At 40.9% G+C, this 143,404-nt stretch overlaps 10 protein-coding genes across 15 annotated transcripts; 3 read left to right on the forward strand and 7 right to left on the reverse strand.

Moving 5' to 3' along the window:
* The first annotated feature begins 524 nt into the window (after positions 1–524).
* Positions 525–32,489, forward strand: spred1 (sprouty related EVH1 domain containing 1). Its single transcript, XM_020098241.2, has 6 exons — positions 525–1,811; positions 13,111–13,381; positions 18,056–18,224; positions 22,119–22,165; positions 27,234–27,389; positions 27,560–32,489. The coding sequence occupies exons 1-6, from the start codon at positions 1,780–1,782 to the stop codon at positions 28,244–28,246; spliced, it is 1,362 nt and encodes a 453-aa protein (XP_019953800.2). The 5' UTR covers positions 525–1,779; the 3' UTR covers positions 28,247–32,489.
* A 1,707-nt stretch (positions 32,490–34,196) lies between these two features.
* On the forward strand, positions 34,197–38,569 carry fam98b (family with sequence similarity 98 member B). Its single transcript, XM_020098092.2, has 8 exons — positions 34,197–34,381; positions 34,506–34,654; positions 35,425–35,553; positions 35,648–35,823; positions 36,404–36,484; positions 36,574–36,690; positions 37,519–37,686; positions 37,783–38,569. Exons 1-8 carry the CDS (start codon positions 34,344–34,346, stop codon positions 38,011–38,013), a joined length of 1,089 nt encoding a protein of 362 aa, XP_019953651.2. The 5' UTR covers positions 34,197–34,343; the 3' UTR covers positions 38,014–38,569.
* Positions 38,570–38,655: 86 nt separating this feature from the next.
* On the reverse strand, positions 38,656–54,394 carry ptpn21 (protein tyrosine phosphatase non-receptor type 21). Of its 5 annotated transcripts, XM_069535247.1 has the most exons (21): positions 54,253–54,349; positions 54,078–54,110; positions 53,200–53,498; positions 51,791–51,960; positions 51,289–51,386; positions 49,638–49,705; positions 49,462–49,532; positions 49,041–49,128; positions 48,813–48,901; positions 48,192–48,279; positions 47,321–47,400; positions 47,055–47,162; positions 46,428–46,488; positions 46,206–46,287; positions 44,520–46,051; positions 43,244–43,384; positions 42,136–42,351; positions 41,653–41,781; positions 41,330–41,564; positions 40,888–41,048; positions 38,656–40,435 (listed from the first exon to the last, which is right to left on the reverse strand). In XM_069535247.1, exons 3-21 carry the CDS (start codon positions 53,377–53,379, stop codon positions 40,307–40,309), a joined length of 3,726 nt encoding a protein of 1,241 aa, XP_069391348.1. In that variant the 5' UTR covers positions 53,380–53,498; positions 54,078–54,110; positions 54,253–54,349; the 3' UTR covers positions 38,656–40,306. The 5 variants fall into 5 exon arrangements, with proteins under 5 accessions (XP_069391348.1, XP_019953649.1, XP_019953648.1 ...); XM_020098090.2 differs by lacking the exon at positions 54,078–54,110 and having other exon boundaries at positions 54,253–54,394; XM_020098089.2 differs by lacking the exon at positions 54,253–54,349 and having other exon boundaries at positions 54,078–54,221.
* A 474-nt stretch (positions 54,395–54,868) lies between these two features.
* On the reverse strand, positions 54,869–60,100 carry spata7 (spermatogenesis associated 7). The gene is made up of 12 exons (XM_020097871.2): positions 59,899–60,100; positions 59,254–59,316; positions 59,060–59,149; positions 58,837–58,884; positions 58,050–58,168; positions 57,461–57,918; positions 57,303–57,348; positions 57,007–57,128; positions 56,855–56,905; positions 56,690–56,767; positions 56,514–56,571; positions 54,869–56,405 (listed from the first exon to the last, which is right to left on the reverse strand). The coding sequence occupies exons 1-12, from the start codon at positions 59,939–59,941 to the stop codon at positions 55,767–55,769; spliced, it is 1,815 nt and encodes a 604-aa protein (XP_019953430.2). The 5' UTR covers positions 59,942–60,100; the 3' UTR covers positions 54,869–55,766.
* Positions 60,101–62,527: 2,427 nt separating this feature from the next.
* Positions 62,528–81,062, forward strand: kcnk10b (potassium channel, subfamily K, member 10b). Of its 2 annotated transcripts, none has more exons than XM_069536133.1 (7): positions 62,528–62,779; positions 67,122–67,537; positions 76,150–76,267; positions 77,519–77,679; positions 78,245–78,437; positions 78,528–78,670; positions 79,185–81,062. In XM_069536133.1, coding segments are annotated over exons 1-7 (1,716 nt in total). In that variant the 5' UTR covers positions 62,528–62,778; the 3' UTR covers positions 79,869–81,062. The 2 variants fall into 2 exon arrangements, with proteins under 2 accessions (XP_069392234.1, XP_019953546.2); XM_020097987.2 differs by lacking the exon at positions 62,528–62,779 and adding an exon at positions 62,915–63,392.
* A 6,321-nt stretch (positions 81,063–87,383) lies between these two features.
* Positions 87,384–90,246, reverse strand: gpr65 (G protein-coupled receptor 65). The gene is made up of 2 exons (XM_020097880.2): positions 90,095–90,246; positions 87,384–89,013 (listed from the first exon to the last, which is right to left on the reverse strand). Exon 2 carries the CDS (start codon positions 89,001–89,003, stop codon positions 88,035–88,037), a length of 969 nt encoding a protein of 322 aa, XP_019953439.1. The 5' UTR covers positions 89,004–89,013; positions 90,095–90,246; the 3' UTR covers positions 87,384–88,034.
* A 2,003-nt stretch (positions 90,247–92,249) lies between these two features.
* On the reverse strand, positions 92,250–95,596 carry bdkrb1 (bradykinin receptor B1). The gene is made up of 2 exons (XM_020097879.2): positions 95,455–95,596; positions 92,250–95,244 (listed from the first exon to the last, which is right to left on the reverse strand). The coding sequence occupies exons 1-2, from the start codon at positions 95,509–95,511 to the stop codon at positions 94,132–94,134; spliced, it is 1,170 nt and encodes a 389-aa protein (XP_019953438.2). The 5' UTR covers positions 95,512–95,596; the 3' UTR covers positions 92,250–94,131.
* Positions 95,597–97,067: 1,471 nt separating this feature from the next.
* LOC109636257 (B2 bradykinin receptor-like) lies at positions 97,068–98,277 on the reverse strand. Its single transcript, XM_020097878.2, has one exon. It carries the CDS (start codon positions 98,204–98,206, stop codon positions 97,178–97,180), a length of 1,029 nt encoding a protein of 342 aa, XP_019953437.1. The 5' UTR covers positions 98,207–98,277; the 3' UTR covers positions 97,068–97,177.
* A 1,503-nt stretch (positions 98,278–99,780) lies between these two features.
* LOC109636342 (B2 bradykinin receptor-like) lies at positions 99,781–102,739 on the reverse strand. The gene is made up of 2 exons (XM_020097984.2): positions 102,544–102,739; positions 99,781–101,294 (listed from the first exon to the last, which is right to left on the reverse strand). The coding sequence occupies exons 1-2, from the start codon at positions 102,561–102,563 to the stop codon at positions 100,259–100,261; spliced, it is 1,056 nt and encodes a 351-aa protein (XP_019953543.1). The 5' UTR covers positions 102,564–102,739; the 3' UTR covers positions 99,781–100,258.
* Positions 102,740–114,595: 11,856 nt separating this feature from the next.
* LOC109636347 (uncharacterized protein C14orf132) lies at positions 114,596–138,633 on the reverse strand. The gene is made up of 2 exons (XM_020097989.2): positions 138,280–138,633; positions 114,596–116,738 (listed from the first exon to the last, which is right to left on the reverse strand). The coding sequence occupies exons 1-2, from the start codon at positions 138,304–138,306 to the stop codon at positions 116,502–116,504; spliced, it is 264 nt and encodes an 87-aa protein (XP_019953548.1). The 5' UTR covers positions 138,307–138,633; the 3' UTR covers positions 114,596–116,501.
* Positions 138,634–143,404: the final 4,771 nt, after the last annotated feature.

The following is a 143,404-nucleotide window of genomic DNA, read 5'->3' on the forward strand; positions in this document are numbered from 1 at the left end:
TGAGCAGGAGAAAGGAAAAACTCCCCAAAACATGTGTATCATAGTATTTACACAAAATAAGTCTGACAGAGATGAAGGGAGCAGTAATGACAGTTGCAATGATAAAGGTATTGTCAGTCATGGTAGTATGTGTAAGAAGGCATATTCTATATTTTAGCAATCTAGTTGTAATCATGATCCACGATCAGCTGTCACCATGATCCCGATCCTCGATCCACCTTCAGGATCTCGATCCTGCATCCTGATCCTGATCACAGCTGTTTAATCAAATGTCCTCATTTTATTTTATAAACTGACTTTTTCTCACGCTGTCACTTTCCATTTTCACTTGACTGATAATAATAATCATAATAATAATAATAGAATTAATGTATACTGCTTGGTTCTAGCTGTATTAACCATGAACAGGTCCTGGTGTAATTCCACGTGCTGCAGCAGTTCTGCATTTGTACATTTGAAGCATTTTCACGCAGTTTCATTTTTCATGAAGCGTTTCGTGGGCGTTAAAAAAACACTTAATGAAAGAAACGCAACTGAATTTGTTAATGGCCGAGCTGTGTGTGTGTGTGTGTCAGTCCAAGTCCTTCCTCCAGATTATTTTCTACTTCGCGTGCTATCACACAGACGCTTCCCTCATGTATCAATGCGTGATTGAAGGGAAACTTCTTCTGGGAAGTGCGGGGACTACTTTGGCTCGAGTTCGGAGGGGAAACACTTAGAAACCATCGCGCGGGGCCGCGCGGGGAACGCGAGTTCCCACCGAGCGTGAGATTCTTTAACGTGTTCTGAGAAATCGCGCGCTGCTTCTCCGGATTCCACCGCAGGAGCGTTGTGTTTTTTTACTACGTCGCGGAAGGATCTAATTTTCTCAAAGCGAGGGTCGACACATCCGCCCAGTTTTCCGATGTTTCACCCCCCTCCTCCTCCCCCTCCCTCCTCCTGCTCCCCCTCCTCCTCCTCCTCCTCCCTCCTCCCCTGAGTTGAAAATGGAGTTCGATTAAAGCAGATGTCCACCAACTTCTCCAGGAGATTCAAACACCGGGACGTCCTCGCTTCTCTCGGCCCCGGGCGGTGATACACAAACCAGGCGGAGGAGGGCTTCCTTGTTGTGCTCCTTCTCCCGGTGCTGCTCTGGATGCCTTTACTGCAGATTCCTCGGACACGTTGACGGAGCAACGCCGCACAGCGCTTTTTTTCTTCTTCTCGTCCTCCTCCTTCTCGTCCTCCTCCTCCTCCTCCTCCACCTCCTCTCCCCCCAAAGCGTTGTCCTGGACCTGAAGTTGGCGAATGGATGCTCGACACTCAGCCATAAATAACCTGCCGAGCACCACGGCTTGTCCCTGCGTTTTCTACAGGATCTATGCGCATTATTTTTAATTTTTTTGTTTTTTTTGCAAAAGCGGAGGGGTGATCCGCGATTTCGCCCGGAGAGGATGGTGCCCTCGGCCCATTTGTTGTGGTGGGATTTTACTTCCAGGGAGGACAAAATGAATCAACGGTTGTCATTCCTCCTCGCGATTTAACGTTAGTTCCAGCCAGCGAGGCTAACGTTAAGCTAGCTCCTCTCTTTGGAGGTTTTTTCCCCCCCTTCCTCCCCTCTCTCCCCTCGCAGGGACGCTTTTATCCGGGCAATGCTCCATCGCACGTCCTCTGCCCACTACCCGAAATAAGAGGTGATTTGTACATGCGAAGGAAAATGGTGATATTCGTGGTATTCTGTCCCGCCGTCACTGCGTCGTCGATGCTATTGCTAGGACTTGGATCCCCGTGAGGAAAAAAATGAGTGAAGATTCAACAAATCCAAACAACGAGTGAGTGTCTTTTAATACTTGTATCTGCTTCCACCTCCGACCACACACACACAGACACACACAGACACGCACACATGCAGCTCGCAGTGAATAACCACCGTGGATGTGTGTGTTTTATCTGTTAACACGCGCTGTACTCGGTGGACACAATGCTACCACCACCACCACCTCCACCACGGTTCCCAATGACATCTCTAACCGAGCACCGCTGCTGTTTCATCACCTCACGTTTACTGATTCTGAACAATCAGAAATAATCGCTGCTGGGACACGTTTGTTGGCTAATAGACAGAGAATGTATGGATTATAATGTGAGGTTAAGAAGAACAGTGTGGGACACAAGCAATGACACAGGCCTGGTGTAAAGAAATACGTCTCCCCTTTAACACTAATGCTCTTATAATCTATACAAGCCTGTATTTAGCAGGAATTCATGATAAACCACTGTTTTATAGACATTTTAATGATTGCATATGTATGATTTGGTTCATATACACCATTGATAATCAGTACGACTGCAGTTATTGTGATAGTAGTGATATAGATTATTATTTGTGATCACATACACAGCAACAATGAAACCCAACATATGATTTTCCATACACGTCAGCTCACGATCACACAGCGTTTTATTGACAACCTCCATGTGTGTGTTAAACTGTAGTCCGCCATGATTTCAGAACATGACGATCGATTAAAAACCCTGCAGCCCTTGTTTTTTTTGTATTTCACTCTTTAGTTCAGAAACATTCAAACAAATCCCACCGAGCTCGTTGCGGCGTTGAAAAGCTGAAGATGCCATTTTTTTTCTCAATCACACTCATTTACATATCACAATCTCCATTCATAAAAAAAAACGCTTTAAAAAAAAGGCGTCATCGAATCCACACGATCCTCGGATGTCGATTATTTTTTTAATCCGTGTGCGAGGTTGTGTTTGTGCACGTCGCGCCCATTTCGAGTCGTGTGTTTTGTGTGTGTGTGTGTGTGTGTGTGTGTGTGTGTGTTGTTTCAATGGGCCGATCCCTTGTGTGCGCTTGTTGACAGTCAGTGAGAAATATCTGCTTCGGGAGGTGCTGCGGTCACATGATCCCCCTCCATTCATAAAGTACCTGCCTGCCCATTCACAGCACTGTACACTGTTTCGCATTGCACCGACGAGCACACAATGCGTTTCCTGCACGAAGCGTCACATGTAAACACCACAGCTGCTCTTCTTCTTCCTCTTCTTCATCTTCACTTCTTTATTTTATGTAATCGCCGCACATGTTGCGTTGAACCGACGTTTCTGCACCGAATTTTCTCCGATAATGTATTTGTCACAGAGGAAGTCATATGCCCTTTTCGGCCATTTACAGTGTCACGGTTTAATGCTCGAAACACACCCATGTTTTTCTCCCCATCACCATCTATCTGGTCCTTTTTTATGAGGTAGATTGATTTAATACACGGAGGCTTTGTCCTTGAACTACACTTCTGGTTTTTATGTAACACATGTCACTGAGTTCTTCTGCCTCATGTCAAGGCACTCAGAATGGATAACAACACAAGTCCTCTGTTGATGACATTTTCTTTCAGTTGTATTCATCTGAGCTGATGCTTGATTTAGTTTTAATTGTGTCATAATAATTAGCTAGCATGTTTGATGCTAGTTGTGTGTGTTGGGCTTGTCACACACTTTGCGATAACAGCAGCAAAGATGGCGATCCGAACATTGTTGCTATGATTCCACCGCCTTTCTGTTTTGTGATACGATTCATGGTAATGGAGTGAAGATAATCTCCTTCATAAACCATTTCTAATGATGAAACCTCATTTTTTTGTGTGTAATTTCTTAGCATCAGGGATAATGATGAAGAATATTTGTACAGTTTCACATGCTTTTTTCTTCCATTTATACAATGAACTTCAATCTATGCCCAGAAAAATCATTTTTTTCTTAAATAGATTTATTTTTGTTTAAATCTTGCTTATCTTTTGACTTTATGCTTCGCTGTACAAGCTGGATTTAAGAAACACGTGCTTGCTCTCTTGTAGCCTGCACCGTAAACATCATTTTGATTCAAAAAGAAAAACCCCATGAAGCGTGTGAAGAGATAGTCCCGGTGTGGTTTTGTCTGAATGATGGGTGGTAAGCCAAACTGGTGTACACACAGCACACCCTTTGCTGAGAACATGTTACTTGGCCTTGGTGCAACTATGGTCACAAGGCTAAATGACAAGAAGGCGCATAAAGCCCCGTCAGTTTTTGGTTTGCATGTGCGTTGGTGTGGATCGGAGAGTGTGGTGTGTTATGAGGCTAATGTAAATTTAGCTGACAAGGGCTATGGTCACATTAGAAGAAGTGGGAGATTCATGAAAGTAGCAGCTTCTCTTTGAATGTCACATTTATCTAATATATTTATTTCAGCCAAGGCAGTGGCCTGTAGTGTCTTTTGTCCGTGTGTTGTCGCTACTCTTTTCGTGTAGTCATGGAATACATGAGAATTTAGCTGTTTTTAAAGATGATAACAGGCTAGAATGGCATGTTTCTCATTTCTGAACTAGTTTTCCTTTTAAAAACATTAAATAGGCTGTTGTTGGACGAATAGAGATTCCGTAATGTATACTCTAAGAAAACAAGCACTCAAACGTGTGTTCATTTATATTTAAGTCTTTGTGTGCCTACATACTTTAAGATTATTCAGGCCCTCATCCATTTTTATTAGTGAAGGTCAGTTGCCTCTATACTCCACTGAACATGCACAGGGCACAGCCTCATTGTTTTAGATTCCTGCAGTTCTGTGGTATTCTCTTTTGCCAGTCAGGTGATCCTCAGTGATTCCTCTCTCTTCTGTGTCCTCTTCCTATCTGTGTGATTGATATGACAGCTCAGCGGTTTATCTGCCAATACGGGTGTCGTGATCTTATCACCTGAGGGCTGTTTCACACTCCCATTCCTGTTGGAGAGCTTTCCAAACACATTCCTCCCAAACAGCCCCCATCATGTCCTAAAACGACAAAGGGAGACAGCTACTTCAGCTGTTAGGGCCAGTGCTTTATGGCCTGGTTAATTGCCTATATCCTGTGGCCCTTATGTTAAGCTAAATAATTTCCTGGACCTTTTTATAGATTGTATTATTTGGGGTTGCTGCCAGTTGTTCGTTGTGACCTCCATGAACACTTAGCTTGACTAGCTGGCCAAGTCTAAGCTATACACACATCTAACCTTTGATAATGTCTGCTGAGCTGAACAAATCTTAGGGTTTGTCTCTGTATTATTTTAGAGAAGTGTTTCTTGTGACTACAGTGGTTTAAAGAGGCTAATAAAGTGTGTTATTTGACAATACACTTAAGGGTACGAGTAATAGCATTTTACTTTATGGGTTGCTAGGCACACATTTAACCCTTAGGTGTAGATTTAAGATACATTTACTGTATATTGTCGAAATTAGTGTATATTTACTTGAACTTTCTTTCAATGTCACATTTCTTTACTTAAGATGAACAGTTATATAATCCTCAAAGTTATTTTGCATTCAGAATATTTATGCCCCAGTGTCTGCAGATTCTATTAGAAGCTGTCTTATTGTTGGTCTGATTAATGACAATGATCCTCTGTATTACCAGAGGGCTTGGACTGTCTGTAACTGAGACCAGCCAACAAACTGAGCAGGCCTTGTATAGTGGTGGACTGTTCCATTCCCATGGCCAGATTTGGGTCTGGATTCTGTGTATTTTAAACCCGTGCCACTTCCCTCTTATAATTTTCATTTCCTCTTCAAGTATTTTAGGAGCATGCATAAACTGGCCTAAATGTCAGCAGTGTATGTTGAGTATTTTCAACCAATTTTCTTATTTTCAAGACAAAGACTTGTTGTAAAACTCCACTGGCCTCCACAAAAAAAAAAAAATCTTTTATCTTTTTTGTGTCTTCATCACAACCTCCAGATAGCAGGGCATATCTTTATATCATTGTCAAGGAGGGCCTCTGATGTTCACAGACCATGTCTCAATACCTCTAAGAAGTGCTTTTAGCCCTAAGTGTCTGAATTATGGATATTGTTTTCAGTTGTGCTGCATGTGGGAGCATGAAGGCTGGGCCTTGTTGTGAGCTCTTTGCTGCAGCTGGGCTGAGATGGTTCTTTCCTGCGAGGCCACAGACATAAAAGGGCACAGATGTAAATCCTAAACCTTGTGTCTTTGATTGAGTTTCCAAACACTTTGAAAACAGGAAGGGGTTTCTGTGTGTGCGTCTGTGCACATGCTTGTGTGTTTATTTCACTGGGAACATTTGGTGTGTGAATGTGTTTCAGGGAGAGATAGGCCTGCATTCTAGAATGAGTGAGTTTAAGCAAACATGGCTTTATATCATCAAATGAGTCACACTTTCAAATAGATTTAAATTTGAGGCCTGTAAGAAAATGTATTTTTATGTTCTCAGTAAATGTTTGATCAGATCTTGTCTTATCTAGTGGTTATATTTAGAATGAAGAAGCAGCTTGTATTGGTTGATAAAAGCTTTTATTTATTCCTCTATTTCCTAGAAGTTCAATGGAAAGCTACTTCAAGATGATTGTAATTGATTTTCAAGATGGTCTCATAGGTTGGTTTCTAATGTTTATGGTAATGGTGATGATGATGATGATGATAATAGTATGTTATTCCCGAACAACAGGGCACGCTGTGGTGGTTTACAACCTCTCTGAGCAGTTTCTCTACATCCACGGTCCTTCATCATGGTTTGGTGGTTTATCCTTCCCAAGTTTCTCCTGAGGTGAAATGATAGTTTCACCCACAGCAAGAAGGCTGCCTTGTCCCCTCAGCTTCCCGTTTCCCCCTTTGGTCTCAGAGTTACTATAACAAGTAGAGTCTCGGGTCCCTGGGGACTACTCTTACTTCAAAGCCGACCAAAGACACCACAGCAGTCGAAATTTGTGGTCCTTTTTTTTTTTTGGTTCTGGCAAGCGAAAGGTTTTAATTTTCCAAATGCTTGCGGTTCAAATTAAGATCATCTCAATATGTTGCTGTGATTGATGCTTGAGAATAGTTTTCTGGCATTTGATACACATATGGGAGTCTTATGATTTATAGTGCCACAGCCCAGCGGCACCTAGAACATTGTTGTTGGGGTTGCAGGCCCAAGCCAGTAATAGAGGGGTTGGTTAGAAAATGAATGTTAGGAACCATGTCTGAATGAGCAGTTTTGTCATTCATTTACTGATTTAGGTCTATCTTTGATTCGCACCACAGGCAAATTTGACCCACTTACTGCGATCTGTGATGGATGCTACCAGAAGTGACTATGATCAGTTAATTTGTCGTCATATTAGATGGTATTTCTGTGAAAGGATGGTGGTAAATTTGTAGATTCGCTGCGTGGTGCAGCAGCAGAGTAGGCTTGTTCTGTTTTTTTTTCCTGAGTCAGTTGGTATCTAAGCTGAATGTTCTTGTGAGGGCGATGACTCACCAGCAGCCTGAGGTGTTGAGAGGAGATAGGGCAAATTTCTCTTTCACTTCTCTTTCTATAGCCGGCATATTAGTTTTCACTGCATCTAATGTAGCAGGCTTGTGATGCTGGCTTCGTCTTTCTTTCGGCATTGTCCCATTATTGGTACTGTTTTTTTCTTTTAATGGCTACCAGACAGGCCTTTCAAAAGTGTCTTGTTGTGGTGCTATGTCATAATTTGCACCGCATCCATGTTAGGTCATATTGGTGTTTGTTTTGGGTATGTCAGTGCTCTTGAGTTTGCCACTGGTTATTTAGGGGATTTGAACCGTGGCTAATTGGCAAGCTAGTTTGCACCGTTCAGATTAGATGCACTGTTGGAATCGATGGTGGAGTCCCAGATTGCATGTTATTTATTTCTTCAATGAGGCGTGATCGCAGTGAAGGAAACTGCACCACTTTATCCTCTTGGCTGCAAGTTACTGTTTGTTGGATTTTGGTTTTAGAGTAGAATATTTTAGCTGATTACATTTTTATGAATGTTTTACAATGAACTATTTTCAGTTTCATCAAATGTACAAGCGTCGGACTCATGTAGATCTTTAGGCAAGTTGATCTACATTAAGTACACCAATAGTTGTTTTTTCAGTCAAGCTAAAGCCTGTTAAAGAAATGTGACATATCTCATATTCTTTCTATGACAACAGGTGTTGAATATAACCAGACATTTTACTAACCAAAGCGAATGAGTCACACCCAGTGTAGCTTTTCATGTCATCTTCCATTCCCCCCTCAGCTTTCCTTGTGATTGCTTTCCCTTTGAGGATAATCTATAGAATCGGATTGGGATAAGTAGCTTGTGTTTATTTTCCCAATGATATTTTAATGATTCTCCCGTCAAAAGTCCTGCCAAAGTGGTCTAGTGGAGCTTGACCGAGCTTGACAGCCTTCCTCCAGTTTTGATACAGGGTAGAGATGGGGAGGAAAAAGGCCGATGGAAAAAAGAGGTAGGGGGGACTTTTCTCCCCTTTTCTGATGCTAATGAAAGGAGGAATGGTTTTCCAGCTTTTAGCTTGCAGAGTGTGTCTCCCCTGCAGCATGCTCCGCTGCCTGGACATTGTGGGAGGACAAAACTCCAGGCCCGGGATCCAATAACGTGAAATTTCAGCAGAGAAGCGGCCATTGTGTAGAGAGAGGCAGCCGAGGAGGGGTTGGGTAGAGGAGGGAGACGGAGCGGAGGAAAGGGAGGGTGACTTGGCAAGCACCCAGGGCTCAGGCCACATCCTTTCTCTCCTCTCCTCTCCTCCTGTACTCCTCCTCTTCCTTCTCCTCCTTTCCTTCTTCTCCCTCTCCTGTCTTTCTTTCAAGCCTCCCCAAAACACCCCTTCCCTCCCCTCCATTCCTCTCCTCTAAGGGAAGCCCAAGGTTGAGACAGGAGCAAAGCATGATGGCATGTTGGAGCCCAGTGAGCCATGGGCCGCAGCAGCAGACAAACGGCCACTTTGTCCACTTAGGAAATGGTTGTCCCAGGATCCCCCTTCTCCACCACACACTGGAGCAGCCGGCCTCGAGGCCGAGGCCTGCCTGATCTGCACGTGCTCCCCCATCATGTCGTCGCTTTGTACAATTTATTCAAAGTGGAAGCTACATTCTAACATGACACCATGATTTCATGGCGTTTTGTTTGCACTTTGCTATCACAAGTTTTAAATGTTAAGATGTTTTTAAATACCGTAATATCCTATGGAAATAGTTTTTGTGGATAGAGAAGTCCGTATTCAAATGCGGGTGAGAGCTGTTGACCGTCACCTTGGTCTCCACCCTGTTCCCATCCACAGCCACCTCCTCCTCCCCCCACCGTCCTCCGTTACACTCTCAACCCTCCCCCTGTTTTTCTCTCCTGCTTTTAGTCGGAAATGAAGTCAGTCATCCAGCAGAATAACTTGGAATAATTTGGAATGGGGGGTTCCTTTCTCTCTATCTCTCCCTCCTCCTCCTCCTCCCCCTTTCTCTCCCCTGCTCACAGGCCCAGGCCAGCTGATCTGCTTCCGCTCTCAATTGTGTGTCCAGTCGACTGTGTGCTCCCAGCAAGGGATGTGGAGTCCAGCCTTTGTCTCCACCATCCCACTCTGAACAGTGTGTGTGTTTGTGTAGTTTGCAGCAGGTTGCACTCGAATATCTTTTTGGAGCACTGTTTCTAGTTAAAGAAAGTATAGACTTTTATATAGGAAGAGGAGTGGATAGAGTATTTTCATTCCCCTGTTGTAATGATTTTGTGTGTTAGTTGGAGAACATTTGTTCTCGGTTGAGTTTAGTTGTTGGTCTGCATTGTAGTTTTGAATTTTTGACCATGTAGGGCAGTAAAGATCAGTTTTTCCTCTTAAAACGATAGCAACTTTGGTGTTTTAAACTAGATGCAAAAATGCATGTATACACAGTCCACTTAACTTCCTCTCTGCGCCCAGCCCCCCTCTCTGAGAGTGACATGGTTGCTGGCATGTGTGATGGTAGGTCTGAAGGGTCAGGCCCTGGTCATTGTGCCCTGGTCATGGCTGAGCGACACCACCGCCTGCCTTCTGTTCACCCCAGGGACCCCTGCCTGACTGACAGCCCCTCCTGCACTCATCTCCGGCATCCTTTATTGGGGGCCATACAAGGGTCTAACAGCAACACTATTTCCTTCTTTTACTGCCTGCTATAATGCTCAAAAATGCACTTTTCTGCTGTTGCAGGCGTTCTCTTGTTGGTGAAAGCACTACTTATGTGGCATAGTTATAAGGTGTAACCAGAAAGGCTGTTGCTTGGAGATTGCAAGGAGGAAGTTAGTCAAGCAAGTGTTATTCTGTCAGTTTCCCACGGTCTGTTACTGTTGTCTAAGCTCAGGACAGCACGTAAAAAGAGAACCAATGATTGTGATATGAATACATTTATGTTAATTAGAGATGCAGCAATTCTGTTATTGTCTTTCCATACTGCTTCTGTTTATTTGTGATTATTTTCATGGGCAATTTTGTGAATTTTACAAAATTTACAATTTTTCCTAAACTTTAAAGAATATTGGGTAAAATAGCATGGAATTTCTTCCGGTTGTAATTAACATCATATTCCAGTGATTTGCTTTCCACGACGGTAAATAAAAAATATAAAACTTTTAATTTAAAACTGCAATAATATTTTTGGACAGAAAGTCATTAACTCTGTAATGTCACCATTGCCCTTTAACATTAATTGGAAACTCATTATTTACACCTCCACTAGTTATGGAGCATTATTATCATTCATTTAGAGCTGTGCTCATAGCCACTTATCCAATAGTGGAGAGACAACTATACTATTTTTCTTTTAACTCTGTATTTGTATGAGTGCTTTAAGTAATAAATGCTACACTATATTTACATGACAGTTACGTACTGTGTGTTGGGTGTTGCCTTTAGAGCTTATTGTATTGTAGACTACAATATTATGAGTGCTGAAAGAGTCAGTATATTTAAGAAATATAATATTTTCAATATTTATCTGGCCCATCAGTACTTTTAGGGTAGGTGCCATGATATCAGAGTTTTCACATGAAACAATTTCCTTCAGATTTTATGCTTACTGGTTCTTAGATAAATTACTAACCAATAACCTGGAGACTGAGGTTTGTCAAGGGTGTGGAAGGCAGGAGAGCAAAGGTTGGTCTCATTGAGTAGGCAAGATTTAGAGGAGAGGCAGTAAGTAGGAGGAAGCAGCTATTCTTCTATTGTAGCATGAGCTCCTAGTTAACTTTGTATCACATTTCATGTTGTTTCTCCCACTCAGTCAAATTTGTTCACTGTCAGAGATTTAATATTTTTACAAAACAATTCAGACTGTAATATCATCTTCGGTGGTGAACTCGGATGTTGGTCAGGGAGCAATGTGCCACAGGAAGACATCCGGCAGTCACACTCTTCACTCACATTGCCTGTTTATTTCAGCTCTCAGATCTTACTCAGTCTTTAATATGTTACCAGGAGTTTGTGCAAAATGCTGCCCTCAGCACACCCTGACCTTTGTCATTTCCGGTGTCCCAATACAGTCTGTGTTATCTAATCAGGGAAATATCTGACTCTGAGTGAAGGGACAGAATCACAGGAGATGGGAAGGGAGAGAAATGTAATAAGGGACAGATCTATGATTACCCATCAATATAAGTTGCCATACAGTCATATATTTTTGGTACATTTGTTGTAGTGTCATAGTGAAACATTGAGATGTGACATTGTGGTGGATGTGTTTTCCTTTTTTAGTTCAGACTTTCTAGAATTTGATAAAATCTAAATCCAGTAGTCTGGAAGTGGGGAAAAAGTTACAGATGCCCCTATACAATAATTTATGTACAGACAGTTGATTAAGGCTTAAATTAAAAAAAATTCATTGAATGCATCAGAGTTGCAACAGTGCATAAAACTCAAGCAGATGTGTGGCCAGAACGTTTTATAAAATCTAACCCTAACCCTATTTTAATGTCTCAGAAAACCTGAAGCTCTAGGATTTTTTTGCACACTGCTTCACATCAGCTTTCTATAAACCCTTGAAACTTTGTTGAATAATTTCTCCCACATTTCATTCCTTATTTGTAAAAAACAAACCATATTTGCCTTCTTATGATAGTACATGCTCTTCTTCCCTCCATATGTAGCTGCCTTACAATGTATTACCCCATAATTCAAAGCTCTAGTTGGTGAAATGAGAGAGGAACAAGACAACCAACATCATTGCATCCTGGGAGATCAGACTGGAGAGAGGGTGATGTGAGATGGAGCCCTTGTCATGGGTCATCCAGTTTAAAACAACCTACTTTAAGGGAAAGGTTTGAAATCATCATTGACCAGAGCCCGAACTCGGCCACATGGTCAATCACCCTCTGGCTGAGGTTAAACATACACGACAGCCTCAGACTTTAGAAATCGCAGCCAAAGGTTTGATAAATGTGCAACTAAAACCAAAATACATTCAATCCAAAGTTGAATTTCTGACCCCTCCATATTCTATTTTTAGTTTTGTTGCTTCTTTGCTTTTTACTTGTTATATCTTCTGTCACCACTTAGATTTCCCCATAGAATCATGAGTTCTATTTAATCTCATCATCAGAGTAATGCTGGTGTGATGTGGTTTTATTGAATGATTCAGTAAAAACATTCAAATTCACTATTTTGCAGTGGTTTTGAATTTGATTCTGTCTTTGGTGGAAGCTGATAGGGGTAGCATGCGGATGTTGTGATTGTTAGTGATATGTACCTGAACGACAGGTAAACAAAGAGGGCTTGCGTTATGCAGAGTCCTTCCTGCTAGCTTAGAATTGTGTGCCTGTCACAGGAACACGTACATCCACTGCAGGTATTATGTTATTGGTGTCTGTCTCTCTGAAAAGGACTCTAACTTTATGGATTTTATTCATGGTGCACTGATCCACCAATGCTCCGGACAGCCAGTCTGACCATGACAGACATTTGTGAGAGTGACAGAGCAGTACAAGGAGGGAATGAGAGAATCAATGAGCTTTTTAGGTCATTATGAAACTGAGGCAGGACAAATAAACTGTGGCAGGCTCACACAGTCTCAGTAATTAATCAGGGACGCTTTGTGTAGGCTACATAGACTGTAGTCCAACTTGTTTTTGCTTTAGTTCAAAAATATGTTGTAGGCTGGTATTTTATGTAGAGTGAATAGTTGAAATGCTTTTATGATCTAGGTGATATGTTGTGCGAAGGCACACGAGAGCCCTCAAGGAATTATTAGATGCTTGTTACCACTGGTTATAATCACTGATGTCATTGTCTTACCTTTGCTCTTCCCATGTCCTTTTTTTCCCTCCCACCCTCCTCTTCCTCACTTTTTCCTCCACAGTGACAGTTATGCGCGTGTGAGAGCAGTGGTCATGACTCGGGATGACTCCAGCGGTGGGTGGCTTCCCCTGGGGGGCGGAGGCCTTAGCTGTGTCACTGTGTATAAGGTCAGCCGGGCGGAGGACAGCGGCAGCACCCACAGTGGAGGCAGCGGAGGAAGCAGCAGCAACCTCGGCCGCTGTAGCCCCAGTCCTAGTCCAAGTCCCAGCCCCAGTCCTAGCCCCACTGCTGTGGAGTTCCACATCAAGGGCGAGAGGCTCAAAGACAAATTGGTAAGGGAACATCTCGATCATAAACTGTATGTGTATAGTGTCTTTGTAAGCTACACTTAATACATTTATTTCCTACTGTACATGTAACTACTGAGTTATGCTTTTGATGTTTCTGTTATTGGGCCATTCTGCCTCTCATGCACATTCTGGTGCACAAACCAGACATGGTTTATTCTCTAGGATGAGATCACCATGAGCCCCCCATTCCCAGACACCCCTTTCTCTGTCTCACTCACACACACACACTCACACAGGAAGTGGTAGTTTGGCTTTCCTCCATGGCGCAGGTGTCTGAAAATAGGAGCAAACTGCATGATGCTGTGATGCATGATGACATCATCAGGGAGAAGGGCAGATTACTCAGGAGAGGAGAATGTGGGATGAAGGATGTGGGAAACGAACAAGTCTGGAAGGGAGTTTAAGGATGGAATAGGGGCTGGAAATTCACGCTCATACGTTTTTTTCTATAAGTTCACAAATATTTGCCTTTTTTATAAGCAATGTATTTGTATGTGAAGTAAATCAACCCAAGGAATTGTGTTCATGGTTACTCTAACTTTAAAACAATCCCAAATGTGTGTAAAGCAGTCTCTAGTTAATTGTAAATCTAAGACCTGCTAGTATTACACTCTGTAATCTTATTAGTTGTGACCTGACACATTAAGCTACAGAACCTTTTAAAAAGGACTTGGCTTCAAAAGCATTTCTTTTACTGTATCGCAGCCACTACTGTTAATTATTGAGTAATATTATGTTTTCAAAAACTTTAAAGAATTTGACTTGATTATCATATAAGCCAAATCTGGAAAGACCACATTTTCAGTCTTTGGCTCAAAAAGTATCTTATTTGTCTGTCAAGTGCTATGAGTCTTTTTATTGATTCATTTACTATCTCTCCTGGCTCTAATGGAAAGGCTTTTGGAGTACAAAGTACGCATTATCATGCTACAGCTGCATTGCCATCTTTCCTCTCAACATCTTTCCAGTCATTGTATTTTGTTTGGGCACAGCAACACAACATGTTCGTTTATAGAATACTGAATCAATGACAGCGAAGAACCTGTTGACCTGTTTTTTCTAATAACATGAATCATTTTCGAACTAAGGACTGTTTTTCCTCTCCACTGCTTGTGAACCATGGGAACTCTTAGGTTTCTCTCTGTAATGTTGTAAGGTCTCGACCTTATTCTGTAAAGTGCCTGGAGATAGTGTTGTCAGGTGTTGCTATTTAAACAAAATTTAACTTAATTGAACTGCAAATATTAGCATTGATTTAAAAGGCTCTTAAATTAGCCGCAGTTTAAGATATAGAACTCTATTGACATAAAGTATTTAAAATGCCTTATTTTTCAAAACCAACATGTCAACCACAAACTGCAGGGTGATTGTGTTTCTTCACCATCAAAGCGAGGTCTAGATCTAGTAATTTGTTGTGTTTCTAATCCTGATGTCTTAGGCTGTAGATTCTGTGAAACTCATGACCTACATGCCACACAGTCATTCTGTGTTTTAGATCCAGTAGATGCACTGGAATAATCCTGCTCTGTGGTAATGAGAGTGTAAATCTGTATTTGTGTGTCTGTCTGTCAGATGCTAGGGGACAGAGGAGGCCACCACGATGCACTGTATTCTGGCTCCTGACATTAGAGGCTTGTTACAGCAGGGCGTCTAAATCACCTTTTTTCTTCTTTGACTAAACATGTTTTATGTGTGTTTTGTCTTTTATGGCGTTTTTGTGTTTTGCGCGTTGCTATCCAAGCGTGTGTGTGGCACGGGAAAGGGCGTGACGGCAGCGCTCTTACTCAGACAGGGTAAAGACATGGCTCAGAGACCCCAGCAACTGTTCTGGGATGTGGTAAAACACCCCAATCATCGCTAGAGTCTACCCCCAGCCACCACAACAAACACTCAGCCATATGTAGGTCTGTCGGGATGCCACCCAGTGCCAGGGTGTTGGCGTCAACCACAACGCTACCAAAAGTCTGAGGGCATCAGAAGAGACAGGCGGAGTGAAGAGTAAACAACAGCAACAAAGACAACCACAAAGGAACATTTTAGCTATAGTCAGAAAAAATGCAGGGCAATGTCACTGCTTGTTTCTACTGTATTGTTTACAAGAGCAATGTCAGAGTGTTGATTTCAGACGTGAAAGAGAGACCATAGTCATTCTGTATGAATTGTGTTGAGGACTGGAAAAAGTAAAGAGCTCCAGGTGTTAGAAAGGCTGTTTGGTGTGAGTTGTTATTGTGTAATACACAGAAATTGAAAATACTGTTCCATGTAGATATGCATACAATTTCAGTGTTGTAATTCAGCCAGAAAGAGGATAGAGAAGCACCTGACAGAGACCTGAGCTGGATGAAAAGCAGATCAGAGGTGGAGCTTTTTCAAAATAAAAAAAATAGGCACGATTTCATCTGCAAGAAACAAGGTGATTGAGGAGAATAAGATATGAGAGGAATCAGGGAAGAGAGCTGTGGGTGTAGTCAAAGAGCAGGAAACAGAGGTGGAGCTAGATAGACGGGAGACGGAAGAGGAGAAATGGAGGGGATCTGTCTATATGCGCAGTGATGCGGCACAGAGTGTACTGGTGATGACTCAGCTGGCTCTCCATATAGCTACCAATCACTCTCCTCCTTGCCCCCTCCCCTCTCTCACACTCTCCGTCTCACTCTCTCTGTCTCTCCCCTACTCTTAAAAACTACAGATCTAATTAGTTAATGATTACTTACCATACTGGCTCTTGGATTATGACAAATCTCTGGCTTAGCTCTCTGCCACTCCACCTCGCTTCCTGTCGTTCGTCGCCTGTGACTCCCTGTGATTGATACAGCTGTGACTGTGGTGTGGACCAGGCTTAATCTAAACGGATACAGTTGTTAACTGTTAACTGTATCATTTGATTGTTTTGACTTATTTTTGCTTATAAAATGGAGTTTATTAGCTTTGAATGGGGGGGTTGTCAGTTTCAACGAGGGCCAAACCTTAAAGTCCGTCCCTGAATATCATAATTATTATATAACCATTATAGAGCAAGGCACAATTATGATGATCCTATGTCCTTTTATTCCAAGCATTTTTATTAAAATGTCTTTACGGTTGTAATTTCAGCCTGCAGCCTGATTTCCACCTCGTCTCTTGTATACATGTAAATCTCTATCTCCCCTCCATTTCTGCTCCCACGCTAGCTGTTCACTACTCCCTGCACGTCTCACCTCCGTCTGTCTCCGTCCCCTCTCCTCTTCTCCTCTAACATCTCCTCTGCCTCTGTTCCGTTTCTGTCAGCGTGGCTCCTCCCCTCTCTTTTCTCTGAGCACAGTGTGGAATGTGGTGTTAAGTATCGTCCTTCCATGCAACTGTGATACTTCCTCCTCCGTTGGCCTCGCTGTGCGCTCACCTTACCTGCTCCGGCTCCATTCAGTCTCGCCTCCACAATCGGCCCCAGAGGCACAGAGGACCCAACACCACCACCACCACCACACCACCTCTTCACCCCATCCTACCCCCAAACTCCTCTCCATCCTCCTCACATCCATCCCTCTCTTCATCCACTGCCTCTGGGTAAACAAACAGGATTAACCCTGGCCCCTCCTTTTCTTGGGAAGGCATGTATGTAATAGTGACACATGGGGTAGACACTGTGAAAGCACATCCTCACCACATCCAGATACAATCATATCAAAGAGTGTAAAAAGAAACTCTCACTCAGACATTCAGAATGAAATATGTACCAGTGCACTCACACTCTGACACACACATATCACATATCCTCAACCTCTCGTACAGCTGCCACGTATCCGCGTCTTAAAGCGTGCGCGTTGACTGTTGTCCAGATCCAGGGGGAGTGGGGCCATCTGCTTTTAGCCATCGAGTATTGGTTTGCGACCGTTATCCTCTGACAAGGCATTTGTGCTGTGAAGATGCACAGTGTAGCACTTGGGTCATTGAGCTTTTCATCACACCAGCTCGCGCAGAACGCCGTGTGCACGCTCGCTCACACATTCACACCCCATTAAGCCACCTCTCGTGTACGTCGGTAAAAAACCTCAAAGACTGTAATGGCTGTCTCTCATTTCATTTAATCTGCCTAGAGGAAGGCCGGGAGGCGGCCCAGTAGCCCTGATTAATAATAGGCTTTGGAAACACAGTCTCTCTCTGCCACACACTTGGGCTGCCTGGCTCTAAAACACACTCCCAGCCCTCCCTTCTTCTGCTGCCACCACCGCTGCTCTCCAACTTTATCATCAACTGTAATGAAAACCCCACCATTTAGAATGTGTTTTACAAATTATCCAAAAAAGTATGTGAAATTATTGGGCTTATGGTGATTATTTTTTTCTTTTTCGTTGTAGAAGCTCTGGTGCTACGTGTAGTTCCAGATGCAGGCCTCTGCTCTCAGTCTCTCTCTCTCTTTTCCTTTTTACCCATGATTTTGTGGAATGAAAGAATGTGACAAATTTAAACAGGTTCGGTTGAGGAACAAGAAAAGGGATTTACATGTGTGTTCCCCACTGAGATTCAGCAGCATCATCCAACCTTTGAATTATGCAGTTTCAAACAACTTATAGCTCGACCAAATGTAACTACAAAAAACAAAAGTATACATTTTGTAGTTCTATCCAGGCCCGCCTTTAACTTGACGCTGTTTCTCAAACTTTTTGTGTGTTCTGTCAGGTGGTCCTGGAGTGTGTCCTACAGAAAGGCATTGTATACAACAAGGTCAACCCCATCTTCCACCACTGGAGAATCAACGACAAGAAGTTTGGACTGACGTTCCAGAGCCCTGCTGACGCCCGGGCCTTTGACCGAGGCATACGCCGGGCCATTGAGGACATCAACCAAGGTGTGTGTGCTGTGTGTGTGTTGCTCTATTGTTTATGGTGCCTGCATGTGTGAATTTCTGGAGTTTAAAAGCAAGAAAAACCAGATAACAAAGTCAGTAGCAAGTCAGCAGAACGCACCTTAACTACAAAATCAAGCAACCAGCATCTGCTGTTGTTTCCGTATCAGAAAATCTGAGCAGCCCACAGGTTTTCTTTTCACTACCCTCACCCGTTTTTCACCCTCACACTATCACCAAAACACCAGGGTTGTTTGGAATTCCCTCTTAAGAGGTTGCACTATACTGTGTGTGCTGGCTGCCATCCAATACGTGTAAAATAATACGGTTGTATGTGTGCAAATGTGGTATGCTTTCTGTTGCCGGGTGTCTACGGCCCTGTATTCCTGTCTGTCTGTCACAAGCTTGTAATGGCTGACCTAGCATCTGTTCTAGGAGAGATGTATAGAGTTCATTAACGTCAAAGACTCCCTCTCTCACTGCTGCCTGCTCAGTCACCCAAGCATGACCCCTCTTGCTTTATCTTATCAGTTCCAGCTGCCCAGATAAACGCTCCACTTCCTGCAGAGACTGGCAGGGCGGTCCTGTGCCCAAGTAGTGGGTGATATGGGACAGAAAGGGAGGGTTGCTAAGAAAGAAGGGGGGAGACAGGAGTTGAGACATAGAATAGATGGCAACTTGAGATAGGGGCAGAGCTTTAGTCAGAGGAAACTTGACCAGGTTGAGCTTTTGTCCTGCTCAGACATGGAAGTAAGTTTGATGACTGGCTAGGCTGGTCTTAAAACAGGTTGGTCTGGCTGTGTGAAACGTGGCATTTATACACATTTTAAGCTAAACTAGATATTACACTTGAGTGGAGTTGAGTCTCTGATTTAAGTTTGGTCCTGATAAGCATTATTTTTCAGTACAGTGCCAAAGGAGGTTGCAAAGTCATCCAATTAGCAGGAGAATTGCCAGCTCAGCAATCTGCCACCCAGCCGCATGTTACACAAGCGGCTGGCTCAGGAGTTATAATCTCTATTACTCTCTAGACCCAGGAACCCTGGGGAGCATAGAGGAGGTACAGCAGAACATATTGTAAAGGCTTATCACTGTTGGGCGTCAGTTGCTTCTTGGCCGCAACCTATTATCTGAGATTTGAACTTCTGGGAGCAGGTCCACACAGAAGAGTCTAGGTTAAAGGTAATCTTGGGCAACAAGTGTATAGCTGGGTTTGTAGATAGTCTTTTTTTTCCTGTGAATTTCACATTAAGATGGAGTACAGAGAATAATGGATTCCTATAAATATAACACTGAATTAACGACGGGGGTCTGGGCTGATTGGTTGGTTGGTTTAAGAGAGAGTTCGCTAAGGCCATGTTACTCAATTGATAAATTAGTTTAATGGCAGAAAATAATTCACTAACATTTTGATAAATGTTTTTTTCATCAAATAAAAGGCCAGAAATTCACAGTTTCCACATTTTCTTTAATTGATTTGGGAAGGTTGGTGGACTTAACTAACTTCAAGACAAAAAGAGGATAATTGACAGATTTATTAATTCTGAAAATATTTGTTTGCAGTTGTCATTAATGTAACAGGATGGTCAGTAGCTGTTCAGTGTAAAAAAAAAAAACACATTCCCCTCTCACTCTCCCACAGGCTGCTTAGTTTCTTTCTGTTAGTACATGCTTCAACTCTTTCCTGTGAATGTCAGCTACAGCAGGTGATGGTGAGCTTAGTCTCCCCGGTGCCTGCACTTCTTTGTTCCTCTCTCCCTTTCCTCTGCTGTCCTCCCCTCCCTCTGTTCTCCACTCTCTCCTGGCATCCTCTGTATTCTGCCAGTGTTGTGTAATGCCTCTCCTCAGCCCAGGCAGCCAGGTTCTTCTGTATTCCTGTTGCATCGCTCTGCTGCTGGACTGCTGCGTGAATGTGCGTGGGGAGAGAAGAGGCAGCGAGAGGGAGAATATGTTTTGCTTATGTGTGTGCGTGCGCACGTGTGTGTATCAGTCTTGCAGTCCTCTGTTGCCATGGAAACATTGGGCACATGGCTCAGGCTGCTTCGTGGCCCAGCACTGCCAGAGTCGTGCTGCAGGAAGCCTTGTTCTCTCAGTAGTGGAGCAATGCACACACACACACACACACACACACACACACACACACACACACACACACACACACACACACACACACACACACACACACACACACACACACACACACACACACACACACACACACACACACACACCTTTTTCCATGTGATTCAGAGATAGACAGACACACTGATGGACAGACTGTCTAACACAAGCCCAGTGAATTCCTCTCATCCTCTCTGTGGCAGAGACGGTATTAACATGTATTGCTGTATTTCCTCCCTCGATGCAGACAGGCTCACTAATACCTCAGTGCCTCACTGATGCTAACAATTAAGTGAACCTAAGTTTTAAAAAAGGACCTCCTCATGCCCCCAGGTACAAACTGTTTCCAGTTTCCCCTTCGTCTCAGTCGAAATGGCTTAATCACTTTTTTGTTCAACATTGCTATTCTATTAACTTTCTCCAAAGTGTTTTCGGGTTGCTGCTAGAAATCTAGGTCTGTTTCTTTTCTTAATGGAGTTGTGTATAAATTACATTGCTAGTCTGGCCATCAGTACATGAGAGGAGACAATGATTACAAGTTGTTCTATATGATATCATTATATTATAGGCTCAAAGTTACGTGGATACTATTAATGTAGGATAGAAACAAATCACAGTATTGCCTATCATGTTGCAGATGAAGATAAGTGATTATCACATATCAGAATAGTTTGATTGACATTATTGCCATGTTGCTCTTGAGCTTCATCACTTAATTTGATGAAAACCTCGAAAGCATGAATTGACAATCCAAGAATACAAACTTTTTCACAGCCTGTTCAGATTGCACATGCTGAACTCCACATATGAAAACTATTAAAATTAACAACAGTACATTTATCCAATATTTTTTGATTCAAGAAAAAAACCACAAGATTTTGGCGATTAAACTAGTGAGCTTTAAATGGGAAATTTTGCAACTTGCTTTATTAGGAGAAAAGCATCTTAACAAAAACAGCATTTTGTGTAACAAATACCGGTGACATTAGTGTCTCTTCTCGGGTTACGCCATCCACAGAACCAGTTTAATTCTCTGTGGTAATGAAAAGCTGTAACACGGTCAGCCTGATACCTGAAACACAAGCTTGGACTCCAGCATCAGCAGACGAGGTGTTTTGGATGCGGAAATGGCACATGGCGTTTTAGCCAAGGTCGGGGTTACGTTATTCTAGGCATGCATATTTCATTAACTTCTACGTGCCCCACTGACACAAAGCAGCTTTCATTTCCCCATTATGCACAGTGAGAGGAAAGCAGAAGTCTTGGCCTATTCTGCCCTGACAAGAATCAGTGTGTTGTAAATCTATTGGCTCAAGCATTCTTTGTTGAGGAGATGTCATCTATTGACAGTGGAATAGTTTAGATGAATATGTTGTGAATTACACAAAAATCTAGCTATACGGTTTGAAATAAAAAATATCTTGTTGGTTGCCAGCATTTGTAGGAAAAAGTGAAAGACTCTAAATCTCTATTTCACTGGTTTTCCATGATGTTTTGATCCTGATGACCCTTAAAATGTTTGATTTTGTTTAACATATTTAGCTGAGATGCTAAAAGTCTGTTTGTGCCTTTTTATAATGACAAAAAGCTGATGCAGTTTCAGTATGTTATGGGTGAGGGGCTTTTAATTGAGATAAATGCCATAGACAGTGCTGTCATGTACATTTCGTGGTGTTTGTACTATACTGATCTAAATTGTTGTTCATTTACTTAACTGTCACAATGCTTCAATTGATATGAGGTCATGAATTGAATCCTTTCCTCCCTGTCTTCCAGGATGTCGGCCGTTTGGGGAAGACGATATTCCTGAGGATGGACTACCGGTGAGTCAGATTTTAGTATAAAGGAAATGTGTTTATCTTGCTTTCTTTGTGGATTCTTATTGTGCTCTGTGTTGGTTATTTAGTTTAGTTTTAGTTATATCACAATCTAAACCTGTTTTAACACACTGGTCATTTTTAAATCAAGTAAATTGGAGTGAGAAATGGTTGATTTGAGGGTTAAACTGCACCAACTGTAGCTATATTTAAAATTATGTTTGTCACTCACCTACCGTTAAATAGGAGGCAGGTCATAGCTTGAACCTGAGCCATATGCTTGAGCCCTGATGTGTCCCAGCCCAGCGCTGACACCTGCCTTTGTTTTCGAACAGTTGTTCTTAGAGATTTACAGGTGTTTAACCAATGCCCGCCAGACCCTGAGGTGAAGCTGGGTGTTGGCCAGCGAATGTGCCAGAGCAAGCTTAGCTGCCTCTCTATCAATCTAACCTGGTAGCTGTCACTCTTATTACAATGGACGGTGATGTAATGTAAGTATTGCCTCAGGAGCTGGTTGTTCAAACGCAGCTTGGTGAAAACGCTCTGGGATTTAAACGTTCTCCAGCCTAGATGTGTTCGCTCATGGGCTCGGCCTCCTTTTGTTGACAGATTCAGAACTGTTAAGATGTACTATGTTAAGAATTGTATATATTTGGCATGCAGCGCTGTATTGTGTCGTGTGTGGTTAAGAGCACTGTGTTCTCTTAAGCTGAGAAAGACAGCAGGTATATAGTTCAAGTCTACACGCCCATGTTCATTTGTTTTAGATATCAGGCTGGTTACAGGAACGTCGGTCACCTGTTCAACTTCTGATTGTGAAGTAGGTGAAAAGACACTTTAGTGGGAGGCAGGGCAGTTCTTGTAAATGCTTACTAACACTGAGTGAAAAGAAATACAGACACCTTAGCACATCTGTAATGTAGCACAGTACACACAACTGTCCTGCAATAGGTACATCTTTTGTTAAAGTTGTAATTAATGATTGTTGACACTGTGTCAGAGAGGTATTGATTCAACCCTGGTCATTTTTCATGCTGTGCTGTATACAGAAAAGTACAACATATAGAAGTGTGCCAAAGTGCAACAACTAAAATGGTAGCTTTAACAAGTATTTGTTTTAGAGCTGTTGTATTGCAGAGTATGGTGTTTCCAGTTTTCAGACTGCTTATAGAAAAGGCCCCAGCAGTTCAACAAACTGTCCTTATGATCTTATTTTGACATTCCTCTCGACACCATTGGCTTGTTCTCGAGCTCTGAGTTCATTGTATTTGCCAGCGACATGTCATCATCCCCCTTGACCTGCCCCAGTGTCCGACGCCCCGTACCATGTGCAGTGAAGGAGGCAGAGCGGCGTTCCTGTTCCACCAGCAAAGTTCCTCTTTAAGGAATCAGCCTGAAATGTACAGGAAATCCAATTGCACCACTGTTGCTAGGCAGCGGGGGTTGGGTGGGGGTGTAAGGGAGGTGGTGGTGGGGTGTTCACAAGGTTCAGTGAGTGAACCACCGAGGGTGTCACCATGGTGATTTGGCATCCGAATGTTGCGGTCTGAGACCTGGGCTACAAAGAAAGAGAGAAGTGAACCAGTGACAAGTGCTGCAGCCGGAGAAGTAGCAAATACCACCACAGTATAAGTTGTGACATTATCTTCATGGCTTTATGTTCCAAAATAAATTCACACTGCTGTTTCTCTCTAGATATATATATGTATAATTTATGGTAGCCTGTACATCCAACATATTTTACCCATTTAAAAAAAACAACATGGTTGCACAACATCCTACTCAGCTGTTATGACCCACTGCCAAGAATTATGCCGTACCGCCACAGTCCTTCCGCTGGCACACAGAAAAATGCACTTTTTGAATGCCACAGGAAAACATCCGCATCTAATTTTGCTCTGGCAGGAAGTTTTATTTTCTCTCTTATCAGTTGAGGTCACAGAAGTTTTGCTGGCTACTTGACTTGTGCAGCCTCACACTTTAAGCAGAAACTTTGAGACTTCATGTGGTTTAACAAGGAACCGTGTAGCCACTAAAGAGGAGCGGTTTAAAGGAATATTCTGTTAAGAAGATTGAGTGATGGTAATCTATTAAATATGATCCTACAACATGGAACCATCTTTCCACGTAATCCTCTTTGAAATTACAAATGATCTTATTTACAGTTCAGTGTCTGATTTTGTCAATACATTTTTCGAGGTATTGGTAGTTGGAAAGAGCGAGATTAGCTCTTTCTCTTTTCTAGTCACAATATTTATCTCATCTAACTCTTGGTAAAAAAGAGGAAGAAGTGTATTTTGATTACTAAAAGGGATACTTGGGAAACACCCTGTAACTTGGCTGTACTTTTTTGGTTAAAGGTCCAGTGAGTGAGATTTAGGATGTAGAATAATCCTCATGATGTTTTCACTAGTTAGTTTGTAACAGTGATAATTGTATGAATTGTAGTTTTCTTTACCCGAGAAAAGGCCCTTTATATTTAAATACTTTATCTTTACATCGAGGGGACCCTCTCTACGGAGGCTGCCATGTTTTTTACATTAGTCCAGACTGGACAAACTAAACACCTTTTGAGTTTTTAATGACAATTAAAGGCTGCAACAGGTTCTTCATGTTTGGAAGGAGAGGGTGAGGTGAAGGGTGTTCAGCTGCAACATGCAATTTCAACACTAGATATCACAAAATTCTACACACTGTTCCTTTAAAACTCTAGATTTGCTTCATGAGCCTAGTGTGAGTAACACATATTTTCACAGACATAAATGATTTAATATTGGCGATCAGACTTCTGAATGTGCTCATCATCGTTTCTCCTCCATTCTCTTCTCTGTGTGATGCAGAGAGCTTGTACGCTGAGTGGGTTTTCCAGTATGTGGGCCGACCCCAACCTTCCCAGTCCTGAGCCCCTGTGCCTTTTGAGGGTGGAAGTGCACGGATCCCTGGTGTTGGTGTGGAGCCAGGTTGCCCCTGGCTCCCACCACCCCACTCCCTCCTCTCCCATCTCCCCCGTCTCCTCTCCTCCCTCACCCGGCCACATCTCTAGGGTCAGATCAGCTCCAGATTGGCCCCCACGCATGCCTTTGAATGGTGGGGCTTAGGCGAGCGCTTTAAAAGGAAGCCCAAGTCTGTTTCCCATTTCGCCCCCCACCCCCCCTCCCCGCGCTCCTTTCTCTCTTTCTCTCACATACACACACAGCTGTCATCTGGCTTTTTAAGTTCTGTGCTGCATTTCTCCAGCTGGAGCTGGTTTATGACATTCCCTCTGCAGACACTTTGGCCTCTTGCTCTCTTTCTCCCTTTCTTTCTCTCTCTCTTTCTCACACACACACACACACACATACACACACACACAAATTCAACACAAACTCATTTTTTCCTGTTCTGTTCTTTCTCCTCTCTCCTATTCCTCACATTCCCCTGTAGACGTAGATGCGTTACACCACTTGGTATGTTCGGAGGCAAAGAAGGGAGCAAAGTCACACACACACACACACATACACACACCATGTGTTAGCAGTCTGAGAGAGGGGGGGAGGCGGAGGAGAGAGAGGGGTGAAAAAAAGAAGAGAAAGAGAGGGGAAAAAAAGAAGTCAAAGGAAGCATCTCTTAGCAACCACAGGACAGTAATTACTGTAGCAGCAGCTGGGAGCAAACCAGATTTCCGCTGTGCGTTAAAGCACTGGCGTGGGCTACTTTACACACGGCACTGACTAACCAGAGCCAGCAGCCTCCTCCACATGCAGAGCAGAGAGAGGGAGGGAGAGAGGGTGGGAGAAGGAGAAGAGAGGAGGACTAAACCTTCCTTGATGAGGTAGGGGTGAGTGTGGGAAAAGAGGGGGACAGTTGGTTAGTGTCGACGAGGCCAGTTGGATCATACGTGTGAAGATGCCTCGGCGTGTGTCCATTCATGTTTGTGTGTTTCTGAGTGGGACTTGACCTTGAAGAGACACGTTTCGTAATTTATTCGGCTGCATTGAAAAAGACAACACAGCATCATAGTTGGAATTGAATCAACTTTTATGATGATTCGTGTTGTGATGTTTGCTGCGTGAACAAGCTGGTTGTGCTGAAATAACGCTGGACACCAAATATCATCAGAAGGCTTGTGATGTAATAAGTGACCATCCTCCCCCATCTCTCATCACCTCTGCACACATGAATCATGAAACCGTTCCTTTTCACTTTGTTGCCATGAGCACTAGAGCGTCACACTTTTTCTATTACAACTATTTATTTCATATTGTGTCTGATGTGTAGACATATTTTTGCTGAATTCGATCTCGTCTTTGACATTCACCAGATGTTATTTATGGACGTATCATCCTCGCTGATGTCAACACTGAGATTCCCTCTTGTAATTATGTGATTGTTTGGCGTGAGGTGGAAGGAATGTTCGCTCCTATTTGCTTTTCCTCGCTCGGTTTCCAACATTTCTCTGATTTCTTTTTTCGTTGCGTGCTTCAAGCGCCTCTTTATTTAGGCCTGTGTTTGTAGATTTTGCATCAGTTAAATGTTTGTGGGAACACATGCAAGGCTGATGGGAACTCTGAGTTCTTAACAGAAGGGCCTTGAGTCATCACCACTCAGCACAGTCATTTGGCCAAGAGTGGGAGCAGGATTCCCCCTGGTGGTTACAAGTGGAACACGCTCAGTCTACACACCCTGAGTCAACACTGTTGTGGACATGAAAAGTGAACTGATTGACCTGTGGTGCTTTTGAATGTTATGGTAAAATATTGTGACAATCATAGATGTTCAGGTCTCCAAATAATAATTCATGCATTCATTTAAAAATCATGTTATAATGACACACATCACAATTTCTTTTAGAGAAGAGATTTCTTAAAGTAGTATATTGTTACTTAGGTTGCTCTGAAATATTAATGTTATCTTAAAGTGTCAGCGAGTAAAGTACTGGATCATTGTTTTCAGCACATAGATGTTTTTCATTTTCATTTATATTCGTCTTGTCAAGGGGAAACTCAATATCTGGGATATCAGATGATTTTTCTTTTTCTTTCAACCCATCAAACTTACCTGACCTTACTTGATTTCTTTGTCTGAATTTCTCCAGGTGTGTGATGAGCCTCCCTCCATCTGTACGCCAATGAAAGAGCCATTTTCCCCCCTGAACAACGTTGTCTCCAACGAGCCATTCAGGGGCTGCTACGTCCGCGCCCAGCCCTTTGACGAGTTCCCCTCCAGCAACCGCCGCTACCTGCCTCCACAGGTCTGTCTGTCCTCTGCACCATCAGTCGCATCTCCAAGATTTTAATTACATGTTCCCCAAAAAAACATATGTTTGTCATGAAGGTGTTGAGTTGAGTGTAACTTCATGAATTAAAAAGTGAATGTAAAATTCACACCAACTGATGTCTGTCAATTTCTCTTCCTTTTAAGGTCTCCTTCAAGTCGACTCGTCATGTCAGTTTCCACATGGACGAAGAGGAGATCGTTCGCATCAACCCACGCAAAGACGTCATCCGTGGCTACGAGGACTACCGCCACCCTGTCATGTGGAAACAGGAGGCTGACCGCGAGGACATGGACTTCCCCTCCGCCTTCCACAAACTGGACAAGAAGTGCGAGTACCTCTTCCCCGACGGCCCTGGTGGGGACTCCCACTCTGGCCCTGGTATGGGAATTGGAACAGGTATGGGGCTGGGTTTGGGCAAGGACACAGCCATCAAGACTCAGCCCTCGCCCCTGTTTAAGAAGGGCCGGCGGCGGCGAGAGGACGGTGAGCGCTCACGCTGCATCTACTGTCGAGAGATGTTTAACCACGAAGACAACTGGCGGGGGCAGTGCCAAGATGCCCCCGACCCAATCAAGCAGTGCATCTACAAAGTCAGCTGCATGCTGTGTGCCGAGAGCATGCTGTACCACTGCATGTCCGACTCCGAGGGCGACTTCTCAGACCCCTGCTCATGTGACACATCTGACGAGCAGTTCTGCCTACGCTGGCTGGCCCTGGTGGCGCTCTCCTTCATCGCACCCTGCATGTGCTGCTACCTGCCCCTGCGCGCCTGCCACCATTGTGGCGAGGCCTGCCGCTGCTGTGGGGGCAAGCACAAGGCTGCGGGGTGACCCGACTCCGGGCTCTGGGACACCCTCAAAGCTAGCTAACACAGGAAGTGGATAAAAGCGGAAAATTAAAAGCCGGCATCCTTTTTTCATTCCCCTCTCAGACGGGGTGATATGTTGTTGATCCCCAGCTCTGAGGGCTTTTGGAGATTTCAGTTTGTGTTTGTCGCCGACAAGCAGCAGTGGAGGACAAACCATATGCTTTGTGGGGGCTCTGAGCATCAAGCTAAGTTCAGGAGCTTAATCTAAGGAGAGGAAGAGGAAACTTCAAGATTAATAGACTTGGAGATGTTACTAAACACACCTGTACACACACACACACACAAACACATTCACACACATGCATTGATGGAGCCAGGCCACAAATATCAGAACTCTACTACAAGTTATGTGTAACTTTATGAAGGAAAATTGTCTTTGTACAGAGAGCAGCAAAATAACGACAAAAAAAGAAAACAAAACAATTCTGCATTCAGAAAACTACTTGCTGTTTGAGTATGCTAAAAGGGATATGTTCTTGCTTTTTTGTGAATTTGCAGTTGGGTAACAGTGGCCTTTCCTTCATGGCTTAAGCATTTGCTGACAATGTAAAGACTGGACAAGAAGACAAGTGCACTAGAAATGGTATTTCCCCCGTTAAGTAAACATACCCCTCTCAAATTCTTGGGGTACTCAAGCCACCATATTTACTGTAATTCTAACATTTGAGAGATGTTGCTGTGGTGGATGTTTGGCCAATTGATTTTGCCTGTTTCTGCAGGAACAGCTGGCATAGCTTTTGACATTCATAATAAGATGTTTCAATGATTACCTTGCCTTCCCGAGGTGATTCAGACCATCTGATTGCATTCCAAAATAAAGGGATCGATTCCATGATTAGAAGGGAAAAATGGTAACGACTCTACCATGCTTAGTTCCCCGAAAATAGTGTTTTCAACGCCACAAAAACAGCATTAGAACCTCTTGAACCATTCAAATCCAAACCGGATACATGACGATTTCATTTACTCCAGTGAATCTCACTTTTGGTCCTTTTATTTACTGCTGTAGTGAAATTGTTGTTTTGTTTCCTCATTGTTATTTTTCCTGCTCATTTTATAATTATTTTTTGAAACAAAGGCTGAAATGTTGCTCAACCAGCAAGTTTTGTTTTGGTGAGTACAGGGGTTCCAGTGCTCCTTGGTTAAAATGACGAGGCACTTAAATTAGGCTATTCTTTGATTGAGAACACCCTCAGATTTTGGAATTAGTCTGTACATAAATTGTTTTACTAATTTAAACATCTAATTTGGTGTGAGGGGAAACCCTCCTCTAAGCACTGCTCTCCAAACTTTGGTTGCAGCACCCTCTTCAAATTCCCATATTTGTCCCATGAATCGTTTGTTTTCTCAAGTTCTCATCTTATATCTCGTGTAAGCGTAGTACTGTCGTTGTTCTGAAGTTAGTCCACTCCTTCCATGTGTCTTCATTTAAAACCAGGCCCTGAGTGAATGAATGCATTGTTGCAGGAATACCTTAGAGTATCTTAGTCATGTTTAAAAAAAGAAAAGACAAAAAACATCCAGATGTTATGAATGTGTGTGTGTGTCAGTGTGCGGCGTGTGTGTTTGTGTGCATGTGTGTGTGTGTAGGTCTTCATATGCACTGGTGATCTGATGTCATGTAACGTTACCACTGACCATGTGATTAAGGCTTTGACTCTTCACAGTACTGACCCAGCATCAGGTTTCACAAAACGTCCTCGTGTCTAAAAGTGAACAAAGAGATGATCAAAAGGTTAATTTGTTATTTCAGGAAATTCACTTAAACCCTCTGAAACTCTCTCATTAACATGTTGTATCCTTTTTCTTTAATTCACTCAAAAAACCAAAGTGTAGGAATGAGAATTAATCTGCAACTTGTCGTGTCTACACTTGGTTTATGTAAACAAATGTGAGATAACATGTTAATCAGTGAACGTCAGAGGTGTATGCGGATTTCTCAGCTCTGAACAGCGCTAGGCTAGCTGTTCCCCAATGTTTCCAGTCTTTATGCTAAGCTAAGCTAACCAGCTAATTCTGGCTGTAGCTTCATGTTTACCGTACAGAATGAGAGCGGCATTGATTTTCTCTCGCATGACCCTTGGAAACACGGCTAATGAGGCCAGGCAGGCTGCAAACCAAAACTGAGCATATCTGACTCACAAAACATTTACTATGTAACAGCTCTGATTGGCTGTCCCGCTGACATTCTTCCTCCCTAAGGCATGTTTGAAATGTGCAGCCAAATCGGTGCAGCAACGTCCATGTTTGCAGTTGCTAACAGATATGCATCTCTTCTCACCTCCCGTCACTCCTGGTTAAAAAGAAAAATGATATAAAAAAAGAATAATGTAGTGGCAGGAGAAACATTCATCTCCCTAACTCCACCCCGACCGATGCTCCCTTTACTTACTATGCAAACTTTCTAACGTGGGAAACACATTGACCTCCGTGCAGAGCGAGTCAGTGACGGGAACAGGACACTTTAACGCTACGTAGGTAGACAAACGAACTCCTGGTACCAAACTCCAAACACCTGTAAATACTTAACACTATATTTAAGTACTGATAATAATCCCAGCTTTCTTTTGTTTGTCTTTTTGTTGAAATTTTAAAGATAGAACTGTATTTATCGTCGCTGTCAGCATATACTGTAGCTTCAATTGACAGCATTATGTACATAGGTCACCTTTTAGTATTATTTCACATTGAAAAGTAGAGGGGCGTCTGTGATGGAAAATGACTATTGAGCTTCTAATAGAGTTTCTCTCTAGTTTTGTACGGTAGAAGGAAGGATAGTGCTAACACGGTACAGTTGTGTCAGTCCACTTGTTTCAAAAGTTTGATATATAAATATATAAATATATATATTTACATACATACATATAAAGCTGCTAGATACAATCACTAATTTTATTGTGTTGACAGAGAAAATCAGCTATGAACGACTGTTAAACCCTAAAATCTCCGGCGGCGTCCGGCGGTCTCGTCGTTCAACGCCACCATACAACCATGACGGCGAGTTTTTAAATGTCCGATTGCTCTGCGTGGTGAAGTGGACTCTTGTGCATGTGTGCGCGAGTGTTACTCTATGTGTGTTCTCGTGTGTCCACAAGTGAGTGTGTGTGTGTGTGTGTTCTGTGTGCCTGCGGGTTGGTGTGTAACCGAATGTTTGGTTGGTCGCCATATTCTCCCATTGGAATTGGATTGCCCTGCATTTATTGCAAGCTGAACCAAGGTTTGATGAACCTGATTAAAACTTGCTGGCTGAGAAGCAAAATGTAGGATGTGCATTTATACAAAGTGTAGAGAATGCTGAAATAACACTTCTCATTCTGCATTAACCAGCACAGTGCAACTTCCTGTCATGTACTGTATTATATATGCAACATGTGTCTGTCCGCTTTAATATATATATTTTTTTGACCTGCATTATATAAGACTTCAGTTTTAACCACTTTGCTGCTAGTCTTTTATCCTCTTTCAATCTTGGAAAATTGTGCATATCTTTGGGAATGCATACAAGTGTACATTCTTGACATTGTGTAGATTTAAAAAAACAGAAAAAAGCTATATAAACCTGTTTCTCTTCAGTGTATTGTTTTTAAAACGGTTACTTTTCACAGCAGTTGAGTGGTTATGTTTCGATTCTCCGATGCTTTGGTGCACTGATGATACTCTATGTAAGCTTTTTTTCATCTTACAGCGCTTGATGTAACATTTATGTGATTAGTTCTAAATAGTGGAAAACATTTGTGTTTTGAAACTTGCAGTATAAATGGTACTACTCTTAACTATTCTGTAAACACTGCCTGTTTGCTTTCTTTTCTTTTTCCACTCTTTGTGCATATTTCTTTCCTGTGCATCTTTTTTTTCCCCCCTTAGTGCCATCGGCTTTCACATCCTGACAACCTCAAAAAAGTGCCTCACGTCCATCCTAGTTTCCATCTTACAATTTTAACATCTCTCGTTCTGGTTCTATTGGTTTCTACACGTCTAGGTATTTCCTCTCATGGTTCGAGAATACCAAGTATATGATGTAAAATTTATAGTCCCAATAACTCATGTCATAGTTGTATTTTCTTCATACAGATGTAGCTCATTACTTTTCATAAATATATAATGTAAATATGCATACATATGTTTGTAACTGTTTTTATGTTACATCATACACTTGTAATTTGACATATCAAATAACATTATCATAATAAAATGGTGAGTTTTAATCTTTTGCTGTCTAGGCTTTTATTGTGTTCCTCTGTATACGTTTATATCTGAACGTACAGTGGATAAAGTTCATTCAAGCCGACGCTGTGGTCGTCACGACAGATCAGACACAATATAGTTGTGTGCTCGGCAAGAAGAAGAAGAAGAAATAAAGAAGTCAAACCAAAAACTATATTTTCCCTCTGCCAAGGACATTATGTTTTCATCCCTGTCTGTTTTTTTGTTTGGTAGCAACATCGGACAAAAACTACTTGATGGATTACAACGAAACTTGTGGAATGATGAGGTATTTTGGTTCTGATCTGGATCGAGGGTGGAACCAGAATTTCTCAGAAAAGAACTCCAGGATCTTGATGACAAATCAGGCACATTAAGGGAACTGAAATCTGTGTGTGTGTGCAAAGTGGTGCAGCTTGATTGAATTTGAATGACACTACTGAATGCCATTCTAGTTTGATGGGAGCTAACCTGTAGTAGCCAGTAGGTGGCAGAGGAGTAGTCTTGTTCTTCCGTCACACTTCAGATTTTCATGCCTTTATATATGAACAGAAACTTTGAGGTTTTTTTCATCATTAAAGTAATAGTTTGTAATCCATCCAAATTACATGCAAACAATCACTCTTTTTTTTAAGATCTCAGTCCTCATCCCATCTCCAATAAAATGTAAATGTATAAAATCTTTCATCACAAAAGAAAAATCTAAAGAGTTCTTATGACTCTTTATATAAAGAAAGAACAGAGCAGACGTCCTCTGGCCTCTGCTCGGCTCATGGTGAGTGTGTGGAACTGTTGTGCATCAGTGAATATTGTTTGCAGTTGAATTTTGCTTTAACAACCTTTATCCAGAACTAAAGCAGTAAACACACACACTATATATATATATTTATATCATTAATTTTGCTTTCTTATTAATGCCCATCACAATTTTAATCTGCATTGAACATCAGGCATAATCTGAACATTTACAAATCACGATAAAATTAACTGCAAATCATTTCTAACACAAGTTATAATTAAGAATTAAATATCATGTTGCTGATAAATCTGGTGTTAATAAGTAATTATTTTGATTTCTTGCATTCACATTTTAATTAAAAAAGCTATTATAGTATAATTTGTAAATATTCATTAATGATAATGATATTAAAATGATGCTAAAAGTGCCAAAAATAACTGATTATTCAGTGACAACTGCACTCAGTTAGTGTTACATAAATATGTCATAAGATATTGACAATGTAAGCAGCACTATGATTTTACAGAAAGTCAACTTGGAGGTAATTTCTTTTTATACACATCCAGTATAATTTACAGAAAAAATAATAGTCATTAACTACTTTTTAAATATTAAATAACTTTCCTGTTGTTATGTAGAAAAGTAAAGCATGTAAAGTTGCATATAATGGAAATACCAACTCAAGCATTAATATTCTCATTGCGAACATTTAATGGGAGGAAGTTTTATTCCTAAAACATGTTAATATGCAGAGGTAGATTCAAAGTTCACACAAAAAGGATAAATCTGTGTGAATAGTTTTAATAAGCTGAAAGAGAAATAGAGATAGAATTGTGTAAAATGATAAAACAACAGAATAAAGTTAAATGATGCTCTAACCTTGTTGGTAAAAGGAGTTTTTTTTTCTTTTCTTCATACTGGCGCGGAAACTTTATGGCGGAACTTTAATCTCATCATCCAAATGTTTCCCTCCGGATCCTTTACGTCACCAGAGCAGCATGGAGGCACGACACCGCTGTAGAAATGAATGGATGAGAAGTGTGTGTTCGTGTTGACGCTGTAGAAATCTTCTCGCGGGGATGTTGTGATCAGATAAACTCACAAACACACAAACACGATGGAGTGCGACATTCTGGACTCGCTGGAGCAGCTGGGGTAAGCTAATGGAGGGTTAGCATGTTTGCGTTAGCCTGCTTAGCTTGTTCTCCGTTAGCTTCCACTGTCTCTGACTCCTCTGTGTGTGTGTGTGTGTGTGTGTGGTGCCCCTCTGACTCCTCAGGTATGACGGGCCCCTGCTGGAGGAGGAGGCGCTGCTCCGGTCCGCAGAGGGAGGCCTGTCCTCGCAGGAGTATGTGGAGCTGTGCCGGTGGTTAGCATCCAGGCTGCAGTCGCTGTGTGGGCTGGAGGAGACAATCACATCCGGTCCAGGTGAGACACAGGAGCCCGCACCTCCTCCATGACGGTGCAGAGCATGTTGGGGCCATGAAGGAGGTTTTATACATGTGTGACTTGTCGTCTGAACCCTGGGTGTTAGCATCAGCAGAGGAAACACATGCAGGTTAACCTGAACGTGCTGACAGACAGTGTTGTGGTGGTCAGCAATGTTGCAGGTTCGAATCCCAGCCGGGGCCTTTCTGTGTTTACGTGTTCTCAATCAATCGAACTGCTTTTATTTGTTTAGCCCATATTCACACATCACAATTTGTCTCATAGAGTTTAAACAAGGTGGGACATCCTCTGTCCTTAGTCCTCAACTAGAGAAGGTAAACAGTATGACCGTTAGAGCGGTCATCAGAAGGTTGGCGGTTCGATCCCAGTCTTCCCCTCTGCATTCTGAACTGTCCTTGGGCAAGACACTGAACCCCAAATGACCTCTTCTCATAGAGAATGTGCTGCACATAGATTTGAACATGAGAACATGTCGAGTACACTTGAGAAAGTTTGTTGGATTATTCTGGGTACTCCCTCAAACCGTCCAAACACGTGCTGCAGTATTGGAGCCTCTAAGTTGACTGTAGCTGTGGACAGTTGTTTGTCTCTGTGTGTTTGTCCTGCTGACTGCTGACGTGTCTGGGATTTCTCCTCGTTCACCCCTCAGTGGCACTAATGTATTTATTTAGACTGAAACACAATATGGTGGCTGCTCCTGTCAGTTGTGTCTGTGTTCTCTGTCTCACATTAAACCTCCTCCTCGTCAGACGACATGGACGGCCTCCAGGTTGAGCTGAGCGGTTTGCTGAAGGAGTTGCACTGTCCCTACGAAGAAGCCGTGTCGGGGATTCTCAAGGGCGCCGTGCGAAACACGAAAGATCATCTCAAGTTTTTGTGTAAGTAATCGCCCCTGCTTCATCCTTTCATTGTTGTGTCGCAGGCTCTCAGTGCGTTAGAACAAGTTCTTAAAGACTTTGTGTCTTCTTGAAGTGTTTCTCAGCTCCGAGCTTCAGACCGCTCAGATTGTGAGGAGCAGACAAGTCTCAGATAAACATCAGGATGGGAATCCGGTGTCTCAGCACGTTTCAGCAATCTGTGAGACGCTGAAGCTGCCAGAGCCCAGAGGAGCAGACGCAGAGGGAATCTTCTCCCAAATACAAAACACGGTCAGTGTCATCATCATTGATTCTTCTATAGTGGAGATTTATTCAGTCACCACTGAAATCCTCAGATTTATCCTGCCGGCTGATAAGAAGTCTTTTTCTATATGTTTATAACTTGATGAAATATTCTAAACTGTGGTTTAGATTAAAATAATTCAGCAATAACTGTTACAGTACTCACCAGCAACTCTTTACTTCACATAACTACAAAACCTTTACACTTGTCATACATTGATTAGTACTATTACACAGTTTAAGTTGTGGCAATTGATAAGAAGTTTGCTTCAATTAATTATTATAAAGTAAATGTTGATGGAACAATGTATTGGTGATAGAATAATGACATCACTACTGAGATTGGTTCTAACTTTAACTAAGACAATCAGACAAACTTAAACAAATTACTTATTAATACAACTGGATGTTTTGTTCTGCTTTTATCACAGTACTTAAAAGAACAGAGATGCTACTTAGAAACACTATTATACATACTATAATATCCACTAATATTCTTTTTATGCCTTTCCTTCTAACACCTGTTATTAAATGTGTTGCATTGTTTTCTCCATGTGTGTCATTATAGGTTGATAAACTTATTAAAGATCTTCCAAATGGCTCCATTGGAAGTCCAGTTCTGAACCAGTCTCTGAGCACTGAACAGTGGGTAAGGAAAAGAACGAGCCACGTTACATGAATGATTATATCTGTGTATCAGGAGCTGGTTGTTTTAAGTCCCTGTCTTTGGTTCTGCAGGCGAAGTTGCACGGCATCAACACGGTCCTGTGTTCAGAGTACGAGTGTCGGCGCAGGATGCTGATTAAGCGACTCGACGTCACAATTCAGTCGTTCGGATGGTCAGACAGAGCTAAGGTACGTTCAAAGGAGAGTTACAGTTCATAAACTGCAAAAATCAAACTCGATCAATAACAAAAAAAAACGTCTGCCCACACTCTGGACGTTTTAATTTGCTAATAATTTAATTTATCTTCACCACGAAAAGGATTTTCTGCTCCTCTTTGCATCGGGTCGTTTCTTGTGCCATTTTCTAGTTTTTCTATGCAGACCTGCTTTTTTAGAGTTTGACCTTCTTTGATTTTGAAGAATCAACTGAGTCTGGTTCTGCTGGAGGTTCCCTCCAGTGAATGAGGAAGTTTTTTCTCTCCACACTCGCTCCACACATGCTGCTCATTGAGGGAAGTGTTGGTTTCTCAATAAATGTTAAGGTCTTGATGTCATTATGTTAAATTTGAACAGAATTGAATACCTTTCATTTGAGTCCATTCATTTTATGCCATGGATTCTTGTGAAGCACTTTGTAACCTTGTTTAGGTAAGTGCTATATTATTATTATTAGTATTATTATTAGTATTATTATTATTTGATATCTCTGCTGGATATCTCTTTTTTTATTGTGTTTACTAAAACTTAGCTGCTCACGTTGATGTGCAGCTTCATCTCACTGAGCAGTAATCCACATTGAAAGGACAGACAGCAAAAATTACACAGACTCCAAGTGTCCAAATACTGTGAAACCCCTAAAATCGAACCCCTGTGTGTTTGAAGTTCTGTTATCACACGTTATTTTAATGTTGTGTCCATTGTTTAGTTTGACATTCAATGTGCTAAAGCTCAGACTCTGAAGAACTGAATTCTCACACTAAAGGTCTGGACTCTTTGTGTGTGTGTGTGCTGCGTTAGGTGAAGGTGGACAACATGGCGAGGGCCTATCAGCCTAAGAGACACTCTCTGAGGCCACAGTCCGATGTGGACATGTCCAAGCTGCTGGCTGCCAGAGAGGACATCTGCAATGTGGTGAAGACGAGCAGCGGCTCCAGCAGAGACAAAACCACTTGTGCCGTCAACAAGGTAGAGACAGAAGTTTTCCATTTCCCTGCGACCTCCTCAGTCTGAAGTTGTCGTCAGTCGGCATCAACCATTTCTCTTCTCTCTCTCCTCTCACAGGTCCGGATGGGCCGAGTGCCAGACCGAGGAGGACGTCCCTCAGAGATCGAAGCCCCACCTCCCGAGATGCCACCCTGGAAGGAAAGACAAGTTGGCGGAGGAGGCTGGGGAGGACGTGGTGGCAGAGAAGGTGGAGGAGGAGGCTGGGGACACGGAGGAAGAGGTGGAGGTGGTTGGAGAGGCAGTGGATGGAACCATGGAGGTCATGGAGGGAAGAGAGGACGGTACTAGAATTCATTTTCTACATATGTTTTTTTTTTTTATGAGATGATTTATTCATATGAACTGAATCCTGCTTTCTGAGTTTTTATGGACGAGGAGCGTTTCTAAAAACGAAAGTGACTTGTCATCATTCGGAGACAAATCTTCCTCGACTGATGAAGTCAAATGCTCCTTTTTTCACTTAAATCAGTGTTTAAATTTGATATTGAAAGAAAACGATGAATCTTTATCATGAACAAGTGTTTTTAACTGACGATGATCATATCTGAAATCCCTGATGTTGGAAAGCACTTCGATTTTTTTTTTCGTAAAGAATTATTTTTTGAAAGAAAAAGACATTGAAGGCAAATGTAGATGTAAGTCGAGGAAAATGTGAAAGATTGGACTAGAACAGGAGTTTCAGCATCTGACTCCTGCTGTAGTTCCACTGTGACATCTTGAAGTGTCTCCTCTGTTAAGGATCAACTAAATATCAATTCTTACCTCAAAGAATCCTTATCAGCTCTACACACGACTTTTTTTTGTTACTGGATTTGTAAAGAAAAAATAAAGACCAATGATGCAACCTTCCTCTGATGTTTGTAATGACCTGACAGTGGCTCATTCCTGCCACATGGTGGCACAACAGACTCACAAACTGAGCAACAGACGGATTTTTCCAAATATTTATTCTTGGCTGTAAAGATTTTCTACGCTTTGTTTTTTTCCAATTGTTCTTCAATAGATACAGTTTATACAGAGTTTGTACAATAACCAATATTCATTAAAGCAGAATTTTACATTATGAACAACAGACCTGTACAGTTACACCTTGGCCACAGAGATCTTTCTTTTTCAATTTCCAAACTAAGACTCAAGCAGTTTCTGAAAACCACAAACAAAAAAAATCTCAAGCAATTAAAAAAAACCAATATATGGATCTGGAAACATCACTGCCTGTGTATCTTTGTCAACAAAAATATCAGGGTAAGAAAAATGAGCGACAATCTCTTCACTTTGGCCACAATATAAATTTAGCTGATTGTAAATCTGCGAATAATATCAAACCGATATAATTAACATGATTTCACTTAGTGTAAACTTTACATAGTTCCTGTACAGATTCACTTGATTTCTAAATGCTTCTCAGAGCAGCTGCAGGAAATAGACTGTGTCCAGTTGAGCGACACTGTGTGTTAGTGTTAAATACTCCAAGAGACATTTGTCACTGGATTGAAAACAAGAAAACACAGGAATACTGAGGCAGCAGGAAAACCAGGCACAGTGAATCCAACTGTTAAGATACCGCTGTTGGTTTTTAAAGCACTTCAAAATAAGAGCTCATCTGGACTCTGGGATCTAAATTGAATTCATGAATACGATCATTTGCAGACACGTTTCTCAAATGGAATCACTACAATGCAAAACGAGCAATAAATGACACTGAGGGGAAAAGTGTCTACATTTCCTTCATATTATGCAAAAATATACAGCATGTTCAGCTCAGCAGATATTCAGGCACTTCATCCTTCAAATACAGAACTACGAGTGGACTTTTTAAAAACGCTCCATCATGAAACAGTCAAAATAAAATTACTTTTCCAGTTTTAGTCTCAGCCCGAAAACACAAATCTGCTGCAGCTGTGCGACGCGTCTCTACTTGCCAACATACCTGTCTTTATTTCCGCAGGTGGTTTGTAACGGGGGAACAGATGTTTCACACAGACGAGGGAAAAAAATGCACTCGACCGTTTCGGGTGCAGACGCCTCGATGTGTAACTGCATCTTTGAACTGTCGGCTCCGAAATCAAACCCTAAGCAGAAAGTGTTCACTTCATCAATAAGGAAAAGTCCTTCATGATCACAATCAATAGTAACAGCAAACCAAAACATTTAAAAAGTGTCCTCAGACAAAATTCAATCAACTGTTTTCAGTACACATCTATAATAAAGATCATTTTTTTAATGCAGCTTAACATTGGTTCAATATGTACAGCGACGTACTACAAAAGTGCTCGGGCTTTATTAAGCGATAATGTTTGTAAAAAATAAAATAACACTGTTTAGAGGCAGGTTTTCTTCCTTCATGCTCCTTCATGTGGCATCGCGTCTTTTATGTTGTGTAACTACACATCAATACTTCAGCCAGTTTAATACTTGGCCAAGTCAGGCTCCACCACACACGGCTGCTACACTGAAGCAGGTTTCTACAGCTACATCATCATCACTGTGCAGTTTGGCATAAACCTGGAAAACAACTTCCACCCTGAAATCGCCTCTCGATGACGGCGCACGTCGACGGGGACCGGACAGACGCCTGCGCTCAGATCAGCCGAGAGTTGCGGAGGTACTGGATGAGGACCTTGTAGATGAAGTTGTACTGAGACAGAGTCTGAACCATCATCATCCTCTGAGTGCGCAGCTTCCACAAGATCTCGGGGACGTTCAGGGGCTGAAACAGACAAGACAGAATATGTCTGTGAGAGCGTTGATCTAAAAACACTGATGGAGAAGAAAACAAGAAAATAAACGTGGTCGTTGCTTAGAAACACTAAACAACGTTTTAAGATGAAAGAGCGTTCGAGTTGCAGAATTACTTTAACTTCCTCATAATTGAAAAGTTGAAGTCCCGAAATAACCTTAAAACGCTCTCTCTCAAACTACAGGCCCAGACAGAAGCTAACCACAGTATTTCCAAACGCTAAGCTGAGTGAACTTTAGGTCTACTGCACTTTATCAAGTCTATATCGGGTCTTGTTTGTAGTTTAATTACAGCAAATTAATATCTGTATCAACAACACAGAGACATTATAAAATACGAACAAGTCTCTCAAGAAAAAAAAAGATAACTTGAGCGTGAACACCCTGTTTTTAATACTGTATTCTTCAAAGTGAGGTCGTTACCTCGTTGTGCTCCAGACAGGCGATCATGATCTCAGACAGGATGACCACTCCAGTGCGTCCCACTCCGGCGCTGCAGTGGACCAGTACAGGTAGGTTTGTGTTCTTTGGGTCACTGATGCTGTTGGTGTGTCTCCTCACAGACTGGATCTCCTCCAGGTATGCTGGGAAAGCACGAGAATATTCACTTAAGACTTGTTAACCTCAACCAGACCTGTTTGTTCACCTGTTTGTAGATATTAGCAGTCCACACATTTCCATAAAGATCTCTGCATTATTTCTTGAGAAATTTCCAAAAATGTTGAAGAAATTTCAAAATCCTGGCTTCACCTCCTTCCACCAAGTTTCAAGAAAATCAGTGAAGTTGTTTTTACATATTCCTGCTAAATAACATTCACAGAAGAGAACAAGGTCCTCGGGGTCATGACTCTAAAGATTCACTCACTGAGAAAACCTTTGAAGTCCTCAGGACAGCCGTGATCGGGCCAGTCAGTGTACTGCAGGTGCCAGACGGTCCTCTCTTGGCCCGTCAGGAGGTGTTTGATCTTAAGCCCCGTGGTGGCGTAGCAGCCGGACTCGGTGCGGAAGCGGGTGGTGATTTTGAAGCGGCCGTACGTCACCGTGTTGTGTCGCGTGCCCAGCCGCGGCCAGTACCGGAAGCTCTTTTCTCGGCCGCTCTCCTGCAGCGAGCGGGTGACAGAGGAAGGTCAGTCCGGGCTGTGATGACGACTTAAATGTTTGGAGCTGTAAATATGAAACGTAACACACCTCCTCAGCGGTGACCATTCCGATGATGGAGACGCCCTGCTCCCACACCATCTGCCAGAAGTCCTGACACGTGTTCGACATGGGACCCTGCGACGCGATGTAGCTCCATTCCTGTCCAGCGACTGTTATCTAATGAGACACAAGACGACTGGGTTTAAATTCATCTGTCGTTGGACCTCTTCAGTAACAACAGCAGAGAGTGGAAGTCATTCAGAATCTCAACGTCCAAAACAAGTGACATTTCTTCCTTTTCTTTTTTTAATTTAGAAGAACATGATAGAGATAAAAACTGACAGTAGGTGATAGTGGGGGGGGGGGGGGGTGATTAGGGGTAGGTCACAAGAAATCATATATTATTCATTAAGTTTATCCCAATTTTGAAATTCAAAGAATTAAATCAAACAAAACATTGATTTAGAGTAAAATCCTGTACATGTTGTTTGCGAAGAGATCAAAGTCTTGTTGCATCTCTGCACAACTTACTCTGATATGTGAAGCATTGATGTACCCCGTGTTGTTCTCTTTAGTGGGAACCAGCTCCACTCGGTTGCTGTCGTAAGGCAGGACGTCCTGGAAGCGGTTCTTGTCTCCGCTCTCAGGCAGCTGGGCGACGCTGTATTCGCCTCCTGGACGCTTTGGGATTTTCTCGTATTCTTTCAACAGCTCGCCCCTGTCCATGTGCTGCTCCAGCAATTTACACTGACACACACAAGAAAAGGAAAATGTAAATACATCGCTGTCATGCATAGTACGATCCTGAATACAGGAACAGCTTTAGTTGGTTTAATAAACTTGTGTTATGTGTAAGATGTCTGGTAACATTCCATAATCTTGAAGCAGCAGTGAATGATTCAGTCATTACGAGGAAGGAGTCTGACTATCTGACTGTACTTTTACTTTCCATTTCTGTAAAAATCTATCGCGGTTTGACGACATAGTTTCCTGTGAACTGTCTGCTTTAGATTAATCTGCTCCTCGACAAAAACAGCGTCTGTCACTTTTTAAACTGTAAATATAACGAGATGAGATTTTTAATTATCATCGGAGTTCTGAGGATGTTTGATTTGCAGTGGTGGAAGTTGTTGCACATGTAAATCAACAGGAGAATTCATACAATAATTAAAGAACAATGCAAACCACTGCCTCACACGGCAGTGGTTTGCATTGTTGTAGGCAGAAGTAGTGAACTATGAGTTAGAAATAATCTGAGTATATTAAAAGTAAATTACTTGCATGTGTGAGACATTTAGTACTGTGTTCTCATTTGCTCTCACTAAGTCATGACCATTAGCTACAGAGGTCATTTATTAAAGTGTCAGGAATTTATGTTGACACAGTCATGGTCAATAATGCTGAGCAGGTGAGTCGTATGTTTACAAAGCAGCAGCTAACAGGTGGAACCAAAAACCAACAAAACAAGCAGCTCCTGGAAATGAGCTTTTTCTCAACAACACATGCTATGATGATAAATCTCACATTATCTCATTGTTTTTCTGTGTATCAACTCAACATTACAATTATTGTTATCCTTGCTTAAAAACCTACGTCTTTTAAGAACAAATCACTGGCAACATCAAAGGCTCGGCCCTACCCTCTCGTCATTGGAGGCTCGTTCTGGGTCGTCCTTGGTCTCGTCAAACATCGGCTGCCTGGACACCGACAGGCCGTTGAGCTTCGCCACCTTCAGCGGGCCCATCTTCTTCACCTCTGACCTCGCTCCTTTCTTCATGCCCTGGCGTGGCGACAGAGTGGAGACGGAGAAAAAGTGAAGATGAATGTGTGTGAATCTTAAAGAGGGAGAGGGATCAGGTAGAAGAGGGAAGAGACGGCACAGCAGAATGTTACCTATCCAGTTTGCAGAGGGAGTCGGGCGACATTCTTTCTATACGTGTCAAAGTGAGTCTGGTTATGTCAGACAATGCTGGCCACTGAAATGATGCCAAATGCTTTCTACATGCATACTCTTGTTATCTTGATATGAGGCACAGACATCATGTGACTGAGGGAAAAAAGTACATACAACTCACTTTGGAAGCAGATTTTTTTGCTTCTCTAGTATTAAAGTTCCTTTACACACCAAAGTAAAGCTAGAGTGTGAACGGATGTTGTGATCTGTCAGGAGTGAGTCACTGATAATTACTCAGACAGAAACTAACTAGCTGCAAGTCTTGCTTTCATGTGCATTCAAAGATAAACATGACACATTTGTAGAGGCCAGGCGTAACAAGATATCACAAAATGTTGAGTGTTTATTAGAGCTGGAATTAATATTTTATTAACTGATAATGAGATTAATCTGAATCTGATTCTGATTGTTCCACAAAAATATAAAACAGGTGAATTTTTTTTAAATATCTGTGAAGCTGGTCATACAAAATATTACACCTGAGGACATTACTTTGAAATCAGGGAAACTAATATGCATTTTTACTGCTTCTCAAGAAAATAGAAATATCCATAAATTTTTTCCATGTCAGTTTCAGCATAACTGCATTATGTGCACTATGTAAAAACCTTGCCACACACTGACTCTGCTGCACACGTCTCTCTCACTCTCTTGCTGACACACTCACACACATAAACAGTATCATCAGACATGTGTAAACTTAGACTGGGTCAAAACCACAGAATTTATAAACTTAGTGAGCAGCGCGATTGATAGACACAGAGAGGAGCAGTAAATTACTGACAAGAGCCTGTAAAACTGTAAAACATCAATAATTTACATTCCAAACATGCTCAGTACCACCCCCGCCTTTTGGCCAGGAAAAACCCTGAAAACCTAATGAATATATTAGGTGAAGTGGGTTAATTAAAAGAAACAACATTGTAGGATTTATTAATAGCAGATTAGGAACAAGACTCACCGCAGGGGGTAAACCTTCCACGGTTTTCTTCCCAGGAGGCACATCAGACACAGGCCTCTTCTTGAAGTCTGTTTTAGTCTTCTGCTTGGCCTGACCACTCAGGTCTCCCTCTGAAACCGAGGGCATGATCCTGGGCTGTCGTAATTCCGACAGCAGGTATAGAGGCTCGCTCTCCTGGATCAGGGGGTGAACCTTGTACGTCAAGGAGCCAGTTACGGAGGGGTCGAGGGAGGAGCCTATCGGATACGCAGGAGGAGGCTCCATGGGAGTCTGTTGCTGAAGCGGCAGAGAGGAAAGAGATGTGAGGCTGTGATGCTGTTGGGGCGCCTGCTGCTCAGGAACAATGGCTGCGATTGCGTCCTGAGAAAGTGGAGTGTGACGGCCGCTGTCATCCTCAAACTCCTCTTCTTCACCGCTGCTGTGAACCAGCATGGTGGCATCTGAAAGGGACTTCTTGTGTCCATACTGCACGTCCTCCTTAATGTTGCCCCTGTCCTCTGTCTTTGTACGCTCTAAGAACACATTGAGCTGGGATCCCTGAGAGCGACCACCACACAAGACTGGAGGGGGCGTAGCAGCTTCAGCTGCCGAGGAAGACACAGTCCGTTCTTTGACCCTCATCCCCTCGAGACTATGAGCCAATCCAGCGATCTCTATGGAATTACGCTTCTGAGCTTGGTACGGGTGTCTGTGTGGGGGTCCGCTGAAAAGAGGCTCTGACACCTCCTGCAAAGAGTGAGCAACAGGCAGACTGTCCTCCTGGAAAGTCTGGACTGAGTGGTGCACACGCCTCGTGATGATGAGGTCCGGGTTGCTGCTGCTGACATACAGGTGACGCGACAGGTCAGGCGTGCTGTTTGCAGGCCGAGGGTGGGCATATGGGTAGGGGGGAGGTGGTCGGTACACTTGTGTTCTCATGATGTTGGGAGCTGGATACTCCTGGGCTTGTTGTAACTGGACATTAGTGAGCTCTGGGACACTGACCGCCCCCACTACAGGCCTCCTCTCAGTAGGGTAGGGATATGGAGAGGGGCTGTGAAAGCTGGAGCCCAGATGGAAAGGATAATGGTAGTGTTGGGCTGCTCCACCATGCTCCCCCCTTATCTCTGGCTGGCTGTAAACTAGAGGGTCTGGTCTGCTGTAGGCGTACGAGTTTCCAATGTTTAGGTTCCTCATTGAGTGGCTCTGCCGATGCTCTTGAGACAAAACCATCCCTCCTCCAACTCCTCGGTTCTTCTGACGCATCACTGTCTCGTAATCCGGGGTGGCACGGTAGGAAGGCGGGATGAGAGCGCTGTGGCGATGAGAGGGGACGTAGTCTGGCCTGGTGATATCACTGGTGATGGAGGGATTGGAGGACATGGGTGAGGGTTGAAGGTAGTGTTGAGGATTGGTTAGAGAGCTGGTGCTGTGGGCGCTGTAGACGCTGCCGTTACGTAAACGCCCTCCACTGCTGTATTCCAGAGGAGGGCAGTCCAGGCTGGTCTGAGAGTGGTAGTAGTAACCATTCTGACTGTTCATGTACAGGTTGTCTGTGAGAATAAGGACAGCCCCAGATGGGTACAGAATTATAATTACATAACAATTTTATTTTGCAAACCACAGAGCAAAAACACAAGTAACATCATGTTAGGACTTAAATCTTCTTCTGCACTTGCTGGAAGTTTCTTTTTATACAGTAATTACCTTGTGATGATGTGTAAGGCTCTGTGAAATGGCCATTGTAGTGCATTTGGGGAGGTGGCATCATGTAAGCCTGAGGCTTTGGCTGTAAATCAACAAGAGAGGAATTTAGTTACTGCTCATATAATTGAAATACTGCTCTGTAATTAAATACTACAGTACTTTGAACATACATCACAGGCTGGAATACATGCAAGAAACATACACAGTATACATGAACATTACCAGAGAGATTCTAGTCGAGGATCTCCGTCGAACTGGGTTAACAACTGTGGGCTGGGTTTGGCTGTTGGGAAAACAAATGTGGGTCAGAAAAGGTGACGAAACATAACCATACGACTACTGATACTTTTCCAATTTCTTACTGAGGAATATATATTTCTATATATAGAATATCTATATTACTTATTGCTGTTTAACTTTGGGACGCACACACAAACAACAAAGTAAAAATCGAATTTAATACACACAACTCTTCCCAAATTCACCATATAACATCTTTTCTGCAGTGCAAAAGCAAGCTCGTTGAACTGGAGATTAATTTTAATTTGCAATTAACAAAACCTGTTAAATTTTTGCATGTTAAATGTCGTCACATTTCAGACAGTATGCAACAAGAACTGAGGTTGGATCGCCTAAAAGTCAGAAAAGATGTGGATTAGGCTACACATTTAAAATATACATTTCTTTTACTTGGACAAAAGAGTCACTACATGTTTCTGTCCAAGGTTCATTTCAGACACATGGAGTTTGTTTGCTGTGGTCACTATTAGGAAGGGGAATGACAAAGGGATGGGTGTTGGCACCTGCTCGATAGGCATACTGTAGGCGGTGGCTGACTGTGTTGCTCACCCCTTATTAGAAGGCAGAGAGGGACGAGAGAGCATTGGAAAGCGAGGAAAAGATAGAGTGAGGATGGACTTCTGGGAGCCCTCAGAAGGCAGGGGGTCACACTCCTCTCTGAAGAAGAGAGGAGGAGAGGAGGATAGATGTGAAGTGAAGGCAACACCAAAGAAAAGAGGAGACACATGCATGAGACGACAAGGAACAAAGAAACAGGAACTAGGCTAGACGTGTTTAAAAGAAGAGGGGAAAAAAGGAAAACGAAAAACACTTACAGGCTACTCTTGTTAATCTTATAAAACTTGAGTCTGGCCAGACACATCCGGCAAACATATTTGGAGGTTTCCATGTCTTCCTACATGAAAAAAGAGAAACAGAAAATAATCAGATGGTGAAAGGATCAGTCTAGATGTGTTGTTTTAAAGTTTCTGCAGTTTTCAACAAGTTAAGACCACAACAAAATAAATTGAAGACCTATTCCATATGAAGGAATATCCTGTCACTTATAATTGAAGATAATCTGAAACAGCCGAGTACAGAACAGCCCTTAAAATCCCACATTATCTTTCAAACTACAGACGGAGACAGTAATTATTTAGTACTTTGTTTGACTGGGCTGTTTGTGGGCTAGTTGTTCCACATTGGTCTTGTTAGTAGTTTTATTAAAGCATGCTCATAAAATTCCAAACTATGGATGCTGCCAAAACATTTGTCATTTTAAAGCGTGACATAACATAATTAACATGATTAAGACCTACCTGTATATATTTAAGACCTAGCACACAATATGTTAACATATTTAAGACTTTACAAACGCCTAAAATTAAGATTAGAGTTTGTTTTTAAGGTTTATAGAGACCAGGTTGCCATTCAAGTGGCCTCAGACCTTTGGACCCCACTGTGCAAATAAAAGCATCTGTGTATTCCCTCCACTAATGGTATTTGACTTTATGACCCACTCATACTCAAACAACCCAAATTAAAGCCACTAACATGTACACACAAACACACAGGTGCTTTGTTAAGACTAGCTGATGATAATCTCCACCACAAAGGCCATCTCTTAGTATGCTAAATCCAATAAGAGATCGCTATGTCCCTGGGGATGGGGCGAGAGAAGAAGGTGTAATGGCAGCAGAGACTTACAGTCTGGAACTGAACACTCTCCTCTCTGTTGGCGAGCTCCAGAGCAAAGAAGGACCTGTTGTGACTCATGTTGTTAATTTCATTCCACCTACACAGCCAATTAAAACCCAGTGGCAAAGAGAGAGAGAGAGAAAGAGAGAAGAAAACAACACATGATGTCATGGTGGTCCAAAAGCCTCATGGCATTTTTGAAGAGACTTTCTGCTTTAACAATGTATAATAAAAACCCATACACATGTGTGAGTTAACCTGTCTGGGGCTTAAATGGTATGTACGGTTCAGCCCAGGCTAAGAATGTTACTTACTCACATGACTGACAAAAAACATCCCCACAATCCTTATCAGCTATGACTGTCTCCCTGACTCATTTCCTCTCAGGCTACGTTTGAGAGTGCATTAAGGAACATTACAGGAGACAAGCTCTACCAAGAATAGTTGTGAGCTTTACCACATAACTCAACCTACACTGACAAATCATCTGATTCAATGTAATTACTGCTGAGAGTCACAAGTTCGCAGACAAAGCTTTTATTCAATGCTTCATTCCAAGAAGTGGCTCATATAGCCTGACTGTCTAGCAAATGTTCAGACAAAGGTTCTCAAACTTGTTTCTAGATTTACCTGAATAAAAGAAGCGGCCTTCCGTTTTTGTGCTTGACAAAGATGCCGTCAAGGCAAGATCCAATGGTGACATCTGTGCCTGTGCTGTCCTGTTTAGATAAGAAGAAATGGACAATCACAGATGTTGTTTGGGTGAAAGAATCTAAAGCAGTAGTCGCAATACACAGTTACACTTCTTTTGAGGTCTGGGGCTGTTGGGAAGATACAGGGTGGATGTCGTAGACCTACCTTGGCTTGATAGCTCTCCTGGCCATAGCCCTCCATTTTCTCCACCTCCTGCATGTACAACATCTCTGCCTCTGGTGCAGACAAACCCCTGAAAAGGACAAAAATGACAAGAAAGACATTAAGAAACAAACAATTAAATTGTAGAAAATGTAAAGACATGGACCCAGACAAGTAAATCTGGCAAAAACAAAGTAGAAGTGTAGTTAAAACAGTGATAAAAACAGTGTGTAAAATTAATCACAGGACATCAAGTACTGTAAATCCTGAGAGAAACTTGGTTAATTTCAGATGATAAGCAGGTTTAACAGATTTCTTTCTTTCAGGAAGATGTAAAAATGCATGCTTTCCTGTGTAATATGTGAAACTGTCTGTTGATGAAAACCCAGGACAAGCAGACTGATGCTTTTAAAAACCTGCTCACCTGAAGGACTGATAAAGCAGAGCCACTTTCTGAGTGGCTTCTTCCAGCACTCGCTCATCCTGAATTGAGTCCTACAGAGACAGGATTGATATGATGTTGGTAAAAACATATATGAACAGAACAAGTCTGAAGAATTTTTCATTTCTTGGGTTGAACGTGCAACAGAAAGTACTCACAATGGGGAATAGCACAAACTTCTGGAGAAACTCCTGGGAGTCATATCGATTGAAGTCTCCAAAGTCAGCTGTGATAGTAAAGAAAGATACAGTAAGAGAGTTATTGCAGGACAACATACCTCACATTGAACAAGTAACAAGAATCAAAACTTCTGGGTATAATCCTGGACCATAAATGATCGTGGTCAAAACAGATTGATAAGATTGTTATCAAAAAGGGGAGAGGTGCCTCAGTTGTAATAAGAGTTTCAAAGGTTATGCCACAAAACATCATTAGACAAGTTCTGAATGCTTTAGTTCTGTCACAGCTTGATTACTGTTGCATGATTTGGTCCAGTGCATAAGTGAAAGAGATTCAAAATCTACATCGCTATAGTGAAGTTATAGAACTAATGTAATGGATATGCATGACAGTTTGAGTTGGCTGTTAGTCAGAGATTTATCGATGCCTTGTTGAATTTAGTAAGAAATATACTTGTGACATCTCGCAGTTTGTGAATGTGTAAGCGAATACTTAAGGTGGTTCTAATGGGGATCCAACTAAAGAAGAAAGAAAGATGACACTGCCTCTTGAATAAATCACATTAGATGTCCATTTCTGCTTTTAGTATACGACAAAATAGACAGTCAGGACATTCAGGAATTACAGAAGAGTGTCTGCCTTTTGGAAAGTGTGTGATGACCAGATGGACTAATTTTAGGAGAGGAGCGGCCAATTTGTTATGGAGGGGAATTGCTTCAGTGTCTGACAACGTAGAGATTCAAAACTGTCACAGCTCCAGGCTGCCTGCTGGCAAACACTCACAACTATCTCGAGTATCCCAGGCATCAGCCATGCTCAGTGGCTACAACTGCCCTTCACTCCAAAATATCTCAGACAGGGGCACAAAATAGGAACTACACAACTTTATTTACAGCACAAAATAACACACGAGTTTGCAAGACAATTTAGGCAATCACTAAATCCTAAGAGCATGTGCAAGAAGATTCATGGGGCTTTTTTATATGAGGCACATACAGAAGGTTGGTAATTTCAACATGGCTGCAACAGTAAGTGATCTGAGCAGCTCTGCTATGCAAACACCCAGGTCAGTAAGCTGCAGTGCCTGATATAACTTTGCCAGCAGGGTTTGAGATTCTTCTAGATGGGCAAGAGTGGGAGGATGTGTCAGGGCCATAGACGGTATATACAGGGCTGAAGCTCATGCAAGGGATGATCACACACTCTCTTACACACTATTACACACACACACACACACCTCTGTTTGAACTGAGGTTTATACTAATCTGTTCAGCAGCAAACAACCAAAACAAGACATTAAATGTAAAAAATAATAATTTTTCTCTTGCTCTGACGAAGAGGAAAAGGTGAACAACAGGCTTATTGCAGATTTTTAACAATCTTGCAAACATGAGTTAAATAAAAATCTTTAAAAAATTGCTAAATCCTTCTGTCCAGAAATCACTGAATATAATTACAGTACATTGTTTGTAGAAGTGAAGGGAGGTTTACTGTTTCAGCAGGTGTTTCCTCATTATTTATGGACTTGCGATTAATTATGTGTAACTTAGACCTACTTGTATTCACTGCAAAATGATTTACACCATGAAACACCACCCTAGTCCAACTAGTATTATACATTCACATTACCTTGCACTGCCAGGCTTGCTAAACGTACAGCTTGTTCGAGCAAGCATTGGATCCTGCCCTCCAGAACATCCTTCTTCAGCTGTAGGTAATACTGATATCTGTGGGGAAAGAGAGAGAGGTAGTTGAGTATAAAAGAAACAAGCAGCAAACAACCAAACATTATAACTTCATTTAGGTATGCTGAAACTATGAAATACCTTAAGATATACAGTATTTAAACCATTAAACTTGATGTGTCACTGTCTGCTTGGCTGGAAGTGGATGAGGAGAGAAACTGCAATGACACACTGTTATCTGGTTCTTTGGTTCTTTGGTGCATCTACATTGCTTTAGTCACCAGCTGATTTAGAGAAACATAAAATGCCTGATGTGGCTGCACAAAAGTTTGCTCTGCTCATACTCAAATTCATAACTTTTGACCGATTATCTTCAAAGTTCTTTTAACAAGCTAATGTGATTAGTGGCTTAGATAAGAAGCCTCGTGTCACTGGTGGAGCATCACCTTGTGATCTCCTGTTGCAGCTGGATGACGCTCGGTATGTAAAACACGACTCCAAAATAAACAGTGGGCTCCAGCCCATACTTGTCCAGCTGCTTTTTCAGCGGTTTCTCCAAGTCAATCCATCTCTGCAGGTTTTGCTTGTTGAAGTACCACAGACTGAAGTATGTTATCTATGAAACAAAGAAAGACAGCAAACACATTACACTGCAACCACACTGATCAAGGAAACTCTAGGTCTCTCTGGCAGAAACTTTTACATTTGGTCAATTCCATTCAACTAGAAGCAATGCCTACTTACCAAACACATATTCAACTTGTGCTTTTCTCTATAATAATATAACATATAATATTTACAACATACTTTAATGCAGACCTCAAACTCTTCTAGACTAGGCTGTTGGCACTCAGTCTTGTGACTGTCTGATCATCTCAAAATGAACACTGGTAAGAGAAGTAACCCCTGTGGGCTTAGACAATGTAGCTGAAAGAGATCTATTGTGATTTGCAGCCACGCTCAAACCAAAACTAGAAAATGAATTGTCAACGTAACTGTTGGCAAGTAGATACAACAGGTAGCATCAGTTTGCGACTGTGGGTAAACTTTGTGTAGACTTTACTCAACTAAGATAGTGATGTGAAATAATAATGACCCGGAACAGAGACAATTATTACATAGATTAGGGCATCTAATTTCTGTGAATGGAAATTGCCTACGATCCGATATAAAATGCGGTCCTCATTAGGATTTACCAACATCAGGCTGAGGCTGAATTAACAAATATTAATACACAAGCCTGCAATAAACAAGTGCAACTGTCAACTTGGTTGCATTGTTATTGAAAACAAATATCATTACTTATCATAATGAATCTCGCTCATAACAAAAGCTGCTAATTTCTTCTATGAAAGACTGGCGTTCCACAGACAGCACTGCTGACATCCAAAACAAACAAGAACTGCTGCATATTGCAAAAACTTCAAATGTTGGCGGAGGTCTGCCACTAGCACAACAAGCCACTGGAACAAATTCTTACGACACGTCTGCTGTATATTCAGCAGGTTCTACTATTGAACATACAACTAGGTATGAAAGTGCTAAACTTACATCTGTTTCAGTTCATCATGATTAATCTGTGTGATGAGTGAGTTTCATACATGGTATTACATAAAAACATAGAATAAGTCATTTAAAATTAATATTAAACTCTCACACACACACACACACACATATTACACAATGTGAAGAAACAATGATACACTGGTTATCTTGGTTTCTGTTATTCCAGGTAAGAATGTGTCAACAAGACAAAAAAAAGAACCTCTACAGCACCTTCTTACTAATGGGAAATCTGATAAAAATCTATACAGGGAACAATCAGCACATGTATTTGCAGAAGGAACATACATACCTCTCTTAACTCGAGTCTCTGGGCAACTGCCTCCAAACATTCCTGCCCAGTGCTCTCCACTGAAAGTGTAAACTCAACAAACTCTCCATTGAGCTGCTGGATCCGAGTGACAAGACAGCTCTTGCTTGAAACCGTATACCTTCTGGTCCTTTTGAGTTTTAGGCCAAATGGCAAGGGCATGTTTCACACTTCCCCCAGGAGGGGAGGGAGGTCTTCACTTGGTCCAGGAGAGATTATCCTCCTAGCTGTCCTCTCGAAACTTGCGTGAATGTTACCGGGTTCATCATCGACACACGGGTCTGAAAAAAAGACAAGACAAGACACGTCTCAAAACTGAGACAACAAACCAAAACAGGCGAGCGTGCAGTAATGGAGGAGGGGCAGCAAGATGTGGGAGAATCACAACAATCACAGCGACACACGCAGCATCTAGTAAACAAACCTGGTCTGTCACTTTAAAGTCATTCCATTGAATAGTGCATTTCAACTCACCACATTGATTTCATTAGATAGCAATTACACTCACTTGATCACATTTTAAAACCAATCAAGTGACTTTTGAGCAACTTCTATGATGATATCTAACTTGAGTAGAAGCTTTGCCAGCGATTTTTCTCCCAAGGTTGTGGTTTAAATAAACCCCCCATCCAGTGAATAGCCAGATCCAAACAGCAACCTGTTTGAATACGCAGCAGTCAAATCCCTGCCGTGCATCCACCACATTCATATCATTATCTGCCCTGTAACGTCTCTTGCTTTCGATGCCACGTCCACAGACTTCTGCACCAAAAGTTTAACACTCAACCGACAACCTTTGCAGCTTAATAAAACTATTACCTATAACTTAAATTAGCTTGGACGCTAGCGTGCTAACTTACGTTCCAGTGAGTAGACGACACCCTTGGGGGAAGCTGACGTCGCCGGTAAATATTTTGGAAAAGAAAAAAGAAAGAACCCTTCACGTTCCCGGATGTTAACTAGCAGCCCGGCCGGGGCTCCGTCCTCCAGGATTCCGCCATTAAGGTCAATAAATCTCCACTTTTAAATACACACCAGAGTTGAGAGGCGGCTCACTTGGCTGCGGTTAGTCTCTGGATCACAACGGACTATGCAGCCCCACGCCTCCCGCTGCTGCTCCGACAGTTCACTCCAGTTCCCGGCGTGGTTCGCTTCCTGGGATTGGAAGAGCAACAAGTGTATTCGGTCTACATCCGCGGCTCTATAGTTTTAGTATTCGTGCTTCAGCAGCTTTATTAACACGGACACTACCCCGGAATATGATTCAAATTGACTATGTATTAACACTGATGATTATCGTAACACTTTTTACTGGATTAGACGCTTGAAATATCCATTATAGTGTCACCGTGGCGGAGGGATACGCGCAGGGTTTGTGAGTCATGACATCAGACAGCTGGAATGCCGGTCAGTGTGAACGGGACAGCTGCTGTCCGCTGATCTGTCTGTTTACCTTTTACATCGACTGACAGCTGTTACACTATTATTATATATATTTATATTTATTCACCAGTTTCTGTTTGCAAATTGTCCCAACATGTAATCCTCAATATGTGGCAATAACGCGTGAGTGTGTGTGTAAAGCTGCAGGTTGTGAAATTAACAATTTGGAAAGTAATTTTTTAAATAATCACGTGCAAGCATCCAGGAATCAGTAGAATACAAAATTTATTGCAACTGCAAAGACACTTTCTGGTGACAGTCTGCTACACGTCAGAGGCATGTGTCAAGTGAAACCACGCTGGAGAAAAATGAGAAGTTTATTCCTAATAAAAATAGCTTTTCTAAAAAAAAATTGGAAATCTGAAAATGAAGCTGCAACATGCTTAAGACCTAAAGGTCCAGTGTGTAGAATTTAGTTACATCTAGAGGTGAGGTGAGGCTCTGCTCCCCCGATGTATATAATACGTTCTTAAATATAAAGGGCCCATATTAGGGTAAACACAACAATAATTTGTACAATTTAGATGAAACACACCAGTGAAAACATCACCAGGATTATTTTACATTCGATTTCAGCCAATATATCCCTTTCACCTAAATCTTACACACTGGACCTTTAACACTGCAAACCACTCAAAGTAAAGGATGCTACTAATTCATTCAGTTAATTCCACACATATGACATCAGTGTAGTGCTACAGGCTATGTAACAAACAGAATTGTAACAAAAACAATTTCCCCCTTGGATCAATAAAGTATTCTGATTCTGATATCCTCTGCAAATTTGCAAAGCACACATCATGCTAGTTTTATGGAGCAATAATTTAGAAAATGTTTATAGCATTACTTAGGAAATGAACTGGACCTTTATCCCAAATTATATTGTAATGGTGTTGATTTTATTGCAGAGTTTTAGTTTGCTTATGTGAACAGTTCAGTGTGTTTAAAAGAAAAAAAACAGAAAACCAAATACAACACCTGGGCTTTGAAAACTCAACCAGTGTAAAATCACATGTACAAAACTATTCTTTCAGAAAATACAAATATTACGTTTATCTCATCTGGTAATAAAAACATCAAAGAACTTTCAATCCCTGAATGCAAACTCAGAACTCATCATCGCTGACGGAAGCAACTGTATTTTCGAGTTGCTCTTTGGCGGTGTCAGTGTCATGACAGTCTGTGTTGCTGGACACGTGAAGCGACTCTGACAAACGTCTTCCCAGATCTTCGAGCTCTTTCGATTGTCCATCATCGTGACTGACCTCAGCTTGGTCTGGAAGAAATCCTTCATCGCTGGTTATAGTGGTTATCTCATGGTTTTCATTACTGATTTCTTCATTTGTTGCAGTTGTGTCTGGTTCGTTGTGTTGGACGTCCTCTTCACTGACTCCTGAAACATTCTCACTGAGCCAAGAGGAGCCAGTGCACTTTTCTTTATCATCATCCTCCTTGTCCTTTTCATTTGTATTTGTCGGTGAAGATGTCCCCTCAGGAGAACCTAACACTGCAGACACTGATAAGGCATCAGTGTAATGGGGTGAATCACCGTTTATGATCACTGACGCATAGGGGAACACATCGCTGTCTTTGGTCTTCACTTGTTTCTCCTCTGAGTCCAGATATGGCAGGAGTGAGTCGAGCAGATCATTCTCCTTCTTTTCAAGCTGTGCAGTGGAGGTGGATGTGTTGGCTGGCTCTTCAAAGTCTTTACGCAGCACTACCAGAAGGTGGCGCATTTTACCCTAAAAGAAACAATACATTCAGAGGGATGAGAAAAAGTTCAAGAGCCCTCAAATTGTTTCCAAGATCTGCAAAACATATTTGACATCTTGTTCAAGTTCAATACTCACCTCATCAAGCTGATGGCGATTCATTTCAATATGGTGCTTTATCACCCTATCTAGGACCCTGGCAGAGGACAAAGACACTTACACCACAGTAATGACTCAGGAGGTTGTAAAAAGCACTAGCCACTATTTAATTTAGTCAGTTTTGTGTACACATGTTCTCACACGAGGCAACAAACCTGTCAGAGATATGCCCCCTGGACAAGATGTCCTCGGTTACAGCAGAAATAAACTCGAGGTACATTAGTTCTTCTTCCCTGTTAAAGAACACATTAGAATATTATATAAAGAATAAAACATTATTCATTATTATTATCAACATTAGTATGAAACAGAGAACTTACTCTGCAGAAACTTTCTTCATCATTGGAGATTTCACACCCTCCCGTGAGAACCTAGAAGATGAGCGTTAAAGTCTTTAGAATCTTTATGCAGGAAAAACAGGCACTACATTACAGATAAAACACAACATAGTATTTCAACTACACAGTTTTACCTGGATGAGGAGTCAAATAAATAACGCTCTCTGCTCTTGTTGAGTTGACTCTGTTGTCTTGATTCTGATAGATATGTGCCATTCAACTCATCCTCAGACCATTCATGCTCTGTAGTAAATCCCTGCAAAACAAAAAGGAACGTAAAACATCAATACTGTGGAGGTTTTCTCATCATAAAATGCTTATTTTAGCTTGTGTGGGAATGTGACTGTACTTTACATTCAACTTAATATTTATGGACAATAAAAACACCACTACTGCTGTATGAATCTTCATATCTAATTCTTAAAATTACCTGAGATGGCTCATCAAAGTCCTGTGTGTATTCCTTGGTTTTTGTGCTGCATAAAATACACAGAAGTGAAGATATTGCAAGACACACATGCTACACATGCTGTATGCTTTATTTCTATCTATTATCATTTGAGACCTACTGAAAGGTTTGTTGAATACCTTCTGTGATTCGTCTCCTGCCGCATCGGTTTGGAGCTGGTGCAGTCCTGAGTGAGCTTCCTTCGTGGTGCTCTGTAGTAGCGATATTTTTCCAGGTATGAACTCTTCTCTGACTTCAGGGTCTTGGGGGTGAAAGGTTTGTCCTGGGTAAAGTGCTGTGAGTGTTTCTGGAGCAAATCTCCACCGTATGTCTTCTGGACAGGGTCCTGGAAAGTCTTGTAACAACTCTGACCTCCTGAGGCGGCCAGCGAACATGCCGACTGCTTTCTGTGCAAAGTTGACTCTGGGCTGCGGAACTTAAACTCTGATGCTGGGCGAGCGTGACGAGAAAGGTCCCATTTACATGACTGATAAACAATCTCTTTAGCGTGAAAGGAGGTGTTGAACCTCGGACTGGAGACCATGGAACTCCTCGAGCAGAGGTATGGGTTGTCATCATACTGCACGGATAATGTACTCTAAAAATCAAGACATCGTAATGAATCAGATTAGATACGTACTGAAAAAGTTTGAGTGACAAATAAAGTTGACATTATTATGACATTAAGCAATGAGAAAACACAACAGTGAGTGTGTCTTGATATCTCACCTGTGCTGAGGAGCAGGAGGCTCTGCTATTCCTCTGTGAGAGAGAATGGGCTGACTGAGGTCGACCTGACTGAGGACGACCCCCTTGCTTCAAGCGATCCTGCCTGATCTGGTCATTGTCTGTAAGCAGTATGACATGAATAAGTAAAGAGAATAGTTTATTCATCGCTTTCTATCTATCACTGGCAGAAAATCTGTTTTTTATAATTTCATATGTGTTATAATCCAACACTGTACATGCACTGATATTTAATACACCCTCTGGGTTATTCTGTGATAAATATCTACATTGGTCTCACATCTCCTTTACCTTCCTTCTGATTTACTTAATTTCCAGGAATGACTCTTCATAACCCAACAAAAACTGTCAAAGACTCGCTGCACTTAACTTTGAGCTATGTGAGGGTCAGTAGAGCAAGTATGATAGTGCAGTAACAACAACAGAGCATGACTGCAGCCATTAGAGCTGAGGATAAGATGCATCCTGTACTTAAATGTGATGACTGGCTGCATTATGTTATTGCTTATTGAGGCTACTGTCAGTGCAGCCTCTTACAGGATGAACCTCTTCCCGAACTAATGCGCAATCTTGCAAAGTGATGACTTCAGAAAGAAACTGTTGGTGTTTCATTCCGATTAACAGATAAAACTAGCATTTAAACTTATAATTGTGCAATTATTCATCATTGTGGTTATGCTAAAATGAGAAATATTATACCTCAAATGCAGCCCAGAAAAAGTGTTTTGAACTGAATTAAACAATTAGCATTTCATTCTTGGGTACTTACACTTTACACTATGTGTCATGCTTTTGGGTACTGAGGCATCAATGGCAGCTGTGGAAGAAGAATGAAAAACAAAATGTAAGATTATAATATTATTATAAAATTCCCCACAATAGATTATGAATCCAGTTTGTTATGCAACAGCCACCTCACGATATAAACATTTCGTGAATTTGTTTGGTCCACTGAATGTCACTATAAGGATCATAATCTATTCCAGCCTCACCTTTAGCTGAGTAAACCTTTTTGTAATGAGACACCATGTGGTCTCTAATGATGGACTGTGTCAACTTGCTGGAAGAGCGCTGGCAAAAAGCTAAAAAGACACGGAGAGGACAACATACAATAGACTGTTAAAATGAGGTCTGATCTTACTCACTTTCATTTCTCATGGTGATATTAGCTGATGTGAATACTTACGGCTACTTTTCACACTCTGCCCTTTCACACCAGGGCTGCTCCCCAGTCCAGATGACACACTCCCTAAAATAAAAACAGAGGATTATGGACATTTTGACAATCTGAAAATGTGAAGACTGACAACTGAAAGCATTTCAGTGGAAGGATGCAGCATGGGTCAGGGATGAACCCATGACATTTTGGTGTGGACCAGGATGAGGGTGTGAATCTGCTGTATTTCCAATATGTTGTTATGTATTATTAGTAGTAGTATTTCAAGGTAAGTTGCAGTTATAACAATGAATTATTTTCGAAATAAACATCAGCTTTAGTCTTGTCAGTGCTACCTTTATTTAAGTTGTTTGTATTTCGGTTGTTGGTATAGTTACACTGATAAAGAGTAACACGCCTTTATTAAAGCTATTATTAGGGTTATTAAGATATAAACTAACATTAGCAGTAAACTGGAGCATCGTATTGAGTTTAGAGAACAAGCAGTTGAAGGAAAGAGTTGATCATTGTCTAGTCTAGATAACAAGAGGACAGGTTAGTGACTCAGTCACTGTGAGTTTATCTTTACTTTGCTGTCAAAGCACCATTCGGATATGATTACATCTGCTGATTAATTAGCTTCTTAGCTAGCTAATGCTAATAGCATTAACAAACCTGTTCTCGACTCCATGGTACAGTTCCACTCAGCGTATCCCATTTTCCACGTGAATATTCCGGGACAGAGAGGGTTCAGCTCCGACACATCCACAAACAACAGTGCATTTTACCGTAAACATGTTTAACGCTGTGATAAAACCAAGTAGCGTAATGCTAACGAGCTAATACCGGGGGCTAATAAGCAGATGAGGGGCTGAGCAAAGCTTCCCCGTCGCCATGCCGGTTGCTACGATTGCCTACGTCATCACGTACGTGCGTAAAGAGAGACACGCCACAGAGCGAACAGCAAAAAGACAAAGAAAAACTAAACGTAAAGTGACACAGGACTGGAGAGAGTGACCTGATACAACGATAGGGATCAGATAATTTAGAAAAATGAATCCAACGGCATAATGATTATATACACTATTCATTCAACACACTACATATGATGCCAAAGATGATCTTATTAATCTTTATTCCCTAATCCAAAATGTAGATCCAGTAGCCTTCATCAGTTGAGTTCACATTAAACAATACACATGCTAAAAAAGTGCACAAAGTGACCGTTAATCCCGGAATCACAACACTGTGGGACTTCTGGGTGTGGACCTTATATACAGTCCATGGTGTGGACGTGGTATTTTTGGCAGCGCTGTTTGTTCATTAGACAAGTAGAGTGATGCAAGTGGAGCCAGAGGAAACCCATAAACTGCAGGGGAACATATAAACAGCCCTATATTGTCCTCGGCAGTCATAAAATACAGTGGCATGTGCACTGGCTGCTTCTGTGCCTGACAATTATGCAGGATTACGCAGAAATGCCCCCCCCCCCCCCACTTGCACTGAATTTCATTTTCGTAATAGATATTCTGATATTCACAAGATGAGTGCTACTTGAAATTCAACACCACTTGAAAACAGGCCTCTGTGTGTGGAAGTCTCACAACTTAAAAGCCTTTTTTCACAACTGACTTGTCATTGAAGGATATGCACAAGTCTTACTGAGAGCGTTTACATTACATTACATTACATTTCATTTAGCGGATGCTTTTATCCAAAGCAACTTACAATAAGTGCATCCACCATGAGGGTACAGACCCAGAACAACAAGAATCAAGTAACAATTTAATTCAAAAGCCAATTCCAATTCCCAAAGTCATGTCACTGTGATGAAGACCAGTGTGCACAACACCAGGACCCTGAAACTGAAGCAGCTTGACAGCCCAGAATCCACCCAACATCCATTACATTATTTATATCTGTGCTTTTCCTGCTGTTACATGTTTTTAAAAAAATGAAAAAGGCCTTTACAGCATATACATCTGTGTTATCTGCCTCATGCCATTGGGGATTGAGGTTATTACATTTTAGCCAAGATGTTCTACTTACCTTTACTTTGACTGAAACCATTCTGTGGTTGTGTGGCTTTTAAGAGCAATAAAACCTGGATTATTAATTCAAGTTCTGTGCCATCCAGGCTCCCCCCAGGCCCCCAATCCCTACTAGAATCACTGAGTCCATGAATAACCATGAGATGGCTGGTACCCATATATCATGTTATCTCAACATGAATTGACCATGTGTGCCATGTGCCATCATTGTGAAACCAGCAACCATCATTGGCCTCATTTACAATGTGGCAGTGTGAAAAAGTGACCAAAGAGAATCAGATTAAACTGAGTGTTACCGTGAGAACATTCTGTCAGCAGCATATTGTTGTTCTGCCATGTTCCTTGTATTGTTTGATGGACCTTTTAACCCCTCACGTCATTTACCAACAAAGGATTGTGAATGACTTATTACAGTAGTGTGACAGACAATGTGGGGAACATGGAGTTTTTAAACATTATCATCAGTCTTAAAAAAAACACATAAAACGTAGTCTGCAAAGATATTTTTTACGTTATTTCCCTGATTTGATATCATTTCAAAAGACACATGAGGAGCACACATTAAAAAGGTTATATTAAATGAATCTATTAAAAGTATACATCACACTTCACCCTAAAATCCTCTTAATCATGCAATGAATATGTTTTAATGCTGGTAACACCACTGTTAATTTGTACATACAGAGAAAGAAATGTCTCTAATTTCATTTTTAGATAAATTCAGAAAGATAAATGCAGATTTTATTTAATGTAAGTCCTCAGTTAGCTTTGTCAATATGCTTGAACCACAAATCACAGGCCAACGGTTTTAAAGTATACCAACAGTTCCAGTCATGTGTTGTACTTGTATTAACAACCTTTATATTGACTTTTTTCAGCAGTTATTGCAAGTAATTAGTGTTCACTATTATTATGAGTTTTATTTAGTTTCTACATTAGCAACTTCTAGATTTTTTAAAATATACTATTAAATAAATATATTAATTCAAATGATTAGGTCATTAAGTCACAATTAACATCCAATTGAAATTAATGAAAACCAAAACCTGCCTGTAGGGTAAAGGGTGAAAAAATATTGCATGGACGAATGGACACAAACATGCAAAAACAAAAAGTATTGTCCTTAAAATTATCAATAAGCTGCAAACTTGCCACATTTAGACCATGGGACGTTTTGGGCATAAAAAAAGCAGTTAAACAATATCCATTCTATCATATTTGCTGAATTAATTCACTGTGTCTTGTTATTGCCCCTCAATGTTCGGCCTCATCATCTGACTGGGTTCAGGATTAAGGGGGATCCAGCAGGATGGAAGGGGAGACTCGTCTTTAGCTCAGTTCATAAATAATGCACTGTTTCCCATACGTGGATGATGTCATGCTCTAAGTCTGCCTCTGATTTGGGGTACCACATCTCCTGCATCCCGCCCCGCACCATGTGCGTAGTCGCCGGCTGCCAAACGATGAGAGGATAACCACCCTGCTCTGGAGGAAAAGGCGAAAGAGTGAGTATCCATTAACCGATTTTACAAACAAATCAGAATGGATGTGCATTTCAATATAAAAAGCAGGTGGAGTGATGTGCTTTGGGGATGAAAAGGGAGGAGAGCGTCCTCCCTTCATCCCCGTTGTTCTTGCTGCCGGCGTAAAACGCGTGCGTAAAGTTGCCGGTTTGGACGCGCTCCTGCTGTGTTTTCGGACCGGACCACTGACCACTGGTGTGTGTGAGGGTGAGATGGGATGTGGTTTGGTCCTCAATGCGTTGCGACAGCTCAGAGAGAAGGTCTCACAAGTATCTCAGTGTGGCAGGCGATCAGCACTCGTCCAAACGAGGCGGAGGAGGAAGAAAAAGAGGAGGGGGCACCAATAGAGCAGAAGCAGACAATGCGGTTAGGCGATGCGCTTGTTCCTCTGTACAATTTACAACCACATCCAAGTAAAGATGACATGAAGATGTGGCAGAGGGATTCCTCCTGATTAGCTTATTTTCTTAATTTTTTTAAATTATTTTTCATTCGCACTGATCATCCCTTCGTGCGTTTTGGTTGAGAACAACAAGCGAGATGAAATTTCCAATAGAACACCCGAGAAAACAAGTTAACTGGGACCCGGAGCAAGGTTGGTAAATACTGCTTTTTAAATGTCTCATAAGTTGATGTATATGTAATTTTAAAGAAGCCTGAACATCAAACCATTTCATTGAAATACACGAGACACAACAAATCGTATCAGGCTTCACTATTCGCCATTTCAAACTGTTTATTTATCCTTAATTTACGCAATTTGAACTTTCAGTTATTTAAATATTCTCGCAGAGCTAAAAAGATCAATAATACAAAACAAATGGGATTATTTCTGTCTCCTCTCCATCCTCCTCTCCTCCTTCTGTGTGGAGCAGCGCTGTGGGGAGCATCAGCTGCGTCAAGGTGCCAAAAGAAAGTATTGAGATATACCGGAACAAGTTTCAAAATAAAAAGAATGTTTCCTAAAAAGTAGGATAATATTATCGCAGCCTACTTATCAATTTATCTCCAACAATATCCAATGAAGCTACACCAACAAAAACATTGTTTTCAGAGACGCAGTCCTCCTAAATCCTCCAAAGGGAAATCTCTGCACAAACTAATGAGGGTGTTTTTGGCAAATGTTTTCCATAAACTACACAATGATTTAACTTGGTCTTCTTTTTCTATTAAACTGAAATGTTATGCTCTGACATATAAACTACATGTAGACTCAAAGACAGAGTACTCTTTATATTTTCCCTTTGTAAATGTTTTATTGTGACTTTTATTTTCTACCGGAAGTCTTGGCTCTTCGTGTATTATTCCATCTGGCTTGACTCTTGAGTTTGAGGCTCAGCTGCTGAGTTCAACGCCTGCAACATGTCCACAGGGACCAACTGGGCTAAGAACCCGAACCGAGCCGGTCCAAAATGTGCCCTCATGCTTTTGCTATGACTGGAGTCGCTTTGTATTTCTGTTCATCAGTGACTGGATCATTCTTTTGAACCATAACATGTGAGGCTGAAATGTTGAAAAGCTGAATATTTGTTGTCCCACCACAACTGAGTCCCACTAAACTGTGCAGTAAATGGCCGCTGAAACATCTCTCATATATTCTGTCTCATTTTTTCAGTCAGAATTGAGAAACATCTCATTTATTGACCTGAGTCAAACATTGTCTCTGTTTTGTTCAGACAAGCATAGAGACAGAGAGAGAGAGAGAGGGAGAGAGAGAGAGAGAGAATCAAATAGTATCAGATAAAAAGCACTGCTTTCCACTGAGTGGCTTATTTAATTTGCAAAAATCAATAGTAGGCAGCTTCAGTGGTTTGAAAAGGATTTTAGATTTATGCCACGCAGCATCAGAAATCTGAAACCACATTATGCTCGTCACAGTGGACTTTTGATCACTTGAATATACGAGGTACAGTTTTCTGAAGTGCCAGCAGCCTCTGCCCTGCTGCATACAGCTGATTTACTTAGTTTCGCTCAGGTTATAGATTTATATTCTTTTATTATAACTGTTTCAATCATTTAGATGTGTGTGATACAGCCTTATAGCTGCCTCTGTCCTGCTGCACAGAGCTGATTTTCACTCACTGGATTTAAAACAATTAATGTCTCTATATGATACTACGATTAATTTGGTCAAATCTGCATTTGATCTACGAGTATATCTTCTAGTACATCCATTAAAATGACCGCACGGAGTTCTTCACATGATATTAATGTGGGGTCACATTCTTTTTGCTGCTTCACCTCTTAGTCTTGATTTTCTAATTCATCACTTGTTCTAAAAATAGCCCAGCCGCCGCCCTTAAAGGGCATAGACTGTAAATTGAAAGTGGCAGCTTTGCACCTTCCCAAGCTCCTGACATTACTTTGCTTTTATTGATTCACTCATGATACAGGGATTAACTAACAAGATTCTTAGCTGCTGGACCAGAGAATGAGACACTTCCTGGATGTCCTTGAGTCATCATGGCGGATGTGTGTGTGTTTCTGGACGTGTGTGCGTGTGTGTTGAATATCCCATAAGTGAAACCATCCCATTAAACAGAAGTGTGCCTCTCTTAAGCAAATCTATTTCGCATTCCTACCTTTAAGAATTGCATCAGTGTAGACAGCAGTCTCCGCCCGTGACTACAGTGCACTCCACGCCCTCCGTTCTGACTGAGGTGGGGGCATCAGGGGTGAAGGCCGCTGCTCTGAGTAGTTTATAAAATGCATCGTATATAGGAATCTAAATTTGGCTGCTTCCATGGAGCTGCTTGCTTCATGGTTGACCTGCTGCAGCACATATGCATTTAGTATAAAACCCACCCAGGAGCCAATGACTGAAAGTGGCAATTACCCTTCACTTATAGTCGATTAGAAAAATTGAATCTTTATCCTCAGTAAAGAGAATAATTCTGTTTTCACCCGTACCCAACAATACTTCAGTGTTTGTCTGTGAGGTGTGTTATGTTTTCACCCCTATTCATTTGTACGGGTGACGGAAGAAGCCTTTCTTTTTTTGCACAGTTCAGATCAGGCCTATTCAGGAATTATTTTTACCCACTTTAATTAACATTGCAAGATGTTTTTTGACAGTTTCACTGATTTCCCAGTGGATAATTCATGGGCAGTGATGTAAAAATCAGGCATATTGCTGGACTGACTTAATATGATCACATCTGGTGCAGCTTCATTGAAATGTATGGGACTGTTTGGCCTTGGGGAAGTATTTGCTGTTTAGTGCCATTATATGTTCAATTACTTCAGTCATTTTGACTTACTGAATATCAATGCAATCTTCAGAGACTGAAATTAATTAATGGCCACATTTCAGAAGTTTTTTCCAGGTTTTGATTGCGTTACATTCAATTAATAATTTCTGTATTAGTAAGTAAAGCAGCAGTTGTGGTCTTCATCATCACAGGTCCAAAGGTTTTTATGTGTGGAACCCAAAGTAAATTCTCAGGGAGGAAAACTCTTGAGGCTACACACTGTTTTCAGGCTTTGGTACAACGGCACACCAGAGTTTTAGCTTTCAGTGTCAGCTTTGCAAAGAATCTTTATTGGCCCAAAAGGAAAATGGGTTTAAATGAATCATATGGGAGGTAATATTCTATATTTTGATACCTGCAATGAGCTAATGTTTATACCTGCATTAAGCTTTGCCCCTTGTTGGTACTTTATCTGGAAAGAAAGTGCCAATAAAACCTAAAGGTGTGAGACAATACTGCAATTTAACTTATTCCATCAATTCCATTTCATTTTGTTATTATTGTAACAGATGGGTTATCACAGACGGGGGCAAAGGACAAACACATCAAGAAAGGAAAAATATCAAAATGCTTTTCAAACCAAGCCAACAAAGCATCATCTCAGAATACTTTATCTCATTCTCTCAATGTGAGGGCACATTTTTACTGTCCAATCTATAACAGAGTGCCTTGAGCCAGTCATTTGAAGGTTCTGCCAGTGAATTCATTCATCTTCAATCATCTGAACAAATTAAAAAATAATAATAAAATGATTTGACTTCTACTGTCCCGATCCTCCAAAACAAAGTAAACTGGATTGGCATGCATTGCCTTGGATCAAGCTCTCCTTAAATCCAGTGAAGTTGGACCAAATTATTCACACTCTTTGATATCACTCCCCCAAATATGCCAGATTTTTTTCATCAGGATCTATTTATTATTCTTGGAAATTGGTGAAAATGTCCAAAAACATTGTATCTCACGATTTTAAAGAGAGTGAGCTCAAAAACAGACAAATTAAAACACAACCTCCCTGGTGGAGGTAACACAACATGTATTAATCCAATCATGCTCCTCTCCTCACTCTTTCCTAGTGGCGGTCCAGACCAACTTGGTCCCCCCCAAAAAGGTCCAGTCTGGCATGGCGAAGTCCAGTCTGGTCCAGGCCAGTGTCGCCACCATGCAGAATCCAATGGGCTGCGACCCGAAGACCAACGGCCACTGTCCACTGCCACGTCTGTCCATCTCTTCCCGCTCCGCCAGCGTGGTGGCCAGCATGGATGCCAGCTGCGACGGCATGGCCGCAGCCCTCCACTCAATGATGAAGTGGAAGACGGTGCTGGCAGTGTTCATAGTGGTCGTTCTCTACCTGGTCTGTGGCGGCCTGGCTTTTAAGGCGCTGGAGATGCCGTTTGAGAGACACCAGAAGACGAGCATCACCCTGGAGAAGGCTTCGTTCCTGAAGAGACACTCCTGTGTTAGTCCTGACGAGCTGGAGGCAATCATCAAGGTGGGTGCTTGAAAGTTTTAAGAAATGTTAAATATGCTGTTAATGGTTCTTTTCCTGTCTTGTCCTTCCTGCTGCCCAGACAGCCTTGGAATAGTACACTGCATCCATTGCATCTATTAATGACCAGCAGATTAGTCTGTAAGGAGATGGGAAGATAAATGAAAATGATCTGATACATAACACTGAGTGTCACAGAGTCTGATTGCTAGATAAGAAGAAGTCACTGGACTGACCTTTATAGTAGCAGCTTTATAGATGGTGATTGCTATCAGGGGGTAATTGGGGGTTCTCGGGGTAATTAATTCTGGTTTCATTAGCTAATCACATGAGCTTGAAAAGCTTGGATGCAGCTTCCTTTCATGTTCAGACTGTCCTTCAGCAAATGAGCCTTTAATCACACTATGGCTTTAACACTGCTGCACAATTTTCAGATTTATCTCTCACGTGCACATGACACATGGTGATCTGAACATCATGGATCATTTCATAATTTAATATCCATCCATTTTAACACTTACTATGATTACAGGGATGCAAATATTCTGATATTAACTCTATTAAGTCAAAAGTCTGAATGATAATTTAATGTAAACATAATTTTCTGATTACTGTAACCTGAACAAGGTCATACTGGCAATATGCCTAATATGACTAAACAATAAGACGTATTCTGATTTTAGATTATGTAGATATGTATATGTCTTAATCCTATTGGAGTTTCTGCAGCATTTTAAAGCAACATTGACATTTACGACACCGCTTGACATCATAATCAGAATTTGCTCTGTAACGTGTAAACAGGAATATGAATAAGAAAATTCTATCAGCAACTAATCATGAATTCAGATAATCTCCAAATCAGAGCAAGTTCAATAGTAAGTGGACTCATTCCAAACAGTTTCTCGCTTCGGCCTCATACATTTGTATTCATGTCTTCAGGCATCACAGATCGTGTAAGAGCTTAAGTTGCGGCAGTTTAATTGTTGCTGCTGCAGAGACCGACACTCAAAGGTTTTTTTTTTTAGATGTTGTTGTCAGCTTCAGTTCAGTCATCCCTTATCTGATTCCTCTACTCAACCGCTCCAGTGCTGGGAAATGATCCCAGCTCTTATGCTGAGCCAGAGAAGTGACTGTACCTGATGCTGTCATTCCATTCTGGTATCTGTTGCACATTTCAGAAATGCTTGTCAGCCCCAAGCACTTTATGTGGTGGACTTAGCACCTGCTTATATTTGCTGGGGTGGAGCTGGCACTGTCGAATCCCAGTTGTATGTATGAGTTTGTATGTTCTCCCCATGTTTGTGTTGGTTTTCTTCACACACTCCACCTCCCACAGTCCAAAGACATGCAGATTGGAGACTCTAAGGTGCGAGGTGTGAATGTGAGTTAGAATAGTTGTCTGCAATTCGCTGGCGTCCTGTTCAGGGTGTACCCCACCTCTCGCTCAATGTTCTGGGATCCGCTCCAGCTCCCTGCTTGACCCTCAAAAGGATAAGTGGTATAAATGATGGACGGATGGATATCTATGCAGGTGGATTGGTTGAATTCACAAACACTGATTTATATGCGTTTTTATAACATTTACATTCGATTTTTTTACGCAGTGCTAATGCCAGTTAAAGGATTATGCAGGCACTGAAGCAGCAGCAGCTACACCCCCGACTTTCTACCCCCTGATTGGGTAAATGTCACAGGCAGGTCGATCCTTTAGCAGGAGGTATGGTGATACCTTCAGGGTTATGACAGGGACGCTCATAATTCTCAGTGACCCTTTGCGTCTGTTGATAAATACAGTGTAGTGGAGTACATGCTACTGGATACAGTCTAATGGTTCAGAACAGTAATATAAAGAGACAGTAACATACAGAAAAAATGTAAAATAGCTGTGTGCATATAGGATGTTCATCCTCAGAAACTAAGGTCGGTCAATGTGACCTTTGCGCTGCGCTCAGCTGCCCAGAAAGAAGAGCCACGCATTGATTTTGTTGCAGTTTCACTTCATGTACGAACCAATCTTAGTAAACAAGACTTACATGTTTTTGTTAAAATAGAACAGCGCCTCGCACTATCAATAATAAGTGCACGACTTTCCAAAGTGAGGCTTCGACAACACCCACACATTTTGAATAAGGAAACTAGCTCCCAGCCACAACAGCATGGTTGTTGTGCAGGAAAAATTTTAAGCCAAATTTTTCAAAATCTTTTTTATCAAAACTGTGTTTTTAACAAGATTTAAAATAGATGAAGGAATAGTAAAGGAGATGATTGACTCTCTGCTCTTAGTACTCAAATTAAAACTCCATCAAAGTCCATCTGACAATAAAATTTGTAATATCATGTTATAATGATTTATAACACAGTTTGATATGGGCTGGAAAAAAATTCATCACATCATGACTTAACTGTGCATCTTACAGTCTTTACGAAGCATGTCGACGCTTCACCCTGCCCCCTGATATTTACACCCCAGAATTATGGGTCAAGATTTAAGGTCACGAGCAGCTGGACGCAGGATTGGAAAATGATTTGAGATGTGTTGGCATGCGGTGAGTGGATAGTTTGATTTGTGAGGTGTAAGGTGATGGAAAAATGTGGGACTAAGATCAGTCAAACTCTGACGTCCGTGTGGATGTGAGCTGTTGTCCTCAGTAGACTCAGGGATCCAAGCACATGGTGAATTGCAAATGGATGCATTCAGGACACTGTTACGGCTCCGAAGGGATGCTCTTAATTAATCATGGGTTGGTTTTGGACACAACATGCAATAAACCAATCAGAGTGACTTCTCCCGTCCCTTTTAAAAGCCTGGTGTGTTGGACCTCGGTGGATTGCTGTTCAAATCTTGAGAGCAGACCATCTGACTAAAAATAAAATATTGAGCATGCAACTGACTTCAGACAAGCTCTTTTTCAGTCCAAAGGTGCAATCAATTTCTGCTGCCTAAAGATAGCGGTGTGTGAACAATGCACCTCGTTTTAAGACCAACACTCCCATGGGTTGAAAGATATCTCACACTTTGAGCTGGGGGTAAGATATGGTAAGAGTTGTTTTTAGAAATGTCGAATATTTTACGAACAGAATATTTCACATACCTCACATGGAAATACAGTAATGCAAATCCAAATACAACATTGTAAATGATTTAGATTTGTAGCATGATCATAGCTTGTGACACAGATGCTAAGAGAGCACCAAGAACTTTTTCTGAGATAAGTAAAGGTAATATTCTCGGATTGTCTTTGGCTTGAAATAACCCAATAAAGAACCAACCACATGGCATTTGGTGTGCTCCACTTTCCGCTAGAATGGCTCCATTTGATGTTAGTGTCTTAAACACTCCTCCAGGGAATATTGGACAGCCTCACTATCTGCCACCCCCCTCCCCCTTTCTCCACACCCACCTCTGTTCATTCTTTTCTCGAAAATTATTTTTCTTCCCTCGCGGTGCATAACCTCGGAGCCACTCTCAAAACGAAACAAAAAAAATCAATGGCAACATTTCCTAAGGAGACGTGTGGAAATAAAAACCTTTGGTGTGCTGTGACTGGGGTCTGGAGGGAATCAATTATTCATTGCACAGGCCAGCAGTCACAGACCTCCTGCTGCCCAAAGCAGTGCAGCGTCGCAAATCACAGAAGAAGCTGTTGACAAATAAACTGATTCAGATACATGACATAACATTTTACAGCCGCTCAAGCAGCTGAAGACAAGGAGCTTTTTGTCTGGAGGAAGTTTCTTAGGATTCATTTACTACATCTGACAAATTAAATGGATTCAAAGAATTATTCAGTCAGATGTTTGGTTTTATGTGATGTGGCGATTGGTTAACACACAGTAAATTTAAATTCACTGCCTGTAGACAGTTAAGATATTTTCACACATGAACTCCTTTGAGAAAGTTGGGGCGTTTGTCGATATTTGAACGGCACCTCTTTTTCATTTAGAGAAATTCACACTTGTTTTTTTTTCCACTTTTGCAACAGCACGCCCACTCACTCGGACCTTTTCCTGCTGTATTCTCACTGGGGCTCACTTAGACATTTCTCTGACAATTAACTAGGGCACTGGCAGAAGAAAGTCCCGGATGATGTCCACATGTCTGACCATGACATTTGCGGTTTTCGCAGGCAACCCCTCTGGAAAGTTTCAGGAAAATATCTGGACTTCAGTGCATGTCTGAAAGTAACTGGTTAGCTTAGTATTAAGATTGAAAACCAGAGCAAACAGCTAGAATTGGCCTACAGGCGCCTCTAGAAGTCATGTTTTTGTGTGTTTATGTTGAGCTAGTGGAGACTGGCTGTAGCTTGATATTTGACAGCTGTAAGAGTGATTTCTCATGGTTACAGAGCGAATAAATCTAGAACTATTTCTTTAAATCAGAGGAAGTGATATTGATTTATCATTCTACTGAGTTATGACGGTCCCTTAACCCTGAGCGTCACAAAATGAATCAGTATCAAGTCATAAGTGAGGGCCACACTGACATTTTCCCCCGTGCCGTCTGCAGGACATGCTACAGTGCTCCATCACAGAGTCTGTCTGCTCCTCCAACAGGTTCTATTATCGGTCTGTTTGTGCTGTGTCAAGCCTGTCACTCAGACAACAGGCCTCTGTAGGGACAGCACCGGTGACTCACTGTTGTCAAACTGTTTGGCGGAGGAGTCGACAGAAAAATGGCAACGTTGGAAAGCATTTGTGTGTGTGAGAGCGAGATGGATGGAGATGATGAGAGCGACAACAGGCACTTGTCAGGGTTTGCTCTGCTGCATGCGTTGACTCGACATGTGCGTGTCTGCTCCAGTGTCTGTGCTGTCCACCTACCCACTGTGCGGCCACTAATGCAGCAGACCTAATTGCTTTTCCCTGGGCTGTTGCAGTGACTCACACTGTGGCACAATGTGAAGCCTCGCTGTTATTGACACCAGCCAACCCTCATTTATTTATGAGTCACTTATCTGCCAATAAACCTTTATTAACATTGAGCTACCTGCAGTAAAACTACGTCAGAACACGCAACTAAAGCCGTCATGTAACTTACTCAGACACTTTATTTATGTATAAGTACTTAACTTCTATTAAATGACGATCCATGACATTTCAGAGGGGAACACTGTACTTTCCCCCTAATGCATCGTAAAAAGTTAAACTACCTTGCATGTCAAGTAATTCCTGCTGTAAAACCAAAGTTCAGCTTGCATGTTCCATCTGTAATAATGACATCATATTAATATGCATACATTGGCCAATACAATTACAAACATGAAGATGAAAAATGTTAAAATATGGTTGAACCCCCAGTAGATACCTTCTTCAAAGTCTGGGACTTTATATTTAAAACTCATTGTTATTGTCTTTGTCAAAGGAGAATTTATGGCAGAGCTGTTGAGTGTGACACATAAGATTATGACACTGCTGGGAGCCATTTTGGTGCATAATGAGTATTTTTACCTTCTAGTGCAATGCCTGCCTGTTTTGGAATAGATTGTTTGCTCGGCCTGTTGTGATGCTGGTTGCAGCTTTCTTCCTGAAACTGTAAAAGTGACCTGCAGTAACAGATAGATAGATAATTAGATAGATAGATAGAGAGATAGATAGAGAGATAGAGATATAGAGAGATAGAGAGATAGATAGATAGATGGGTAATATGATGAATGATGGATATGATGAACCCTAACCCTTCCACATACAGACAGCACAGTTCTGTGATTATTCAACAAATGAAGATGAAGAACATGATAATAAAATATCAATAATGCAGCCCAAATTAACATTACTTCAAAATACCACCTCAATAATGAACACATAGTTAAATCAATATCTCTACTCAATTTTACACTTCTTTTGGTCAAGGGAGACTTTATAGCAGAGCTGTTGCACTGGATTTAATTCCTTTTACAGTTCCACCTCTCAAATGGTTATTCAGTGTGACATATAATATTGTGACACTGCTGGCAGCCATTTTGGTGCATAATGACAATTTTTTCAAGTCCATCAAAACACAACTTACTTGTAAATTTGTGTTTTCCCCTTGTTTAACCCAGCTCATCACCTTGTTCTAGTCACACACACATGGCTCTAATAAATTTGTGCAGCACCTGGCACAGTGACAGAGCCAGTGTGAAGGAGAGAGAGCGAGGCACCGTGCTGGCTGGATCACTGCCGTCACCTGCTGCGGGGTAGAGAGCCCCACTGAGAGGATAAAGATCTGCATATAGGGTTTGGTCCATCTCTAATGATCCTGCAGTGGAGAATATGAAAACACATTAGCTAAAGAGCCCGTCATGATCTCTGGGCGGTGCTGCATGGTGACTGGGCGTCTGTGCACTGCAAGCCAAAAAAAAGGAAAAGAGCATGATGTGGGAAAGAAAAACACCATTTGTCGCACTCATTAACAGGCTGCGACACAAATCAAAGTTATTATGCCTCAAAAAGTGCACGTGCCAAAGGAAGATTTTCCACATATTTAATGCAGCGTGAACTTGGCTGTTCTTTGAAAAAGAGACAAAAATAGACTTCCTCATAAAGTATTCAGTTACATTGTGGGGCTATTTATAGCCCTCCCTCGACTCCAGAATTAGGTTATTTGGAGTTAATTATATAATTACTGCTTTGATTTTGCCCCATAAAGAAGCTGTGTCTGCTAAAACCTATGAAATAACATTAGCGCAATTGAATAATTTTAGATAGAGAAATTTGTCTCATTAGTGGGTGACTATGGTGATGGGGCTGAGGTAATATCAGGCATGGACCTGCAGCAGTGGGTGTTGAAGTGGTCCTCTGCTTTGAAATCTATGTCACGAGAGTTAATACATATTTTATTACATGGACGTGCATCTCACCGACAGCTTGCATGGAATGATTGTGGGGTTGCACCCAATGAAGAAGCTTACGACATCCCACAAGGAGTGTTGAGCACGTTGCTTATGAAAAGAAATCCCTCACAATGACTCTCAAGTCAGCAGAAACATTGTTTATCTGAGCCCAGAAGCAAAATTCAAACTGTAAATTTCCACAGAGATAAGAGAGAAAACACTTGTCTCATAAAGTACTCACAAGCAGGGAGTGTAGACAGAGAGCAAAGATAGTAGATTAACATTTCATGTCGACATAACGGAGCACAGAAGCAGATGAATGAGAATAATGATGCTGTGAATGCAGAGCGTTATGTGGCTTCTTAATGTTTTCCAAACACCAGACAAGTCGAGGATAAAAGAGGAGCTGAGGGGCTGCAGAAAAAGGCTGATGCTGTAAAAATAGGGAAAAAAAGAGGGGAAGTCGGTGTTGATTTAGTCAGTGTGAACTGTAAAAACATGCAAATTGGATGGAGAGGGAAAAACAAGCTGCAGGTGAAGAGCAGAGATGTTTCTGTGTATTTCCACAGGATTAGTAGAATTCTTACATGTTTTCACGTACTGACATTATAATCACTGATAGAAAAGGAAGAGAGATACTTGTTTAGAGATTTCTTTTTTAGGATGTTTTGCTAATATGCTAGGACAGTGCCTCCCGAAAATCCAGGACTTCACTTTCTTTAACATTGTGAGAAACGGCGTTTTTCAACATTTTCACAATTTTCCTTGGGTCTTAATGAAAAAAAGCACATTTAGGAAACTGATACCTGAGTGAGTGAGTGAGTGAGTATGTGAAATCTGATACAGCTTGTCTGAATTGAAGGGACTGTATGTGCTGCTGAGTGCTGGTTTTCTATTGAATTTTACTTAAGGACTCAAATAAAGCACAGGAAATCCCTTCCTTGTTTGAAATGGCCACAACCAGCAGACACTCATATTTAGTTATATTTAGTTAAATTTGACATGTATGGGGCTGAGCTTTATGGATGAATCTACATTAACAGTATTGAGTCATAAAATAATCACATTCATGTTCATAACAATGCTTGTTTAGTTCACGTCTAATTACAGATTGATTTGAATGATTGATTTGAATAATTAATATAATCGTATAACACAATATGATCATATTATCATGGTAAGCTTCCATTTTCAGTTGCAATGATATCAGAATGATTGGATTTAACGTAACTCCAGCTTCTCAGCTCCACTTCCTGTTATTACAGTGTCATGACACATGATTAAATTCTCCATCTATCTTAAACGCCCCTCCCCCTCCTTCTAAACACACATTTTCTCCTCCTCTCTCCTCTCTCCCCTCTTTTATCTGGTGATAACATTGCAGGTCGATCTAGAGATATGCACGTTCCATCTATCCTCAGACGCCTCAAGTGTTACACAATCAGTGGCACATTTGCAAACACACACAAGAGACACATGCACACAGGAAAACATAAACATTGGCAGGAGGTGGGTTAACGTGCTCACTCTTGTCACGCCATCAGGACTTTCATACAGTGAAGTCAGAGCTGGCACGTTGTGTGTTTGTTGTGTTGCCATCAGCTGAGCCGACATGTAACCATGACCCTGAATTCCCCTGTTTATGACGATCTAATGGGTTAGGTGCTCGTTTCACTGTCACTGAGTCTCCATGATTTTATATTTACAATCTTTGCTTCTAAGGTTACAATCTTATATCTCAGGTTCAAATACCTGCCAGTGGACTATCATCTTTATATTTATGACTTGTTCTCTTTGCAGCATGCAATAGATGCAGTGAGTGCAGGAGTGAGTCCGATCGGAGACATATCTTATAATTCCAGTTACTGGGACATGGGCAGCGCCTTCTTCTTTGCTGGAACTGTCATCACAACCATAGGTGAGTTTAAAATACTCTAATACCAGTTAAATATGGTGATGTTCAGAGTCAGTGCAAATCACATTTGAAGAACTTCCATGAATGCTATATGTATCAACACACTTCAGCCACATTACTTTATGCTTCCGACTAGTTGGAATGAATCAAATTTTCAGGTATTGGAGCATTTAGGGATTTGTCCCTTCAGTTTGTTAGAGGTGTTTCTCAGTGTAAATCTCTGTTATGAAACTGTGATTGCTTCGTTCTTACCGTTGCTCTCAAGTGATTTTAACAAATCCCCTTTCCCCACGTAAGGTGATGTTTAATGACGCAAAGCAGAGACACTGGGATTTAACAACCAAATACAACACCATCAAGGGTTCTTACAAAACAGGCATCACTGACACAGAGGATACTGTTTGGATCTTGCTTTTATAAGAAAATAATGTTATTAAAAAAATATAATTGATCAAAGCTCATTTTTTGTAGATACCTGTAAGCTTTGGCCATTTACAATAAATATTCCATTCCTGAGCCATTTGGTGAACGCCAGAGCTAATGCATCAAAGTTTCTGTTCTGTCAAGTAGCTGCACAGACTGTACCTCCTCTGAAATTACCGAGAAAAACACCATGTTACAGACTTGTTACTCTGGTCTAGTGCAGAATTTCATTACCTCATGCACTGATGCGTGTTGGCTTCAGTGGATTAATTTATTTCACAGCCCAGAGAAAGAATGACAAAAACAAAGACATCCAGCATACAATTCTCAACTGAATATAAATAGAAGAGTTGTGACGTTGATGAGCTTCAGTGAAAGGAACATGAACGTAAACATGTGACAGACAGGATGTATTTTACTTTAATGGTCAGGCCACAACATGTGGAAATGGAAGGAATTGGGTAGAGAACAGTTTATGCTCTTGTCCCTGTCTCCCGGGCTCCGTCATTGTATCTCTGTCACTGCAGGGCCATAATTAATGTAATTTTCTCTAAGGGGAACCTAATTATTGTCTCTCTTGGAGGTTATTTACCTCAGACCCCTGCTTCAAGTGCTGAAAGGTATTGCATGAGCCTTTCAATTGATTTTGTTGCATAAGAAAGTCTTGATTGTCTTTTCTGCGTCTCATCTTACTATTTATACCCCTCCCCCCTGTGCCACCTCCGCACCACATCCCCTCGGACTTGTTTCCCATCCTGGTTTCACTTCCTTATAATTTAATCTTTCTTACCTTATTCCTCCTCTTTTTCCTCTTCTTTATTAATTCGACAGGTTATGGAAACATCGCTCCGAGCACGGAAGGAGGGAAAATCTTTTGCATTCTTTATGCGATATTTGGCATTCCCCTGTTTGGCTTCTTGTTGGCCGGAATTGGAGACCAGCTCGGGACCATCTTTGTGAAAAGCATCTTGAGAGTTGAGAGGATATTCAGGGTGAGTTTACAAGTATCACAGCGTATTGTATCGCAGAGTATTGTATCGCAGACTATTCGCACCCCCGCTGCTGCACAAAGAGCTGTTCACCCGTTTATTCAAAGTGCGGTGAAGCCCGACTCAGTACGCAGAACCTCGAACTGGAGAATTGGTTATCGATGTCATGAACTCATTCAACGTTACTTATGTTGAAGTATCCAAGCCCCTCTCTGTACTGGTCACCTGTTTCTTCCAAGCTTATTAATATTGAACTTATCTCTTGTCTAAATCAAAACATTTGACACTGTACTTCCTTTGGCATTTAGCAAAACATGTACCGAGTGTGAGGCCAATAAGATGAATGGTTCCTAAGATATTCCATATGCAGACAAACTTCTGGAAATATTAGATTTAGTCCACGTTTTATTAGACCATAAAAGCTTTATTGCACCATATTATATTATATATTAGGCCATATAAGCTTTATTACACGATATAACATTAAAGATTAGGTTATATAAAGTTCATCATGCTATCACTATTTTTCATTCTAATTCTAGCTTATCCAATTTGTTTGTCTTTTCAGCAAAAACACAAACAGATCAGTCAGACCAAGATCAGAGTGACCTCCACCATCCTCTTCATCCTGGCTGGCTGCATTGTCTTCGTCACCATCCCGGCTGTCATCTTCAAACACATCGAGGGCTGGACCACGCTGGAGGCCATCTACTTTGTAGTGATCACTCTCACCACGGTGGGAATAGGAGACTATGTGGCAGGTAGAGAGATGTGGAGTAGATGGTTCACATGGTTCTTTTTTTATTAACTTTAATGACTTTCTATTGACATTATTTCCTCTTCATCTCCAGGTGGAGACCGCAGGATCGAATACAAGCAGTGGTACAAGCCGCTGGTGTGGTTCTGGATCTTGGTGGGCTTGGCGTACTTTGCAGCCGTCCTCAGCATGATTGGAGACTGGCTTCGAGTGTTGTCTAAAAAGACCAAAGAGGAGGTGGGGCTCATTCAATTACACCTCTCAGTATTACATTAGAGAGGCAGAACGTAAAAGGTCACTCAGCTGCTGCCTCACGTGCTCCTCGTGTCTGCTCTCTCATTTTGCACGTTAATTGCTGTGATTAACAAACATATATTGTTTGAGGTGTAGATGTTTCAGTCCAGTCAGTGATCTACTGATCCGCTAGAGTGGAAAGTGATGTCAGTGCTAAGCCTGTAGCTCAGTGTAGGGGTTGTCACTTTAGATGTAGTCCAAAAAGTTGTATAAGAAAAGTACAAATTAAATGAAATATGAATATAAAGATGTAAAATAAAAACATAAATGCACATCTTTTCTTTTCTGTGTTGTAAAAGATTTTTATGGACAAATCCATTGTTGGTTTAGTTGTTTTCATTTGATTTGATAACAGAGGAAAAATATCACCATCCTCATCCTTGAAAACTGTTTTTGACTGTACCCAATACCCCCCCAATCCATTTGCTCTGTTTTCCTTATTGCTCTGTTGTCACAGGTTGGGGAGTTTAAAGCTCATGCGGCTGAATGGAAGGCAAATGTGCGAGCAGAGTTCCGTGAAACGCGGCGGCGCCTGAGTGTTGAGATCCATGACAAGCTCCAGCGGGCCGCCACCATCCGCAGCATGGAGCGCCGTCAGCTCGGCCTGGAGCAGCGAGCTCACTCTCTCGACATGCTGTCTCCAGAGAAGCGAGCCATGTTCGCCAGCCTGGACGCTGGCCGCTTCAAGACTTCTTCCCAAGAGAGCATCGACACCAAGCTCAACAACCTGAGACTGAAGGGGGCCTGTGAGTCGTACGACCATCAGGGGAGCGAGCAAACGCCGCAGACAGCGTCTTCCTCCGAGGAGAACCTCTTCAATCTACGCTTCGGCTCCCTCACCAAGCTGGGAAGACGCAACAAGAGCCGCGAGCTTCGGGGGAACATCCCTGAAGATGTTCGCAGGGCAAGCGTAGGCATAAACACTGGCAGTGCCATGCTAGGGGAGGAGAGGACGGAGGAGGAAGAGGAGGATGACGGGGAGTCACATGAGGAAAATGGAGAGAGGAAAGAGGGAAACATCAGCTTGACAAACTTGTCGCAGTACACCGTGGAGCGAGCCAAGCTGAATGGGTTCATGCCAGCACAGGCCAAAGACAGGGAGAAAGATGAGGGGGTGAATGGACAAGCACTTCAGGTGTAGAGACAGAGAGAGTGAGACAGAAACTCAGACAGACTGAGAGATGTCAAGAAATGTGCCTTTCTGTTCCCCATGCTTAGATTGGAACTGCTCCCAGGAAGATCAGTCAGCGTGCCATAGCCATGGGAAGAAAAACGTGTTGCCAAAAACAAATAAAACTGAAAAGAGGCTGTAGCTAAAATACCTCTCTGCATATTTATTGTACAACAGGCTACTTGAGACAAGCCCTCGTCTTTTCAGCCCTTCTTGGATCTTCCGAGACGTCGGGAAACGGCCATCTGTTCACGTCGAATCTTATTTTTCATTAATGTGGGCAGGACAGTTTGAGCCATGTCACCCATCTTCAGGAACATTATAGATCTCTGCTGCGTCGTATCGTACTGTGGGAGCTATTTAAAGCTCGGCAGCCTGCTACGAAAGGACTTTTAACAAATGGAGAGTGGGAGGCTGTGTTTCTGCCAGATCGATAGACAATACAAGCATTTACCGAAGGTTTAAAACAACTACACACTTAAGAGCTCACAAAGAAAATATTCATCTGGATAGTGCATGGCTCTTGAAACACAACCATAGCAGTTTGAAAGCTGTAATAAGGTTTCTTTCTTTGTGTTGTAATAAAATGACGCTGCGCTGGAATTCACCTGTTAAAGACACAGTTAATCACCTTTGGACACGAGATTGTCAGATTGTTTTTTTTATTTTGTACATGACTTTCACATGATCACAAAATGACTTGAGATCCTCCAAATGACTTTTTAAATGAGCGAATGTGACGCTGTTGATTTTCTACTCACCGCGCATGTCTGCATCTGTGTTTACTCCTTTTTATATCAGACGAGCACTTGAGTTGTATTTTCCATCGAGCTGTAAAATGTTTACTTTTTTGTTTTCTGAAACATGTCCTGTAATTAATAATTCACTGAAATGTTTTGAACACATGACGATGAGCTTTTTTGCATTTCTTATAAAAACAGGTACTGACACTGGAGCCTAATTTTACAGAATTATCAAATGTATCACACACGGACACACACATGGACACACACACTGGTTGTACGTGTAACCTGTTTAGCATTAATCTTTCCATGACCATGACCTGTGACGAGCTTAGCGACTATTTGTTGTGTACAGTTTATTTTATGAACAGATCACATTAAATGTAGTGAGTGCCTTTTTCCAGATAATAAACATGACAAATTAAATTTTAAAAAGTGGTGATTTTGACTTTTCTCTTGTTCGGTGGATATGAGGTCACAGCTGCTGCTTGGTGAAGATGTTAGAAGACATATGTGTCCTAAGCATTTTATGAGTGAGTTATTTAATGGAAAAAGCTCATAGTTATTTAATATTTAATAACAATAACATTTATTGGCAAAGACAGAGACTGTAGCCTAAACTTATTTAAACCCTTGTCATCCTCCACGAGAACATAAAGAAAGCCCTTCACAGCTGCTAGTTGCAATGCTTGTGTATCTACCCTGGGGCAGATACAGGCTGTATATGTTCCTTCAAGCATTGTCATGCAGTTCATTCATTACTGGACATAATCAAAGCATCCTGAGGTCCAGGGATTGACCCCTGTGCCAGAGGCTTACCCATACCTGGCTCTAGGCTTCGTTATTATGATAAATGCCGTACGAATTGGACATATAATTGGTCTCTCTGTGAAAATTGGCCCCTTTATTGCCCCTAATTTAGAATAATCCTACATCCTCCACTGGCCCAATGCATCTGTTTACATTTAAATAACATTTTGCTTTGTTTGGTCCGGCCTGAAGTGTAACTGAAGCAGCTACATGGAATTCATCCATTATTAATTTCATTAGCATCATGTAAAATGTTTTCTCTGATAAAGTCTCAATGTCATTATATATTTAGATCTTTTGCCAGAAGCCATTGGCTGGAAGAAGTGTTTTGTTATTGTTAATTAAAAATAGAAGATGAATGGAATGAATAGTATAATGAATGAATGAATAGAATAATGAATAGTTAGATATACTACTCTGTATATGACCAGTGTGAAACCTGCTTTTACAGGACACAAGGACGTTAAGGCGACTTTTACTTTTCAGGTTTTGGCCCAAACACGTTTGTTCCCTTATTAAAATGGAATGGAGATTTTCACTTCTGATAAGTGGCTGTGAAAAATGATGGTTCCCATAAAAAAGTGACGTATTGAAAACAGTTAAATTTGACCTTTAGTTTAATGTAATTTATTCCTGTTGTGTCAAAATATGTGAAAGTATTTAATGCAGTAATTGTAAATACAGTCAATGCTCATCAGTGATCTCAGGTTTTACAGCTATTTACGACATTATTCGCTCTTTTGTCCTCATAAAAAAAAACAACAAGACCAAAAACAAAACAAGGTGACAAAAGGACAAACTAGAAATGATCTCAATTTACTGAATCAATTCAAACACAATATGTCACCCTGTCTTGCATTTATTTTTATCCCATTGCTTTTTTTCCCCCACTCCTCATAAAATTGTATCCCAACCCAATATTCTAATTACATTATCACTGTGAATTTGCTTCGATGCAGCTTTTGTGGGTTATTAAATGACAAAACACACTGTTATGTAAGCAACTCATGGCGTGTTGCAGGGTGATGGAGCCCAAGGACTCCATCTGTGCACGTCTCGCTCAGAGCCACGGTCAGGTGCTCAGAGTGTGTTGCACTGAGGAGAGCGACCCAGCTGAAAGCACCACAGAAGGAATTAATCAGGGAGGCAGGCCAGTGTATGGGAGGGCCATAAATCGCATGTCATGGAAAGGGTGTGTGTGTGTGTTTCCTTCAAGGTGGAAGTGACCTCAACCTGCCTCCGCCCTTCTCCTCTTCTCTTTCTCTGTCGTCTGTCGATCACTATCTTTCTATCTCTTTACCCTCAGCTCCATGTCTCCCCCCACACATGATGAAACACCAAATGGGGTTTTATTCTCTCAGGTTGTTTTTAATTAGTTTTTGACTCTATTTCTGTGATCGTCACTGTAGTCATGTCAATCTGATTCATTTATACTGAAGTGGAAGTGGTGAGAGAAGGTGATCCTGCATGTCCATCAAACACCAGTTGTGTATGAAAATGCTCTAAAAGTAACAAAATGACAGCATCAATTACATTAATAATCACATATACAAAAGAAAAGATTACTTTCATGTGCTGTGTTTAAAATGGGGTTGCACACCATAACATATTTAAGTAATCTAGTATAACACGGCAAACACGTTTGTAAAAAATCCTGAAACTCACAGTCTCTCTGCAATATCTGGTGCAGTGCTGGGAATTACAACAATACCACAATTACTTGTAAAATGATTCCCTAAGGCTCAGCACATAGAGCGGGTCGTCCACTAACCAGAAGGTCTTTGCCTGATCCTTGGCTCCTACAGTCTGTGTGCATCCTTGGGCAAGACACTGAACCCTAAATTGCCCCTGACGGCTGCTCCACCAGAATGTAAATGACGTGTGGCAGAAAAAGTGCTGCATGTGTGTGAATTGGTAAATGTGACTTGTAGTAAACAGGATGCAACAAGATAATTGATCTAAAAGAAAGATGTTTTCCAAGAGAACCATGCACAAATGACAGAACAGAATAGCGGTGACGACTGCACCTACATACATATGGAAGAGGAAGTTCTTTTTGTCAGCCAACAAAATGTTTTGATAGGCAAATTGGAAAAAAAGGAAGCTGCTGCAAGCCTGGCTTGTTTTGAATTTCTCCACAAGTATATTTTTATAACATAACATTATACAAATGTACTGATAGACATGTTAACAGATTTTAACTGTCATACTGTTACGTCACCTCGAGCTGTCCTTGCCTAATTATCGCTTGCTTGAAATCTGCACCATGGACTAGGATCTGCACAAGTTGTTCCTCTTCCTGCTTCCTCCCTTTTGCTTTTTATAGTTTCATGTGGAACCATGTGTCCCCTGTGTTCCTCTGCAGCCAGTGGGGGGAGAGGGGCTTCGTCTTCATCTGCAGATTTAATGTTATTAAGCAGGAGAATTTTAAATTTCTTTTTTTATCCATCTGGACTTCATCTGAAACATGAAGCTCTGCCAAGAGATGATGAGTAAAACACTAAACTGAGCGTTCCTGGTGCAGAGCAACATTTCTTCAGGCGTCAGTGAGAACCTTTCCACCATTAGAGAGCTCTGCAATTTATCCTGAAGGGCACTGCAGAAACACAAATTCATCCATCAAGTGGGGAGGGCGCAGAAAAATTCACCCCCTGTTCCGGATAGATCGAATCGAAGGGTTGTAAGAGTTGCTCATGTTCAGTTCTCTTTAATGTGTTTGAAAATGCTCATGAATCACCTGTGAGGAGAGAGCACTGTGAGGGGTTACCTCATTCTCTATTTCTAGTGTTTTTGTTAGTCATAAAACTTACATATCTCAGCTTTGTGGTACAACTCATACAGAGATTGAACTTGTCTTCTTCTTTTTATTTTAAGATCTCAAGTGATTCCTCCTGAGGAGTTCCACTTTAATGATCTTTGACTTGCAAAATAGTGTGACTCACCGAGGGTGTGGGTGAGACTTTTCCTCAAAATTCAAAGCTGAGGAAGTGCGTCTGAAGGCTGAAAGGATGCAAGAAGTATATGGGAAAAAATGACATGATATGAGGGTGAACATATAAAGTAAATACTCTATAGGCCAATTACAGTAATAGTCAAAGTTTTCAGTCACATCTTTATTTTACTACTTTGTTCTGACTAAGATGAAAAAGATCAAATCCCTTATCATAAATTTGCCCTTTCAGATCAGATTAAAAAAAGTATTTAATTAAGATTTCTATTCATATATATATTCAAACTCTAAAACTTTCACTTCAGATATGAATGTATCGTTCAGTGTTTTTATTTACCTCATTAAGGATACGAGCTAGAGGCATTTCTAAAGAAAGAGAAAAAGCACAGAAATAGTGACAGAATGCCATGAAATACAATAAACCTCGAAACAAACATGACCTAATCATAACGCCAGGACTCATTTCCCTCACTTTCAGTCAGATGATGAGGTTGTTTCCAGAATAAGTAGCTGATGAGGAGAAAGTGTGAAAGTGCTGAGAGCAACAGGAAGGATGGTGAAGAAGAGGAAAACACTTTGGAGGGAGTGTCAGACGCTCGCCCGGAGGAGCCCGGCGTGTTTGACATCCAACGCAACAGGAGGGATATGTGAAGTTCTCCTGACAATGTGTCTGGCAGTGAAGATACTGGAGTGAAGAGATATGATAATATGATGTGATGTGAAGAAGAGGAACTGGCATGTCAGTCATCTGATGCTGAAACAACACAGAAGGTTTTAAACCTCGATCAGAGGTTTATGTCTGAGTGTGGGTGACAACAATGACAGTTGACAGTTGTTGGTAAATGATAATATCAATAATAATAATATATTTATAACAAATTCTTCTAAACCAAGAAACAAAATGCTTCTCAAATCAAAACACACGATTAAAATACATAAAAATAACAAACAGTCATAAAATAATTCATTTAAAGAATGTATTATTAAGTATGGTTGAGCTTCAGTGTTCTCGCCATCATTTGTCACATTTGTAAAAAACACTTTAAAAATTCCAGTACTTTGAAATGCTCTCTGCTCTAAATATATGTATTATTATCGATGAGTCACACTGAAAATGGAAGAGAAACGTACAACTATAAATATATATATATATATCTCTATGTATTATTTCAATTATTCTTATCTTTTTTAATTATATAACTGTTTAGAATAATGAAAAACTAGTATGAAAGAAACTGCCTGCTCTTCTGAAAAAGCAAATATAGCATTTTTGATAGTTTTACTGCAGCAAATCTACTTCATAGTTGGACATCAGAAATTGCTGAATGTAAATAAAGCTCTATTGACTGTTTGATTTATTCTTGGACCTATTGAAGTAAATACAATAAAACTACATCGAGTCTATTCTTAGTTGAGATCAGAACTGGATTATGTCATGTGGTTACCTCACAGCCCCGGACTGCTATATTTGTCCATCTGTTTCCTTTTTTAGCACACGAGTGTATTTGTCAGTGATTCTTCTCTGTGGCACGTGCATGTGGACGTTACCCTGAGAATTGCAGGAGTTTTCATCTGCCAGCACCAGTCCCAGCCGCCAGGGCTGCGATTGGCACAAGTTGATTATGTTTAACACGAGGAGGATCCTTGATAACAAGATAACAAAAACTGAAATGTCATGAATCCCCACTGTAGCTGCACACTGCTTTTTAAAATTCCAACACGCATCATGTTCCTGTTACATGTGTGTGTACGTATGTCAGATCCCCAGTGATGATTAATTACTTGAATTTTATTTGTATAGCGCCAAATCATAATATACATTATCTCAAGGCACTTTACATAGAAGGTCAAGACCTCACTGTCCCATGTATCCGTCTTGCCTGAAAGGGAACAGGCTCACATGTGCCACGACTGAAACTCTGCCAGCACCCAGGTAGACGCTGCTATTCACTGACCAAACCTATTGATCCTCATGCTATCTCCACTTCCACTTGTGCCTCACAAGGGCGGTGCAAGGTGAGAGGATGAATATTCATAATGGCTCTTTTATGGCCCCCAAGGTTCTGCTGATGCAGGTGTTTCAGTGTTAGGTGAAGCATCTTATCTGACATGGATGGATGAATGGATGGATGGATGGATGGGAGAGAGAGGCAGAACACAGACTCACATGGACGAGCACATGTCCTTTCCAGCCTGTGTTGTTACGGAGGCATGATGGCAAAATGAGTGTCACGCATTCCTAATACCAGAGGTAATAAAACGTGAGATGCAGATTATTGCCAGCTCCTCCATCTCTGAGGTCGTCAGGATTCTGTATAAATAAAGATCAAGATTACACTTTAAATGTCACGTGTTTTTCACAGGGACACTGTGGGGACTCGCTTCCAAACTGGGGACATTAAGGTCCCCACAAGGTTGAACTTTCCTTTGTGTGCCTTTGTACATTTTTACACGTGTGTGTGTGTGTGTGTGTGTATAAGCTGCAGGAACGTGAGTTTGTGTTTTCTTGTTAGGTTCAATAAACAATTCTGAGGTTATTAGATTATTGTGTCAAACAAACAAGAAGAATTGATGATATTAAAGGAACAATTATTGTAGATCATTATAATATAATATAATAGCTATTTGCTGGAACAAAACACTACAGATTATTCGATAACATTATTTTGTGATATCTACATAAAATATATTTGTATGTGAAATTATCACAGCTTGCTGCACTTCCATAACTGTCCACTAGAGAGCTTCGGAAATCCATATTTGCCATTTTGTACACTGAACATGAAAGCACTCTCTCTCTCTCTATATATAGATATATATTATCTTAGTTATATATATAACAAAACACAACATACAGATGAATTGCAAGTATTACACAATAGCTGTATAAAATAAAAGTCAGAGCGATTTCTCTTTATACTTTTGAATTTTAGGATCAGTTTGCTATTGAAATCACTGAAAAGAAAACATTGAACTCACACATATTTATTTGTTTCATTTTAATATGAGACCATTCACAGGTTGGATATTGGCATTGGCTTTGAAAGGATGATGGTACTTACAAGAAAAAATATATCAGCTTAGTCTCTTAAATATTACACCGTCCCCATTTTTGATAAACATACCTAAAACAAAACACGTACATAAACACACAAACATACAACAACACATTACATGTGACGTCCATCTTTGAATGAGCTCAGACTACCTCAACACCACTGTGCTGTTCAGAAGCAAAAATAATCCTCAGTCACCACAACCACCAATGATAAAATAATCTCTACAGTCAAAATAATAATAATGATAATGTCCACGCCGGTGGACGCCTATAAGAGCAACTATAGCACCAATAATAAAAATAATGGTGACAGTAGGATATCATCATCAATAATTATATATAACAAAATATATATTTTTTCACAAATTCCCCATTTACTCCTGTTTGAGTAATGGTTGTTAAAAATTACTTTTGCAGAATGTCGTTTTCAGACTCATCTGCTTCGGTTTTAACTATAAAATCTGAGTTTTTGTTGAAGAATAGACACTACACTATCTTTATTTCTTGAAACATGTCTATTCTCAACTTCTGCAACTAGATGTCTCATAATTATCATTTCCTATCCTGCGTTACCTCTACACCACACCCTCATGTTTGCTTCTCTTCTTTCCTTGGAAGAAGAGAACAACCTGATTAACATTTTTCTGTCCTGTTCTCGTGATGAAGCAGTAGAGCAGCGGGTCTGCCAGGCAGTTGAGGCTTGAGATGGCAATGCTGATTTTGTAGGGATAGAGGAACCATGCAACGTCAGTGCAGTGATACACCAGCGCTCGGAGCAGCATCATGACGTGGATGGGTCCAAAGCAGAACAAGAGGCAGAGTAGAACCACTGTCAGCAGCCTGGAAATCCGTTTCCGCTCCTGTTCCTCTGTGGCCTGGTTGGATTTCACCGCCATGCAGATCCCCCAGGTGGAAAACACCACCAGGAGAACAGGAACTACAAGCCCCAGGAAGAAGCGCAACATGTTTGCACGAAACAGATTCTCTGAGAGCGGGAGGAAGGTGTCGAAGCACACGTAAGACTTGTTGTTTTCCAGGTATGAGTCCTCCCACGTGATGGTGGCGGCATTGAAACACATCACCAACACCCAAATGGCAACGCTCACTGCTGCTGCAGTGCCAACTTTCCTCAAGGATGCACACTTTAGTGGGTGGACCACTGCCAGGTAGCGGTCGATGGCGACGCAGCAGAGGAAAGCTTCGCTGGTGTAGAAGTTGGTGAAGAGAGAGTAGACGGAGAGCAAACACATGTAACCTCCGTGGTTCCAGACTCCCTTCCACAGGAAGTCCAGCCACAGAGACAAACCCACAGTGAAGGTCAGGTCGCTCAGGGCCAGGTTGAACAAATACACACCCAGCTCATTCTTCTGTCTAATGTGCTGCCATGACACGTAGAGGGAGAAGGCGTTGGACGGGATGGCGGTGATGATGATGGCCATGTAGAAAAATAGGAACGACCTCCTCCTGAATATGTTGTCCACCGAGTTACAGTCTGAGTGATTGGCCACCAAGGTGAAGTTGTCCATTACAGATGTAAGGTTCATACGCTCCCAGCTTGTAGAGAAACACAGAGCGACAGTTACAGCAGTGTAGTTGAATATGCAAACTTTTAAGATAGAAGGGCCATTGATAAAAGGTTTTGCTTTCACCCTTGACTGTTTGTTGGTTGGTTTGTGAGGAAGATCACCCGAACACAACTAAACAGATTTACATGAAACTTGGGGGAAGGATGTGGTAGGGGTCAGGGAAAGCCCCATGATGTTTTGGTGCAGGGAGTGAATCCAGGGATTTATTTAACTTCCCTTAACATAGTGAGATAGGGCTTCTTTTTTTGTTTTACTTCTCCATGACTTCCGAGGGAATATTACATTTTTTTTGATTCACAAACAAATTAATCAATTTAAGCAAACAATCGTGATCATGAGTGAGATATTTTACCATTGGAAGAATCACCTTGTCAGTTCATGGAAAAACTACAAACATGATGCTGTTATTCAGTTACTTCAAACCAAGTTGTGTTTGTGACTTATTGGCTGACATACATAACAGAACCAATATATCTGCAATAAGTTACTGTTGTCAAATATATTGACTCAATCAATACATGTCTGGCTTTCCATTTGAAAACAGAATAATGAATAACTTCTTTGAAAGAAACTTTCTAGAATCTGAAATTTGACTTTTATAACAGAAAGTTTTTGTTACAAACTGGGTTTGTGGAGTTTTAAAGACATGGGTGTTTACAAGTCACAGAGAATGTAAAGATAGATACTACCTTGATGCATCATGGGAAATGTAGGATTCAGAGAAACTGGGGCTTGAATTGTTTAAAAGTCAGGATATGTAAACCTATGCTGCTTTGATTTAAAAAAACATTGTGTCCCTGTGAATGAAGGAAAGTGAAGGTTCACTTGACACTAATGACAAAATGTTCTCACAGTTCAACATTCTCATAAAGTTTTGAGATTTGTTTCCTACTCATTCAGTATGTTTCAGTTCATGTCTAAAATGTCAACTAACTTGAACTAAACTATCAGCATCAACCATCAACACAAGTTTTTTTATCAAGTTTTTACAAGGAAAAGCATGAACTTACTTCAAATATTGAAAAAAGAAATCATAAAGTTCAACTCACTGTGGTTTCAGCTGAGCTTCTGCTCCAGACTCTGTTCAAAACGTTAGAAAACAGATTAGAATCATTTAGAAATTAGAAACATTAACACAGAAAAAGTTATTCAGTTGTCTTGACGTCTTCTTCCTAATCAGACGGTTTGAAGAAACAGGAAGAGTCTGCAACCGCCTCCTCGTCGCCCCTGACTACTGTATGTAATTTACTGGGTGATAGGCCATCACGGAACAAACTGTTAGGGGAACACATGGCGGATTTAATTTGAGTCTATACGAGGCTGCTCGAGTTTATGTTTGTTGAGTCAATAAAGAAAAGGCGATGATGGTTATTGTATGATAACAGAATATATATCTGCTTGACTAATTGTTTCCATTAGCATAGTTATGTTGCTACAGCTTGTTGTAACACACATAGTGTAATAACTATGTGCTCTTGCAGAAATGTTAACGTTTTTTAAAGGTCTGTCGTAAAAACTATACTCACTTTCACCCTTGTTAAACCAATATTGTATTAATAAAATGTGTATCGTTTTTTCTTACAAATAGAAAGGAAGAACAAATAAAAGAGATGAATTCTTTTTTTCTAAATTTGAAGTTCATGCTTTTCCTTGTAAAAACTTAAAGTTAAAGTACTTATGTTAAGTTAATTTGACCTACATCCAATGCAAATACCTATACAGTGTTACCTTTTCAATGCAGATAAGGGCACATTTTCTATTTAAAAAAAATAAATAAAAATTCTGCGATTCGATGTAAATAACAAAACAAATCTATTCACAAATTAATGGAAACATAAATCTTTATACATTGTAGGGTTAAATTGTCCAATAAAATGTCTACACCTATTAAATTAGGCTCATAAATAATAATTTGTATTTTATTTCCTTTTGCAATTACTGTCCAAAAAAAACCTCTATATAAAAACTGACTGAACTCTCTAATCATTCCCTCCACCACATAAAAACTCCCCCTGCTTTTTTTTCTCTAGAGCTTTCCTAATCTCTTTCTAAACACTCTCACTGATTTAAACACTGTATCATACGATCCTCTGCATAGTTTATAGTTCTGTTGGCAACTGTGACCATTTATGGATCTCTGAGCCCCTGAGCAGGGCTCCAGCGTGGCCCTGTGCAGAGTGCATGAAAGTCTTTATACTATATATTATAATCTAGTGTTTAATGAGAAGCAGGAACAACAGCAGTCTTTCTTTCCTGCTTTGTAGTGGCGATAACATGATGTGCTGAAAGCAAAATGAGGAAGAGAGGCACCAATAAACCCAAAATGATCGGCCTGTGTCTTTACTCCTACATCAAGCAATGTGAGGAGAAAGTTTGCAGCGCCCCTGTGTGGTCAAGTGTGTGGATGGCAATCCCTGAAGCCTACACTGAAGAAAAGAGCATAGGCAGCTGTATACATGTGCTGATCCATGATGTCGGAGGTAGATGTAGTCCAGTTTGTTTGGTTTAGCAGTGCTGAGTCCAAACTTACATGATGATGACGGATGTAAAAAGCAATGAAGAGCTCTGTAATGTGTTGACCTGAGATGTGTTTTGTGATGCAAATAGCTCCTGGTGGAAAATGCTACAAAATACATAAATAAAAGAAAGTAAAGTTAATTAGCTGTTATTGTATTGCCTCAGTATTACAGTTGTCTTTGTGACTTAAACATGTGCAGATAAAGTCTCTTCACTTCAATTCAATTGAATTGTATTTGTAAAGCACCAAAACACAACATACATTATCTCAAGCACTTTAGACTTACACAAGTATAAAGAGCAGACTACAATATTGAAGAAATAATACACATCGAAGGATCAGTATTAACAACCTAACAATGTCATTGGAGTTAGACATTTCAGTTAAGTATGTTTTTGATCACACTTTTGTATTTTTACTCCACAAGCAGAGAGAAACTTGCAATTACTGATTTTATCATGGTATTCAAAGCATACTCTTTAGCTGTGGGTCTATATGTAAACCTTTATCAGAGGGGGCCTCTTCATTACAGATTCATTTTGAATACAGTTTGATTTGTTTTGACATTCTCTGCTGAGAAACGAGACTCACACAAGCAGCTATCAGGCTTAATAAGCAGGGAATGGGTGGTGGGTGAGGGGTCATTCTGCCTTTATTAGACTGTACCAAGAGTGATGAGACAGAGGTTCAGGGTTCACTTAATTAAATTGCTGACTTTTTAAGACCTTTTTAATACCAGGTAGCATACGATTTAATACAGGTTTCATACTCAGGCCGTCAACAGTATGATGAAAAACCTGGAGGGATGACATTAAGACACTAATGTTAAAGATGTAGGCAGCAGGAAATGTATGTATGGATATCCCAATAAAAAATAATTGTTTCATAAAACTGAGTAAAATATATTTTTTAAATGAACCCAATAATCATTCCTTGAAGCTAACAATAGTGACAGTGCTTGCAAAAAGTGCACTAACTGTATCGTTCATGCGCAAGGATTGAAAATGTTTTACAAAAGGCATTAGCTGAAAAAGTAGAGGGACAAGAAGCTCTTCATGCAGAAAAAACTCAGATCCACTTAAAATACAAGGATTGGACATAAATTTTACAACAGTGGGTTATAGCAGCTGTAATTACCACTTGATGAGGCCAGAAATTGCCTGTGTACGTGCTCTGGATGGAATTAAACCCACTGACCAGTGCGACTGCCTAACTAGCCGTGGTCACACAAACATCTGGCCCTTCTTCATTTAAGTGAAGAATGCGGCACGATGGAATTACTTCCTTTCTGGAATAAATATCTCCTCATTCTCTTTGTAGAGACTCAAATCTGAACCAATGGAATGTGTGGAAATTAATCTGAGTAAGAGGGTGGGATAACATCTTGTTAAGGAAGCTCTGATTGATGGGATTCATGTTTGTGCACCTGCATTTTCAAAGAATGCAAGCAGGGGAGTAATTATTGGCACAGACAATAAAGAACAAAGATCTTTTTCACAGAAGAATGTGGAAAAGCATGTGTGTGCATTGCATTAAAGAAAGGATGACATTTCTTTAGCTACTCCAGTTTCAGGGTTTTGTCAAAGCTGAAAACAGTGAAATGGGGCATCTGGCAAAATTCATTTTCAATTCATCTGTGCTGACAACACATTGATATAAACACTGACACAAATTCGAGAACTGTCAAAAGCCATAAAAACCTCCTTTTAAATTTCTTAAATGAAAGATGCAACTAAAACATAAAACCAAGACCTTCCCCCTGTAAAATAAACTTTTGAGTCTTTTCCAAGAATCTTTCAGGAAATGAAAGTCGTAGTACGGTGGGGAAATGATGTAATCACAGCAGTGCATGGGCATAAACAAAGTTAAACCAGGCCAAAACAAGGCCTCACAGTAGATTAATGACATGAAATAAGTGGATGTCAGGTTGGAACATACAACAGAACAACAGGAGCATGCAACAGAACTAATGGAGATACACATGAATACTGTAGAGGACCTTTTTTAATGTCAATCCAATAAGTCAATTAAATGATTTTCATCACAGCACCTATGTCAACATGCATATGCGTATGGTCATACAAAGTCAAAGTGAGTGGATAAAATCCTTATTAATCAACCATTTACAACTATTGTAACTGTACAGTCAGTTGTTTTGAGGAGCAGGTCCCTGTATGCCTTCACAATCAGTTTATACATTCATTATGGAAGATTGTGTATTCACTTGAATTGCTAATACAAAGTACTACAGTAATACACAAAAAGCAAGTGATGAATGAAGTTACTGTCTAGAGAGACTGCAGTAAACTTTCATTCCACTGTTTCAGGTGAACTATGAATTCAATAGTACACAAAGTACATGGGTGAACATTCTTCTATATGAGCCGACTGTATGGCAAAAGAAAAACTCTAAATAGAATTTAAGATAAATCAAGTTTTAATTTGTGTTTCTCATTCAAACACAAGTCATTCCCCCTACATATTTACCTCTATTGTCATAAGTATTATGGAATATGAGGCATATCCTGTATGTTGTATAATTTTACCCATTAGCAATATGAGTAAGTATCACATCTGATCATTAACATTAAAAATAACCACAGGCTTAATTTGCTCTGCTCTGTTAATGTAAGTGGACAGAACAGAGCGTTGATATGTGGTCATATCTGATCCTCTGCGAGGATGCCTATTCCTCCTGTAGATGGCGATAACTTTCCTCCTAAAGTACTGCCCTGAGAAGACATACAGCAGTGGGTTGAGGGCACTGTTGAGAAAGGCTAGATACGCTGAAATCTGACTTCCTATATCGAGAGTGTGAAACCAAAGCTCCTCGTCCAAAACCTTGACATCACAGAGTGTGTCGAGGAGGGTGAATATCTGGAAGGGGCCCCAACAAACAAAGAAGAGTAGGGTGACAGCACACATAAGTGCTGTGGCCTTTCTGTCATCAGTCTCATGAAAACCTATGCTCTCCCTCCTCTGACCTAAAGCTTTGATGATGTTTCCACTGCTGAAGACAATGATCAGAACAGGCAGAGCAAAGCCAACAATGTTCAGCAGAATCTGATGAGCCAACTTCCAAGAGATATCATGAGAGAAATCCAATATACAGGATGTTGTCTGTTGGTCCTCGATAAACTTTACCTTTCTGTGAATCATAGTTGGAGTACTCAGTACAAATCCTAATATCCACAGGATGAGGCAGGCCACCTTGGCATAACGTGTCTGTCTCAGCCACCTGGCCTTCATGGTCTTTACGAGGGCTAGGTAGCGGTCAATGCTAATCATGACCAGGGTGAAGATGCTGGTGTAGAAATTGATGATGATTATGGAGTTGACCAGTTTACATAGGGCATCTCCATACTGCCAGTTGAAGTCGTTGAGTATATACATTGCCCAAAAAGGAAGGCCACACAGCAGAATGAAGTCAGCCAGTGCCAGGTTGCCCAGATATATCTCTGCTACGGTCAGTCGATCCCTGTGGGCCGCATACACTGCCAGGACAAAGCTGTTAAAGAGAAGACCTATCAGGCACAAGACGAAGATGTATGGGGGAACGGCAGTTTCAAGGACATCCCAGTCTGCGGAGGTTGGAGACTCTGATGGACCCACTGGCAGGGACGTGGTGCTGTTTTCAGACCAAAGTGTTCCCACCAAAGTAATCTTCATTGGCTCCATGGGCTTGGAAACAAAATTGAGAAATGATCATTAAAATGCTTTAGTTGGTTTAAAAAGAAGCAGTGCTGATATTTCAAAGCTGCTGCACAAAAAAACTTCTGTCTTACGTCTGCAATGTAATCGCTAAACAACGTATTATATTTTAAAGACCGTGCAGCCTCTGTTAAGAAAAAACTCTGATGCTCACAAATAAAAGAGAGGAGGAGTTCTTACCATAGGTCTGCTGAAAATGTTCCCGAAGGGTAAAGTTAAGAGACACGTCTGGAACATCTGTGTACACTGAGCTCCTGGTGAAAGTATACGGCAAGTCAGAGGGGAGATGTGCTATGAGTGGGTTTGTATACACAGTTGCATTCTTCCACACCCTTGGCCAAGGAGTTTAATACATCAACTTGTTTATGAAAGAGTCAAATTTTTGGTCCCTGCACACATTAGAGACACGTATGCTGAAGTTGCAGCGCACTGAATGTTTGGAGAGAACCTGAAACTGCAGTTCACCAAATGTATTGAATTTATCAATGCTACCGCGGACTATAAACAATTCTACTGTGACATCTTATTTTATTAATCATAAAATAAAACTGTTAAATGATACTGTTACACAATGTTTACTAATATAACAACAGTCTACGAAGCCAAAAGGAAGTATCAACTCACTGATTTATAAACAGTTCATATGAATGTCATCTATCTAATTTAACCAAATAGCATGATTATGTTACTATGTAATACCTCACTCTATTCTTTTATGTAGAGATATCATGAATTAATGCTTTTAGATTCCCAAAAAATATTCAGATTGTCTAAAGTTAATAATTCATAACTCTTAATTAATGTATTATCCTTCCCTTATCTGTTCTTAATTTCAAGATTATAAAATGATGACAATAAAAGACTTGATGTGGATTAAAACCAAACATGGAAATGGATAGAATGCAAACTACAACCCAACCTTTTTATCAGTATACGATGACAAGTGTTATTTGAAATATTAGTGTAGCTGAGTCACCCCTTGTATGGTCAAAATAACAACAGCCGACTTGAATCATGCAGCACATCCAGTGTGTAAGCAATCCTTTGTTATCAAAACAGCACAGAGCTTGTCCTTCCATTAGTCACAGATAAGACATTTAAATAATGATGAGACTGTTTTTTATGCCTTAGCGGACAATTTGTCATCTGTAATTTAAATGCTTTGTGGTCAAGGTTTTTTTACTTAAACTTTTTATATTGATGTAGTGAGCATATTTCAATCTATACACGCTATACTCTTGTCTTTGTCACATCTGTCATAACAGCAGGTGAAGCTGATAACATCCATGAGAAACATCACCACCTCAAGGATTGCTAAAATAGCCATGCTTTGTTTAGCAAGAATTTGTATTAATTAATTAGTAATAAGAATTTATCATATGAAGTGGAATAACTCTGAACACAATGACAAACAATACAGTATAAAGGAAATTATACTGTCAAGGTATAAGAGGTAATTTACAAAAAAATGGAGCTGCATATGTTAAAAATACACTTAATAAATTGACTTTTTTAAGTTGTATGATTTTACATATGGAATTTCTTTTTCATGTCACTTAAGTAAACATCATATCCCAAAACCCAAATAATGAAAATCTGCAACACAAATCTGAGCCTACAACAATTGGAAAATGTTATAATATTGTTTACTTTCTTGCCAAGAGTTACATGAAAAGATTAGTTAGCCAGTAAGCTTTAGAGAGCCAGGCTAGCAGTTTCTTTATGCTAATCTTAGTCAACTAGCTACAAGCTAGAGCTCAATATTACATATACCATACATATGGGTATCAACTGTCTTGTCTAATTATATCCAAGAAAGTGAAAAAGCATATTGCATTTCAATCTAACTTACTTCTTTAATGCCTGTTTTTAGTCAGATTTTCTAATTTGACTAAAATGAGATTTAGATTTTAGTAGTCTCACTATGTTTAGTTGAGTTATGATTGGGGCTGGAATAACCAAACTTCCCCCAATCCTGTTTCCTCCTGCACAACATGAGTCTAAACACTTCTCTTGCCCTCTGCTTAAAGTGCTTCCCCACAATCACGTACAGGAAAGGGTTCAATGAACTGTTGCTGTAGCCAAGGTAAGTAGTTAACTGGTTGCCAATGTCCAATACATAGACCCACGTACATCCAGAAATGACCTCATAATGATCCAAGGTGTCCAAGACAATGAGAATCTGGTAGGGCAGCCAGCAGAGAATAAACACAGCCAGAACTATGAGGACGAGGTACGCTGCTTTCCTCTCCACACTCCCTCTGCCGCCTTGTCTCATCTTCTGGCTGCTCTGAATGACTTTAATGATGTGGTAACTGCAGAAAGTGACAATAGGAACAGGGATAAGGAAGCCTACAATGCTGACAGTGATGTTGTAGCGCAGTCTCCAGCCTTCATGGGGGTATGCCAGGTAACATGCATCAATGTCCAGATGAGGGAAAAACTGCACAGAGCGGAAAAGGATAGCAGGGAAGCTGAGCAAGATTCCAACAATCCAGATACTGAAGCAAATTCCACGTGCCCAGAGGGCTCGTCTCTTCCGCCCGTGGGACAGCGGTCTGGTGAGGGCCAGGTATCTGTCCACACTCACAAGCGTAAGGAACAGCACACTGCAATAATAATTCATCCCAATGACAATATTGATAAGTTGACACATGAGCTCCCCAAACTTCCAGTTGAACCTGTCAAGAATGGTCGCCACCCAGAATGGCAGACAGGAAACCATGAGAAGATCAGCCACTGCCAGGTTGCCCAAGTAGATGTCAGCCACAGAGCTGCGCTGCTTCTGGAGACAGAACACGCAAAGCACGAATGAGTTGCCGATCACTCCAAGAAAGCAAATGATGGACATGTAGGCTGGCTGCATGGTGTAAACCCAGTCCCATGCATCTGTGTGGTTGCAGACAAGCTCAGATGTTGAAGCATTTTCCATGAGTTACTCCTCCTGTGAGCCGAGGATCACTGTGAAAGCTGCTGCACAGTAACAGCACCTGTAGAGGCAGAGAAATAAGGATGAGTTCAAACCTAATGTGTGTACCTGTAAAACCTTTTAACTGTGTCAACACAGTTTTGATGTTCATCGTGATTTGAGTTGTAAGTGAGAAGGAACAATTGATTTATTGGACCGTGGCTAATGGTGGTTTATCAGACTGACAGCAACAAAATTCCATTGTCAAAGACAGGAGTCGTAGCAGCGACTGGAAATTTGTTATGTAAAATGTTATTCTCCAGCCTTGGCAAATATATTTCCATTTCTTCGTGAGAATAAACTGTTTTCGGACTCACTTGTGAAAGCAGTGTCTAAAATTATATCCCCTGAGTGGGCGGTTTTTCATGGAGGCTGTTGAGTGATATTTGAGGACTGGCATTGATACACCATGAGAAGCATATTCTGTCAACCTCAATGTCTTAAAACTTTGATACAGCAAAGATACCATTTAAAAATTGTGCAATCCGATTCTTTATAACAGTCCACATTTAACTTCTTTAGATCACAGTTTTTATTTGTTTTTGTAAGTGGCATCTTTTAGCATAGCTTGCTAATATTAGTACCACTAGACATAAAGTTTTGATTTTTGGAGCATAAGCTGTCTTACTGTCATAGGTTAGGCTGAACCCCTCTTTTTTGGGATTTGAAACAGCAGGTAATGTGCTGAGTCACAGACAAACATAAAGAAAGCTTCAATTACGTACCTCTGGTTGTATGCCTCCACCACACAGAGCACTTTCAGTCTATGCATTTTTCTGGACAGGTCGACAGGTCACCGGGACCTTGGCCTTTGACCACTTAATTATAACCACTTCATCCGTGAGTCCAATTGAACATTTGTACCATATTTGAGGAAATTACCTCAAGGCATTCTTGATATATGTTGTTCACAAAAATTGGACACACAACATAATGCCTCTGACCACAAAGAATGGGTGAACCTGTCGCTACACAAAACATTTTAAAAATAAATTCCTTCCTTTTCAGAGAATAGTTTCACAGACCAGTGTAAAACCTTTGAACGAAAAAGAAGTGTATGAATTGCATGCTGTCAGAATCCTGAAAGACAGACAAAAATACACAAAATAGGTCAAACTGTGTATGATTGGTGCACACTCAACCATTTGAGGTCGCTTTTTTCTGGCGTGTTTTTCATTTTCCGTTCCACAACAGTTTTCAGACCATGCAATAGTCTCCTGACCAAGATTTCCTGTTTGGCATCACATGCCTTCATTTCGGAGACAACTAGGGGTGTACCCTTGCCCACAGACCACACTGAGTCAACACTGGGCCATTAAAAGGTAGTGTGGGGAGAAATGTATAATGAGAGCAAACAGCCAGCAAAAAGGGAGCATGTTTGTGTGTCACCACTGGAAACTCGTCAACAGAATCCTGTTTTAAAGTCTGGAGATGGTGAGTCAGAAACATAAGAAAACACTTAGCATGCAGTTGTTGGGGCTCTCTTACATTATTATATGTGTGCTTGACAGCTAAAATAATTCAGAGACTCCCATAAATCATTTGCATGTTTTATTTGATTCTTATTTTCAGAGATAAAACATTTTATATTCACGAGAGTCATCAGAAATACACGATAGCGCCTGAACATTTATATACATTATTTTACAGGTACATTTAAATCACACTAACTGTACATTCAACATACTGATATTGTTTTCCAACGTGAAAGTATAATTGTGTTGGGTTAACTTTTTTCAGCTCATGCTTATTACTCACATGCTTGAGACACCTTTGTTAGTTCCCTGTAACACCCAGGGTAACAGTTCTGCCCCATATGACCCGAGACAAATGATCACATTTCCTGAATGACATCTCCTCACAGAATGACTTGTTGAAAGATGGTTTAGTCACATTATTACACAATAATTTCCAGTAAAGAATTTAGGTCATTATATGAATCATTTTGATCTGCATTTGATTATCATTCTCCACAGTCTCTGCAATTTGGACTTGGAACAGTTCAACAACAGTACTTTATTTCACAGTCTTTAGAGTAGACAGCTGGGAGCTTGTGGACTCCATGGTTGCTCTCCTCTTAATGCTCCACTGCTTGAAGAGTTCCCCAACTTTTTTCCGGAAGTTCTTTCCTACGATGACATACAGGATGGGGTTGAGGACACTATTGAAAAAGGCTAGATAGGTTGAGATCTGGTTCAAAATGTCCAGGACATTCGAAAAGTGACACCCTCCCAGGACTTCCGCCCTAAGGAGCAAGTCCAGTACGGTGACCAGGTGGAACGGTAACCAGCAGATGAGGAAGGCCAGGAGGACTGCCAGTATCAAAGTGGTAGCCTTCTGCTCTGTTTTCTCAGCGCTGTTCCTTTGGACACGCTGGACTTTCAAAGTCTGAATAATTTTGAATGTGCAGAATGAGATGATTGAAATTGGAATGACGAAGCTAAAAATGATCAACATCCTGTCACAGAGCATTTCCAAGGTGTGGTTTGGGTATTCCAGAAAGCAGGCATTCACATCATACTCAGGGAAATATTTCAACTTCCTGAAGATGATTGTGGGGACACTCATGAACAATCCGAAACCCCACATCAGCAGACAGCCCAGCTTGGCATACTTGGGCCTGCGCATTCTACCATGGGACAACGGATGTACCAGTGCCAAATAGCGATCTATGCTCACCAGAACAAGGAAGTAAATGCTAGAGTAGACATTCATCTTAATGCCCAGGTTGACAAATTTGCACAGGAACAGACCAAATGGCCAATTGAAATTATTGGCTACATTGACGGCCCAAAAGGGCAGACAGGACAACAGGACAAGGTCAGCAGCAGCCAAGTTGCTCAGGTAGATCTCAGCAACAGTGCAGGGCTTCTTGTGGAGACAGAAAACCATCAGAACAAATATGTTCAACACAACTCCCAGCACCGTGAGGATCAGGATATACACTGGCTGACTGGTGGTGAGCCACTCCCAGCCATCGTGTTCAGGACATTGTGTGCCATTGGTTTGGTTTTGATATCCATATAAAACTGTGGTGCTGAGATCTGGGATGCTGTGAACACAAAACAAAAAAAAAGACAATTATACACTGATGAATAAGTAAAGCTTATTTGCATTCTTGCTGGGAGTTACATGAGAAAATTGTCTCTCACGTCTTTGCAATAGATTTTAAGTTGGAGCCAGCAACTGGGTATCAGCCTGATGCAAAGCAGGCTTTCAAAAAATCAATCCATCATTTAAATGTTTTTATTTAGGGTTAATTTCAGTGATATCAGCAGTTATAGTAGAATAATACACATTATCAGCATACACAATATATACTGTGATAATCCAAGGAGACATTTACTTTTCTTGGAAAATACTCCACAGTACAACCAGCATCCAACTTGTCACATAATATAAAATGAATCAGCTCCCATTGTTTCATTAGTTGATTATTAATGAGTCAGTTAAGTATTTTTCTCTGTGGGAGAGCCTCCACCCACTGAAGCAATGTTCATTGAAGGCTCATCCCCTGACCTGTTTCCATTGGAGCTGAACAAAAAAGTCCCTGGCTTGGTCAATGCTGAAGACATTATTACTTGTACAACAAAGTTACTGAGGCAGGATACCAACATAGCAGAAGCTACACAAAAAGAGCTTTTACAAACAGCTGATCATCAACTGAGCTCTCTGAGTGATAGCCATTCCCACGTCAACCGTGTTTTGAAATCACACTTTATACTTATGGGGATATTTCTAAATGATTTAATAAAACCATCAACAATCTGCAGAGCTGCAATTTCAGAGCAAACTTCATGTGATCCAACGAGTCACCACCAAGTTTATTTTAGTTGAAAGAAGAAGAAACCAGCACAGTGGCAGCAGACAAACTGAATCCAGAAGCCTGTGTTTTAAAGTACAGTTTGGCTTTTACAATAAACACATTGCGTCAATATAATTTCCATTCAAATTCCAATTCAATCAAACAGCTTACCGACATGAACACGAAACTTATTTAGCGAAACAGGTGAGATGCTGAAAGACACTTGTACTGTGGGGAACAATTCTGGTTATTCAACTCTCTTGAGTCAGCTGTATTCAACTGAACTGCTTACTGATATGTAACAATATATTCACCCAGCAAAACATGATGTCCAACAAAATCTGATGAACAACTCTCTCCACACATTGCTGTACATTGTTATTGACAAAATGACCACCTAACCTGTCACTTTTAATCCATAAAACATATCTCTATTTATGTGAAATCTTTTAAAATACATAAAATCTATAGAATATAATATAAATCTTATAAATACCTTGTAGGTACAAGAGTCATCCTTCCAGAGTGAGTGGAGATATGAAATGTACAGATGCAGAGCGACACTGTTCCCGGTTCCCTCTCTTTCCCTCCTCTGTCTGTCCCTGACTCAGTCTCTTAAAGGAAACTGTAATTAGAGTGGTCCCAGCCAAAAAGTCATGCTTCAGCCTGCATGCTCTCTTTCTCTGTTCTGTGTCTCCTCCTCTTACTGAGATCAAACTCTGCATTAAAGTGTATCATGTAAACTATCATACTAAACATTGACTTGTTGATGTTTCAGGACTTAAACGTTAACATTCAGCTTTACCAACTGTGTGAGGACATTATAGAGCCTTCCAACAGAACCGACTCAATGACCCAAAAATCTTTTTGTTTGTGAAAATGAAAATCACAATTTATATCAAACAAATTGCTCTTTTCATATACATTACTTATGGTCTTTTAACTAACTGTGGGGCCATGAGACCCCGATCCTGCTTGGATCGGGTTGCAGTCAAGACATTTCCTTGTACGTGTGCCTCACCCAAAACTGCAGGACCCTGTGTTTCTTTTGACAAAGACAAGGAGTCATTTCAGGGGAAGAAAGGATGGAAAAAATAATAATGGAACAAGTATGCTGTCCTGTTTTCTTGTATTCTGAATGATACACTTCCCCTGAGTGTGTTATGTCAGTGCTGATCCTCTGTTATGCTCAGCCTAATCTTCCAAACTGATCACAGGTTTATATCAGACAAATGACTTATCATCAGGTTTTCTAAAGATTTTCTGAACTGTGTGAGTGTGTGTGTTTGTGAGTTTCCCGTGGTTATCTCAGAAACACCATTTAGTTTGAACAACATGGTAATTTGAGAGACATTTAGATCTGAAAGTGCAGCTAAATAGGGAGAATGCACTTTAAACCGAATTGTGTTTTCAAGTTAGAATTGATTAGAGTCAAGAGAGGGCTGAAGAGCAGTCAGTAATGTGTGGAATCTAATCTGGTCTGTCATATTCATGTGATTAGTATGAGTTAAATGCATGACTATGAGGAAGTTGAATCACACACTATTATAAGACAGGGATCTTTCTTGAAATAATGTTTGAGTCAAAGATTTCAGTTCCTTCTTATGCTTTGGTCAAAGCTTAGATATTCATATATTAACTTTAATTCAATTCTTTTTTGACCTCACAGTGACCTTCAGGAGTTGGGAAACCTCGCAGTGAGACTGAAGGGATCAAGCCCCCCCGTTTGTTTTCCATGACAGGTCCTAGCAGGTTGTCCACACTGCAAGTAATAACAGGGAAGTAATGAGACTTCCTGGTGTTGCAATGAACAAATGGTCTCTTCCTTTTCTTCTCCACCCTTTCTTTGTTTCATGAAACGATAAGACTCAAAATCAGATGTGGTAATTGATGGATGCTTCTATTTATTTCTATTTATATATTGTACTTACTTTCCCCTCACAACTCTGTATCAAGACAATAGAAGAAAGTTATGTGACAACTTGAATACAAACAATTAAACACACAGGGTTTATATAAGATCAACTCTAATACCATGCTGTTCAAGTTTTAGATCAATGTTGCTTTAAAGGACAAATTCAACTTGTCCAGGGTTTAAATTTAGACTGGAAACATTTACTGTATTTCCATCCATCCATCTATTATCAGAGTACCATCCATCCATCCATCTATTATCAGAGTACCATCCATCCATCCATCCATTATCAGAGTACCATCCATCCATCCATCCATTATCAGAGTACCATCCATCCATCCATTATCAGAGTACCATCCATCCATCCATCTATTATCAGAGTACCATCCATCCATCCATCCATTATCAGAGTACCATCCATCCATCCATCTATTATCAGAGTACCATCCATCCATCTATTATCAGAGTACCATCCATCCATCCATCCATTATCAGAGTACCATCCATCCATCCATCTATTATCAGAGTACCATCCATCCATCTATTATCAGAGTACCATCCATCCATCCATCCATTATCAGAGTACCATCCATCCATCCATCTATTATCAGAGTACCATCCATCCATCTATTATCAGAGTACCATCCATCCATCCATTATCAGAGTACCATCCATCCATCCATCCATTATCAGAGTACCATCCATCCATCCATCTATTATCAGAGTACCATCCATCCATCCATTATCAGAGTACCATCCATCCATCCATCCATTATCATATTACCATCCATTCATCCATTATCATAGTACCATCCATTCATCCATTATCAGAGTACCATCCATCCATCCATCCATCCAAGGAAAGGAGTAATACACTCATACCTAATAAAACTTAATACAACCACTATATCGGTTCCAACAAAGAGAAGGATAAAATATGTTTTTTAACTATCAGGTCACTGAATCCCAAATTTCTACTCAACAATGATCTGATTACCAACCATCAGTGTCTAACTGGAACCTGGCAGCAAAAAGATGAATATGTGTCTTTAAATGAAGCAACACCCCCCCACCCATATTAAAATTCATATTCCTGGAAGCACAGGCAGAGGTGGAGGGGTCGCAGCAGTCTTTTAATCTGACTTATCTATCAAACCTCGACCTGAAGGTAGTTATGACTCATTTGCAAGTCTCATCATCAGCCTGACACTAACAAGCCTGAAATCACATTGACCAGTTCACCTATCATCCACCTGCCCCTTACTCGGAATTCTGCTCTGATTTCTCTGAATTTCTATTTATTTTTTCTTCTTGTTTTCATCATAACAAGTCTATCAGAGCTGAACTCCCCATCTCTCTCTTCCCTCCCTTCTTTCCCACCCATCTCTTCTCTCTGCTCCATTTTCCCCCCACTGCCGTTCATCAAAATTAATTGCACAAACTGTAAATCCCTCAGTAAACACACATGCATCACTTTGTTTCGACAGAGTCACTGTTGCTGCCCAGAAATAACTCCCCTCTGCTGTAAATGGATTTTTGCAGTTACAATACAGCAAAAATAGCAAGCCACTGCCAACAAAAACATTGATGTAAGAAGTTTTACTGTAGTTTGAGACTGGACGTTGTGTGTGCCTCCTCCATGCTGCAGCATATCACGAACACATGAGAACTCAAGTTTAAGTATGTCTCTATATTGTCTGTTTGAGAGTTTTCCATATGAAATATTCTTTTAAAGTGTTTTATTATTTCTGGAAATGAAAGCTGCTGTTGGTTTTTTCAAAACACCACAAACATAATAGTATTCACCAACTTCGTATCGGGATGGCGACAGCAGTCTCAGGGTTGGTTATCATAAAACCACAGCTAATAAAACACCTCAATTACATGTAGGTTTTTTGTAATATAATCTTTGAAAAGGACATTTATTAAACTTAAAATCCTACATTCATATACACACTCCATGAATGCTTTTCATGACGATACGATGTAGATTACAAGGTAATTTATAATACTCTGTCTGCTGCTGTTAGTCATGTCTCAGTGGTGTGTAATGAAGTATATAACAAATGTCTGGACAAGGGGGCGGCGAGCCTCATGCGTCTCTTCAAAAATAGTCACCTCATTATCCGTCTCCTTCTGCTCTGTCTCTTAAATTTGTTTCCAGTGTTGTGAACTCTATTACTCGTCACTGATCCCCCACCCCCGTCCCCTCTTTCCTAACTCCTCGCAGATTCGAGACACAGGGCGGCACATGCTGCTCTCGTGCGGTTTTGCATATTGTTTTCACAGCTGTCCGGTACAATCAGCGGTTTTGAAGTGAGAGCTGCGAGAGATGGATCCCACCAACCAACTCTGAGGCTGGGAGTGGCTCCACTGTCCTCGGCTCTTGTGTAAAACCACTGATGCAGTAAAAGCTGCTTTTAATGCTGCACGTCTAAACTGCTCAAACCTTCCCCGCAGACGATACACAGACACAGACTTATTTACTGTTTTGGATGAAATATGAGTTGTTTTTGTACAACAAGGCTGACAAGATTTTTATTCTGCTCTCTGATCAACAAGGCCTGATGTTGGCCAGTTTACCCAGTTTTCTTTCTGCTTTCAAGCAAAAGAGAATACAAATAGATTCCATTTTCATATTAACAAACCAGACATTGCAGGACATTATGAAACGCTGTGAGTCAGCAACCAGTGGGCAGCCATCGTCTGAATTTGAGTTTAGTTTTTATTCTGTAATTTGAACGTCAGAAGCAATAAACATTTAAGCAACACCAGTAAATCTGCCATTTATGGTGAAATAAACCTGTTTATGTGCAGACACGAGCTGGAAGTTTGAGTTTCTGGCTGTGGGGGTTTACAGTTTAGATAAGAACTGAATGTGAGGTAAACTATCGGCAGGAAGTCACCCGATTGTGAATGTGTATTGGATCATCCAGTCACTTGCAGAGTGGGCGATTGTTGCTGTCACTACTGATGATTTTACTGAAACATAAAACTTCTAAGTCTGCATCCACTTCTTCAACATTATTGAGCATTAAGATAATTTTTTAATGTATCAAATGATACAGTTTTATGTGCTTTGTAACTTGGCAAAGCATTCATCTCATAAAATTTCCCCTAAAAAGCATCGATAAATAGATCCACACAGCAAAAATATGACTGAAACATAAGAGGAATCATTAAAATCTTAAAAACAGTGTAATACAAACAGGAAAGACTCGTCTCGTCTCACACATTTTTTCAATGAATGACTTTTGACAGCATGTTGATCCTAACATGAAGATTTCTGCTAAATATCACTAACTCATCTCCTCTGTATCCACAAAACAGCTTGAAAGAAAACTAAACTCTTACTCTTTAAACTTTCAATTAAATACTTCAGTTGATTCTCATGAATGCAAATTGAATATAGTGATACTAACACCCCACATTCACAGCCATCACACTCATGAACTGTTAAATCAGCCATATTATGTTACCGAACAATATCATAATATCATTATATTTACCCTGCAATACCACAAGATCTACTGCATTTACATTCACATATTTTACAGTCACATATTGCAATGTACTATATCAATTAAAATGTATTGCATATCTGTGCAACTTCGATGGACTATTTGTTTTCCTGTACATCCAAAGAGTGGAGGCACTGTGTGTAAGTCTATTGAAAACTTAAATCAGATTCTTGTAGTTTTGTATTTTCTAAATAAAGTGTATTATGATTCTACAGTATAAAATAGATATGGAGCCCTCTACTGGACAGAATACTAAGTGTCCTGTTTCTTTTAAATACATTAACAGTGAGGGGAGAAATAGACTCGCTCTTTTCAAAACACACATTGTGTCCGTGTGATCAGGCACAGTATTTATCTGAGGCAACTGCAATATTAGATTCCATTTTTCCCCGTATTTAGTTATAGTTGTCTCAAGTGAATGCTGCTGATAATATTTGGGTAGATGTTCTTAAATCTGATTTCAAATTGTTGTGTTGCTTCAAATTTAAAGAAGTATCATGTCTGCCTCATTCAATTCACATAGGAAATGATTTTCCAGGAGTCATAATAAATAACATGGTAGATATATGAACGGCCACAAGCAGAAAAGATGCTCTCTGACACACTGGCCCTGGTTTCACACTGAGCTGGATCAGCATTGATCCACCTCTGCTCTGCTCCGAGATAACACCTGTCCAACGTCCACTGCAACACAGAGAAATGGACGGAGGCTTCCACTATTAATCACGATCCTTTTTCTCCCCATACTCTTGAATTTCTGCTCATCTCAATCATCCTGTCATCTTCCGTCAGCCAGTGCATCTGTCTCTCCGTCTCTGTGCTCGTGCCACTCTCCGTTCAATAGAAGCCTCCATTAGACAACGTGCTGTCTTTCACTTCATTTTTAGCCAGCAACCGTATAAGTGCAACTCAACTGTGTCTGCCAATGGGTGCATCAGGCTGACGGAGTGATACATGTCAGTCTCCATGGTGACAGGCTGCATGTTCTGCATGCTGATATCCAGTGTAGTGCTGTGGCAGAGGTCTGCCGGGAGATGGACGTCTCATTTCCAGGCCTCTTCTGAGACTTGATGTTACCTGTGCCACATCTTATAGTTGGACCAGGTTTATTGATTAAATTATATCTGCTTTGCGATAAATGACTAATGTTCCCCGGTGACTTCACAACCAACAGCGCTACAACAGCTGCACTGTTGTTGTAATGTCGTCTAGCGGTGTGGCTCAAAGGACGCCCGCATTCATTCGTCAGCTGGTTCAGTCACTAGATTGAAATATCTCAACCATGACAAGCTCATTTGTCAAAACACATCACACGGCCTTATTACAAGCATGTCTTATTTGTTTTTCATTAATCTGCATTTATCTTTGTGTCTTGTATTTTAGTTGCTTGATTTTGTTAAGTCATTTTATTTTCCTATTTTTAACCTGTAAACCCTTTTAAACTTTGCTTTGAAAAGTACAGTTTATTATTATTATCATTATTAGTATTATTGCCATTATTGTCGTTATTATTAGTATTAGTCCAGTGCCTGTCCTAAACATGCTTGTTTGCAATGGGCATTTTTTGCTGAAGTTGGAAAGCTTTGCGTTCATCCTACCTGGTGAATTTGCATCAAAGACTTGAGTAACTTTTTCATAATATAAAATGGATTGTTATTTTTTCATTCATTGCATATTGGCTATTATCAGACCCAAGTTTACAACTTTTCAAATAAAGGCTGTGTAATTCAGCTTGATATAAAGCCATGCAGCAACTAAACAGACAGACAGACATTTGTGGGACAAGTATAGATTGTTTTTATTATCAAGGGATGCATTGGTATGAAATTTTGTATAGACGATGAATCTGGATTTTAGTGATCCCCTGACTTTTCAGCCATATTATTGGTTTTTAATAAAATGTCTGATTAGATTTCCATAAAAGTGGTTCAGTTATCCACGGTGCTCGCTGGATGAATCGTAAAAAATGTTTTGGATCCCCCGATGGCTCATTTAGCTCCTCCAGCAGGTCAAAGGTTTCACTTATCGTGAGACACATCTCAAGAAGGATTGGCTCAAACATTGCTTCAGACGTTTGAGGCTCCCAGAGGGTGGAGGTGAACTATATTGTTGATCCTGTGACTTTTTCTCTGATGCCACCATGAGGTCGGCAATTGAGGATTACGATGAAACATCTTAAACTGTACAAAACCTGAAGAAGAAGAAGAGCATTGATGGCCCCCTCAGCTAAGACTGTGTACCTCACAGAGCCAGTAGATAGTACACGTCTACTGCATTGTAAACAGTATAAATTGTGGGGATCTGCTCCCTGTCTACTTGCTTGATAAAAATGAAGGTCATACTTAAAAAAAGTAATAACAGTAATAAGCTTAATAAGTTGGACGTTTTGATGAGGGCACAGGTGGGCAGGGAGGCATTCATCTTGTGCAAAGGGCAGCATCCTCATAAATCCCTTTTCTCTTTCTAAGGATGTTTTATATATGAGATGACAGGCAGACACTTTGTCCGTCCTCGTGCCTCGCTGAAGAGAGAGAGAGAGCCATCCACTCAGCAGCAACTCTAAATCAAAAGAAAAGGGGGCTCCTGCCTTTTGGATGCCGGGTGATGCAGAGCTCCTATCATGGAGTAACTGTAATGAAGCATTTTCAGCGAGGCGGCGGCATCGAGGGGTGGTGGAGCCCCCAGATCGCATTAAAGACTCCGTGTTCCCTGTCACACTTGGCACACTATTTATCATCCCATGAGACCAGAGGTGGAGAAGACGGCTTAAAGCAAGTCATCCCCTTTACGTTTTCCCTGCATCTCGTGTCCAAACAAGATTATAGGCAGAATCAGAAAGTGCAGCTCACAGTTATGACTCCGTTTTGAAAGAAAACATCATCATTTAACCAGCCTGTGACAGTTTTTTGCCGGATCGTCGATGCTATCTCATCACAAATGCTCCCTCTCATGGGGTTATCGTCTTTCTTTAATCACTCTGATTAGTCAGAGCTGTAGGTGCTGCTCTGAGCGTTCCTCATCGCAGAATTCGAGCATATTCCGCTCCTACGTTTGACAACATCCGTAATTAGCAGCATCATTAGAGACGTGCGTGTGGGTGTGTGTGTGTGTGGGTGGGTGGGTGAGAGAAAGAAACTGTGAAAAGAAGCAAAACACTTCCCTTCCAAAAAAGACACAAACAAAATCAAGGCCCAATAATGCCTGGCACAAGCCAAAGGTGCTGTCCAAATCCATTACAGCCTGCTGTTGCCATGGCAGCAGCCCACCTACAATCCTTTTTTCTCACCAGCCTTTCTTCCCTCCTTATGTGTTATCACGAGACAATCGCACCGTGCCTTCTGGTGAAATCTCTCTGAAGTCTCTGTTAGTGTGGTGTGACAGCTCGTAAGACCAGACAATAAAACTGATCCCTGCCTGTGTGCAAGGTACAGAACCGTGTTCCAATGTGAGGGCCTTTTTTAATCAGAGTTTAACAGTCATGCGTTGCAGGGGCTCTGCACTTCGTTCTTCTTTGCAGCAAACATTGTGATCAAAAGTGCATTGTTGCCCAAATTAATTGTCCTCCCTTTAGTGTTCTATTATTCACCAGCAGATGTCTGGTAAACCTTTGGCTTCAGGTCCACTGCTGCACAGACAGGTTGGAGTCATGACGCCTGCACTACTGATGGCATCACTTTAATGATTTAGTTTGATTTCCAAATCATTTCTTTTTGTTTCTATTGTATCACAAGTTATAAAACTCTAAAATCAACTCAGGGCCTGAACCGACAAGAGATGGGAAGTTTTGAGTGTCATGAAGATCCAGATATTCATAAGCAACAAAAAGCTGAAAAATTATGAAATGTGTTTTTAAAACTATTGTGTTTAGTAGTTTTGACATCAAATCAACATGTATGTGTGTTGTATCATGACAATGGAAGAAAGAAGAAATGTCCAGGAGATGATCAATATTTCCAAATGAAAAGCAGTCATTAGCATTAACAGGCACAATCAGCGAACATGCAGCTCTTAGGGCGACCCCCCCCCCCCAGCCTTGTTTTTCCTTCTATTTCTTAGGATTTGTCCTGAATCAGCCACAGCCCTCATTTGGATCTGTTTGTTTGGTCACCTGCCTGCTCTGCTTCCTGGAAAGGTTGATAAACTAGGTTTACATTGAACATCTTGAGATTCATTGTCTCAGTTTCCTTGTAGCTGCATGGCTAACAAGTCCTCTCTACGACTCAAACCAATGTGGTGATTTCTGAAAAGGTCTCTCTTTCACACTCAATGATCTGCAGGTCGACCTGCAGAGGAAATGTAGATGACATATCCGTTTCTGGGGGCAATGCCCTCCGGGGCTTGAGGAGACAGCGGATATCCGGGCCAAGACTCCATCGTCTGTTTGCCGTGCACTTATTATCTGCAAACCAAGATTCAGTGGATTTCTGGCAAGGTGCAGAGAGAATATTTAAAATCCCCAAACCAAGAGCCTTAAGTGTACTGAACATTCATGCAAGCACACAAGTCAAGTAATTATACGACTCAAAAACAAACAACAACAAAATGTTTCTACCAAATGTGAAAATTTCCCAAAGCCCATAAAGGCTTCTGCACACAATATTTGAAAATCCTCTAATGTGCAGCGGCCTTAAGCTGTGATGTGTTGGTCTCTAGAAACACGAGACAGTTTATTTAAGTGAATCACTAAAACTGCTCACATGTCACACTTGTCAGAATGTGCTTTATTTAAATTTCATCTTAGACAAGCCTGACAGCTGTATATGTAATGTAATGAATTCTCTCCCCACTGTCAGCTACAAGCTCTCTCAGTTTTAAAATAAGATGCCAGTTCTCTAATGAGAAACTGAGTCAAGATTGTGTGAAACCTCATCGTATTAAGATCAGTGTGGAATGATTGTGCGATAAATAGGAAACACAGCACTGACTGTTGTGATGTTTTCATATATGATTGTTCCTTCATTGATGGATATGTGTGTTTTGAAGCTGCCTGTCAGAGATGGCACCATGTGGCTCCATGTGTTTCTCACACATATCTACAGACTCTTAGACCTGCCTGCAGTTGTGAAGGGTTTTCTCACAAATAAAAACTGTTTCAGGAACATGTATGAGACGCATTATATGGATGATAATGTAGAGCCTTTGTTGTGGCACGGAAAATAAGCGTAGACAAACACTGTACATTTCAATGTGTCTCTGAAGTGACAGTTTGACAAGATGCGTCTATAAGCTGCTTAACCAACCCCACACCTCATCACCAAGCTGTCACTCATGATCAGACTCTGGTTGAGCTTATGACATTTTTTTCTTTCCTTCCGGTTCTCCCTTCTTTCCTTCTTTGTTTCATTGTGTCTTTCTTTCTTTCTTTACCCCCTTCCTTCCTTTCCTTCTTCCTTCTTTCCTTCCCTCCCTTCACACTGATCAATCCTGTCTTGCCTCTACATTATCTGTATGTATAATTCACAGGGACGGCTGTTGCCTCATCTTATATAGATCGAGTCTCTGTCACTTTGGTCTAATAATTACTAGGCATTAGCCCAGATTAGCTCAACCAAGGTCAATGGTTATCCATCTCATCTAGCTGCCTCTCTCTGAGGGATCTTACGAGGTTCCTGTCCCTCTCCAAGTCAAAGACTGTTGTTAGACCCCTGGGGCTTTTATTTGAACACAATTGAGTCAGTTGACTGGATACAGATGAGGCACAACAAGCAGTGAAGGCATCGTGAAGGTTGTTCGAAGATCACGTGCAGCTGACTTCCATCTCCTCTGCTGAGGGGGGATCAGGGAAGGCCCGTGGCGAATTTGAAAGGAGATGATCATCCATATATTATCAAAGCGAGCTGACTTTCCACACGGGGGAAGTGGCAGATTCAGTCAGGTTGAGCAGTGCAGCTTCATGGAAGGTGATCTCTAAATGTTTTTGACACCACTTCTCCCTGGGGTGACAGGGATTTGCTTCTGGTGATGTAAGTCATTCTGGTTTGAACTGTTGTATTAAAGCACCTGTGAGGGGAGCTCAGTGAAGGTGTATAATCAAGGTAGGCTTGATGTTGTTTAAGATTTTTAAACATATTATTCGCATAGCGTCATAAAAACCTGTTAAAATACTTACACAGAGAGAACATTTTTGAGATTTGAGATTATGAGAATAAAGTCCTAATTTTACGAGAATAAGAAAAGTCAGTGAGGTTCTCTCTTTGTAATAGACAAAGTTTCAAACACATATTTATATTTATAACAATGTGATGCTGTTGTGAAGAAAGATGAAGTATAAGTATCTGTTTATTTATTGAAACTTACTTAAGTATAACTTATCAAGATTCTCCACTCACTTTGACAAAGGACTGACTGATCTCCTGATATTCTTCCTGCAAAATGACACGTAGCCTAAAATTACTGCTATTTTCTTATAATATTATAATTTTTCTTGTTTAGTTAACACTCCATCGTAATTATCAAGAAAATCTGGGAAAATGTTGAAAAATGTCCTAAAAAAATTGAATCGGTTCTTCCATGAGCAATACCACATCCTTCCACCACGTCTGAAATAAAATTCAGTTGTTTTTGTGTAATCTTGCTTTGAATCAAACAAACCAACATTCAGCGCGGGTGTTCGGGGTGAAAATATAATAGTAAATAATATATAATATAAAGTAAATCAAAAATAATTCAAACTAGTAGTGGATTTAGAACTGTCGGATAAATGTCTCCTCGTGTAAATAATTTGGTTTTCATGGAGAGAGTGGTGCAGTGGGGGTGGGTCCACAGAGGAGTGAATCCAGGTGGTTTCTAAACAACCCGAGTCTTTGTCAGAATGACAGATGGCGCCATCGGAGCTTAGCATCAATCTCACCTGATGGCTCAGCAGCGACCGGCGATGTCTGCCAGCGGGTCGGCTTTCACCAGAAGCATCGCCGGGTGACCCGGGAGCTGCATGGAACGCATTCTCATGTCATCAAGCACTGATGATGAGCGAGCTAAAAGTTTGCACTTAGCCTCTAGTGTTTCCACGGCAACATTCCTCCCTTCACACTTTCAGCCCTGACGAACAGCTTCAGTTGACATTAATGACTCTTTTATCAGCAGAAAAAAAACAAGGTGCACTGTTACAGACGTTGAGAGAAGCATGTCTTTACAAAAGGAGCATTTGAGTTTGAGGTTTACATGTCAAATACTTTCTACATCAACCATTTATTAAAAATATCTGGCTTGAAAAGTCTTTGAACATTGCATACAAACATAATAACAAGGGATTAGTGTGTGTCTGAGCTTCTCCTAATACAGTAGATATAAGCTGGTATTGTTTGTTGCAGTGTAGGAACATTTGAACAGATATGGTGTTTACAACACAGGTTTGTATCATTAATCTAAAGCACATTGATGTTGTCGTCTAAATCCCAGGAGAAGTATTTCACTAAAATAAAGAACTCTCTTAAGAACTCATCTAAATACAAAGATCAATCAGTTTGAGAGATAAAGAATTACAGGTTGACAGATAAAACAATTAGCTAATTTAAGAAAAAAAAGGAGTTTTTATCCACTTTTCCTTTGTAAAACGTGTTCGTTAAAAGGGGAAGAAACTGTCAGCAAAGCACAAAACGTCACTTAGCAGATTTAAAGCCAATTTCTACCAGTTATAATAGCAGTACAAATGCAGTGTCTTGTATTTTCTTTCTTTGAAAATGCTTTAATTGCATATGTAGCTGCAGCGTTATGCTCGAGACTGAAAGAAAGGCTATTATTCCCAATTAGGATGAGGATTAGTTGCCATGGAGACAGCTGCCTCCAGATTCCACAGTAACACAAAAGTAATTTACGGAGCAGCAGCTTGATATAAAAACCAAATTTCATTTTCAAACTGAGGCATCACTTCCCCCTCACACTGATATACACGTGGATCACAAAGTTCACTTGAGATCTGGTCAGTGTTTCGTGATGTTATGGAGACACACACTGCACCATTTTTCCACAACTGCCCTGACATGTGGGTGATATCGGGAACTTCTATTGTCTGTTACTGACGGTAATTGTTTCTAAGTAAAGAAAAAAAGAGTAATTTACTGAAAAAAAGGTGAAGAAGTAAAGAATTTGTGCTTCTAATTCTATTTAATTAACATCTGTAGATATCTGTAGACTATTTAAACATAACAGAGCATGACATTACAATTATACTTTCTAATAATCCCTGGTAGATAATATTGCGGGTACTTGACAATAAGACCATTAATTTGAAAGGGGCTGTTTTAGTTTTCACAGAATAGAATTATAAAGTCAGTTGGCATTGCAGAAATAACATTTGATTGAGATTTTAAGTGTGTACCAAAGGGAGTTTCCTGTCAGTAAAACTTTTTAGAAACATTCTATATACACTAATGATCAGTGTCCAAACTATGCTTCATCCACGAATGAGTCCTTAAATGAGCCCTAACATCCTGGCCCGTAGGGCTGCCTGACATGAAAATAATCCCAGCGCTTTCTAAATGTTTTAACATTCACCATCTCTCCAGCCACATAATTAAACAGCACTGCTTAGCAAGTATGCGGTGCATGTTTGAGATGGCCCGGATCAACCTGAATCTTCAGCCCCATTTACTCTCCAGTCTTTGCTCTGCAGTACAAGTGAGCTTGTTGTCTGAAACATGGAAATAAACTTAAGCTGAAAAAAAAAGTTCCTCAGATTGCCGGTTGAGAGCGCAGTCGGTTGTCTCTGTTTTTAACTAAAGAGCTGTCGTATGCAAAAGCTTCTTCTCAAACTCCCAATTGTTGATGGCAGATGTAGCCCAGTCCTCCCATCTGATGAAGACATATAGTCTATATGTCATTGTCTGGTGTCACGACCTCCAAACCCTCAGGGCCTTGAACTGATCCAAAAGCCAAGTGAGAGAGACAGATAGAAAGCAAGAGAGAAACATAGACAGATAGAGAGAGAGTGCACCTGTATCTGCAAAGCAAGGCCTCACTCAGGGAGGAGATCCAGAAAAACCAGGAGGAGTACATGTTTGTCTTTATAAACAATGCTCATCAGAAAGTGCAGGCGTAGACAACGCCCACAACCACTATGTTTCCAATAGTGGCGACAATGGCGATCCAGAGCCAGATGGCGTCGCTGGACATGGACTGCGACTCATCCTGCTGACCTTGCACGGACGCAGCCGAGGCAGCGGCATGGACACTGGCCGAGGAGTTGAAGAGCGAGTGCTCGCCGCTGTAGTCATCATTGGGTGAGGAGTCCATGAAAGCTCCGGTCATAACCGGGATCTATGAGGGAAGGGAGAAAAGAATGGAGAAAGGTCTGATACATAGATATGTCATAGAGACATATTCTAATTTTGAGCACGATTTTAGAAACATTAATCTCCTAACAGCACTGAGACTGTATGAATCAAGGTGGGCAATGACCCACTGAATGCAGCTGACATTAGCTTGTACTCTAATTTAATTGTCCTTGACCTCAGCTCAGCCTTCGATAAATTAGATGATAATATCTTAATCAGGCAATTAAAGAGGATCTAATCTTTTATTTGCTCTTTATTTGCTTCTGTGCAACACTTTGAGATGATTTTGTGGAGTCCCACAGCGGTCTACTTAGGGTCCCCTCAGTAACTAAAAAAAATAAATTAAGGACAATTTTCAAGATTCTCTTTTTTGCAACTGTGGGAGGAGCTTTGATTTAGCACAGGATTATTCTTAAAACCTAGATTTGAGCAAAACAAGCCACTGAAAAAGAAAACTTTTTTAATGTTGGTCAGTTGGTCAGTCCAGCCTTTTGGTTTAGAAAATATCTTGACAATTACTGGTCTGCTTGACATTTTGTGGTGCCCAGATGATGACTGCCTATGGAATCCCTGACTTTTATTCTTGTGCTACTGTGAAATTAACTTTTGTGGTTTTGAATGAAATGTCTTAACAAAAGTAAAAGTGCTAATATTTTTTGCAGTTTTTGACAAAACTTTGCAAAAAAGAAACCACTTTACAGTTCCAGTGAATTGAGTCAATCAAGGTCTTGCCTGTCAATCACTGCACAGCAGACTTGTTCCTGTTGGTCATGCATTAGCAGATTTGAGTGCTATATTAAAAGAAATGGGAGGTAACTGCATCACGACATCATTAGTAAATGGTTACTAAGTTTCCTACCCAGACATGCAGGGTCCCACTCTGCCTCACACACCGCTGAGTGTGTGTGTGTGTATTTAAAAAGTAGTGCTTGATTAACATGGAATTAATATTTCAGATGTGGCAAGTGAAATGATTTATTGCTTGGGACAATAAGAGCCCAGCGAAGGTTAGCCATTAGAGCAGAAGCAACTGAATGCTTCTGTGTGTGTGTGTGTTTTACGTGTGTCTGCACAGATCGGTGTATGATTGAGAAATGCATGAGAGGCGTGTAACTGCGCTTTGACAGAAAAACAGAATGTGTTCTGCTGAAGACGCCTGAAAAACAATGCTAAAAATACCTCAGAGGGATGTCGGCCGCTCACATACACAGAAATTCTCTCTTGCTTGCTCATTTGCTCACCGTCTCTCTCTCACACCCCCACTCTCTCTCTCACTCTCTCGCTCTCTGTCTCTATCATGTAGACACGAGCTAATGCAAAGGGATGTTGGCAGACACACATACGTCCGGTCTTCCCTCACACAGGGGAAAACACTGTTTAGAATGCATTCTGCCGCTCCCCGCTCATTGGCCCCTGGTGGTGAATAATGTCATGACACATCCTGTGGAGCGCCTGCTGTTCACATGAGCATGATGGAGGCAGACAGGCATGCATGAAGTCCACCAACCTGGATCTCCCTGCCCCCCACTCAGTCACTGTGACCGTGGATTCCTCCTGCTACAGCATCTTGTATTTATCTTTATCAGTTTTTATGTTTCTGTTATTTTGTTGGGTTGACAATTCAGCAGCAGGATGAATGGAAGATACAGTAGATAAGTCAAATCACACATATAGACCATAGACTGCATATAAAGATGGAAGACACATCTCACTTTTTCCTTCTCTCCAGGAATTAAAATACCACAGATCCAAGCACTGCCATCACAGTTCGGCCATTTTATGCACAGGGATATAGATGGGATTGAGATTCTGTTTCTCTCTTATCCATTCAACTAGATAAAACATACAACAAGTAGTATATTAAGTATACATATTCAAATGTAAGTTTTCCTTCGTCCATCCACACCCATTTGTTCCACAATAATAATAATAACTTTATTTGTATCTAAAGTTTATGACAACAACAAATCATAAACAAGACAAATCCAGCAAAATAAACACATATCTACTTCAAGCTTTCTAAGTAGATCACACAAAAACATGTAACCACACATAAGAAATAAACAAGATCCAATACTACTCTTTATCCGTGCACCTGTAGGAGCTCCTTTGACCTCCCTCATCAACATGCAGCTGATTTTACTTTCTCTCCTTTTAAAATCACACCACTCTGTGATAAACACTGCAATGATGAAAGATGCAAAATTCAAAGCTCTGTTTTCCCAAATCTAACATTAATCTGACGATACGCTCTCAACCCTGTCTGCATTCTTTAGAGCCATGTTTTATTTATGAGTAACTCATTGTCCAAAAGAGTTGGATGTTTGCACAAATGGGTAAATGTATCATACAAAATGAAGCAGATACTGTGTGTGTGTGTGTGACTGTGTGTGTGTGCGTGCGTGCGTGCGTGTTTGTGCCAAAAATATACCAGTAGTGAGCTTGAATCTAAATATTTGATTGCCTGGGTTTTCTATTTTTGGCAGAAATGGTGCACAAGTGTATTTACATGTAGACAGGTGTTTCAGTATATCATCTTTTTTCCTGGGATGCTCCTCCATCCTTCTCCCTCATGCTGCCTCAACTCCCTCGTGGCTCATACACATGAGTTAAGCGCCGCAAGAAGTTGAGCACTAATGCGACAGAGGGAAATAGAGACCTCAAGAAGCGATGTCCCAAAGCATCGGAGCACTTTCGTATATGGGCTACGAAGGTCATCCCCCACAAGCATTACTGCCAGGAAACTCATACTTGTTGGAGTGCATGGATGAGTGAGTTCAGTGATGAAGCAAACCAAAGTCCCACGGCCCACTTTACGACATAATAGTAAACCAAAGGTTCAAAAACCAACAGTCTGGTCCTAAATTTCAATAAGTCCGAAAGTGGTTTAATCTCCCAAGATTCTAACTCTGGTTCACACTTCTCATTTAAAAAAAGATGTGATGTGATGTAACGTGATATATATATATATATGATATATTGCTTTAAAATTTGACATTTGAACCATCAAAAGGATAAGTGGGATTGATAATGGACGGAAGCGTAAAATTTGAGTTCCCCGAGCAGCACGTTCTATTGATCTGAAGGTAGAATCAGAACCATGTGTACGGCTACATATCACTCTAGGTAAGAGTAAATGTTTTTGTGCTAACACCTATAGAGTGTACATAAAGATGGATGACATGACAGCCCCCCAAAGGTGAAGCCAAATCATCTGGATCGCAACCTGGAGGCTGGCTACAGTGTAGGTCATAATCCCCGCCTCCTCCATGTTAGCAGATGTGACATGTGCCAAAGCAAAAGGTCAAAGTACAAACCAAACAAATACAAGTGAAAAACGATATTGATGTTTACATCTTTAACCTAACAATCTCCATGGATTACTTCACTACATGAAACTGAAGTTTAGATTATATTAAATAATGAGTGTGATAAAAATCCAACAACTGTAGGGAGGAACTGCTCTACAAGCAACATCTGAGGAATCTGCTGAAGAACATAATCACGCCTTCTTGGCTGTGACTGACGGTCGTACCTGTGAAACACCCCACACAGCCAAACTTCAGTCACTGACACACAACACGGTGACGCTTCCTCTCATGTACGACTCCACCTGCTCTGCTCGCACAGCCTTGATTTATTCGTCCCAGCTGCTGCTCCATCCCACACAGATGATCACAGTAATTGTGAAATAGAATGGACCGTAATTGCATCCTGTGGGACGTCGCCACCAGTAAGTGCTCAGCGAAATGGCTTTGGAACGAACAAGCAAAACCCAAATAAATGTCTTCGGAGAGGGGAGAAGCCAAAACATATACCTAACCGCAAAAGCACTCAAGCATGGCTGTTAAGACCAGATCAGAAGGAGCGGGTTGGTTTTCTGCTCCCGGGGACAATATGAGTCTCAAATCTGAGTCGATGCTCGTGTCCTTGTGAGGAACAAACTCCGAGGTGTACGCTGGAGAAACCAGGCACAGAGGTAGATCCCTGCTGTGTAAAGAATGGACTTTGAGCTTGACATCGCACGGACGATCAATGTAAACGCACAGATGTTGATTTTCTCAGCAGTCACATCCGCTCTATTGACTGCTGCACTGCCCGGATAGGTGCTACTTACATAATGCATTTGAGACTTCAACCTCAGATTTGCAGGATTTCTTGAAACACACGAGGTTGGACCGAGGCTGGCTGCTTGAATTAACGCTCTTCTTTTAGGACCACAAAACACAAGGGGGCACAAGATCAACAAACACTGACTGAAGTAAACTGAAGTAATCATTTTAACCTGGACTCAAAGAACTAAAGATTTCACATTTTTTAATTAGAACATATTTATCTTTTCATTTCTTGGTTGCATTTGGAAGGTTTTGAGGCCACAAACCAAATCTTGTTTAGGGCCACCAAAATAATAGGTCCGGCCCTGGGTTGTTCCCTGAAAGCGTGTTGTTGTTTCTGAAAAGTACTGATTTAAACAATTTTCAGCTTTTTTTGTTTATGGGTTTATTTGGCCTCCATATGAACAATACCTGCACTTTCTATAAATGCAGAATGGAAAATCTGGGAGAATATAGTTTTTCTATATTTGAAAGAAAAACTTTTTTTATAGAAAGTAATTCGTTTTTTTTTTCTCTCTGCAGGTCAGGAGGTTTTACAGCTTGCAGCGTCACATGGTAGCATTATTACATTACAATTTGGCTGTATTGTTTTGACTTGTCATGGCAGGAAAAGCCCAGGTGTTCTATTCACGGCAGTGAGACAGTGAGTCACCGTGCACAATGACCAACAAAATGGAATTCAGCCATAGTTTAATTTGGTCTGTGTCAGAGTGTCAGGAGAGGATCGTGTGCCAACAGGGCTTCATACACACACACACACACAGATATGATGTGTTGATCCGATGAGCTCGTTGGCTTCTCACTATGTTACTCATTCAGTTACTTTTAATGGATAAAATGCAAAAAAGAGTAGTTTATGCCTTTTAATATAAAACGTTGTCTCTGTTTTGTTTGGTTGCTTTATATTTTGAGAAAACAAAGTTTCACCTCAAATTTTGCAGATTGAGAATAAAAAGAGCTTTTCTTTGTTAGTCGACAGTTCATGCGATTCATGATACAACAGATCAGGGAAATAAAATGGGATGAAAGTCTCGAAAGACGTCACTCCTGCAGAAAAATAAAGAAGCCGCTCCCTCTATTCAATAGCAGCAACTTAGTATAAACAATGGATTCGGCCTTTACTATTTTCTACTGTAGCATATTGACTTGCCCTAAATCTCCAGGGAGATTTACAGAGGTTTTAAGGAGGCTTGTTCACCCGCACAGAAGTGGTGAGACCTTTAGTTTCAGGCCTGATTCCTGCTGCTCAGATTTACAGCCGCCCTCTCATTGATTTTCCCCTCGTCTCAGCAGCCAAGCAGCATGTTTTAATAAATCTTATAACTCAATTGAACAAGTGTAGCCTAACTTATCTGCTGTGGACACCCTGGTCAATCTGTCAGACCAATTTCAATTCTGCAGCTCAGGAGAAAGTTAATCATAATTGGTTGATATGATAGTCACTTTTCTTTCTTCTCACTGGTAAACCTGGCAGTATAAAAACCAGAATAGGAAGTAAAATCATTTATTTAAACCATGAGAAGTGGAGGAAATAATGCATGTTCACATCTGGGATTGTTGCTCATAGAATTAATGCTGCTGCTTATATGCTGTGGTTGCGTGACGACTTTAAATATGTGATGAAACTGAATTCATCGTCCATGAAACATTAAAAATCCACCACAAACAAAGGGTGATTTCTTTTTCCTGCCAGATGAGACGTGAGATGATCACACAGGTTTGTATTGACAAGGAAAAGTAAAAGATAAAAACACAGACACACTCGGTCTTCCCCTCTATCTTTTTCTGTGTGTGTGTGTGTTGTCAGATCAGAGTAACTCTAAATGTTCTTTTGTTTGATTCCTGCTAAGTGTCTTGAGTCTGCACTGCTTTGGTCTGTGACTCCCCGAGCTGCAGAGAGACCGTTCACATGGGAAAAAAAGACAGAAGTCTAAAACTAAACATGACAACTGCCATGTTTCATCCTCTGACAGAAGATGAGGAATAAGCGAGACAACAGATTATGAAGGAGTTCAGAGTCCAAAACTGGCAGTAAAACACACTGATACACTTTATTTTGGCTTATTTGAACTTGATAAATTAACCATCCCTGTCTTTGTTTCAAGATACTTCTCAAAATGTACAGAAAAATGCTTTATCACCAAAGCCGGAAGTTGTTCATTATTCATACGAGCAGATATTTTAAATATGCATACACTGGATTATGTGCAGCATGTGTTTTATGGTACAGTTTACACCAAAGAACACGTCATGTTATAGCAAATGAGATTTCTTTACTGTGCAATGTCACACACATTCGTAGGGCGTCCTCATGTATTTTACATTGTGAGCAATTTCAGTTAAAACACACCCAGCGGAGTCACATGTCAACTCTTCTCCTCAGTGGTGGTGGCTGGGTTCAGTGATGATGGGCTGCCGCTGGAGGATTTGAATTTCAAGTAGGACACAAACAGTCACGTATGAGTTTGCCCTGGCAGAAAAATATAGATGTGACTAGTATCATCAGAGCTGTATTTAGATAATAAACCATGTGAGGAAGTGAACTCACAACCTGGAACTGGGACACTTAATATGTCAATTAAGGTTATTCATTAAGTTAATGCATGTGGAGAGCCTCTTCCTGCAGGAGCCCGAGGGTAGATCAGGAAGATTCAGTCCACCTGTGATGGTGTTACCCATTACATTATATAAGCACAAGGCAGTCACTGTCTCTGTTTGTCTGACTTCCACCTCTTTAGCATTTGTTTGTTTCTCTCTCTGTCTGCAGGATAAATTAAAACCAACAAAACGGATATCCATGAATTTTTCTGGAGCAGTGTCCAAAAAAGAACTCATTCAAATTTGCAATTGGATCCAATTAAACAGGTGGATCCAGGAAGTTTTTTTTATTATGGCAATATAGGGTGTTATGGCCTGGGTGGAGATATGTGCTCTCCAAGTACCCTTCTATTTACCTCCGCCCAGGAGGTTTTCAGCCCTGTATGTTTGTTGGTGTGTTTGTTAGCAGGATTATGCAAAAACCTACTCTAATGAATCTGCATGTAGTGAATTGAAATGTGGTTTCATAAGGGGACTGTTGGGCCTTGGTGGAGGTGTGTACTCAGCTGAGTGCTAGTCTTGGGGATTTGTTTTTTTTATTTGCTTAGTTAAGTAAAACTATTTTCCCCCTTGTTACAACTAATGAAAAGTGTCAGCTTGTTGACCTGCCTCCAGCTGAACTGTGACACATTGTGTTGGATTTCAAAAAACTGTCTGAATTAAAAACCAGAAAGTAAACGGTCAATGTCCCAAACCAATAAGTTAAAAATAAATCAACTTTCCTTCTGTTGGTCCTGTTTATGTTTAGTATCACCTTAAGTATTTTCTCTTGCGTGTTCAGACATCTAAAAAATGAAGTACAAAAAAAGTGAACTTTATGTGAAGTGCTAGCTTGCAGGCAGAATCATCAAAGTGCAGAAGGGAGAGCTGCACACTAATGATATAGTGTGTGGAGTCTCTATAGCTCAGAGCACACAGAATTGAAAATAAAAATATTGCATCAGTGATAAGTTTCCCATTATTTCAGGCTTTTCAAAGAAACTTTGCATAAATCAACAGAATTTTGAATTTTCTGTAGCAGATGAAAGCAGCGTCTTTAATCCTACCCTGGTTTTATGCAGTAACGTATTTCTGGAAGTATTTTTGGAACGATTTCGCTGATTTGCTTTGGAAATATTGAGGTTGTTTCTATAAAGAAAAGGTTAAAATACAAAGATACCACAAAATTGCTACTGAATCTAATAAGGGGACAGTGTGAAGGGGAAAACCTCACTGCTCTCTCTGTGCATCCATTACTGGTTCCATTCACGTCTGTTCATTCACTGTGCAACACAGAGAAATTTCAGGCGTGGAGATGGAAGCCCTTAATTGAATCTCCACTCATGTAAGACTTGGTTCAGGGTGAGGTGTAGTGAGAGAGGGGGGTTGGCCCTGCATGCGCCCACTCTCAATATACAGAGCGAGAAGAAAGACCCCAGTCCACATTGATCTCTGGGAGCAAAGCAGACGGCCAGTGTCTGAGAGATGACAAGTAGACTCCGGGCCTCTATAGGTGATTCATAGCGCCGCTCCGTCCCGCTCATGCATACACATCCTTTCAACTATTCTGTCATCTCTAAATAATCATTAGTGTGGATAATGATTTTGACAAATTGGGAATTAACCGTCGACTGAATCCTTAATTTTTCCGATTTAGCTTCCCACATTTTTAGAGTTCTAATTCCAAATCACTGTTCGTGTTGGACAGCATCTGTGGAAAAACATTATTTTTAAAACAATCTCCAATCTGTATGACTTGAGGAAGAGAAACATATTTTTAAACATCATCAAAAGAGAGTTTCAGCACAGAGAGTCGCCCCCTGCTTGACGGGGACTAATCCAGTCACAGCTAATGAATCAGTGCGCTTATATCCAGTATGATGCTAAAAATTGTAATGTGCTCCTTTGGCAGAGTCTCACTGATATGCAGCTCCTTTGGTTTGCTTTTGCTAAAGAGGAAAGCTGTTGTTTGAAGTTTCAGTGAACTCTATTAATGTCAACACGACATTGCTTAGGAGCTATAGAGAACACAGCGTTCACGTCAACCCCCTCAAATTCACCTCATGTCAATTCTCTCGCTTCAAAACCCTGAGAGGCTGAGAGGAGACATGTGTGCACTCCCCTCCATGTCCATCAAACCCCTGCGGGTCACACTCCCGGATGCCAGACCCTCACTCTGCCGTCTCTTTGAGCTCTCTCTCTGCTCTGACCTCGTCATCTCTGGTCTAAAATCTTTTCTCTCTCGGCTCCCACAGGCTGCAATATTCACTCCTTATCTCGAGTCGGCTGAAAAATCATCTCCCCGAGAAGTATAAAATCTCACGGACCCTCTCTTTTCTAAATCATATCTACTCTCTGTATCTGCTCTCACATTCCCTATCTGCTCTTCATTTATTTTCTGATGTCGATGTAACTAGCAGAGCCCCTGCAGTTGACTCTTGCACAGTCCTATGGCATCCCTGCAGTATGTATGATTGTTGGGGCTAAATTAATAGCATCTCACAGCATCTGCTTCATCTTTATCAGTTCATTCCCCTTTTTCATGGATAATTTGTATTCACACATCTCTGTGGCTCTCATTAATGCCCTGTCTCATTAGCTGTGGAACACAGATATTAAAGTGATATGCATTCCTTGCATATCATTATATATTTACATTTGACAGATGCTCTAAACAACAGCAACTTATACTGCTACTGTAAGAGAACTCTACTGGGAGATGTGACTAGAGGTGGGAGGCGTTAACACTTCACATAAACATACAGTGTATATGTACATGTGTAATATTCTGTTTACATACATGAACACAAAGCTGCAGGCACATGTTAATGTGTTTGCAGTTCTGCTTGGTGCAGAGTATTTAAAATTGTGTGGATGGATGGATGGATGGGTGGATGGATGGATGTGTGGATGGATGGGTGGATGGGTGGATGGATGGATGGATGAGTGGATGGATGTGTGGATGGATGGATGGATGGGTGGATAGGTGGATGGATGGATGGATGGGTGGATGTTTGGATGGATGGATGTGTAGATGGATGGATGGGTGGATGTTTGGATGGATGGATGGATTGATGTGTGGATGGATGGATAGGTTGATAGGTGGATGGATGGATGGATTGATGTGTGGATGGATGGGTGGATTGATGTGTGGATGAATGGATGGATGGGTGGATGTGTGGATGGATGGATGGATGTGTGGATGGATGTGTGGATTGTTGGATGGATGTGTGGATGGATGGATGGATGGATGTGTGGATGGATGGATGGATGGATGGATGAGTGGATGGATGGATGGATGGATGTGTGGATGGATGGATGAGTGGATGGATGGATGGATGTGTGGATGGATGTGTGGATGGATGGATGAGTGGATGGATGGATGAGTGGATGGATGGATGTGTGGATGGATGAGTGGATGGATGGATGTGTGGATGGATGGGTGGATAGATGGATGGATGGATGGATGTGTGGATGGATGGATGTGTGGATGGATGTGTGGATGGATGGGTGGATGTGTGGATGGATGGATAGGTAGATGGATGGATGTGTGGATGGATGGGTGGATAGGTGGATGGATGTGTGGATGGATGGATAGGTGGATGGATGGTTTTATTTTGCATCGTGACTGTAATTGTTCACATATTTACAACACATGTACTCTGACTGTTACTGACTGCTCCACTAGAGGGCACAACTTATTTCAAAATGAGTATAATCAATAGAGTACTGTTAATAGTTAATAAACATATATTTGTTATTAATATATGAAACTTGTATTAGACTTCTGTCCATCAGGGAGAGTGATCCCTCACTTGTGGCTCTCTCCACGCTTTCTTTTTTTAGGTAGTTTTTCAGCACCTCAACATTAGTGCCAGCACTCTTCCTGACAAATATAAATTAAACATAACACAATTGAAATCCTCCAGGGTTCCATCACTCCATTCTAACTCTATTTTACATAAATAAAGCACCTTACAATTATTGCTTTCCCATGTTTGGTTCCTCTCTTGTGTAATTACTCGCCTGCTGCCATCACAATCTGTCAATCTGACAGTAAAGGCTGATTAATCATCCTCTCTGTTAAAGCTGAGAAGCTGCTCACAAGCTGTATCCCACTTCCATATATAATGTGAACAGGTTTGAGTATCTATTTTGCTCATAATGAGGAGACAAAATTAAGCATACTTGAAGGTAAGTGTGCATAATAAATACTGATTGTCTCAGTGTGATGCACAGAGGAGCGACGGCAGCAGCTCAATGAAGATATTGGAAAAGAATAAAATAAGACAAACTTTGCTTTTTGAGGCATATCCCACATTTTCATATTTGGACACAATGAAAACTACATTGATTTATTTTACACCATGTGAGTAACAATACAGTGTGGGTGAGTCACAGCTGACTGGTTTGATTCAGTTCAGACAGACTCGGGTATCTTGACCCGGGTGGTTTGGTTCATTTGGGCTGGTGAGACGTGTGTCAATCAAATGCTGGTACGGAGTAAACAAGTGAACCAGGATAACCAGAGAGGATGAGTCATGGTAAGATCCAAGCTTTACTCTAGAGATGTTTATACGGTATAAAACCAAGGGAGGCCAAACAAAGGATTCTCAGATTGTTTGTACTGTATGTGATTTTAGGATGCAAGTGATGATCAGTTATTTTGTGAGCATCATAAATACATAAGGATTAATGAAGTTCTATATGATTTGCTGTATGGGTGGATGACAATCACAAAAACTGTTGAATTAGAGAGTTACTGTGCGTGGTGTCATTCTAACCCCTCTTGGTTTTTTTTAATAATAAGTCAGTGTAAACAAGATGTGGATCATGCAGAAGGAAATCATTTGAGCCAGACCCATAGAAATTTTAGGGGTCAATGTCAATAACGAAAGTATAAAAACATAAATGCACATCGGCACATTGTTTATTCTATAAGTTAAAAGCAAACATCAACTAATATGTCAGTGAAAGTCTCATGTCAGTCAATTATTATCAGCCAACAAATAAACCAAATAAAAAATGCTTGATTTTTCCCACCCACTATATGCTGCATGTTAGAGGAAGAACAAGCTTGAGGATATGTAAAGTGTTGCATGTATAATTTCAAAACACTCTACCAGACGTGAGTGAATGGCAACAAAAATATTAACCGGAACACGAGGAAACAAACTGTTACATTTTTCGAACAGCATGAACAACACAACTGCTGCAAAACCAAAATTGGTGTGTCACTGCCTGTGCAATACCCCTGTACAGTGCACATATATATATATATATACCCCTGCTGGTTGGCATCAGCATTTATGAATGGTTTGCCGTGTGCATTTCCCCTGTGGGAGGAGGTGGGGGGTGGTGGGGGGTTGGCTGGGGATGTTATGAATTTGTCATGCGTGTGCCATGTTGGCCTAGTTACAGTACAGTGTTTTCAGATTCTGTGACAGTCCAGGAAGTGCTCCCTTGCTCGGAAGGTCCTCTGTCTTTAATTAATGATTCTCACAGTGTGTTAGTGTGTCTGTGTAACTGTGCATGTACAGTATGAGGAATTCAAGTAAAATTTAAAAAATGGGTCCGCTAGTTAATGAATAATGTGACAATTCATGCTCAAAACAACACAAGGGAAGAATACTAATTCATACACAAACACAAACACAAACACACACACTTGCACTTTAAGGTGAAAGGTGATGCATAAATATCTCAAGGTGGACATGAGGATATTGGATATTACCTGTATGTGTGCATTTGTGAAAGTAATCAATGTTAACTAGATAATGTGCAGAAATAAACAATATCATTGTGTTAAATGTTTCTTTAAAATATAGGTGGGTAATCCTTACAGCATCGACTCTGCAGGAGCTGAGTGATGCTCACAGAGGAGCTATAACTCCAAATGGTTACGTAACATACACACTGTTGTTGCGTTGCTCTAAAAGTTGCAACATGGAGAAGCTTAATACCCATTTCATCATTTCATCACAGGAACAAAACTACTGGAATCGTGATGAAACTGTGGTGTTTGCTGCACCTCTGTAAACAGCTCGTGGGCAGGACTGTAAAAAGAAATCTATCCTTAAATCCATATGCACTATTGAGATTTATGCTTCGTGAGAAATCTCTGTCAAATAGAAAATCAGTGTATTTAGCTTGAGCACATGACTGTGTCAGAAAAGAAAAGCTTTGAGCCTTAGCCGTGAATTGATTCACGGCTTCTTGTAAAGGTCATGAAAAATTCATAGTCTTAAGAAAAATCTAAGTTAGTGTACTTCTCCACCACTCATGCATACCAGTGGGCATTCCAAATGATTTCCATATGTAATACAACTGATTGTAAGTGCCTGATTCATCATCTGGGCATTAAAGTTGCATGAATCCAAAATGAGAAGGTCACAGTCAAACCTGCTTCATATAAAGCATCATAAGAAAAGTGGAGCATTAACCGGAGCTTTGGCTTCTGCTGTCTCAAAAAAAATAGCATCTACAAATCTTGTGATGTGAAATGTCAAGGAGCTACTTGCGGATAACATCAGCAACACATTGTAGTTAGTTCAGCACAGGGGGGTGGATGTTATTTACCTTTCGGAAAATACGTCAGCGAGGAAATTGAAAGTAGTCCGTCTGTAGCTTAAGCGATCGGATGGCAAACGACTCAAAATGACCTATGAGACTCATATACACTGATTTCTAATCTGAGGGATAAATCCAGGATAGTGAGAGGCTGCACTGATAGTTATGAGATTGTTCTCGAGCTGCGGCTGCACACGGGGACTGTCTCTGAAGCCTTAAACGCTGCCTTGCACTCTAATCTAGAGAAGGATTTTTGTCTTAGGCTTACAGTATTTCTTGGGCAGTGAAGGTACATTGTGTGCAGCGACCTCGGGGTCATAGCAGATTGATAAAGAGGTGAGTGAAAGGGAAGGGGGAAAAAAAACATGTCTGTATACAATGTCATTTGCTTCAGGGCAGCTGAGCTTCTTGGAACAAAACCCAAGGTCAGACTCAAAGAGCAAAGGTTCAGCGAAACAGATGGAATCAAAAGCTGGTTTTGATGTGGGTTTTATTATAGAGGCGTCGTTTGAAGTTGCTGGGGTTTTAAAGCTCGACTGAGGTGAAAACATAACCTCAACCAGAAATGCAGTTGTCCTATAAAGTGGAAAAAAAATCGACAAAAAATATTTCTGGTACAATTTTCTTCAAGATAAATTAATAGATGTCTCCTTGTAAACTGGAAGAAGCTGTGCTGGAGCCTCACTACATAACACACTTGTATAGTTTTATCACTTTCTGTTTAGCATGCTAATGATTTCAAAAAACCATAATGATCCCAATAAATTACAGCAGCCGTGGTGATGTTTAACTACAATCATAATTCATCTCTGCCTGTTCTCGATAGTGTGTAATCAGCTGCTGCCATTCAGAGTTTCGCAGGGTCTCGCCAAAGCAAAGCAGCCGTCCCCTGTTTAGCTCCTCGTAATTTCCACCTGTGTTTTCTTTTTCATCAGCAGCGCTGCTCATGAGCTGAATTTAGATTCGCATTTTATGTGCACCTTAATGGCACAAACGTCAGCATGCAGCGTTTTTTTATGATGAACAGACTAAGGTAATATCCGTCAAAGTTTTCTTCCCCCCTAAATCATGGCTCAATTTTTATTTCCAAAACGTATCAATACGAAGGATGAAGCTTCTTTGAAATGATCTCAGGGTGGGTGGAGAATAGCTTATTTATGTTGGAATGCATAATTCATGCCCGTGGAATATCACAGTCACAGTGATATAGGAAGCATCATGCAGTTAGGGGGCCAGGTCTATCAGGGAAAGATGTTATTACTTCATACTGGGCTGTCACAGTCCATTAAGTCTCCCTTTCATTCTCCCCAGGACTTCTTTCCATATGCAATCACTCATTTCAGGTGCAAGAGACCTGGGAGAAGTTTGTGTTTACAGTACAAACATGTCACATACGTTATAACTGAGACACTGTGAGATCAGAATAATGCGACAACTTAGTCACATTATTGTTCTCACCAATAAAGAACAGGCCGTAGGCAGTTAAAAAGATGATGGCACAGATAAAATTCATCTTTTGTTTAGAAAGTATGGGTCTTTAAGGCTCCACAGAGATGCTGCAGTTGACATTCACCCATTCACATACACATTCACCCAGCACTTTGTCAATCAGTCATGCATCTGATTCACGGGCTGTCAGCACAGCCGTCAGGGGCAAATTAGGTTTCAGTGTCTTTGCCCTCATCATGTGGACTGGACAAGCCGGGAATCAAACCACCAACCCTGTGATTAGTGGATGACGCTCTATAGCTCCTGAGCCACATTTGCAAAATGACTTCATGGCTATATCATGGTTCATCAGGATTTTTAGCAGTCCGGAGCAGCAGCTTGGAAACTGCCTGGAAGGTAAACATGTCGTCTTAATGGGCCACGTCTCAGTCGCTGTTTCATTCTTTGTCTGACAAGAGGAACAGATAAACATGTGAATGAGAGAAGCTTCAGTTGTAATATCACTAAAGTGCAACAACTGATGGCTGATACTTGAGCTCACTGGAGGGACTACATATCCTATCGGGCCTGAGAACACCTCGGGATCCACAAAGAGCTGGGAAAGCATGGCTAGGGAAAGACACCTCTGGGATACCCTACTTGCCTGGATGGATGGATCAACTTTTGGCAGAATACAAATATGATACAATGACATCATGGATATGTCACAATGACCACACATGGGCCAGCCCCTAGAGACTGTGTTTAAAATAGACCCAATGTCTTCACTTCCTTTCAATGTTTAAAAATGAGACCAAAATATACCAGAATACTGGTGCTGCCATTCTGCACTTATGACATCATCTAGAGCCAGAGTCTGTGCAGTAGCAATCGTGGTGTGGAGCAGCAGTATCGAGGTCGTCCTCATGAACACGTCTGACCAATCATGAGGCAGTCTCAGCTGTCAATCATTATGTTTTAACTCTTTGTAACATCAGTAACTAATAATCCCATTAACATGGAGGAGGCGGGTTTAAGACCTGTACTGTTGCCAGCCACCAGGGTGCGATCAAGATGGTTTGGCTTCACTTTTGGGTAGTTGTCACGTTGTCCATTATTAAATACTGTCTACGGTCCAGCCATATGCTGCGTTTTTGACCTAATCTCTTTTTAATGAGTCTTTGGTTTGATAGTGAGAGGACGACATAAATCAGTCAACAAACCGACCAAAATAGAGCCCATTGTGTTTGTTCTGAACGCTCCTGCCTCCTGTGTATTCTACATGAGGTACATCCATCAACTGAGAGGAAACTATGAGGGAAGGGCCTGACCTCTCCTTCAACCCAGCAGTGAAAATCATCTATTAATGGAGGTGTGTCAAGCAGGGTTACATCTCTATTACTGAGGGGCTTTCTGTTTGTTTTCCTCAGCCACAGGGTCTGTGTTTTCATGTTGCTCACTGCTCCTTCACAGCTTGTAAATGTCTTGGAATGCTCCTGCTGGCTGGCGTTCATATTACACACACAGGGACACACACAAAGAAATAATTCATTGTGGTTTGATTGTTAACGTTATTCCCTTTTTTGCATTTTGAATGAATACGATTTTAAGTGCAGGTAAAACAAAAGTATGGAAAGACTGCTAAACTGCTAAAAATAGAAGTAACACCCAACAAAGACGGATTCACCCCCTTCTCGTATTGATTTCTCTCCGGTGCATGCACCTTCCGCTAATTGATTTGTGTTGATTGTTTTTCCTTCAGCCGTTTACAGCCCTGCATAGTACTCATAAAAGTGCAGGAAGAAGACAATCGATGCTGTTGCAAGTTTTCACTATCTCAGGACTACAACTTTCATATAAAACCAATTGCTGAAAAAAGCAGACTAAAGACCAGAGGGGAAATGAACTCCTTATGATGAAAAGGCTGCTGTGCCATTATTACACTCTTCAAATAAGCCTCCACGATAGAGACCATGAGGTTTTTTTTTTTTTGTTCTTTAGAAAGGGACAGTCTGGGTGTGAAGAATGCACAGAGAGATAACATGATTATGTAATTGAATTTTTATGCAATTGAAAGCAAAGATGGTCTTGATATAGGCCTTGTGGGGGCTGCATTTTCTAAAAGGGTTTAATAGGAAAATAATCTCATCTGTGAACTATTCAACTTTCATTTGCATATCTCTCTTCATATCGTGGGGTAGCGTTGCACAGAGAAGTCTCCTCTCTGTTTTCAGCCGGTCTTTCTCTGATCTTGCGTCACTTGGTTCAGATGTTTATTTGGACCTTTATAATCTAAGTAGCTGTAATTATTCAGCACATCCTCATAGATTGTTTATGAAGATGGATGATACATGTCTCATATTCCTCCCATTGTACAAAAATGAAGCTAAAAAATCCTGGATATGGCTGTTACCAACATGTGCCTTTGGGAGTATGCATAGTAGTTATTATACTACAGAGCTGCGATATTATGGTCCTGCATATATACACATTCGACAAATCACTAGTCAGATGTCATGATGCTTCATCCTGTTTTCAAATGATCAAATATCTAATTAAAACCAAATCTACCAGCAAACTGAACACGAATATATTTAACGTCTCCACTAACATGCAGGAGACAGGGTTTTTAGCTGATATTGCAGCCAGCCACCAATCAATAAGATACGGCTTCACAATCCCCCATCTTTATATAGTCTATGCATGTTCCAAACAAATGTTGCTTGTAACTTCCTTGGCAGTGTGTGAAGCTGGCTGCATTAAGACAACTCAGAGATCCATTCTTCGGATCATCTGATTCAACTGACTCTCTGACACTAACTGTATCGTCCAATCATTTGCCACCAAATTAAACCAGAGCGGATCTGCTACTCTTCTCTGCTCCTGATCTCGGGTTCTGGTGCCACAGGTAAATAAAGATGGCTCTGTTTGGGTTTAAGTTGTCAACCTCTCCTTCCATCCTCAGTCTTTCACTCTTATCTGTTCTTCCTAAAATGAGAGGTGATGGAACACCCTGTCAGGTAGAATGACTCAGAGCCACAGCCTCACTGAATAAGCAATTGAGTTATGTGCAATGTTGATTGTCTGTCATGAAAAGACAAAACATCTAACCTGACTCAGACATAAAAGAAATGGAAAGGAGGTACAAGTTGAAGGCCAAGGCCACTGGGTCACTGTACACTGGATAGACAAACCCTGAAGGGTTTTGCTGCCCTGTGTGGCAGATTTGTCAGCTGAAGCAAGTTCAAGATTGGCAGCATGCCTAGGATGGCTCTGGAGTCTGTCGACAACATGTCAAAGTTGACCTTAGCATCAGTTAATAACGCTTTGGCTTTTTATGCCTTTAACATCTGCCATCTCAGTCATCTTTGAAAGTCAAACAATTTCAACAAACAGAAAGAAGTGCACAAGTGAGAGCAAGTTTAAAATAAATCTTGATATCCATATCTAAAGGGCTAAGGGAAGCTGTTTAAAACAACATTTTTGATTCAGTGTATTTGAAATGAAGAACAAATCGCCTCATTGCTTGCAGCTTAGCATGCAGCAGCTCCATGGTGATTGTCAACTATTAATCCATGTTTTGTAACGCTGCAGGATGCCACCACTTTCAGTCAAATGGAGTATGCCCTTCCAAACCAGTGAGGTATTGCTGGCAGATGCAAATCATTCACCAATGCACAAAAGCACAGAAAGCTATTAAGCATGTTTCTGTGATAAAAGGGAGAGCGACCAATGCGGTAAAACAGTGGCCAATTATCTTACCACTCTGAACTGGTATTCTGTACAATGGTACACACAAAACCCATGTATTTTTCCTGCAGGATGTCTTTTTGCTAAATGAATGCTTAGTTTCTTTAGGAAATTCAATTTTCCAAGATATATCACAAATATAGTGTTTTATAGTGCACTGCAGCAATAATGACGCATCCCCCAAACTATTTATTCTTTGTCCATTTGCTGTAGGGAAAAAATATAGCCAGCTCCTGTGAGTTGGAGTTTCAAAACTTTCTCTGTGTGTAGGAGAACAGTTGTGGCAGCATCCGTCATGTTTCAGATACAAAGTGATGGCGAAGGTCCAATGATTTGCAGGCAGCAGGGCTACACTGAGATGGATCGGCAAAAAATAAGCCATTGTGAACTCAGTCCTCAAAACTCCAGGGACATTTGCCTGACTTTATTGACAGTCAGCATTACAGAGTGACTCAGGGCATTGGGATGAATTTCACCTCTGTTAAATTAGCCATTACCTCTCTGAAGGTGCTGTATTATTGTGGAGAAGGCATGTATGCGAGGGAAACAGTGGGTAGGAGTGAATAAATATGATGGTATTATGGGGAACTGGAGGCAAACATTCAGAGCCTTATTTAAGACTGGATTAACAACTTGCTCCAAATAGTTGCTCCACAAATGGAGTTGTGCCATTCTGCTACAAGAATTGTTGCGAGTAGCAGCCGCCAAACTGGCACAGTAGCGTAGCATTATAACATAAGCCATCCCAGACTGATGAGCAAGTCTTTTAACTACTCTTCAACAATTGTTATTTCATATGTTTTGTATCTCTAACAGTTTAGTACAGACGAGGGCTAGCCACTGTATTAGCTATCTTAAGGTCATGTTGCTAATGTGACATTTTAACAGTTTATTCGTTGTATGGACTGACTGTTACCCTCTGTAAAGGGCTACATGTTACCCTCTATACTGGAAGTACTAACTGTTACCCTCTGTGAAGGCTATGGTAACCCTCTTTAATGTATGGAGTAGCTGTTTACTGTATGTATGGGGTCATCTTGACCTGAACAATGATGTATAAACTTGTTTGGACCGACTACCTGTCATCCTCTTTTTTGTATGGACTACCTGTTACCCTCTATACTAGGGCTTAGTTTTACCCTCTTTACTGTATGGACTGCCTACTGTCCTCTTTACTAAGGCGACGTGTTACCCTCTATACTGAAAGGGCTAACAATTTTCAAATGTCTTGATCTGACACAAACTCTCCAATTATCAATCAGTTTTAATATTATTACATTGGTTTTCTGTCATCATCCTAATCAATGAATCAACTAACTGATTCAGCTTAAAATGTTACATGCATGTGTATGTGACTACTGACTGTGTTGTAGTTTCCCATTGGGACTGTTGTTAGTGATTTGTGACAGTTGAGTGATGCTGTGAGTAATTTCACAGTTTATAAATTGGGGAATAAAATGTCCTTGTTTTCACAGTCTTTGGTTAAATTCTTATTTTAGACTTTGTCCAGTGTTTTGACTGTTTCACATATTGCTTCCACTTGTGTTTTTTTCAATTGGAAGCATGTTTAGTTTGCAGCTCAGCACAGAGGGAGCTGAATAAACCTCCTACATATGCACCAAAGTCCCCCTGCTCCAGCTTAGTGGTTTCCAAGACTGTAATATTCAACCATTGTGAATATGAGCGAGTCACTGCAGCAGCCCTGATAGGCTCAGAGTATTCTGCCCCCTGAACACTGCTACACAACCAAAGTTTTTAGATGCACAAGAGAACATCACATCCTAGAAGAGGGTGCAGTTTTGTATTAAATTCACATAAGGTTTTCACAGTGCGAGTCAAAAGTGCTGAGTGATTTTAGGTGAGGTTTCATGCTTTCTGTTTTGCTGTCTCTCTTTCAATCAGGGCATTTCGGACAGAAAAATATTCTCAGATGGCTCCATGCTAATGTATTTCAATTTAAGGTTTCTTGATTTATAAAGATTTGGGAGCATTTGGCTGAGTTTGGCCCACGGAGCAGCCACTGGCAGCGAAGATAATGCTACGATCCATTTTAATAGCTGTTGCGCACAAAATGGCAAAGCAGATGGCACCAGACAAGCCATAAGCAGCCAGACAGTGAGAGGGGGGGGGGGGGGGGGGGGGGGGCAGAATACCACAGCTCCTAATGAAAACAAACCACGTGTCTGCTGTAAAACAGATGCACAATAACCCATGTTCTTTATGAAGCCAAAATCAATTGGGTGGAACGTGTTCAAATGCATCGCTATGGAAACAATTATTACTGAGTATTTGAATGAGTGACACAGTAAGTCATGAAGTCTTGGCCCAATTAGACTGGTGCAATTTATTATTGTTTACTAAAATACAAAATAAACACTACAATAACTTGTCAGCCTACATTTTGTCGGTCAAACATATTTTGGTTTTCCTATTCTTTTACCTTATTGCTTTATTGTCCTGTAAAAAACATTTCTTGTTTATGTGGACATAAAAAAAACATAATGAATGAATGAATGAACGAATAAATGAAAAAGAAACAATAACAGGCTACATTTACAGAGGACGTGGATGTCTGTGTGCCCTTTAAAGCTCCCTTAATTTTTTTATTTAACCACCCAGGTGCGTCATGTTTTGGAGACAGGACCTTCTTTAGATACTGTATAGTTTCTACATAGAATTTCACATTTAAATGGATAAATGCATATATATTTTGTCTCGGTCTTTGCTCTAGATTTCTGACACAGAATCATATAAGTACAGTCCATGTCAGACCTTATTTAAAAAAATTATAATAAATTATTATATTAACTTTAAAAGGAAATTAAAAGTATAAGCACCCCTATAATATCATCATCTGCTATGTAGGCTACAACAAACACTTTGAGCACCACTGTGTGGATATGCATTGCTCTTTCCAGATGAAACATGATGCTGTTCATTCGTGATTGATCAGGTTCAATTCTTCTTTGATCATCAATTGACGAAGCTCCAAATTAACTTGTTGACCTGCCACGCCCATGAAATCAATCAGTGTTTATTAGTGAAAGTAAAAAGTTGACTGCGTGCTGAGGAAACATGACTCACCTGCGCAGCCATGAATGACAGATCCATGCTGTTGCTCCGTTCAAGACGCTCAATGAAAGATGCAAACGTGCGTGTTTTCTCCTCTTATCCCACGACAGATCATTAATGCCTCAGGCTATTGTTTTTCTTTCCTCTTCTCCTCCTCCTTCTTGTTCCTCTTTCTTTTCTTCACCCGGCTTACATCCACCGGCTGTGCAAGTTGACAGACTTCACGTGAGGTGCATGTTCAAGGATGGAGAATGAAAAGATGTTGATGAAGAGGAGGAAGATAGAGGAGGAGGAGGAGGACAGAGAAGGAGGAAATGAAGGGGAATAAACAAAAAGAGGGAAGAGAAGCGGAGCCAGTGCAGGAATGAAGAGATGTGGAGGCGAGACGGTGAGAGAGAGAGAGTGTGTGAGATAGAGGCAGTGGAGCTGGACTGTCACATAGAAAGAAGGAGGTGCAAGTCACTCCCTCTCCCTCCCTCACTCATTCACTGTCTCTCTCTCTTTTCTCTGCCACTGTCTCTATTTTGGTCCTTTTTTCTACTTACTCTCATCCCTCCTTCTGTGTCTGCCTCTCTTTCTGTGCCTCTTCCTGCTTTGTCTCTGGTCATTTTTCTTTTTTATTGCTTTTTTTATCCTCCTCAGTGAAATGTATGCTTCACAGAAAATGTACATGAGAACCCTTGTCTGCATACTTTCATGTGCTTTTGGTCATGGGGTTGATGTTTCAGCCTTTATTATTAACGTTCATATCACAGAGCTATGAGCATCTGTTTTTTCTGCAAACATAAATACCAATGTTTGAAAAACCCAGGAGGTTTCTGAGGAGATTTCCTTAATACTTAAAGATTCCTCTAATCTAATATATTTTTGTTCACTGCATGAAAACAGTTTTAATTAACAGAAATCTATATTATGATATCCGTGCCTCCAACTTTGTGGTGACTCTGAAACAAAGCCAGGTCCATTAAGATTTTATTTCCCAATTCGGAGACAAAGTCTATAAGCACTTGACTGGTCTGCACAATGACTGTTTATAAAGATGGACCAGGAGTCTCCACTCCCTTGCACTGTACAAAAATGAAACCCAAATATTCTGGATCCACTGGGCCGCCATTTTGCACTGGTGACACCATTTGGAGCCAGAGTATGCGCAGAAGTGGAGCCACACTATTTAGGTCCTGTAGATACATGCCCTCCACCAATCATGAGTCAGTCTCAGCTGTCAATCATGACATTTCCCCCCATTTTTATAGAACCTGTAGTGCAGCCAGCCACCAGGGGGTGATGCTTTGGCTTCATTTTTGGGGAGCTGTCAAGTCGTCCATCTTGTAATGTAATGTTTTGGTGCTTGGGTGTCAATTAGGGTTCAGTATGTAATATTTAGATGAATGGGATATTGAATATTGAATCATCCGAGTGATGTTTTCACTCCAGTGTTTCATCTAAATCCTATAAATTATTGTTCTCTTGACCCTATAATGGGCCCTTTATATTTAAATACTTTATATTTACATACTTTATATTTACATTTGGAGCGGGTCCTGAAGGCTTCCACAGGTTCTCTTTCATGTTTGGAAGGGGAGGGTGAGGTGAGGGCTATTCAGCTGCAAAATTAAACTTCACCACTAGATGTCATTAAATTCTACACACTAAACCTTTAAGTCCATGTACTGTGACATGCAAAAATATAGAGACTGCCCTTCCTTAAATAACAAAACTTAGGTTTTTGTTCGAAGGAGCTTGAGCTCATGAATCAACGCCCCCTAGTGGCCATAGTAATTTTGGCAGAAAGGAGGGAGGCCGGTGCGAGTAGGAAGTGGGAGTGGATTAATGGGTCGACAGAACATCCGATTGTTCCCCGTTTGTTATTGAGTCATTGATGTTTCTTTTAACCATGACCATTATCCTTCTGTAACCACATCTCCATTATTGTAACCATGACAACGAGAGTCTAATCTTAGAGCTGTATTTCCTCTAACCTTTGTGCACATAACCCAATCCACAATCTTTCCCTAAACCAAACCAAACATTTACATCACAGAAGGGTTAGTGATTTATTTTTTAAATGAGGATTTTAACACTGATATATCTCCTGTCACAGGAAAGGCTCTAAATGAGGAAAAGCTCATACCACAGGTTGGAGAACTTGCTGGAAATAATGCTGTCGTGTCTTCAGTCAGGAGCACAGAGTAGGCGTGTGAGAGAAACGTTCACAGGGAAACTGAGTCTGTGGATTGAACAGATATCAAAGCTGTCAGCTTGTGCACTTCACTCATCCTCCGGGGCCCATTCAAGGCTTCACTGAAAACTTGTGACCTAAAACTAATGACACATTATGAATTAACCAGGCCTGCCTAATAAAGGATGCTGCTATTATTCATTGGAGTCTTTTCAAAGAACAAATTAACCAACTCCACTTACTGTATGTGGAGTGAGTCGTTTCACAGTGACCCAGCCTCCATCCTGACGACTAAAATTCATCCCTTGGTGTAGTGACACTCGAGTCTGCATACAGTGCAGTTCCACAGAGCTCCGTGTTGGGTTAACAGTCAAACAGCTTTCATATCAATTCTCTTTGGGTCAATAATCAGACATATTTCAGACTACTTCTTCTCTTAAATGAATCTCTCTCTTTCCAAAGTCCATGCAGAAAGAAATGGATGAGAAATGGATCCGTGTATTATTTTCAGATAAACAATGTTTGGCCATTTAGGGGATTTGTCTTGCTGGGTCTTGGCTTGTGTTTACATCCTCAGCCTTATCCCACTTTTTTTTTATGGTTAACCATAACCTCTGCCATGGAGGGGTTGAAGCAGATCTCTTAGATCAGCAGATCAGACTCTATACTCTTTTTTTTTTCTTTTTTTTTGCTGAGCAGGCAAACATAACATCCAGTCCAGTCCTCCGGTGATGAGGGATTTTGCTCGGCAGCTCAACTTCCAGTTTTTCTGGACAAAACTCAGTTTGTTTAATAACCCTCTGATTATCTTTGCCTCATAAGAACATAAAGTAACAATTACATTAGCTAATATGAGCACATGCATGCAATGGCTGTCATGCATCAGTATTTAAATGGATGCAGATTCTGACATTAAGTGTGATATTTCAAACAGAATATATATAAAAGACTTAATTAGTGGCTTATTGCTGTAATCCTGGGATCGATGCTTTCACATTTAACATGCTTAGCTTTTTCCTACTTAATTAACATGAATTAGCCCACAGGTTCACTGTTTTTTTAACCAGCAACAATAAAATGTTGTGTTCCACAATTTTCAGAGCCTCGATAATCTGCTGCAGTTTCTCACGGAGATTAAAAACTGCAAACAAAAAGGAGAAATTGTTGAGTACTTCAAAAACAAGGACACATTTCCATTTCACAAACTGCTGATTCTGTCACACACATACAACTGGTTTTTGACTGAGGCTGTCGTGTTTCATGTCAGATTTTTTGGGATATATTTACATCTGTGGCAAAAGCAGCAAGTCGTGCTGAATTTAGTTCAGTTCAGATCCCTTTCTACTGGAGGAGCAGATAAGCTTGTCTGTCAAAACTTCTCAGGTGTTATGTGGCTAAACAGTCCATTAAGAAGCTGCATCTGAGAAGTACATTCCTCAAAACCTAAAGTCAGCATGATGATGGGCAATAACATTTGAAGGAAACTGAAATCCATAATGCTTTAAAATGACAAAACAAATTCTTCTAAATATTCTGTCACTTGTCATATTTCTTAAAACCAGACAGTGGAACATGTTGCCTTGAGTGACTCAGTGATCTAGTCAGCATAGCAGCACATATTAATTTCCCCACTGGCGCTTTGATTTATTGTTTTCACTGTGTTTCTGCTTGCTGACATAATTTGTCACATTGATTAATGTTCTAATATTGATGCGATGCATGGTGATGTGTTTAAGTCATTACCTGCAGTGATCGTTGAACCAAACTTTTACAAGTAAAAAGCAAACCAGGATTCAGTTGAAATATTCTGCAGATAAGATATTGTATTTTAGAGATTTCTCTTTTCTTTTTCTTTTATTAAGATAATAATAATTTTAGACTGATTAGCATTATATTTTTTACCTATGTCAAGGTGGGGGTAATGTAGTAAGCTGTATGTTACTGTACCTAAAACAGCACATCAATATGACCAGAGAAGAAGAAATATTGATCAGGTTTGTCTCACCTTATCAGGTGACTAAAGTTGATATTCTTCTTCATGTTAGCGCCTTAGACATTTTAACAGCTTCACAAGCACAACACTAGAATATACAATATCAGCATAAACGTCACCCACAGTAACAAACCCTTGTATCTGCTGTAGGTCTGTGGTCTTTGCAGCCCCCCATTCTGCAACCTCTTTCGTTTTGTAACAGACCTGCCACTGGGCATTCCTTGGCCCTCGCTTCACAGCCGTCCAATCTGGGCAAAAATAGATTATTAACAAGCATCAAACTGGGTCGTGTCATGTTACGATAATCCACGTTGATGGTAATGAGTTGGAATAATGCCACGCCACCTACCAGGCTGGCTTGTTCAACATTTATGAAAAGCCTGTGGTGTGACTGATGTGTTCTGTCACCCAGACCCACATCGCCCAGAATCCACGTGTTTGTATTTGGATGATTATATATATTAATATGTGTGTGTGTGTGGATTCCTGGGAGATCGGTCATGCTCTGTGAGTAATCCTAAATATCCTTAATCTTGTGGGACTTTTGCTGTAAGTTTGGCTGTGAGAGCCGCATGTCAGAACCTATGAATAACATTACTGCTGCAGAAGATCTATGCATAATCAATCAAAAAGCCATGTATCAGGCATCAAATAGGGGGATTTTGAAGCAAGCAACCAGGGAAACAATATGTGTTGAGAAAATGTAAACCCACGCTCCTCCTCCTCCACCCACACTCCAGCACACACCTCCTGCCACGTGCATACCCACACACCCACTCCTGTACACACACATGTGCTGCATAAGCTCTTTTCTCAGCTTCTTGCACTCACTATACAGTACGTCTTAGTTTGCCTCTTCTCAGCTGATGCATAGCCAACAAGGCAGGTGATTCATAATTAATGCTCAGCTGAATATATTGAAATTCATCATGTGTGTGTTTGACCATGAGGAACCTACTGGGATG

The sequence above is a fragment of the Paralichthys olivaceus genome, chromosome 12 (assembly GCF_024713975.1).
Source record: "Paralichthys olivaceus isolate ysfri-2021 chromosome 12, ASM2471397v2, whole genome shotgun sequence".
In the NCBI taxonomy this organism is placed as follows: Eukaryota; Metazoa; Chordata; class Actinopteri; order Pleuronectiformes; family Paralichthyidae; genus Paralichthys; species Paralichthys olivaceus.

What these genes read in the sequence shown, in the direction of transcription:
- ptpn21 (XM_020098090.2), bottom strand. Translation starts at nt 53,379, where the DNA reads ATGCCCTTGCCATTTGGCCTAAAACTCAAAAGGACCAGAAGGTATACG. An exon ending in CTGCAACAGGAGATCACAAG is followed by an intron (nt 51,387 to 51,790) that starts GTGATGCTCCAC and finishes CTTTCCCCACAG; the next exon opens with ATATCAGTATTACCTACAGC. An exon ending in TCAATGCTTCACATATCAGA is followed by an intron (nt 41,782 to 42,135) that starts GTAAGTTGTGCA and finishes GTGTCTCATTAG; the next exon opens with ATAACAGTCGCTGGACAGGA.
- fam98b (XM_020098092.2), top strand. Translation starts at nt 34,344, where the DNA reads ATGGAGTGCGACATTCTGGACTCGCTGGAGCAGCTGGG. An exon ending in GACAATCACATCCGGTCCAG is followed by an intron (nt 34,655 to 35,424) that starts GTGAGACACAGG and finishes CCTCCTCGTCAG; the next exon opens with ACGACATGGACGGCCTCCAG. An exon ending in TCTCCCAAATACAAAACACG is followed by an intron (nt 35,824 to 36,403) that starts GTCAGTGTCATC and finishes GTGTCATTATAG; the next exon opens with GTTGATAAACTTATTAAAGA.
- LOC109636347 (XM_020097989.2), bottom strand. Translation starts at nt 138,306, where the DNA reads ATGGATCTGTCATTCATGGCTGCGCAG. An exon ending in TGTCATTCATGGCTGCGCAG is followed by an intron (nt 116,739 to 138,279) that starts GTGAGTCATGTT and finishes CTTCCCTCATAG; the next exon opens with ATCCCGGTTATGACCGGAGC.
- LOC109636257 (XM_020097878.2), bottom strand. Translation starts at nt 98,206, where the DNA reads ATGGAAAATGCTTCAACATCTGAGCTTGTCTGCAACCACACAGATGCA.
- kcnk10b (XM_020097987.2), top strand. Translation starts at nt 63,338, where the DNA reads ATGAAATTTCCAATAGAACACCCGAGAAAACAAGTTAACTGGGACCCG. An exon ending in TAACTGGGACCCGGAGCAAG is followed by an intron (nt 63,393 to 67,121) that starts GTTGGTAAATAC and finishes ACTCTTTCCTAG; the next exon opens with TGGCGGTCCAGACCAACTTG. An exon ending in GAGTTGAGAGGATATTCAGG is followed by an intron (nt 77,680 to 78,244) that starts GTGAGTTTACAA and finishes TTGTCTTTTCAG; the next exon opens with CAAAAACACAAACAGATCAG.
- spred1 (XM_020098241.2), top strand. Translation starts at nt 1,780, where the DNA reads ATGAGTGAAGATTCAACAAATCCAAACAACGA. An exon ending in AGAGGCTCAAAGACAAATTG is followed by an intron (nt 13,382 to 18,055) that starts GTAAGGGAACAT and finishes GTGTTCTGTCAG; the next exon opens with GTGGTCCTGGAGTGTGTCCT. An exon ending in TTCCTGAGGATGGACTACCG is followed by an intron (nt 22,166 to 27,233) that starts GTGAGTCAGATT and finishes GAATTTCTCCAG; the next exon opens with GTGTGTGATGAGCCTCCCTC.
- spata7 (XM_020097871.2), bottom strand. Translation starts at nt 59,941, where the DNA reads ATGGGATACGCTGAGTGGAACTGTACCATGGAGTCGAGAACAG. An exon ending in TACCATGGAGTCGAGAACAG is followed by an intron (nt 59,317 to 59,898) that starts GTTTGTTAATGC and finishes TTTTTATTTTAG; the next exon opens with GGAGTGTGTCATCTGGACTG. An exon ending in ATGAAGAAAGTTTCTGCAGA is followed by an intron (nt 56,768 to 56,854) that starts GTAAGTTCTCTG and finishes GTTCTTTAACAG; the next exon opens with GGAAGAAGAACTAATGTACC.
- bdkrb1 (XM_020097879.2), bottom strand. Translation starts at nt 95,511, where the DNA reads ATGTTCCAGACGTGTCTCTTAACTTTACCCTTCGGGAACATTTTCAGC. An exon ending in ACATTTTCAGCAGACCTATG is followed by an intron (nt 95,245 to 95,454) that starts GTAAGAACTCCT and finishes TTTGTTTCCAAG; the next exon opens with CCCATGGAGCCAATGAAGAT.
- LOC109636342 (XM_020097984.2), bottom strand. Translation starts at nt 102,563, where the DNA reads ATGACTCTTGTACCTACAAG. An exon ending in ATGACTCTTGTACCTACAAG is followed by an intron (nt 101,295 to 102,543) that starts GTATTTATAAGA and finishes TTGTGTTCACAG; the next exon opens with CATCCCAGATCTCAGCACCA.
- gpr65 (XM_020097880.2), bottom strand. Translation starts at nt 89,003, where the DNA reads ATGAACCTTACATCTGTAATGGACAACTTCACCTTGGTGGCCAATCAC.